Below are 144,179 nucleotides of genomic sequence, written 5' to 3' on the forward strand. Positions count from 1 at the left end.
AGTTTCCAAAGACCTTAATTTTTAGATAGCAGAATGCGTTAAGAAAATAGAGCTTGAACAGTTTTGAGGGATAATCTGAGATAATCCAGTCTTGGGAGTTTCATGTCCAAGTTGGGAATATAAATTTTGTATTAGAGTTTACAGGATATAGAATGTGGTCAAAGTTCTTTTCTTACTCTCCAAGGGAATGTTGGCCCTGGGCATAGGACTGGGCACATCCTGCATAATGAAAACCTTTAATAAATGTTTGTTGAGTGAATATTGAATTTTTTTTCATAATCAACTATGAGTTGGTGTGAATTTACTACATAAAAAAGGAAATGAATTCAGGCAGTTTGGAACTTTTAACAGACAGCTGTAGAAATTAAGATAATCTTGTGCTCTTGTTTCATTTGTTTCCCAGTTTAATATTCATAGTCTACAACCCTACTTAAATTCTCCATTTTCCCCTTGACTTTCATAGCTACCTGATTCTTAAAGGAATTAGGTTTTCATAGATAGATAGATAAATGATTTAATTAATCTACTTTAGGCCTTGTTATCTTTGAAAAGACTTCTCTTTGAAGAATAATGTCAGAAGAGTATTTGCTACAAAATTCAAGGAAAAGGTATTATTCTTTGTGAATTCTATTTCAAAGAGTATAGGTAAAGGATATAAAGATCCATTTGAGATTTTGTATGCTTAAGGTTTTTATTTTCTAGAAATTGTATCAATGACTGAAATGCCTATTTTTCCCTCAATGTTATTTTATTCTGGCTAGCCACATTTTTCTTCTTCCTCTATAAACACTCAAAAACTCAGAAGATATTTTCTCAATCTACCAAAGAGTCTAAGTTTTTTTTTGTCCCTGAAGAAAATCTATTCACTTTCTTCTCCTCCTTTTTGGAAAATACTTCCTATTGGTCAGAATCGACTCGACAGCACTGGGTTTGGTTTTCTTTTGGTTTATTGGTCCTATATTAAACAAAATAAACATTTGTAATTTATACTTTTCATTTTGTTCTTTTATGCTCATGCTTTTTCAGTATTCCAATTTATTGCACTTTTCTCCATCCACTCTGTTGGCAAGTTGCATTACAGTAGATCAAATCACGAATAATCTGCCCTCTTCCTGCTACTTGATTGGTATTCAAAGTTCTAGTATTTTGGAAACAGCCAATTACCTGATAAGGTTTATAAATTGAGACTTAAATTTTAAAGAGGAAGGTTTGTCTAATGAATAAACAGATCTGACACCATGTATAAACCAATGACCATCTACAGAACAAACTGGTTTCTCATCAGTTAGTACACACATTGTTGTATGACATTGATTAACAACCTCATGACATGTCAATGCTCTCGCTTCTCAACTCTGGGTTCCCTATTACCAGCTTTCCTGTTCCCTTCTGTCTTCCAGTCCCTGCCCTGGGGGTGGTGCGCCCCTTTACTCTTGTTTTGTTTCATGGCACTGTTCAGTCTTTGGCTGAAGGGTGAACCTCAGGAGTGACCACATTACTGAGCTGAAAGGGCATCTGGGGTCCATACTCTCAGCATTTCTCCCCTCTCTGTTAGGCCAGCAAGTCTTGTCTTTCTTTTTGAGTTAGAATTTTGTTCTACATTTTCCTCCAGCTCTGTCCAGGACCCTCTATTGTGATCCCTGTCAGAGCAGTCAGTAGTCGTAGCTGGGCTCCATCTAGTTGTACTGGACTTGGTCTGGTGCAGGCAGCGGTAGATGCAGTTCATTAGTCCTTGCTCCCGAAATTGTGAGACCAGTGGAGTATCCTAGATGGCCACTCACAGGCTTTTAAGACCCCAGACACTACTTACTGAAGTACAATATAGAACATCTTCTTTATGAACTATGTTATGTCAATCAAACTAGAAGTTTCCGAGACCATGGTCCCCCCCAGCCCTCAAGGGCTGTGAACTTTTCAAAGAATTCCAGGCCTGTCTTCCAAGGCACCTGTGGGTTCGTTTGAACCACCAACCTTTCAGCTAGTAGTTGAGCGCTTAACTGTTTGCCCTACCCAGAGACTCCAACAGTGTGGTACCAACCCACCTACTGCCGTTGAGTGTTAATTCCTCCTTTTAAACTCTCCTCATGCAATGAATTATGCTTGTTTTTCTCGACAGACCTTTTCTAGCTCATTTTCTCACACGGGGTAGGGGAAATTTCTGGATTGAACTTTGTCAGTGTTCCATTTTTAACACTTCAAGGTTTTTGCTGTTTTCACTATCTTTTCACCTTCTTCCACTTTTCTTTACACAGTTTTTCTCTCTGGAAATGACGCAGTAGATGGACTATCCTCCATTACTGCTTCTACCAACACTTCCTATCTTAGAGGCCACTGTCTCTGGGCTCTCTTTGTATTTATTTTGTTCTTACTTCTCCTGTGGCCACTGCATGTTCTTGCTCTGTGTTGCCTGCCTCTTTACTCCAGCTGTGTGCTCTGTGGCTGGCTGTATTTTAAGGAGGACTTTTGACTTAGATTCCACCATGGCCAACCGCTTAGGTCTTAGGTCATTGACTTTGCTGGTTCCATTTTGCATAGTTTCTGCATGATGAGGCTTTTTTTTTTTTTTTTTTGAAAACTGCAAAAACTACCATTTTGAAAGGAAAGAACTGATTTTCCACGAGTGTGTCACCAGGAAGACTTATCATCCATGGAAATTAAAAGCAATTCTTTGGTAAAATTTTGCCACTTTTCTCTCTTTAATAAGATTCTGTGACACTGAAGTCTCCTGGGTTTAATAAAAGGGAATATTTGACTCTGGAGTTAAGGATGCTGATCAAAGAGCTCTTATTTAACACCTTGTGGATTTAAATCCTTGTGAATTACTGAGCAGTGATGTGATTTGCTATGTCTCTCCAGTTAGTGGTCATTTGGTACAAAGTTGAGATTTTCCAGGCACTAAAAATCCCAGCATCTGGTGGTGCTACATGTAGCTTCTATAAACTTGATTAATAGAGACAGCAGACTGCAGTATGAGTGCCTGCCTTATGCTTTAGTGTTCTTCCCCAGAACGACTGCCATGTCAACTGGCAATTCCCTAAACTTCCAATTAGTTAAAATGAAAAGAATAAGAACTATTATTCCATGGCAAAATTTTGCATTCAAATTTAGGGCATCTCTCTTTTTCTTTGTTTTAACCTAGCTTTTGAAAATTTTCTCATCGGTAAAGCAAATAAAAAATTCAAAACATGTAAAAAAATGACATCTTGGGAAAAGCGATGAAAATTCCATGTAAATCAGTCATCCAAAGATAATTCATTCAATAAATATTGATTGATTGTGATCTACTTGACAAGCACTGTTTTGGGTCCTATGGACATAGGATAAACAGAATTCACAAGGTTTCTTTGCTAATGGAGCTCATGGCCTACAGGAAGTGAAGCAGACAATACACAAGAAAATAACAAGTTACCATGGTGATCTGGAGCCTAGTGGCGCAGTGGTTAAATGCTTGGCTGCTAACTGAAAGGTTGGCAGTTGGAACCCATCAGCTGCTCCAAGGGAGAAATATGTGGCAGCCTGTAAGGATTTATAGGCTTGGAAATCCTATAGGGCACCTCTACTCTGTCCTATAGGGTCGCTATGAGTCAGAATTGACTCAACAGCAGTGGATTTTTTTTTTTTTTTTTTTGTATCATGGTGATGTGAAATGAGAAAATGTTGTAAGGGGAGATAAATCAGTAAAAACCAGTTGCCATCAAGTCAATTCCAGCACAGGGAGAACCCATGTGTGTCAGAGTAGGACTGTGATCCATTGAGTTTTCAATGGCTGATTTTTTTCAAAAGTAGATCACCAGGCCTTTCTTCTGAGGTGCATTTGGGTGGAATAAAACCTTCAACATTTCAGTTAGCAACCAAGCACATTAACGTTTGCACTATCCAGAGGCCAGATGGAGTGATAGGGGGTGATAATTTTGATTTAGTAGTTAGGGAAAACTTGCAGGAGAGATGATGATTGAGCTGAGAACTGAATGACACAAAGAAACCAGGTATAAAAGGTCTGGGGGCACTGTGTCCAGTGCAAAGACCCAAAGCTGAGAATGAGGTTGGAATGTTTGAAAAGCATAAAGGCCAGGGCTTGAGTGGGGTATGATGGAGTCAGAAGCCTGATGATCTGGGCTATGCTAGGAAGTTTGGATTTTATCCAAAGTGGAATGGGATGCTATAGGAGGGTTTTAGGAAAGGGAGGGACTTGATCTGATTCAGATTTGGAAAATATTTTTCTGGCTCCTCTAGGAAGGACACTCTTTAGGAATTAGAATTTTGAATGGAGATAGTGTGAGCTATTAAGAATTTATTATAGCAATGGCAATGGAACTTTGAATTAGGAAATAGCAATGGAAATGAAGAGAAATGAACAGATTCTGGATATATTTTGGGGGCAGAGACAGTAGGTGTTGCTGATGTATTAGATATGGGGGTCAGAAAGCAGGTGGTAAGGGAAAGGAAGAAACCAGGGGTGTGCCAAGATTTTGGCTTAAGCAATTAGGTAGATGATGGTACTATTTCTTGGGATGGAGAAACCTAGATGAGAACTAGTTTTGAAGGACTAATCAAGTATATGGAAACCCTGGTGGTGTAGTGGTTAAGAGCTATGGTTGCTAATCAAAAGGTTGGCAGTTCAAATCCACCAGGTGCCCCTTGGAAACTCTATGGGGAATTCTACCCTGTCTTGTAGAGTCGCTATGAGTTGGAATCGACTCAGTGGCAATGGGTTTGGTTTGGTTTTTTGGTTTAATCAGGTACATAACCGTTGAAAATACAGGTTTGGAGTTCAGTGAGAAGTCTGTGTTAGAGATATAAATTTGGAAGTCAATGGCATATAGATGCTGTTAAAGGCTTTATTGTTAAAAGGAAAAAGAGGTCAGCCTTAACAGAAATTTTGTCAAGTAAGCGGCATACCTCTCTCTTAGCTTCAAGCTTACTAATAGTAGTCTTTTAACAAGGTCAGTTTAAAAATAATTAATTTCTGAACCATACGATAGGTGTATGTTTAACTTTTTAAGAAACTGTCAAGCTGTTTTCCAAAGAGGTTCAATCATTTTACATTCCACCAACAGGGTGAGAGCTCTAGTTCCTCCACGTCCTTGTCAAAGCTTTGTAAATTCACTGTTTTTAACTTTGGCAAAGTTAAAAATACCAATAGGTGTTAATTCTTTGTGCCTTATATTTGCATTTCCTTAATGATTAGTGATTTTGAACATCTGTAACAAACGCAAAAACCAAATCCCTCCCACTGAGTTGATTCTGATTCACAGTGACCCTGTAGGACAGAGTAAAACTGCCCCATAGGGTTTCCAAGGCTGTAATCTTTACAGAAACAGACTGTCATATTTTTTTCCTATGCAGCGGTTAGTGGATTCAAACTGCTGATCTTGTGGTTAGCAACCAAGCACTTAACCACTGTGCTACCGAGGCTCCTTTATTTGCCAAATGTTTATATTCTTTGGTAAATCATCTGTTCAAATCTTTTACCCATTTTTATTTATTTATTTTTTTGTTATTATTGAGTGATGAAAGTTTTTTATATATTCTGGACACATGTCCTTTGTCTGAGATACGCTTAGCAAATATTTTCTCCCAGTCAATGTCTAGTCTTTTCATTCACTTAATGGTGTTAAAAGAAAAAGGAATGTTCATCGCAGTTTTACTTTCTGTTTTTTGGGGGGAGCCAAATAGTGGAAGCAACCATAAGGTCTATCAACAAATTAATGGATAAAAAGAAAAAAAAAAAAGGCATTTTATGTATACAATGGAACACTACTTGGCAATAACAAGGAAGGAAGGAATAAACTTTTTTTTTTTTTTTTTTAAGCCCAGAGAGGCAGAGAAGCTACAAGGTCATACAGCTGGACACAGAAAGATTCAGGGTGAGGAGCCAAGCTTCCTGACTCCAAAGCCATGTTCTTTTTCCTATAACCCAGTTTCCTCTTTCATTATTTAAAATTATTTTAATAAATTACATTCATTGTTTCTTTGTTATACATAATCGCAAAAGTATTTCAAGAAACCTGGAAAGCACCGAGAGGCACCAAATATATTTGGTATCCAAATTTCTAGCTTGAGCTAATCACTGTATATGTTTTCTCACATTGCCACGCCCCCACGCTGACCACTCACCCCTGCACACATGTGTGTGCACACAGACACACACAAATGGTATCAAGCACATTTGGTAACCTTTTTTCTGTTTTCTTTCCCACAACCCCTTTACAGCTGTGGTATGATTTTCTGGGACCAGAAGTTGTAATTTTCATATAGAGAATACAAGACAAGGGGTACCTGGATTTTGGTTCATCCCTCACAAACTATGGGGTACCTGAACCTGACTTTCCTCATCTGTAAAATTGGTGATAATATGTACTTTAAAGTAAATCAAATTAGACAAATGATGTGAAAAGCTTTATAAAATACAAAGCAAGTTATTCAAAAAGGAATAAACTCTTGCTACCCACAACAACATGGATGATTTTCAAAATTAATTAAAGAAGCCAGGCAAAACCAGAGATGTACTATATGATTTCGTTTATATAAAATTATGGAAAATCTAAGAGCTACATCTGCTAACGAAAAAATGTCTGCAGTTCGAATCCACCAGGCACTTCTTGGAAACTCTATGGGGCAGCTCTACTCTGTCCTATAGGGTCATTATGAGTCAGATTTGACTTGAAGGCACCAGGGTTTTTTTTTTGTATAGTCACAGAAAGCAGATCAGTTTTGGTAGGGGAGACACAAAGAGGGATTACATAGGAGTATGAGGAAACTTTCGGGTGTGATGGACATGCTCGTTATCTTGATGGTGGCCATAGTTTCCTGAGCGTATGCAAATGCCAAATCTTATCAAATTGTACACTCTGCGTGTGTGCAATTTATTGTATGTCAATTATAACTTAATGCAAATATAAAAACAATAAAAAATAATTTTGTATATTACATTTTGAAATTTTAGTAACATACCATGTCATTGACACTATTGAGATGGTCTAAAATTTTTAGGATAGCATATATTTAATTATAGTTTACTTATTTCTACAAAAATAATTTAATTGTACTGGTATCAGTGGTCAATTGTTTAAAGGTTATATTGACCGTTTTTTTGATAACTGGTTATGTTTCAAGGGCTTTCACATATACCATCATGGATCAAAATACATTAAAAAAAAATGAAAGTCCTCTATAGAAGACATATTTCTACACCGATATATTTAATTTTTTGCCCAAATTCCACTCTATTACAATAGACAAAAGAATGTCCAAATGAATCACAGGATATGCCTCCAGGCCTTTAGAATGTAAAATATGACTTAGAAGATGAAACACATAAAAGAGCAATGTTTTCCCCTCTATATTCTGTAGGCCTGGAAGCTCAGAACCAAATACTAAGTTCAGTAACAATGCATTTATTATTATTATGTTCACATTTTCATTTTGACTTCAAGTATAATTTTTTTATATAGAGAATCCTTTATTTTTATACAACTCAAATCGTTTTCTTAGAAAGAGATGGCCTACTAAAAATAAAAAGAGAAATAATGCTAACACCATAATTCAGAGGCATCAAATCTCCAGTCTTCCTTATTTATTGCCCAGCTTTCACATGCACATGAGGCAATTGAAAATACCATGGCTCCGGTCAGATGCATCTTAGTCCTCAATGTGACATCTTTGTTTTTTAACACTTTAAAGAGGTCTTTTGCAGCAGATTTGTCCAATACAATGTGTTTGATTTTTTGACTGCTGCTTCTATGGGCGTTGATTGTGGATCCAAGTTAAATGAAATCCTTGACAACAGAGAAATCCTAAATCCTTGAAATGGAGAAATCACAATTTTCTCCACTTATCGTGAGGAATTTTGTTTCCTTTATGTTAAGGCATAATTCATACTGAAGGTTGTAGTCTTTGATCTTCACTATTAAGTGCCTCAAGTCCTGTTTACTTTCAGCAAGCAAAGTTGTGTCATCTGTATAACACAGGTTGTTAATGAGTCTTCTCCCAAACCTGACTCTGTGTTCTCCTTTATATAGTCCAGCTTCTCAGATTATTTGCTTAGCATACAAATTGAATAAATATGGCGAAAGGATACAGCCCTGACACACACCTTTCCTGTTTTTAAACCATCCAGTATCCCCTTGTTCTGTTCAAGTGACTACTTCTTGATCTATGTATAGGTTCTGCATGAGCACAGTTAAATGTTCTGGATTTCCCATAGATTTCTGGCTAGTCTGTACCCTTTTAAAATACATTCTATTGAAAAGAGCATTTCAATAGTTATACAAAAAAAAAAAAACCACCTATAAAAGGATTAAATCAGTTCTTGAGGAAATTTCAAAGAATAAATTTATTCTAGAGTTAGATTTACTTTAGTTACTTAAAGTAGTGTTCTTGAAACTATGTGAATTAGTATTTATTATTTACTTAATGAATCATTGGTCAAGTATAAGAATTGTTTACCAACATATGAAAATAAAAATGTAAGTTTGACTAAAACGTATTAGGTACCTACTTGTAAAGATTTGGAAATAATCATTTTGCCTATTTTATAGCTAAGTAAATTGAAGGTAAGAGTGCCTAGTACTCTATTCATATTAATATAGGTTGAACCACATGAAATTGCGGTGGTCAACCGTTTTTGACCTACAAAAGCAGTGATTTCATATGGTCCAACCTAATCCTAATTAGTGGTAAACCCAGGTCTTCTGCTTTCCACTTCTGTGATATTTCATCAAACCATGCTAGTATCTCACAGATTTCTCCATTATTAAAGCAGAAAATCCACCTAATGAGCTCTGGCCCTGGGCAACCTGAGGTTTCCTATTGTAATAAGACAGTAAAAAACCACAACAATTAAGCACATTAGCAATGGCTGCTTTTTTTTTTTTTTTTTCTTTTGGGTAACTCCCTGAGAAGCCACAGTGAAATGCTAATTTCAATAGAATGTATTTTTAAAGGGGTATATACTAGGCAGAAATCAATGGTAGCACTGAAAATGTTTACTGTCTTACAAAATCCTGCATGTAACTCATTTGAAAATGCTTTGTATTTGAAAGGTTAATGTATAAAGGTTTATAGATAGAATATAAGAATTTACCCAATTCAATATCAGTATACTTTTTTTTTTTTTTTTATACCAGCAGCCTTTAAATAAAGTCTCAGTATACTTAGCAAAGTCAAATATGCACATGTTTTTCTCCTTTGAAGGAGGGGGCAATTCTATTGTATAAATTCAAGTTACATTAACTGTACATTTCTTACAGAGGACTGGGATTGAGTGACCTCTATCCCTAGGAAATGAAACCCATGTAATTTCACTTCAGGCTCTGATAGTAGGAATTACCCTTTCAACATATTAGCAGTACTTGTTTATTTTATTCAGTGAAAGTTGCAAATTTAGCATCTTTTAAACCTATGTTTCAACCACAATAAAAACATTCCCTGTTATTTAAGGATGATTCTTTTGTATGTAGAACCCCAGCTGAGTTGTGAATACCCATTAAAAATGTCCCCCTTAAATGACTATAATGACAGGAGAGGTGAATAGTCAGTGAAATTTTGTATTATTTTATTTAGTGTGTGTTTTCATTAATAATTTACTGATATAAAAGATAAGAATGTTTTACCTCTACCAATTTGTGTCTGTAATTTGTTCTCAGTGCACAGACATATTGAGGATGCCACTCGGCTGTAATGATTGAATATTTATTTAAACAAATATCAGTATAACCCAACTAGCTGGAAAATCCATGAGTTTGGTTTTGATAGCAGAGCATTTCTCAACAATTTATGTGTGCATGCAAATTCTGGTGCTTTGGATATAGGCTAAAGTATTTGCTTTATATGTATTATTTCGTTTGAATACAAGAAACTGGTTTGATTTGTATGTTTCCCCCTTATAGAATTGTTCCAAGGCTCTGTCAGAGATCACGTAGAGTAATTTTTCCCATCAATCTTTGCTGTGCAGCCATGCACGAATGCAGTAGGAAAAAGGGGGCAGAAATCAAATCACTTAATTGCAGCATTTTTCATCTACATCTTTTGTTTTATGGTGGTAAAGGCCCCGGAGTAGCCTACCATGATTCATGGCTGTCACTGCTGCCGTTAGCAGTTCAATCCTTCATTCTAGGCATTTTGGTACTGAAAGTACCTACACAATTACTTTGATGAATATGACTTGTTTGTTTTTTCCCCATTTTTAGCAGAGTGGTTGTGCTTAATACAGACATTTAAATAAGATAGTATTCGTGAGTACTGCATCTGCACTGTATTTCAAAAGTTGTGTGTTGAGTTTAATGGTAATATTGCCATTGTCACCCAGGTATTTAAGTTGGCTGAGCTTACGGGCTTTTACCTCCTATTTTTATGTTTATATAATGAGAAGGCCTTAAAATAACCCCCCACTCTATATAAAAGAAATAACTCACCTTTAAAGATCTACGAGGCTGTGACAGATTCCTACCAAATCTCATTAAAAAAAAAAAAATCATTCCATGAATGTGGCATTACAAAGCCAGCAAACTAGTCTGCCTCTGCATTTATGCCTAGTTGATCATAAAATAATAACATTTTTGGAAATATATGCATGCATCCTAGAAAGTGACTCACAGTATTTGCATATTTGGAGAAAATGTCAGTGATGTCAGCAGGGGTTCTGAGAGTAGCTAAATGAGCAAGCTTCTCAAAAATTGCTATTTTATCAGCTATGCACTGTCAGCACAAAATGCAGCCTCTTTAAGGAAGAGACAAGAAAAAGGCAAGTGATTTAATTTCTTCATTATCTTACTCGCAACTGAATTACGGGTACACCTACCAGCAGAGACTTACGTGCTGTAAGCTTGAGGAAAACCATTTAACATTCCTTTTTGCCCTCATAAGAAAATGAGTTAGAAATTTTGGGGCTCCACCCTTTCTCCAGAAATTAGAAGAAATTAAAGTTCTACTGACAGCCCTACTTTTTCACCACCATCTCTACTCTGGTACTGTAGTTGAAGCTGAAGTCTTTACTTGGGTGTCTTTCTTGTTCGTTCTTTTCATCTCTTTGTTTACTTTTGGCCGCAAGCTCTAAATATATGCTCTGCATAATATAATATATTCATGCTTAATAAATGTGTATACAGCTTGGAGATAGAACATATCTATTAACACCCAGCAGTGGTAACAGTGCTCATTGCAAATGTCACAAGAGTCTAGTAAAATTGTTCATTAGATATTTGAAAAAAAAAATAATCTCACACATAACTACAAATAAACCTTGGAACTAAAAATCAAAACGTATCCTTAAAACAATGGCCATTAAAATTAACCTTATTTCAGACCCTAAGTGCAACCATATTTTAAATCCCCTGAAATGTACACTTAGTGTGAGTTTACAACTTGTTGTTCTTGTCCTGTCATAACACGGCCTACTTAAATTTCAAAACAAGGAAAGCTCAAGAATTTCCTCTCTATTATAGTTCATATAGAAAAGCAACAAAATTCAAGGATTTTAATTTGTTCTAATAAATATTTATCTTTCAGGCTCTTTTCATTTCTATCAATGTTTCAGCTTTGGATCAAATATTTCACAGTTAATAACATATCTGTGTAAGAAAAATGAAAATTTAGAAGTTATATTTTTCTGAATTGAAATTAAAAAATACATTTTAAACTGAAATATTAAGTTAGGAACAAGAATTAATCATTAAAGTAGCGAATTGCTTGCTACAGTACTACAAAAAAAAAAAAAAAACCCAGTGACAGTGCTATAAAAAAAAAATAGTGAACTTAAAAACTCAAAAGTCTGATTCTAATTACTAATCAGTTGGGGTAAAAGGATGCAAAGTAGTTTAGTGGAGGTAAATAGTTTATAGTTTAGTAGTATTTTCAGTCGACCTTCTAATTTTTTTCGAAGAATTATAAAGTACCAAGGATTAATATGTTAAGTATACTCTTTAGAACTATACAGGCAGTCCCCAGGTTGCGAATGAGATCCGCTTATAAGTCTGTCTTTATATCGAATTTGTAGGTAAGTCAGAACAGGTTCATATGGTTCTTATTTAGAGTCAGTTAGTCAAATGTTTGTCTTACAGTATATGGTATATATTTTCCCTTTCTATGCATGTAAAACATTTAAGAAACATTTCAAACTGCGCAATGTTTTCATAAGCATCACAAAGTAGTGTGTGAGTTCATTATTATAAACCATTGTATGTATTTAACTCAAATTTTAATTTAATAGGTTTTATGGAAGTCTTAAGTACACCTAGAAATCCTGATGGCACAATGGTTAAGAGCTACTCAGCTAACCAAGAGGTCAGCAGTTTGAATCCACCAGATGCTCCCTGGAAACCATATAGGGCTGTTCTACTCTGTCCTATAGGGTCGTTATGAGTCGGAATGGACTCCACAGCCATGGGATTGGTTTTTTGGTTTGGTTCTTAAGTACAAGTTTTCTGTATGTCAGCTGCTCATAACCCGGGGAATGCCTGTATAAGAGTTACTGTGTAAGAGCTAATGCCTTCACTGAGAGGCGTATCATCTGATCTTATGTTATGGCTCCTAATATTAACTAAAAATGCAAATTCTTAGAATGAATTTAGGTTATAGTATTGAAGGACTTAAGCATGCCACAAAAATTCAACTCTTATTTAACTCGAGAAAGAAAAAAAATCTAGATGATGTTTGCAGTAAAATTATAAAGACTAAATGAAAGATCTAGAAGGGAATGCTCTTTTCATTTCTCTCCTGGAGGACTCAGAGGTGCGAAGCTAAAGAGTCAAATTAGTTGCAGATTCAACCCAATGTGTTCATTGGTTTTGGTGAAGAGGTTCTACTATTTCGGCTTTTCCAAAGCAGGTGCTGGGAAATGCATAATGCAGTCAAATTCTTAGATGGTAGCTGTCTCAGATTTAGTTCTTTGGAATCAGAATCTGAGACAGAGTTTGGGGGATTAATACTTGAGGAACCAGACTAGGCAAGGGAAGAAGTCAAAGGCCCTCCTGGCTGGGACAAACCTTTGCCAAACCTGCGGGGGCGCTAGGGAGCAAGGATTGCCCGTCAGTGTTGGGCGCTGAGTCAGAATGGCGGATGGGACTGACAGCTGGGGCTGTCTGCTGGCTGTACTTCCCGCAGCTGGTCAGTGCGTCCTTCCTTGAAGAGGGACCCGAGTGGTGCATCTTGTGTCTACCACAGTAGTTAACAAAATTCAATTGTTTATTTCCTGGGAAACTTCTCAGAGTTTTTAAAATGTATTAAAATCCCAATACATTGTGAAACTTTAAGAGAGGATTTCGTGTGCAGTGATACCAAAAATGTTTCACCACGGAAACTATATGATTTTTTTTTTTCATGAGCATCTTACAGAACTAGGGTTCTGTGGATCCTACTTTGGTAGGTGGCATCTGATGGCTGGATTTCCTACATTCTTTTTTTCATTTTTTTTTTTAATTTTTTCCTTTGACTATGTGCCTTTATTCATGAAGCACTGTAATGCTTATTGCTTAATTGCCAAAAATTTTAAATGGCACAATAAACATTAGGAATCCTGTGTGGAAACATTCGTTGATTAAGAATGAATTTAAAATAGGAATAGGTTTTGGAATAGGAACACAGATAATGAATACATGATGCCAAAACAATCATATTCTAGGTAAAAAATTACAATAATAATAATCTGAAGAGGGTTTCATTCTAAGTAATATTAACCCAAGATTTGGCTGAATATTTCTCTATAAGATTAAATGTTTTGGTGTCACATATAAACAACTCAGTGAGACTCTTTCTGGAATTATTCAAAGAGTACCATGAAACCTAAAGAAATGAAATAGACATTTGGAAGGAACAAAAAAAAAAATCATGCTATACTCTTAAAATGTATAAATATAAAATGGTAAAATGTAAGTGGAAGTGAGTGTCAGCTTCCTGCTGAGAACAGGTCACCAACATTGTTCTTATTTAAAAAAAAAAAAAAAGAAATACCTTTTCCACTTTGGTCATGAAATATGTCCAAGAAAGTTTAATAAATAAATTTAGAGTCACATTACTCAGTGTACAATATAAATTAACTATACTAGATATCACCTCTACTGTGTAGGAGCCCTGGTGACACAGTGATTAAGCGTTGGACTGCTAACCAAAAGATCCCCAGTTCAAATCCACCAGCTGCTCCTTGGAAACCCTGTGGGGAAGTTCTGCTCTGTCCTATAGGGTCACTGTGAGTCAGAATTGACTTGGAGGCAACGGGTTTGTTGTTTTCTTTTTTTAATATACTTTGTAATTCTTATGTTACAAAAGTCAACTTTACTTATTTATTTACTTTTATCACTTATTAAGTTTATTAATTCTTTACATGTTGTTTTAGACATATACGATGAGTTGCTCTTTCCTGTGTTACCGTACTTTGAGATGTGACCTGCTAAAAATGGATCAAACTGAGGAACAAGGTCAGGTAAACCCCCAAAATTTCCATTCTGTTAGGACCCAAATATTTCATTTCTTCCTCAAAAACAGAGTCTATGTTCAGTGATTGTTACGAAATCAAAAATGCATTGCAAAACGACTTTCCAATACTGGCGTTATTCATTAATTCGTGTTTTCAGGAATGGCTTCGTTACTGAGCTAAAAGGATGTCTGGGGGCCATATCTTCAGTGTTTCTCCAGTCTCTGTCAGGCCAGTAAATCTGGTCTTTCTTCGTGAGTTAGAATTTTGTTCTATGTTTTTTTTTTTTCTGCTCTGTCTGGGTCCCTCTATTGTGATCCCTGTCGTAGCAGTCAGTTGTGGTAGCCAGGCACCATCTAGCTGTACTGGACTCATTCTTGTGGAGGCCATGGTAGTTGTGGTCCACCAGTCCTTTGGACTAACCTTTCCCTGTGTCTTTAGTTGTCTTCATTCTCCCTTGCTCCCTATGGGGTGAGACAAGTGGAGTATTTTAGATGGCCGCTCAGAGGCTTTTAAGACCCCAGAATCTACTCACCGAAGTAGAATGTAGAACATTTTCTTTATAAACTGTTTTATGCCAACTGAGCTAGGTGTTCCCCCAAGACCATGGTCCCCACAGCCCTCAGCTCAGTAATTCTATCCCTCTGGGAGTTTGGATGTTCTATGGAGCTTCCATGACCTACTTTGAACAACTTGTGCTGGCTTTCCCAGTATTGTGTACTGTCTTACCCTTCACCAAAGTTACCAGTTATCTAATGTCTATTTAGTGTTTTTCCATCCCCACCCCTCCCCTCCCTCATAACCATCAAAGATTGTTTCTTTTTGTGTGTAAACCTTTTCATGAATTTTTATAGTAGTGGTCTCATACAATATTTGTCCTTTTGTGGTTGACTTATTTCACTCAGCATAATGACCTTCAGATTCATCCATGTTGTGAGGTGCTTCACAGATTCATTGCTGTTCTTTATCGTTGTGTAAGTACTCCATTGTGTGTATGTACCGTAGTTTGTTTATCCATTCATCTGTTGATGGGCATCTAGGATGTTTCCATCTTTTTGCTATTGTGAACAGTGAACATGGGTGTGCATATGTCTATTCATGTGACAACTCTTATTTCTGTAGGATATATTCCTAGGAGTGGGAATGCTGGATGATATGGTATTTCTATTTCTAGCTTTCTAAAAAAAAACAAAAAATTTGTTTTTTTTTTTTTGTTTTTTTTTCTAAGGAAGCGTCATATTGTTTTCCAAAATGATTGTACCATTTTGCATTCCCATCAGCAGTACATAAGGGTTCCAGTCTCCCCACAGCCTTTCCAACATTTGTTGTTTTCCAGTTTTTTCTTTTGATTTGTGCCAGTAATACACGAATAATATTTTAAATTTTAATGTATTAGAGCTCTAAAGATGGTATTGCTTTTTGGGAAATTTTTATTTTTAGAAAATTCCCTCTTTTTTTTTGGCTCCTCATTGCTCTTATGTTTTACATTTTACCAAAAAAAAAAAAGAAAAGAAATGGGGGAAAGATATGAAATTAAAGGAAGTAGATGGATTAGGGAAACCCTGGTGGCGTAGTGGTTAAGTGCTACAGCTGGTAACCAAAAGGTCGGCAGTTCAAATCTGCCAGGCACTCCTTGGAAACTCTGTGGAGCAGTTCTACTCTGGCCTATAGGGTCAGTATGAGTCAGAATTGACTCTACGGCACTGGGTTTGGTTTTGGTTTATATGGATTAGAAACTCTAAAGCTTTATTTTCTGTGGATTCAACGAAACCTTAAATTCAATTGACTACTTGAATCATGATTATGTGATATGTGGGGCTAAAGTATCATTTTCCCCCTGTCGGTTCTGTGTAATGTGTTATCTCTGCTGGGGCAGCACTTTTAGACCTTTTAAGGAAATAACATCTCTTTTCAGTAACGAGGTACCAAATAACAAGCGAAGCTCCCAACATCATTTTGTGAAATAATAGGTTTGGTTTACCACAGAGCCAAAAGCACCCATTGTATCAATAGAGAAAAAAAAAAAAAGAAGCAATTTTCTTTAAAGTACTTCACTCTGTTTACCCTCATTTTTTCATCTCTAAAGAGTTTTAGGGATTAAGGTGCTTATGCCCAAAGTTGTCCACACAATTCTATTTGGATTTTGAAATTTCTCCTGTTAAAAAAATCCTCATGGTTTGGGATGTCTATTCCCCACTGATTGTGTTATGTTCTGTGCATACCTGATTCAAGAATAGATGGAGGCTCTGCTTCAATCTTTGAACTAGTCTCTCAGTAAAGCTGAGGAAATACCTGGTAAGAATAACACGGCCACTTTTTTAAGGTAGAAACTTCCTGAAAATTTCATTCAAATTCCTAAAATTCTACTTTGGGACCCAGAGTTTCAAAACATTTTATTTAGTTAGTTAATTTCTTAGTTAGTTAGTTACTCACTCACTCATTCATTCATTTGTTCATTTTGCTGGATTAGCCTCATAGTGATATTTTCATTTCAGTTTATGGTAGATGCTCCCTTGATTGTACACAAAATGGTTATTGGGAACTTATTTGTCCTTCCTTTTGTGTAGAGTCACCCTTCATTTTTAGTTTCAGCTGGCTAATGTCAGAAACACAGCACCTTGCAATAATGCACACAAAGTTTGGTACCTCGTTATGAGAATAAAAAGCACACAAACAAACAAGAAACTACAATATATTCTATAAAGCTTATAAGATCATTCAGGATGCTTATCTTGTGCATAAGATGGTCTCATACTCTACATTCTAATTAAGTACAGCAGTATATCAAAGCATGCTGGATGTTTTGTGAGGAACAGCTGGATTAAAATGTGATTGAGAATAGGGGCTGGTGTCTTGGATGTCTTTTGGCAGGCGGCCTGCATTGGTGAGGTTACAGAGCACTGGAATGCTTGATAATTTCAGGGCAAGTTAGTTTTCCATGGTGAACAACCTGCTTAATGCAGGGAGGAAAGCTTGTAACTGTTTTGCCATCTCATCAGTATGTGATATGGAATAATCACAGTGGTTACCTAACAGTGATGGAAAGCCTGAGCAGCGAGGGAAAAGGGGACTGCAAATCTGACTGAACGTGGGCATTTCAGGTTTGGAAATATGTGCTACCTACTAAAATGACCTATCGACTAATTCAGGAAGAAATGTTATATGGGCTTAATGTTCATCTTCATCCACACTATAATGAGAAGGATTAGACTGGCTTCCATATGTGGAATATTTATTTCAGCAATACAAGAAAATGTATTTCCCTAATATTTTTTTCTGTATGCACAAGGCCCTAAATTTTGCAGATGTGATTAATGTTTTAATTTGCTGTTCTAGTTGGATACAAGTTTACCATACAATATAAATTACTTACAAAGAAATTTGCTTATATGGAGCTTAATTCATAAGCTGTTTAACTACCTTGTGTGGTATTACTGCTATTTCTCTACGGTACTTTGCAACTATGCAGCTTATTTTTAAAATAAAGGCAATCATCCTGTAGAAAATATTTTAAACCATTTAATAGAATTATTAAAGAAAAAATAAGACATATCCAAAAGATCGTCATTTTAGGTGAAATTAAAATAAATCAAAAAGCAAAACAAATCCAAAATGAATCTTAACAATTAAATTATGCATATATTTTTAAAAAATAAGCCTAAGTCAAATATGTTTAATGTTCCCAAGCCTGATGTGTTTAACGTTCACTTTTCAATTCTCTTGTAGCTTAGTCATTTGTGTTCTTTTGGCATGCATATGGTACAGGGTGGGCTAAATAAAATATTGGTAAATATGATACAGACCCTGGCTTCCTTCTAAATAAAATATTGGTAAATATGACACAGACCCTGGTTTCCTTCTAAAGTTAATTTTGACCTTGGTTCTTCCAGAATGTATTTTTTAAAAATAGAAGATCATATCAAAAGAGAACTAACCCACATCTTTATCTGTTCTCAAGGTCAGTGGAAAGTCTCCACGTGAATTAATTAATATCTGTGAATCTCAGTTTCTTCACCTGTGAGTTGCTGTTAGATGCATCGAGTCGGTTCCTACTCATAGTGACCCTATACACAACAGAACAAAACACTGCCCAGTCCTGCGCCATTCTCATAGTCGCTGCTATGCTGAGCCCATTGTTGCAGCCACTGTGTCAATCCATCTCCTTGAGCGTCTTCCTTTTTTTCATCGACCCTCTACTGTAAAAGAGGGGTAATATCATTATCCCTTTCTCTGTATTTTATTGTGAGGGCCCTTCAGATAATATATGAAATGTATTGAAAATGCATTTAAAGTGTTACATAAATGTTTGTTATTTGTTACTGCTACTAGTATAAATAAACTTTGCATTCAAAAGCCATAAAAGACCACAGCAGGAAGGTGAATGAATTATCAGAAGAAAAATCAGCCACTATGGGAGGTAGGGGCGATGCAGGTATCATGGGGTATTTTTGGGAGAAGGACTCTTTAATAAAAAAAAAAGTATCAATTTATGATTACAAAATTATGTACAGAAGTAAGTATTCATTTTAAAAAACATACAAATTACTAGCAGTTTGGAGATATAGGTCCTATTCTAGTAAATTATGAGACTTTACTAGAAATGATCACATAAATATTCTACTTGATTGCAATCTCATTACTCCTCCCCACTTAGAACATTTTACAGGTCCCAGTCACTGCCTTCCCACCTCCGTCTTTGCAGTAGCGCAAGGTTTTAATCTTTATTAATTTTATGTGCACTCAAACATACCAGTGATGATAAAGATGGTGCAGGATTGGGCAATGTTTCATTTGTTGCATATAAGGTCACCATGAATCCAGTGCCAACTAGATAACTAACAACAATTTCACATGAGTCTGCTTCTGATGGGAATTTACACTTGTAAGCACAATACTGATTTTTGCTAGTTTTATTACTTAGTTTTCTTAATTCACTTGGTGCTTTTTAGGTGGTACAATGAGACCTTGTTTAAAAGAAAACAAATATTAAAAAAAAGAGAAAGGCAAATATGAAAAAGAAGTGAGAGAGTACTTTGAAGAGAAACGGTCATGCTTAAGGATTCATGTAAGCATGATGACTTGTAAGCATAAAGGATTGGCAGATGTCTGCTGTTAATGCTGTATTTGTGCCCAGGCTGTGTGTATATGGATCTGGGAACACAGGGTTGAAGTGCCATGAATCGCTTTCGTATGGCCTTTCTTTGTAACTCCAACCAGAGTAATTGGGTGGGACTGCGCAGATATGGTAATTATGGCCCACCAAAAGAATTCATCGGTTTTGCCATTCCACTGGGCTTGAGGTGAGCCATCCTAGAGGTGAGAGAGAAAGTATTCCACTACTACCCAGGAAGAACAGCTAGGAGTTAGCATGTCCTTTGGAGCCAGGATCCCTGCACTGAGAAGCTCCTGGAACCAGGAGACAGCGAAAGAGAGAGCTGTAACACTGAAGGTGGTAGAGAAGCGGTGGCAGAAACCCAGCAGCAAAGAACCAGCAGAAGGAAATGGTGTGTTGGGCTTTCGCACTCACAGAGAGAGAAAGCTGAATGCCTTTGTATGGAGTCTGAGGGCCAGGGAGAGGAGTGCCTGAGAGCATGGCTGGGAAGAGGCTTTCCTGATGGGAGAACTGTATCCTGAATGTTCCTGAGCCTGAATTGTAACTCTTACTTCCCTAATAAGCCCCATAATCGTAAGTATTGTCTATTGGTTCTGTGCGACCATTGCAATGAATTATCGAACCCAGCAGAGGGTTCCCCATGTGAGGGAAGACTGGTGTCAGAATTGGTCAAGATGGTGGAGAGAGGAGGTCTGCCTGACCTCTGCCTGGTAGGAATCGGCCTTGGGCTGTTGATCTTGATTCTCCTTCTGCTTTGTGTAGTTAGAGGAGGTCAAAGTCTCCACACTGTTTTTACAATGATCATCACCAGATCCCATTGACAGTGAGATGACTTGTACACACTTTTAATAGTGTGTAAATTTCTGAGAAAAAATCTTACTCCCTAAAGTATTAGGAACTATAGCATAATGTCTATGGCTTGTTTTGCTCTGTTATAGATTTCCTTAGATACATTATTGCTTCCTGGCTTTCTTTCCTCTAATGTCTCCTGTTTTTAATTGAGGCTATTTTGAAAGTTTTCCTTCTTATTTAATTAAACAGGAACAGAAATAACAGATAACTGAATTACCAAATTATATTACTAATTTATTCAGCTTTTTTTCCTACATAAAAATATGAACACTTCTAAAAGTGTCAAATAAACTGAATATTTTCTGGAAAAACTTCTAACAATTCGGTGCAAAGAAATATAGGAAGCTAAGGATCTTTTTTTCTGGATAAATTTCAGTGTTACAGTTAGATTTTAACATTTTAGAGGGACCAAAAAATTGTAAATTGTCAATGAAATTTCCCGTAGTGAAAATTCCTAATCATTTTATTAAATTTAGGAAAATTAGTGTTCTCTTCATTAATGTATGGAACAGCTGGGATTTTACTGCTTGTCCTTGGAACTAACTCAGGACACAGGAAATGTAGCATGTGAGAAAGAATGGTAAGAGAATTAAGCCACAGACTCTGGTGCAGGCAGGTTTCCATGAAGGCACTTAAGAAATCAGAAGAAGTGGCAAACCAAATCAGATTCCAACTCATAGTGACCCTATAGGACAGAGCAGAACTGCCCTATAGGGTTTCCAAGGCTGTAAATCTGTGTAGAAGCAGACTACCACATCTTCCTCCCACAGAGAGGTTTGTAGGTTTGAACCACCAACCTTTTAGTTAGCAGCCAAATGCTTAACCACTGTACCACCAGGGCTCCTATAGGGACTCTAGGGAAGTATTAAACTAAAGCAAAGGAAAGGTCTTTTTTTCCTATTGGCCTATGTATACTGGTATAACCATTATATGCTTGAGCATTATGTCAGTTCAGTATTAACTTTACAGGTTTCCCAAAAGGCTATACTTGCAGATTGTGATTTAATAGAGAAAAGCATAGCTTAGAAAGAAATTTTTTTCAAGAAAAGCGGTTATTGAGTAGGAACAGTATTTATGTCCTGCAATGCTTGGAGGACTGATGTTTCTATAATTTTCCTTCTTATGTACACTGTAACAATGCTTGTCAGGACAAGAGCAAAGCTAGATTTTTATGAAAACTGAATAATAATAATGGTCTTAACATATATTTAATACTTCTGTGCTATACATGTTTTTATGGCCCAGTGGTTAAGAGCTACTGCGAGCTGTGGCTGTTAACTAAAAGGTCAGCAGTTCGAATCCATCAGCCACTCCTTGGAAACCCTGTAGGACAGTTCTACTCTGTACTATAGGGTCACCGTGAGTTGGAATCAACTCGATGGCAACAGGTTTGGTTTTTTGTTTATACATGTTTCTCTGCACTTTAAAAATATTAGGAAATTTCGTTCTTCACTCTTTTAGGTAGAAACAATTTTTTTTTTTCATCTTACTGATGACAAAACTGAGGACCAGAGAGGGTGATGAAGTTACCCAAGTCAACAAGCTAGTAAGTAATAGCAGATCCAGGATTCAGACCAGACAGTCTGAATCCGGGCTACAGAACCCAGGATCTTAGTATACCACCTCTTTGTGAGATAGTGAGCATTCTATTCTCCAAGTCTTTAGTAGATTATAAAAAAAAAAAAAAAAGAGGAGAAATCCAAATGTAGACCAAATTCAGAAAAAAATATTGAAACTAAGTGTGTTACACCGATTCTGTTCAGATTTGTTTTTAGGTTCTATATTTGACCTATTGGTATCTGTAGTATATCTTGGTACTTGGTATTAATACATCTTCCATATAACATAAATGAACTTTAAAAAATGTAGTTTACACTGCTGAAAGACTTGGCTCACATGTGCTTGTTCAAGTTTATTTTTCTAATTAAATCCTTGATAAATGTTCCCTTTGTGTCTTCATAAAAATTATTTTCTAGGCAGTATATTATAAAGACAATAAAACAACTTAAGTGTACAATCTAAATTTAGCAACATCAACATCCTAAGTGTACAAACTCAATGCTTTCATAGAAACATAAGAATAGGCGTTCTAGCATTTGTGCATGTGATGTCCCATATTTTTAAACAAAATTATAGGAATTCCACAAATATAATAAAAGCAGAAGTGGAAACAATATTATTTTGAATTAGGTAAGTATAGTTTACATTTCCTAAATGCAGGTTGTAGTTCACCAGTAACAGTTTACAATTACTATTTGACATCACTATCTAGATTTTTAATTTATAATCATTTATTTTTAGGATATTTTGGGGGAGACTATATCAGAAGATTATAAGCAAAATAAAAAACATATATTTCATTTATAGGATTAATGAACACTTATTCAGGAGCTTTGACATTTTTATATTGTGACTGGAGAACAAGAATCAGAATAAAAAATAAAGGCTGGTCCTCTATTTTATTTATTATTTATGTGTGAGGTACTTATGATACTCTGACTTCTTTCAAGAAGAGTTTGTCATGTTACCTGATCCTTCATGTCATCTACCTTTTATGACTGGAAAAGAGCAAAATGCAGATGGTCCTAGCTAGAGACATGGAAAAATTATAAATTGGGTTAGAAAATGGGATACTTGAGTAATTTCACTTCACCTTTTATAGTTCTCCCAAATGACTACTCAGTGTGACAATAACAGGGCTAAATTGCTGTGGGATATACAAATAAGTCACGAGATAAAGTGGGGAAGTAGAAGATACAGACCTGAACAAGAAACTTAAGATTTATCTGGAAAGAAACGGCACACACGTGAAGCAACCTGAAAACAATTCAAAGCAACACAGTGAAACCTGTGAGACCTGGAACTCCATGGACGGTCTTGTTTTTCTGGGTCTCACAAGCTTTCAGTTTTTGACAGGTTGCATTGCAATGTTACCACTTTTCTATCATTCTCTGTCAGTGAGTTTTCTTCTCTGACAGGTTTCCACCTTATATAGGTCCTGGCTTTTGTAGGTTTAACTGAGTAAGTGTGAAACAAGTGGAGGGGATGTTTGGAAGCAGCGTATACACTCTGGTACAGGGACAATCACACTGGGCTGTGGGTTTCATGAGAATGTTTAAAACACAGGAAGCCTCAGCTAATCCTTGGAAAAATTGTGCCTGCTGATTGATGAGAGATACTGAGAAAGAATTCCAGGTAGAAAAATAGGAATAGAGGGCACATTGCCAGCACCTGGTTGACTTTAATTGTGCTTAAGTAGTTACTAAAAAAAAAAACTAGTCTTTAAAAAACAAACCAGTTGCCATCAGTCTATCCCATCAGATAGATGGTAACCCATGTGTGTCAGAGTTGAACTTTGCTCCACAGGGTTTTTAATGGCTGATTTTTGGGGAGCTGATTGTAAAGTCTTTCTTCCAGGGTGCGTCTGAATGGACTTGAACTATCAGCCTTTCTTTGTAGCTGAGCAAGTTAGCACTGACTGCACTATCCTGGGACTCCATGCTCAGAAGTGCATATTTGAGCACAGTGATAAGATAGAAAAGTAAATAAATAAATAACATTATTTCTTGGATGAATACAGTTAATTTATGTGCTTTCATTTGAAAACAAATCACTTTGGAGAGCCTCAGCAGTGCATTAAGAGCAATGCAAAGAAGTAAATTACTAAAGGTAAAATCTGCCATAGTATTTACATAAAAGCTAAACGTTATTTTTATATCTAGTGTAGGGTTGGGGCACTAGTAGTTTAAAATTGTTCTGTGATTGAGAGATGTATTTTATTAACAAAAACGCAACCTAAATACAAGAGTTCGGTAGGGCTGGGGTAATCAGCTGCAACATTTTAGTGGATTATAAAAAGATGTAATGGTCAGTGACTGATTACTATTTCCATTTTCATTGGTGATAACATAGCAGTGAAATTGCTGCCAGTACTGCTTTTTATAACTTTACTAAGAATCATGGCTTTTTTTTTTTTTTTTAAGGATGAAAAAGGAAAGATAAAATGGGATTAATTTGTTTGGTTAGGCATGCTTTACATGATCCTGTTTAGACTCACTTTGGGGATCTGCAAGTTTTTATTTTGTAGTTATGCCATTTGAAATCCTTCGGTGGGATAAACATTCCATTATATAGAAAACAGACACGTATATAAACTTAACTTGGCAGAAATATATGTTTGCAGCCAACAGACTGTGCACAGTAAGCCCTGAATGAAATGCATTCAGGGGTCTGATACTGACATCATGAGAAGTCTGTGGTCTCCTTAAAAAAGTGACAAAAATGTTTTCCCTTAGAAATTAATTACAAACGTAAGGAAGGAAAGAAAGCCCTGATGCTTTCTTAGGACATTTGTGGTTAGTAATTGCTTTATTTTGTATTTATAGAAAGCTCCCAAAATAAGTCAACTACATCTTTTACATTTTGAAGACTGCGTACAATGAGACAGGGAGCTGATTGGGTCCTGAAGGCTGACCACTCAGAGGTTGCCAAATTACCTTTGCATTGATAAACACACAGTGTTCTGGAGACTTGTTCTCAGCCTTTCAGGATCAGCAGTTTGTTTGGTCAGCACAAGAGTTCATGGGTCCTCACAGCTGGAGGTCCATTTATCACATTCACAGAGAATGCCACATTACTCAGTGAAGGACAGTTTGTTAATTTGCCATGAAAATTATAAATGTTGATCAGTCAAGAAAGATCAAATTGGCCTAACCAATGCTTTTTCTCATCTTAGCAAAGCTTCTACTTGGGAGGTTAAATTATTAGAGAATCTCTTGATTTCCTCCTACAGGTGACTAATGACATCTGCTGTAGCAGGTTTTGCTACTTTAAAGACGATCTAATCTACTAGGTTTGTGTGGTTATCCTTATCCTTATACATCATCAATAATATCTAAGATGATTTTTTAACTTTACTGCTTCCTGTACACATCCGGCTATATATTTTAAAAATCATTAATACCGTTATATAAACATGTATCAAGGATCCTAATAAAATGATAAACTATACCTGTTTTACCCCAGGTGTATTAATGTGGTTCAGAGAAGATGCATTTGACATAGAATACTAACTCTGTACATTAAAAAGAGAATATGAAAAGAATTTGTTGAAGTTCTCTAAGTAACATCTGAATAATCCTTCTTACTACTAGAAGTGGAAGAGAGATTAGCATTTATGCTCCTAACCAGCTACTCAGGTTGCTCCCCTCTGTCTGGGAGCCACCGCACCCAAATGGTACATCAGATACCACCCCCCACATCTGCTCCCTAACCTATGCTGAGCCAATCATAGTAACTTCTTACTGTGTCCAGTATTAATCCTGAGGTTAACACTTGACCCAAGCCTGGACTATAGTCCATATTCTGGGAAGTTGAGACTTCAAAAGGAATCTCTGAAAAAAAGTTTTTTTTTAAGGTGGTGGAGATCTGTCCCATGGTTGAAGCTATATAATGTATAACTTGAGAGTTGACAGTGACCACATGGAAAGTATAGGTCTATAATGAGAGTATGCTAATAGTATATAGAAAGAAGTAAAAAAGATAAAAAGAAGAGCGTGTACTAGAATCATTACAATTCCTGGTTCTAGTTGCTTCTGAGGTCCACCAAATCTCCGAGCTTCTTACAGCAGTTGGATTTTTCTATTTGAATTTGGAATCTTGGAACCACTTTTTGTAAAGCTAATTAGTTTAGTTTCTATTACTTGCAACCAGAATAACCTGAAATAATAAGAAAATTCTTCAAAAACTTTGAAATTTATTTCTTAGCCAGATAAAATTTAAAGAAACTCAGTGATAAAAAACAAACATCTGTGATGGAAAAAAATATATATTGTAAATAATATAGCATATTCTTGACCCATTAAAGGGACTTAGTGATTAACAGTTGCTTCAAAATCACATAATTCCACATGAAAGCTCATTATTCCTACCTTAATATATGTACTCAAGGGAAGCATATATACTACTTCTATATATATGGGTATATTAATATTGGATGACATATTGATTTTTAATCTAATCGAAAACATTGCATTGATAAAATAATATAAGATCCTAAAGGAACTGTTATTGCCAATATTTTCTTAATCACCGCCCTACTAAAGAGGGCATTTGTTTTTACTCATTGTCAGTAAGCAAGTTTGCTAAGAGTGCACTATTTCCAAAGCATTCTTCTAGATGTTGATAGTGAAGATTGAAATAAGATGAAATGCGTAACCTCTAAAAAAGAACTTATAGGATAGGTGTATACACATCTATAGGTATGAAAGTAATGTAGTTCACCATATAAACTACATGGGTATTGGCATGTTTGAAGCATTTAAAACCTCAATGAAACATTGTTAAAATGTGAAATGGAGTTAATTGTGGGTGTTGAGCAGTAAAAGATAAATGTTTTTGTATTATTTTGAATGAATGGGAAGAATAAATTGATGTCCAATGTGCATTTTATGTACACATATATGTACATATAGTTACTGGAAAATTTTTTTTTTCCAGGTGGAAGTACTAACCTAAAGAGGCTGTTTTAGTTATAAATGCTTAATCATGACACAAAGTTGATGAACAGGCTGTCCCCTCTTACTGGAACACTTTCCTGTCCACCACATTCCTAAATTTCTACTTACCTAACTCTTGCTTATCTTCACAGTCTATGGACCCACCTAAGAAAGCCTGCCATGAGCTTCCTAACCTGACTTAAATGCCTGAGAACAGCCTCTTCTTTCCCATCCGAAGCATTCTCAGTGACCTTGAAATTCCCTTCTTGTTGGTTGTTCTCTCCTCAATAGGCTTTAAATTCCTACAGAATAGAGATTGTATTCATTTTGCACATAGTATCATCAGAGATTAGCACAATACAAGCACATAGTTGCTCAATAATAAATAAAGCAACAATCAATAAATACATTTAGAGATTTTAGTTAAAAACTAAAGTCTTTTTATCAAGGCTTTTTATCATATTAAAGAAGAAGGAAAATAGTTTAAATAAAGCTGAGAAATCCCAAGGTTCTGAAAATTCAAATTGAGGATTTAGTTATGATATGGAATCATAAGAAAAATGAATATAATTATTGGGAGGGATCACATATTATCTAAATTACCTCTCAAATGATAATCAATAATGATACATGATACAATATTTTTTGGAGGAGATTATGGCTGTAAAATAAAAAAAAAAATAGCACCATGCTTCCTGGCCTATGTAGCATATCAATATGGAGAATATGATTAAGAACAAAATATTTCACACCAATAACCTAGGTATAAACATGGAATTCTTGCTTCTTTCTGTCCTCATATTCTGGTTAACTATGTGCTTATCTACATTAGTTGAAAAAAAGAATAACATTTCATATAAATTATTGTTAATAATGCCTTAATAAAAGGGGAAGCCCTTTTGTAATTTTTTTCCCTCCAGAGAAAGTTCTTTTGATTTGGAAAAGGCTTCTAAACCAAAATGATTACTCTGCCAGATTTATGGGGCCCTTTAAATAGCCGACAACCCTTCTAGTCAGGAAGCAATACTGTGATTTTTATGATTCACAGTGTGTAATGAGGACACAACACTGAACTGTCACTGCACGCAGATTAGAAATAAGCTGCAATAACTTCCTTTTTATATTTCTGCCTTGAAGTAGTGTAAGAATGCAGTATTTTGTACAAGGATTTTGTTGATTATACCTAATAAAGTTTATTTCAAAAGAGGGCAAGAGAGACGACTTGGCCTCAAGTAACATGGGAGAAATAATGAACATGGTTCATTATTCCTATTAACCGAATCTCTTCAAATGAGAATTTTCTTATAAAGGTAATGCTCTAAAAAAAGTATATTAATTCCATCTATTGATAAATGTGTATGTTTATTTTAATGTGCTTGCAGAATTATGCCTATATAGTTGGAAAAATAGGCATAGAAGTATTTTAATATATGAATACTCAGGCATTATAAAATATAAATAATATAACAAATGCCCACTTTTATAACACTTAGTTTCAGAAATAAACTTTAAAGCTATTAGAACCTCTGTGTTTGTCTTATTTTCCACTTTCTTTCCAAGAATTAACTTTCATCCTGGATTTGCATCTTTTTTATATTTGTGCTACGTTTGTTTAAACAACATTTAGCCTTGGCTATATCTTTTTTAATTAAGAAGAATTATACTACCAAAAAGTTTGAGCAACTGCTCTTTGGACTAAATGTTATAGTTTTTGAAATCCTGATATGTGTCGTTCCATTTACCTACTTTTGCTGCTTAATGGCGTTCTATTTTATGAATACTCTGAATTTTATTTATCCACCTATTAAGGGATAAAACTAAAACCAAACCCATTGCCATCAAATCAATTCCGACTCACAGTGATCTTATATGTAGTATGGACATACATGCACATACATATATATAGTGGTGCATTTCTTGAATTTATTTTTATGAATTCCTCATACACTTTAGACACTAATTGTCTCTTATTTCTCTTGCATATATTTTCTGCCAGCCTGTCCATTCTTCTACTTGATATAGAGTGAATATAATATTTTCATATTATACTCAAAAGATTAAGAGACAATTAGTATCTAGAGTGTATGAGGAACTCATAAAAATTAATAAGAGAAAAACATATAAAAACTCTCTTTCTCAATATATATTCATATATGTGTATAGTGTATAGGGTCACTGAGTCAAAATCAACTTGACGGCAACAGGTTTGGTTTTGGATTTTGTAGTATATGTATATAGATATATGTATATATTCATATATGTATGTGTGTATATATATATGCAAATAATTTAAGAAGGCAGTTCACCAAAGAAGAAATCTGAGCATATGCAAATGTAAAAATATTCCCTTACATGTCTGTTTGTCCTACTGTGGGGACTTGTGTGTTGTTTTGATTCTGGGTGCTTATACCACCAGTGTTCAAATACCAGCAGGGTCATTTATGGTGGACAGTTTTCAGCTGAGCTTTCAGACTAAGACAAACTAAGAAGAAGGACCTGGTAGTCTACTTCTGAAAAAAATTAGCCAGTGAAAGCCTTATCAATAGCAGGGAATATTGTATGATATAGTGCCGGAAGAGGAGCCCCTCAGGTTGGAAGTCACTCAATATACAACTGGGGAAGAGCTGCCTCCTCAAAGTAATTGTTGCTGTTGTTAGGTGCCATTGAGTCGGTTCCAACTCAGAGCAACTGTATGCACAACAGAATGAAACACTGCCCGGTTCTGAGCCATCCTTACAATCGTTGTTATGCTTAAGCTCATTTTTGCAACCACTGTGTCAGTCCACCTCATTGAGGGTCTTCCTCTTTTCTGCTGACCCTGTACTCTGCCAAGCATGATGTCCTTCTCCAGAGACTGATCCCTCCTGACAACATGTCCAAAGTATGTAAGACGCAGTCTCACCATCCTTGCTTCTAAGGAGCATTCTGGTTGTACTTCTTCTAAGACAGATTTGTTTGTTCTTTTGGCAGTCCATGGTATATTCAATATTCTTTGCCAGCACCACAATTCAAAGGCGTCAATTCTTCTTCGGTCTTCCTTATTCATTGTCCAGCTTTCATATGCATATGATGCGATTGAAAATACCATGGCTTGGGTCAGGCACACCTTAGTCTTCAGGGTGACAGCTTTGCTTTTCAAAACTTTAAAGAGGTCCTTTGCAGCAGATTTACCCAGTGCAATGCGTCTTTTGATTTCTTGACTGCTGCTTCCTTGGCTGTTGATTGTGGATCCAAGTAAAATGAAATCCTTGACAACTTCAATCTTTTCTCTGTTTATCATGATGTTGCTCATTGGTCCAGTTTTGAGGATTTTTGTTTTCCTTATGTTCAGGTGCAATCCAAACTGAAGGCTGTGGTCTTTGATCTTCATTAGTAAGTGCTTCAAATCCTCTTCACTTTCAGCAAGCAAGGTTGTGTCATCTGCATAACGCAGGTTATTAATGAGTCTTCCTCCAATCCTGATGCCCCGTTCTTCTTCATATAGTCCAGCTCGAAGTAGAGTCAACCTTAATGATGTGGATGGAGTCAAGCTTTAGAGACCTTCATTTGCTGATACAGCATGACTCAAAGTAAGAAGAAACAGCCACAAACAAATTAATGATAGGAACTTGGAGGGTATGAACCTAGGAAAATTGGAAATTGTCAAAAATGAAATCAAACACATAAACACTGGTATCCTAGGCGTTAGTGAGCTGAAATGGTCTGGTATTGGCCATTTTGAATCAGACAATCACGTGGTCTACTATGCTTGGAATGCAAACTGAAGAGAAATGGAATCACGTTCATTGTCAAAAAGAACATTTCAAGATCTATCCTGAAGTAAAATGCTGTCTGTGATAGAATAATATCCATACGCCTACAAGGAAGACCAGTTAATATGACTATTATTCAAATCCACACACCATCCACTAATGCCAAAGATGAGGAAATTGAAGATTTTTACCAACTTCTGCAGTCTGAAATTGATCAAAGATGCAATCAAGATGCATTGATAATTACTGGCATTTGGAAACAAAGAAGAAGGATTGGTAGTTGGAAAATGTGGCCTTGATCATAGAAATGATGCAGGAAATCACATGATGGAATGTTGCAATACCAATGACCTCTTCACTGCAAATGCATATTTTCAACAATGTAAACAGTGACTATACACCTGGACATCACCAGATGGAATACACAGGAATGAAATCGACTACACTTGTGGAAAGAGATGATGGAGAAGCTCAATATCATCAGTCAGAACAAGGCCAGGGGCCACCTGTGGAGCAGGCCATCTATTGCTCATATACAAGTTTGATGAAGTTGAAGAAAATTAGAACAAGTCCATGAGAGCCAAAGTACAACCTTGAGTATATCCCACCTGAATTTAGAGACCATCTCAAGAATAGATTTGATGCATTGAACACAAATGACTGAAGACCAGATGAGTTGTGGAATGACATTAAGGACATTATTGAAGAAGAAAGCAAGAGGTCATTAAAAAGACAGGAAGGAAAGAAGACCATAATAGATGTTTGAAGATACTCTTAAAGTTGCTCTTGAATGCAGAGTAGCTAAAGCAAAAATAAAAAATGGAGAATAAAAGAGCTGAACAGAAGATTTCAAAGGGCGACTCAAGAAGACAAAGTATTATAATGAAATGTGCAAAGACCTGGAGATGGAAAACCAAAAGAGAAGAACATGCTTGGCCTTTCTCAAACTGAAAAAACTGAAAGAAAAATTCAAGCCTTGAGTTACAATATTGAAGAATTCTATGGGGAAAAATACTAAAAAATGCAGAAAGCATTGAAAGAAGCTGGAAGGTATACACAGAGTCACCATACCAAAAAGAATTGGTTGACATTCAACCATTTCAGGAGGTAGCGTACGATCAAGAGATAAAAGCTGCACCAAAGACTTTGTTGAAAAACAAGCCTCCAGGAATTGATGGAATACCAATTGAGATGTGTCAACAAATATATGCAGTGCTGGAAGTGTTCACTCAACTATGCCAAGAGATTTGGAAGATAGCTACCTGGCCTGCTGACTGGAAGAAATTGGTATTTGTCCACATTCCAAAGAAAGGTAATCCAACAGAATGCTGAAATTATCAAACAATATCATTAATATCACACACAAGTAAAATTTTGCTGAAGATCTTTCAAAAGCGGTTGCAACAGTACATTGACAGGGTACTGCCAGGAATTCAAGCTGGATTCAGAAAAGGATGTGAAACAAGAAATATCACTGCTGATGTCAGATGGATCCTGGCTGAAAGCAGAGAATACCAAAAAGATGTTTACATGTGTTTTATTGGCTATGCAAAGGCATTTGACTGAGTCATAACAAATTATAGATAACTTTGCAAAGAATAGGAATTCCGGAACACTTAATTGTGCTTATGAGGAGCCTGTACTTAGACCAAGAGGCAGTCATTTGAGCAAAACAAGGAGACACTGAGTGGTTTCAAGTCTGGAAAGGTGTGTGTCAGGGTTGTATCCTTTCACCATACCTGTTCAATCTGTATGCTGAGCAAATAATCCAAGAAGCTGGGCTATTTGAAGAAGAACGGGGCATCAAGATTGGTGGAAGACTCATTAACAACCTGTGTTATGCAGGTGACACAACCTTGCTTGCTGAAAGTGAAGAGAACTTGAAGCACTTACTGATGAAAATCGAAGACCACAGCCTTCAGTATGGATTATGGCTCAACATAAAACAAAAATCCTGACAACTGGACCAATAAGCAACATCATTATAAATGAAGAAAACATTGATTGAAATTGTCATGAATTTTATTTTACTTGGATCCACAATCAACACCCATGCAAGCAGTGGTCAAGAAATCAAAAGGATCATTGCATTGGGCAAATCTGCTGTGAAAGACCTCTTTAAAGTGTTGAAAAGCAAAGATGTCACCTTGAAGACTAAGGTGGCCTGACTCAAGCCATGGTGTTTACAATCATTTCACATGTATTCGAAAGCTGGACAATGAATAAGGAAGACCAAAGAAGAATTGATACCTTAGAAATGGGGTGTTGGTAATGAATATTGAATATACCATGGACTGCTAGAAGAATAAACAAATATGCCCTGGAAGAAGTACAGCCAGAGTACTCATTAGAAGGTACGATGGGAGTCTTTATCTCATGCACTTTGAACACATTGTCAGGAGGGATAAGTCCCTGGGGAAGGACACCATGCTTAATAGAGTAGAGGGTCAGTAACAAGGAGGAAGACCCTCAATGAGGTGGATTGACACAGTGGCTGCAACAATGGGCTCAAGCATAACAATGATTGTGAGGATGGCCCCGAACTGAGCAGTGTTTCATTGTGTTGTATACATGGTCGCTGCGAGTTGGAATCGACTCGATGGCACTGGGTTCGGTTTGGTTTGGTATGAGTCAGGAGAGATTAGCTGGCACATAACTACAATAACATACAGTTATTATCTTAAATCCTCTACTTAAATCATAAAGTTTTACTTTTCATAGTATTTAATATACTTGTAACTAGTTTTTTGTTATATAAATATGGTTTATTTATGTATTTTATACTAATAAAATTTTTAATATTAATAAACTAATTTTTATATTAACAAACTAATTTTTCAGCACTATATAATGAATACTTTATCTTTTTACCACAAATTTTCAATGCTAACCCTGGCAATAAAAGAGGGAAAGAAAAATTTCGAAAGACTGTTCATTTGGTTATAAATTTTACAAGATTTTAAGCTTAAACAAGAGAGGAATGAGAATGGATATCAAGATTATTTTTGCAAAAAAAAAAAAATTTAGACTAGAAAAGGCTACTAGACAGGATACCTTTCTAGCCTCAAAGACCATGAAAATAGCACCAACAGAAATCTAAGTGGTTAGAGTAGTAAAGTAAGATTGTAATGCAATAAGAAGTGATATAAATTAGGAATTCTTTAAGATAGCATTTCATACACTTCAATTTTTTTCTAAAAATTTTCTAAGTATACGATCTTATTTTGGTTTAAAAAAGAATGAAATGAACAGAAAGAGAATGTGTTCTTCAAGAAAATATAGCAATTTTTTAAATGACAACATACAAGTAAGAGTGTGTATCTATCACTTCCCAAGATTTCAGTTGTATTAAGTTAAATATTTAAAGTGTTTAAATCATAGACAATGAAGAAATATGTTTGAATATTTATAAGATCTCCCAAGGAATTGCAATATTAAGCTTTGAAGTAATAGCAGAAATTAGAGAAGATAGGCAGTCTTCTTGACTCCATTAGAGTTCTCCCTTTTTCCCATTATATTGTGATTCTCCCACTTTCAAATATAATTGTATGACATCTACTGTATCTTTTTATTCTATTCATTTCTATATATATTTGTGAATACCAAATAGTTTTAATTCTTTCTACTTTGTTGATATTTCTGAATATTGTGTTAGATGTGTTAAGACTCATATCTTTTTTATTTTTTCTTTCATGAGTTTATGTTATTTAAAAAAAAAAATCAAAAACTAATTCCTAACTCAGTACCCTAATTTGTTCAATGAAAGGAGTAAAATGGCAATTCTGTAGGAATTAATAAATTATACCATTCCTGAAACAATTTTTTTTTTTAACCATTTTAGGAAAATGGTTTTTTGAAGTTTAAAATTTTTGATTTAGAGGATGCGGACCTTCATTTTGTAAATTAAATACTGACAAGAAAACTTCCTTGTAGGAACAAAAGTGTTTTCCTTTAAAGCATTTTTCTGAGAAGCTATAAATGAAAAATATGTCAGACAAGGTTTATATTCTACTAAGCACTTTTATTTTGGACAATAACTGACCTGTTTAAAAAAAACAAAAACCAAACTCATTGCCGTGGAGTTGATCCTGACTCATAGCAACCAACCCTATAGGAAAGAGTAGAACTGCCCCATAGGGTTTCTAAGGAGCAGCTGGTGGATTCGAACTGCTGGACTTTTGGTTAGCAGCCAAAAGCACTGCCCCACTAGGGCTCCAACTGACCTATGGACCGTATTGTTTGAGCCCAAACTGCTCTTTTATATTAACTGCTCAGCAACCCTCTGGCCTGCTTCTAAACCTTAGAAAATTTTATGCGATGCTCAGCCTAAAATTGGGGGCTGGGGGTGGGGGCGGAGGGAAAGTTCAATTTATAGAGAGGTCTTCTGCAACACTTGTGTATGTATGAGATGAAATTACAGTCAGGAAAAGAAAAAGGAAGAAATGTTTTCTAAAATAGGGTCATTCTAATGAAACTACTCAGCCTGTACAACAGTATCACATATCTTACTTGAAGTTGTTAAACAAAATCTGTGTTTACATATACTGTTGTGCAGTTATCAAACCAATCAAAACCTCACCCATTGTTTTTTTAATTCAAAAGTGATTAGCAAGTGCTGAGAAGTCGCCTTATCTCACTGAAACACAGGTACCAACTCAGAGTAAATATTTTGGTAAACAATTATTCTGTCCTTGCATATTCAGCAGTGTGCTAAATTATGCATAATCTTGCATAAGTAATAAGTGAAGGTAGCTTAAATTCAGGTTTTTTTTTTTTTTTTTTTTTTAACCTGACCTATTTCTCGCAGTGCTGTTAGCTGCTTAAATCATGTATGAGCTATCTGTAAGGCTTCAATGAGTAGCTCGAGTGGAGAAACTTCACTAATAAATTTCAGGAGAAGACAAGTTTTTTGACAGGCGTAATGCAACACACAGAGTCTGAAACTCACACTCTGGGAATTTAGAGCAATCCTCGCAAAGCAGCTTTTCCCTGTTACATTAATAGAGAAAATGAAGTATGAAAGTCCTCAGGAATTACTGCTAGGTGTAATTTAAATAATTTACCAGAAGACAGTTCAGCACATGCATAGAACAGGGGCATACTGAGTTTGCCATAAGCAGTTTATAAATAAACTATATTCTGCTGAAGTAAGTCAGGCATAAATTATAACTGTTTTCTTTTGTGGCTGTATTCTGTTCCTCATTGTAATAGTTATTTAAAAAAAAAATTCTGGGTTATGACCTTCTCCTGAAAATCACAGACATTGCCTACCTTATTCCTCGCTTATGAGCTTCCTTATGGTTAATGGTTTTGCAGCTATGAGATCAAAGTAAAATTACCATTGCTGGAAATAAAGAAAAAAAATGCATTACATATCTGTAAACAGAGTTCTGGAAGATTCCTTAACCTGATTGGGAGTGGGGCCTTGGAGGGGGCTAGGGGATTTATATAGCCAAAGACCATCAAGGAGATTCTGGCCATTTTATAAAAATTTTATACCTTATAACAAAAAAAGACGTATTTTCTCTTTCTTGCCTTAAATGATCAAGCCAAGGTGAAAATGCAGAAAGGAAATACACAATGAAGTCTAAAAATTATGCACAAATTTTCTGTAAAGCATGCATGTGGAGGTTAAAAAGCTTCTATTTCACATAGCCTGAGTTATTAAAGATCATATATGTTCTGATGGCAGAAAAGATTTTCCTTAAGTATACTTGGAAACTCTATGGGGCAGTTCTACTCTGTCCTATACGGTTGCTATGAGTCGGAATCGACTAGACGGCACTGGGTTTGGGTTATACTTTTGTCCTTTGGAAAGGGGTTTATAAAAGGTGATATGAAGTGTGTGAGGAGCAAATCTTTTGGACAAGCTGAGTGACCATGGTTTTCTCCATTTCTCTCCCTGTTGGGATCTTCAGGCCTCAGAACAAACCACCCTCCACCCCCACCAGGCCTGATGTTCATAAGCAAGATTAAAAAGATGCAATTATGGGCTAACTACCACCCCCCCAGGAAGTCAGGGGGGCATGATGCAGTAAGATGCTTATTAAAAAAAGCCAGGGTTAAAAAAATACAGTTGGTCACTTAGGCTGGGGGTATAAAGTAGCCAGGAGAGGAGGTTTTCTAGTCTCCTCAGCTATGGTGCAGGTGGGACACAAACAGCATAAGTTTACAATCTCCCTAAGTGGACTTGGAGCCCTGATGGTATAGTAAAGACCTATGGCTGCCAAATAAAAGGTCAGCAGTTTGAATCCACCAGCTGCTCCTTGGAAAACCCTATGCGGAAATTCTACTCTGTCTGGTAGGATCACTGTGATTTGGAATTGACTCGATGGCAATTTTTTTTTTTTTGGTAAGTGGACCTACCTGGCCAGGGAGGGACTGGCAGTAGGTAGGTTCCCTTTGAAGCCCCTCACCCATGGCACAAAGTGGGGTGTGCCAGGAAGAGTCATCATCTTTGTCCAGGCAGCTTTTGAAGGGGAACTGCTTGTGATGAAACCTTTCCTGTTGTATGCTGTCTGACTCTTGTAAGTAGTAAAAGCTACTTTCCATGTGCTAACCTGTATTCATGTTCTGATCTGAAAAAACTTGATGTTTATGGAGCAATCCATATTAGTTATTAGTGCCCTTTTCCTAATGGCCTGCTGGCTATGTAGAAATCAGGCACAATCTGTGAGCACCACACAGATTTGGAGTATTGTCTAATGGAGTGCTTGGTCTCGTTTTGAGACCCCAAGTTATAATCTAGAGTTAGGTAAATTTTACTTTCACTTAGCTTTTTTTTTTAATAGTGAAAATAGAGTCCTTGCAAAAAATACTGTAGAATAGGGAGTGAATAGCTATGCTCCTGATGTTACATAAGAAACACGTTAAAAAAAATAATGTTCATTCTCATAAAAGTTCTTTTAAATATATATGAATCATACTTCTTAGGATGTCCTTTGGAGTAATATGTACTGTAATTTCCTCCGTTTTCCATATACATGAATATATGTTTATACTCATCATGTATATGTGTGTGTATATGTATATATATGTGTGTGTATGTATGTATGTATGTATGTCAGAGTTGAAACTTTGCCTGAGAATGCATACTCCACATATAGGTGTTTTAACTAGAATTGAAATACTGCCTAGGGGGCAAAGTAGGCAGCACAGAAGAAAATATTTCAATGATTATGCTTTTATCCTTCAGATCAGTTTTATTATAATGGCTTAGGCTTGAGAGCATCTTTTAATAGTGGGGAGTATTTTCTGAGCCTTGACCTGCAATATGGAATGAAAACAGACTTATATTTGCCCATGTTTTTAACGAAAAAGATGGGCTTGATATACTTGCCATTCAGATCTGAGCTGTGATTTGTTCATATGATCTTCATAGGTGATTCTATGAATCCTTCGTTGGGGTATATTGTTTATGGTGATTGGTCTGCGTAGAAAAGCTTGGCGCTGAACCTATGGGTTGGAACTTGTAATCTAAACTCCACATTGTAACTAATTAATTAAATATTCACAACGGATATGTAACATCTAGGAAATTTGAGAACGGTTTGCAAAACTCCATAAAGCTTATTGGGGTTTGTGCCTGACTGACTGCAGGAAAAAAGGAAGAAGGTCCAGTATATTTCTATTCTTGATAGGCAACGGAGTTCAACACATGTGTAAAATTACAGCTGGAGACTATTGCTAAAAGAACTTACAATTTTCTATAAGAATCAATCATACGAGGTGAGTATATTCCTATATAGCTGTTGTAGATGCTAGTCTCACAACGTAGTTTGAGGAACGCTGAAACTCTATGCATTTGGGTTAAGGCATATAAAAAGCCTGAGAAAATACTGTTCTCATGTCAAAAGGAAATGATATAAAATATAAATACTGTAACACTAATGTTGGTAGGTGCCATTGAGTTGGTTCCGACTCATAGCAATTGTATACAGAAAAGAACAAAACACTTCTCAGTCCTGTGCCATCCTCACAATCTTTGTTATATTTTAGGCTATTGTTGCAGCCACTGTGTGAATCCATCTCTTCCAGGGTCTTCCTCTTTTCTGATGACCCTGTACTTTACCAAGCATGATGTCTTTCTCCAGGGACTGATCCTTCCTGATAACACGTCCAAAGTATGTGAGATGAAATCTTGCCATCCTCGCTTCCAGTGAGCACTCTGGATGTATTACTTCCAAGACAGACTTGTTCATTCTTATGGCAATCCATAGTATCTTCAATATTCTTCACCAGCACAATAATTGTAAGGCACTGATTCTTCTTTGGTCTTCCTTATTCACTGTGCAGCTTTCACATGCGTATGTGGCAATTGAAAGCATCATGGCTTGGGTCAGGCTCACCTTAGTCCTCCAAGTGACATCTTTGCTTTTTAACACTTTAAAGATATCTTTTGCAGCAGATTTGCCCAATTTGATAAGTCCTTTGATTTCCTAACTGCTGCTTCCATGGGTGTTGTTTTTGGATCCAGGGAAAATGAAATCCTGGACATCGTCAATCTTTTCTCCATTTGTTATGATGTTGCTTATTTGTCCAGTTGTGAGGATTTTTGTTTTCTTTATATTGAGGTGTAATCCGTACTGATGGCTGTGGTCTTTGATCTTCATCAATAAGTACTTCAGATCCTCTTTGTTTTCAGCAAGCAAGGTTGTGTCATCTGCATATCACAGGTTGTTAATAAAACTTCCACCAATTCTGATGCCACATTCTTCTTCATATAGTCCAGCTTCTTGGGTCATTTACTTGCCATAGAGATTGAATAAGTATAGTGGAAGGACACAACCCTGACACATACCTCTTCTGATTTTAAACCATCCAGGATCCCATTGCTTTGTTAGAATGACTCTTGGTCTATGTACAGGTTCCTCATAAGCACAATTAAGTGTTTTGGAATTTCCATTCTTTGCAAAGTTATTCATAATTTGTTATGATCCATACAGTCAAATGCCTTTGTGTAGTCAATAAAACATAAGTAAACATCTTTCTGATTTCTCTGCTTTTGGCCAATATCCATCTGACATCAGCAGTGACATCTGTTGTTCCACATCCTCTTCTGAATTGAGCTTGAATTTCTGGTAGTTCCCTGTCAATGTACTGCTGCAACTGCTTTTGAATGATCTTCAGCAAAATTTTACTTTCATGTGATATTTATGATACTGTTCAAGAATTTTGGCATTTTGTTGGATCATCTTTTTTTGGAATGGGCAGAAATATGGATCTCTTCCAGTCAGTTGGCCAGGTAGCTGTCTTTCAAATTTCTTTGCATAGCTGAGTGAGTACCTCCAGTGCTGCATGCATTTGTTGAAACATCTCAATTGATATTTCATCAATTCCTGGAGCCTTGTTTTTCACCAATGCCTTCAGAGCAGCTTAGAATTCTTCTTTTGATACCATGCATTCTTGATCATATGCTACCTCCTGAAATGGTTGAGAATTGACCAATTCTTTTTGATATATAACTGTATGTACTCCTTCCATCTGGTTATGATTCTCCCTGGATCGTTCAGTATTTTGCCCATAGAATTCTTCAAAATTGCATTTTGAGGCTTGAATTTTTTCTTTAGTTCTTTCAGCTTGAGAAATGCTGAGCATGTTCTTCACTTTCGGTTTTCTATCTCCATGTCTTTGCTCATTTTATGATAATATTTTACTTTGTCTTCTCGAGCTCCCCTTTGAAATCTTCAGCTCTTTTACTTCATCATTTCTTCCTTTCACTTTAGGTACTCTATGTTTAAGAGCAAGTTTCAGAGTCTTTTCTGACATCCGTTTTGGTCTTTTCTCTCTTTTTAATGACCTCTTGCATGTTCTTTAATAATGCCCTTGATGTCATTCCACAACTTGTCTGGTCTTTGGTCTTTAGTGTTCAACGGGTCAAATCTTTTCTTGAGATGGTTTCTAAATTCAGGTAAGATATACTCAAGGTCATATTTTGGCTCTCATGGCCTTGCTCTAATTTTCTTCAGCTTGAACTTGAGCTTGCATATGAGCGATTGATGGCCTGCCTCACAGTTGGCCCCTGGCTTTCTTCTGACAAATGATACTGACCTTTTCCATTGTCTCTTTCCACAGATGTAGTCGATTTAATTCCTGTGTATACCATCTGGTGAGGTCCATGTGCATAGTTACCATTTATGTTGGTGAAAAAGGTATTTGCAGCGAAGAAGTTGTTGGCCTTGCAAAACTCTATCATGGGATCTCCAGCATCATTTCTGTCACCAAGGGTGTATTTTCCAACTGCTCATCCTTTTTCTTTGTTTCCAACTTTCACATTCAAACTACAAGTAATTATCAATGCATATTGATTGCATGTGTGATCAATTTCAGACTGCAGAAGTCGGTAAAAATCTTCAGTTTCCTTATCTTTGGCATTAGCAATTGGTACATAAGTTTGAATAATAATTATAGCAACTGGTCTTCCGTGTAGGTTTATGGGTATTATCCTGTCCTTAACACCGTTGTACTTTAGGATAAATCTCAAAATGTTCTTTCTGACAGTGAACGCAATGCTATTTTTCTTTAATTTGTCATTCTTGACATAGTAGACCATATGATTGTTTGATTCAAAATAGCCAATACCAGCCCATTTTAGCTCATGAGTGCCTAGGATATTGATGTTTATGTGTTCCATTTCATTTGTGATGGCTTCCAATTTTCCTTGATTCATGCTTTGTACATTCCATGTTCCAATTATTAATGGATGTTTGCTGGTGTTTCTTCTCATTTTGAGTCATTCTACCTCAGCAAACTAAGGTCCCAAAAGCTTTACCCCCTCTACATCATTAGTCTGGACTCTACTTTGAGGAGGCAGCCCTTCCCCAGTTGTGTTTTGAGTACCTTCCAACTTGAGGAGCTCAGATAATGTTCTGCTGACATTCATAAAGTTTTCACTGGCCAATTTTTTTGAAAAGTAGACTGCCAGGTCCTTCTTCCTAATATTCATATGCATATAATAATAAAGCTTGATTCTATATGCAAGAGATTTAGGTATAATATTCATTGATTCAATGTGGGTGGCAAGGTTGGTCAAGGAAGAAGGGGTTAGTAGTCCCTTGTGCTGCTAAGGAGAGGATTCCCAACTGAAAACCACCAGAGGGAATACTGTCAAACAGAATATATTAAGAGGTCATGGGGCTATTGGAAGGTGGGGGTATATGCCCAAGTTAAATAAAATAGTGTCACAGACTCCCAAGAAGAAACTCAGGTTCGCTGTTTGCCTTTGGCCAGTTTAGAATTTGGCACAAACAAATTCAACTTTCTATCACTTTAGTATAAATGCCAAATAAGAACCAATATTGATAATAGAATCCTTCTTTAGTTGTTGATAGATATGACACTAGTATAAAAATCTGGGTCGTTTATTACTATAATAGAATTTATCCCTGGAATATAGCTTCTTTATCAGTGATTGTTTCCATGTTAACATGTTGAACTTGTTACTCTAATGGAAAGTCTGGCAGCTCCTCTTACATTACTTTATGAAAGAAATATTCAATCTGAGAAATAAATCATGTTAACCAATGTACACAGATCCATTATAACCTACTATGTATCCACCTAAGGTAGGACAGGTATGTGTATAAAGTATTATATATATATTAGTGGATATATATATATGTATATATGACATTTGGCCATTTTGAAAGTTGTCTGTTTACTTAGTTGGTTATGATGAAGGTCTCATATGACAGTCTATCTTAGCATTCCTAAAGCTAGGTTTTCTGTATGCAGGAAGTTTATACCTTCTCTTACTATGGCTCTACAATGAAGCTCAAGAGATTCATTGTGGTCGAGTAGAAGTAAAGTAGAAACTCCTTGTTTTATTATTCCCATAGTAGGTCCTGCAAATAAATCTATATAATACCAACCCAATCAAAAGAAGTCATGAGTTTGGAAGGAAGTCTGTAATCAGAGTCAGTTTTAGTCTCAGTTCTGTCCCTATTATAGGATCCATGAAGTCTTTTTAATTTTAACTGTCATTTTTTAAATTTAATTTGTTGATATATATTCAAAACAAAATAACAACAATGAAAACAAAACAAAAACTAAATTAATACCAATCTTGAATAATATTAGTTTTTCTTTGGAACATAGAATGATACATTGTAGACACTGAGTGAATGGCAAATGAATGGATAAGGCCTTTTCTTTCCAGTTTTAGTATAGCCTATTCTGAAAACTCATTCAGAATGGACTCGATGGCAGTGGTTTTATCCTGAAAAATAAGCTAAAGAATCAAGCATAGTATCTGATTCATGCTACCTTTTTGCAACCCAATTTTAGTCTTTGAAATGTTGGCATAGCAAACAATATCTTAATTTTTTATTCATTCATTTTTTAGTTCAAGGAATTTTTATTCAGGCAACTCTGTGGTGGAGCCCTGGTGGCATAGTGGTTAGGAGCTACGGCTGCTAACCAAAAGGTTGAGAGTTTGAACCCACCAGCTGCTCCTTGGAAACTCTGTGGGGCCCTTCTATTTTGTTTAGCAGGGTTGCTATGAGCTGAAATTGACTCGGTGGCAACGGGTTTTTTTTGGGGGGGTGTGTGTGGGGTATGTGATAGGTACAGCGTACCATTTACTGAGAGTCTACCATGTACTAGGAGAAACTATGCTGAAGTTGTTTGAAATTACTTACCTCCTGGAGTTAATAATCAATAGATAAATTATAATGTAATTTTTTTAGCATGAAAAGTAATACAGGTTTACCTTTGGAAAAATTTTCCTTATAGGGTTCTTCTTTTTATGTATAATTTAGAGGTGGGCTCTATGTTTCCAATCTCTTTTGCATTTAGATGCAACTTGTGACTTAAGCTATTTATTAGTAAAGAAGTGTTTCTTGGTCTGTAATTGGAACTCATATAGTCATATCGTTACAATGTTCTTTATGTGTTCCCACTTCTGCTTGGATTAGCTGTAAACAGTAAAAATATAGCATCATTTGAACTCTTTCAAACAATGATTTTCTTTAGAAGAGCATATTTTTATTATCGAATTGAACCTTGAGTAGATAAGTAATGTTAACATGAAATTTCTTCTTAATATGCAATAAATAGGTTGTAGACCTGATAAAAACTGTTTAGTTAAAAGAATTCCATTAGCATCATTACAATGATAGAGAAAATAATGTGCAAAATAGAGTCACTGTCATGAGTCTGACCTTGTGATACAAATTAAAATAAAGAAAAGTGTCATATTTCTCTGTGGTTCATCTTGGGTTCACCTAATAGAACTCTGACAAAAGCAAATGTTTTGTCACTTAGTCTGCTGCCAAGAACGTTTTAGTGCATAATTAATGATAATCCATTCCTTAATGTGTGTGTATGAATGAACACAAAGTTGCTGCTGGTGCCACAGAAACAATATCATTTTCAGTGTGAAGAGAGCAGCACAAGTTCTACTAAAATAATGAGCTGTGGGAAGGATAATAGAAGGTGTCAGAAGCACAATAAACACGATTAGAGTGGACGAGGAAAAAAGAACTGTCTTTAACACCATCAGAATTTTTCTCTAAAAAAAGAGAACTCTTTGATGTATTTTCATAGCTTCTCTCACCATGTTGTCTGTAAATATCATGGAATATGCAGTCTATTGCTTAATTTACATTTCTGTCTTGTACGCTGACCACTTCTCTAATTTACTGTCAAGATTTGTTATTCTCTAAGGAGCCCTAGTGGTACAGTGGTTAAGAGTTTGACTGTTAACTGAAAGGTTGGCAGTTTGAACCCACCCAGTTGCTTAGGGGGAGAAAGATCTGGCGATTTGCTCCTATAAAGTTTAGTGTACAAAACCCTATGGAGCACAGTTATACCCTGACACACATGGGGTCAGAGTTAGCTCAATGGCAACTCTTTTTTTTTTTTTTTTCCTTTTCCCTAAAAGTGTCAAGTAAGCACCCAGAGAAGAACGAGATCAACTCATCAAGGGGAGCAGGTATAAAATGTATATACAGGGTATACTGTGACTTAAAAATCACAGAATGACTCATAGAAAATGTAATTTTCAAGGAAGTAGGGAAATGAAAACTTTGACAAATCATTTACGAAATAATTAGAGTGGGTAATACTGGAAGCCAGTTTGAAAGGCTGGCTTTACTATCACTCTAGCAACAACCTGAATGGGTAAAAGTACAGGGCAGTTTTACATATGCTATAATATCGTATATATATAATATATCAACATATAAATTACTAATATTATAGCAATATAAGCATATCAATTAACACATTAGCATATAATATATATTAATTATATATTAATATATAAATATAAAAACATTTAAAAAATCATTCCAGGCCTAAAATTATTCTTAACAATTTTTAAATTATTCTATCATAAGATTCCAAACCACCCTATCCTTTAAAACATTCCTACAGTTATTTTACCTTAGCTTCCATTTATTTCTTTTTGTTTTTTTTGTTTGTTTGTTTTCTCTCACTTTTCTTTTTATTACATTCTAAAGTCTTTTGGAAAATATTTTACAGACTTTTACTTTTTTGTATCCACAGTCTTTCTTTTTATTTACTGGAATTTCATACGGAAATAATACCTTTGCTTGATTATAAGCATGCATGATATGTTTCTTTAACAAATACATATTAAGCAGAAACCCCGTTGGCTTAGTGGTTAAGAGGCACAGCTGTTAACCAAAAGGTCAGCAGTTTGAATCCACCAGGCCCTCCTTGGAAACTGTACGAGACGGTTCTACTCTGTCCTGTAGGGTAGCTATGAGTCAGAATTGACTTGACAGCAATAGGACTACTGAAAAGTATAATAATATACACAAAACAAAAATTACTGCTTTCCTTTAGATTATATTTTAATATATGAATAAGAGTTATAATGTAACAATAAATAATAAGTGTTAATTAAAATATAGTATATTAGATGATAAATTCAATGAAATAAAAGCAAAAATGAGCAGGGCAGAGAGGTGAAGGATAAGGAAAGTGAAATGTGGGAGGCAGCGTATGGTTTTAAATAAGGTACTCAGGGTAGGGTGCTTTGAGCAGGAGCCATTTGAGCAAATATTTGAAGAAGGTGAGGGTGCAGCCATCCAAATACCCAAGGGGCGCATTATTGCAGGCAAAGGGAAGTGCAGGGCCAAGGCTCTAAGGCCAGAACATGACCATAGGACAGGAAGCAACAAGGTGACCAGTGGGGCTGGAACAGAGTGACTGAGGAAAACATAGGGGGAATGAAACCACAGAGGTACAGGGGTCAGTCACATAGGGCCTTGTAGGCTATTGGTTATTACTAGGAAATTAAATTAAAATCATTCAGATGTTTGAATAGAGGAATGACAGATTCAGCACCAGTTTTATAAGAACTTTTCTGGGTGCTGCACTGGAAAGAGGCTGAAAGGAAAGAGTCAGAAAGACCAGTTGTGAGGCTGTCTGGAAGAGAAAAATCAGGATTCCCTGGTAGATTGAATTCGGTATGTGAGAGAAGGAGGGCAATTTAGGATGGGTTCAAGTATTTGGTCTGAGTAATGAGAAGGATGGAGTTGCCATAAACTGAGATGCGAGGACTGTGAATAGATTTGGGAGAAATATCAGAAATAAGTAAGTTAAGGACATTTTTAATTTGAAATGTCTAATGACATTTAAGGTCCCTAGGTAGCATAAAGAGTTTGCACTCCACTTCTAATCCAGCAGTGCTGCAGAAGGAAGGCCTGGAAATATTCCATAAATATTACAGCCAAGAAAATCCCAGAGAGCAGTTTTACTCTGTAACACATGGTCACTATGAGTTGACAGGTTTGATTTTTTGGGTTTTTAATAAACATTCAAGTAGAGATGTTTGATAAACACTTGTATATAAGAGTCGAGTTTAGCAAAGTCTGAACAGGAGATATAATATGACAGCTATCGACCCATAAAACCCAAAACCAAACCCATTACTATCCAGTCAATTCTGACTCATAACGACACTATAGGACAGAATAGAACTGCCCCATAGGGTTTTCAAGGAGCAGATGGTGGATTTGAACTGCCGACCTTTTGGTTAGCAGCCATAGCTCTTAACCACTGTGCAACCAGGGCTCCATCTGCACATAGGTGGTATATAAACTCTGGATGAGGCTATCAAGTGAATGAGACCTTCAAGAAAATGAATGAAGCTAAAGATGAGAAAAAAGACCATGCCCTGGGACACTCCAACATCACAATGAAGAAGGGAAACCAGCAAACAAGACTGAGAAAAAGCTGTCACTGAGGCAGGAAGAAATCCAAGTGTAAAAAAAGGAAAACCAAGTGAAAAAAGTATCGAATAGAAGGGCATGACACACTGGGTTAAATGCTTCTGATGACTAAAGAAAATAAGGATTGAGAACTGACTACTAGATTTAGCATTGGTGGACATCATCTATAACTTGAAAAAGCTGTTTGGTTAAGTGGTGGAGGAGAAGCCTATATGGAATGGACTTAACAAAGCAGGAGAAGAAAAATTAAAGAAAGATTTTAGGGATCTCTTTTGAGGACTTTTGCTATGAATTGGAGACAGAAATTGGAGGAGAATGTAGTGCTAACAAAGGTTTTATTTGTTATTATTTTAATGGAAGCAATAAGTGCTATCTGTATGACTGAAGGGAAAGAGAAAAATTGATGAAGCAGGTCAAAGAGGGGAGAATTCCTGGAGCAGAATCCCTAGTGGTTAAGCGGTTAGCTGCTAACCAAAAGGTCAGTAGTTTCCTCTCCTTGGAAACCCTATGAGTCAGTTCTACTCTGTCCTTGTGGGGTCACAATGAGTCAGAATTGACTTGACGGCAATGGGTTTGTTAATGCAAAATCTTAGACACACTAGGAAGAAAGGCCTGACAATCTACTTCTGAAAATTAGCCAGTGAAAGCCCTATAGATCATAGAACACTGTCTGAGACTTCAACTTACTTGCTTTGGATGTGTCACAGAAGGGACAGATCTCTAGAAAGGGATATCAAGCTTGGAAAAGTGGAAAACCAGCAAGGGAGACCTTTGGTGAGATGGCTTGATACAGTTCCCATAACAATGGACTCAAACATGCCAACAATCATGAAGATGGTACAAGACTGGGCGATGTGTCATTCTATTATACATGTGATAGCCGTGAGTCAGAGACAACTCTACAACAGCAACAATGCAAAAATGGAGGCAATGGCCTTTGAAGCTCAAGGAGGTCATCCACTGTAACAGGAACGGAGGCAAAATGCATGAGTACAGATCATGGCTGTTGGGATAGTGAAATAAAATGTATGGTATTTGGCTGAGAGTGGGGATTGGGGAGGAGGTATCGGAGGTTTAAGAGAAAAGTCACACAATAGTCATTGAGGAAAGTAGATTAATGAACAGACAAGTGAAATGTAGTGTCACTGCTGGGCAGCAGTAAGGACTCATGGTCATGAACCCCTGTGGTTGTAGTGCTATTCTCCAGCTACAGTCAGCATGAGTGCAGCATGTAATAGCCAGGATTAGAGCTTTGCTGAAGCTCTGGTGAAGCAGAGGTTAAGAGTTCAGCTGCTATCAAAAGGTTAGCAGTTCAAATCCACTAGCCACTCCTTGGAAACCCTATGGGGCAGTTCTACTCTGTCCTGTAGGGTCACTTTGAGTTGGAACCGACTCGACAGCACCTAATGACAAAAACAGAGCTTTGCTAAAATTTAAGATGAAGAAAGGAAAGTGTATGAAAAATGAAAAGAAAGGAGGCATTTAGACCAGTGACTTCATACACAGCTTAATACAAAGGAGCAATGGCTTTAGATTTTTGGAGATCCATAGTGACTGTCAACATATGGAGTAATATTGCTAGGAAACACTAGGGAAGAGGCAATAAGACAAATGGGAGAGGGAGCTGATGAAAGGAAAGAGATGAGGAATACTGGAGTTATTTTAAAGTAGTTGCATCTAGACAGTGGCACTAATATTTATGACTTTATGAATGACAACCATCCCTCTGTTGTTCCTGCTTATTTTTTTTACTTTGGAAAAATATTCTTTTCTGTTACTCAGATACCACGTTCTCAGAGCGCCAATTTAGCTGTTGCAAGGGTGAACTCTGACTTGAAATCATCCACATTTATGTCTCCTTCCGTAACACTATTGCAGGCACCCACATAAAAGGTGAAAACAGGATTCTTCAATAAGATATGTGTGTGGCTACAAGTTCAAAAGTTCAATCCCACCATGCTGCTAAAACTTAAAGACAGGAAAACAGTTAAGTGCCATTCATCAGTCATTCAAATTGGGTGTACTTAATGGAATTATGACAAAAGCCAATATTCTTTTCTTTTCAGGAGCATTGCCATGTTACATTGTGGGGCCTTGTTAATGACATTCTACTCTTGTCATTCACTTCAGTAAGTGTTACAATAAGCATTAAAATATGATTATTGTATAATATAATAATTTTTTGCTTCCAGCCCCATGTCACACATCTGACACACATCTGGCTTCAGTACTGTGACAATTTGTCTCAATCTCTTGATGTTTCAGATGCTACTGAACTAGTTCAGGATACTTCATTTGTGATATCACACCTATGGCTGGCTAAAATACTAGGGTTTGTAAATAAAACTGCAGGTACTCATTTGGAAACATGAATGTTGTTTCCACTTATGAGCTGGGAAGAGAGGCCTCGGCAGGCAGCCACATCCTTTCCTGGCATTACTTAAAAAAAAATTACTTAGATGACCTTTAATGCTCTTGACCAGAGTATGAGTCACTGTTTCTGAGAACTGGAGCTCTTGCAGGGTGGTCACCTTGTTGGAAGGGAACTGAAGATGTAATTCCTTAGTCACACCTCTATGATCTCAGTGTCAGCTATAAAGTTGTTAGAGGAAAAGATTAAATATAAATAAAATAACTCAGAACTTACTATTTGAGGTGACAAATATTTCCTGTTTAAACAAAGGGAAATTGCTCTATCCTGAAACATAAGGTTCATTTTGGGCTGTCGTGCCTTCTCCACAAAGAATGAAAAAAAGAACTTCAAGCTATCAGTCTCCATTCTAGCTTTCTGAATACCTTTCTCTGATGGCTAGGAGCTCAGGTATACTTCTTGCGTTTGACTATGTACGTGTTCGGCTATAGGACCTTATCTGTCATCATCGCTAGTAGAATAAAAGAAAAGGAAGGAAGGAAATGGAGGCATTGATGAATATTTAATAATGCTTTTAATCAGTCCCACCAAGTAAACATTTCTCCTGTTGCTTTACAAATGAGATTTCCCTATCATAGGAGCCTGCAGATGGTAATTTTTGTTTTCCCCAGTGAAAATCTTGGGAGCCTGGTTTGACTGGTAAATGATTTTATAATCATTAATGAATTTTAATGACTGACAAATTAAACAAAAATAATTTTGAAAAGTGTTTCTTGGTAAAGTTGCTGCCAAGATGTGCCTTGTATTTTCCTAAACTATTCACTTATTATGGGCATAATATTTTACATTTTGATGTCTCATTTATATGGTTCCTTAAACATCTTCCAGCAGCCATCTTAATGGGCATATTTAGTAGCTATGGAAATTAGTAGGAGCAAAGAGAAATCCCATCCATAGGGCACAAGCCAGAAAGATCTTTTCAGATTACAATTATCTGGAATGTTAAGGAGTTCACCATGACCAGGGTTGACAAGATTTTTCAAAAAAAAAAGCCCACTTCAGTGGTACCTTTTTGAATAAATGGAAACCAAATGAGCAAGCCAAGTCATAGCTGGGAAGACAATCAGTATAGAGAAAAAAGGAGAATATTGTACAAAGTATTGTTGAAAAGCAAAACTTTATGGTAAATTAGACCAACGGTACATGTTCAGAAATAACCAGCAATCTTTCTTGATCTTATAGGCTGTCCTCAGGCTCAACGTAATATGGCTTCAGCTGAGCGTCCTAGTTGGGTCTTGAGATGCAAAGAAAATCTTGGTAAATATCTATTTGTTCTCAAGGTGATCTATTTTATTACTCTCATGTTCCTCCATGAATTGTTTTCCAATTTGAAAGTGAAATTTTCTTCAAAATGCAGTGGATCGAATTCCTTAGCATCTCAAGAAAGCATTGCAATGAAACTCCGATTTTTATGTTCTTTTGCTATGTGGTGCATGTGAGTGTATTAAATGAGATTCTTTTCACTCTAGTTTTCATGGTTAACTTGTGTTACATGGGAGAAATGAACTCTGCATATAGAGAGAGAAACAGTGGGAGAAAAATAACTTCTAAGTTTATATCCCGGTGGACTCTCTTCATAGATGCCTATGACTTATAACTTGAGAGTACTTTAAAAAATGAGTGCTAATGGTGGTGGTCGCTATAGGGTCACTATAAGTTGGAATTCACTCAACGGCAACAGTTTTTTTTGTTTTTTTTTTAGTGGTGGTGGTGATGTCTACACTTATAAATCAAGTATAATTTACCACAAACATGTCTGTCACACAATAGGTATTTTAAATCATAGGAGTAGACACAGTTTTTCCTAAAGTATAGTGTTGGAACCTAAATTCTACCACAAATATTTTAGGCAGCATTTTGGGTTTGGTACTGAAGTTTCATCTGAGTTTTGCTGAGCTGTAACTTCCTGTGTGTTATTATGGATTGGAAATATTTCTTTGTAAGCTAGATTGGTAAGGACAGGCAGGGATAAATCTTTTGGAGAATAATTCTAAATCTTTTCCAATATCCACGTTCCTCTTAAATCTCCTGCAATCTTCTTCTCAGCTTTCTAGATTCATTTTCCAGAAGTTTTCTAATGGCTTTTGATTAGAAAGCTTAAAAATAATGATAAATAAATAAAACCCAGAGGTTTTCTTCAGAGAATCACCATGTTTACAGTTCTTTCCTGCAAGTGTTATCTATAGAAATACCCATAGGTTCATCCCCTAGGTTAGTCCCACCTCTCACCTTAATCAAGGAAAAGCCATCTGTTATGACATAATCCAAAATCCATACTCCCCAGAGAGATACTGCCCTACTACCATTTTGTGCCTTTCAAAGGGATCTGAAATTTTATCTTTTCAGTAGTTAAGAATTTGGAAGATGGTCATGTTTTTTCTGTATTCTGAAACTAAAAAAAAAAAAAAAAGCTAGTTTATCAGAGATTGAAAAGAAGTAAAAGTTTCTTCTTCTCTTTTAAAAATGTACTCTGTTATACAATCATATTTATTTAAAAAAAATTAACAAACTCAAAAGACAGAAGCAGATAAGGAATTCTGGGTCAAAAGGACAAAATATAAAAGAGATTTATTCCTAAACAAGAATTTAACAAAAGTTTGAATTAATACGATTAGAAAAACCCCTTTTTAAAAGTCTAGTCATTTCTTTTGAATTTTTAAAAGTAGATAGTTGTAAAGTTTCTGTTAGCTGCTACACAGACCACTCTTGACTCATGGCCACCCCACACACAAACAGAATGAAAAGCTGCCTGGTCCTGTGCCATCTCCATTGTTGCAGATCAGACCTTTGGAATCCAAGGTTTTCATTGGCTGATTTTCAGAAGTAGACTGCCAGGCCTTTCTTCCTAATCTGTCTTAGTCTGGTAGCTCTGCTGAAACCTGTTCAGCATCATAGCAAAACGCAAGCCTCCGCTGACAGATAGGGGGTGGCTGCTCTTGAATGGAACCTGGCTCTGCAGCATTGGCAAGTGAGAATTCTACCACTGAAACACTACTGCCTTGAGTTATAAAGTAAAAGCCGTGAATTTTGAGGGCACAAATTGGTGCTCAACAACTAATTTTCTAAGCTACCATATTTTTATGCAAATTCCGCATTTGTTTGCCAACAGTGTCCTCCCCCTGTGAGGTATTTTCATAATCACGCTGTGCTAATTTCTTTTTACAGCAACACATAAAAAAAATGGGCATAGCAGCACTTAACGAAAATATCTCATGGGCGGAGGGCGCAGTTGGCAAACAAATGTAGAAGGTGTGTGTTATTTGCATAAAAATATGGTAGTCTTTTGTACCTTAAACTCAAACTAAAAAATGGATTAAAACCTAGGGGTATTTTTGAACTATTAAGTATAAGTGAAAATGTTCCCCTTTAGTTCTATATTTCCCTTAAGAGAATGGCCCTTCATAAAAAACTTTGCCAGTACTTGGTTTTATTTTGGATTTTTTAAAAACTCTTCCATTCAATGGATTATTTGAGATTAATGAGGGAAGCTAAAGTGCTGATGAATAGGAAAAAGCTTGAATGGGTAAACTGATAAAATTCTCACTATGACTTTGGAGCAAATTATTTTTGTACAGGAATGGAGAATTCCTCCTATAGGAAATTTTCTATTCAAAGCATAATGTTTTTTTCCCATACCTTTATTATATCATTTATTGAAATATGTAGTATTTCACAGGCTAATTCCTTAAAGCTTCTTGACTTTATACTCATTTCTGATCATTAAAAATTTTTTCAATTGACTGCTGTTTAGCCTAATATTCTTTATTTCAATTAAATTTATTATATGCCTTGTAAATATATGCTCTACTCATAGTACTCAGAAAGTGAAAGACATTGTGTATTTGGATAGTATCTTACTTGGTGCAGACCTTCTGGATAAGCCATACACCAGGGAGGTGCTACAGCTTGTGTTCAAAAGCACATTTTCAAGAAGCAGACCTTTATTGACCTTTACATGACTCAGTTTTCTTAGCTCTAAAATCGGATAAACCTAGTATTTACAAGTCTCTTGTGATGATATGAAATCATGTATGTAAAGTGCTTGAAGCCTATAAAACCAAAACCAAACCCAGTGCCATTGAGCCGAATCTGACTGACAGTGACCCTATAGTGAGTGCTTAATAGCTTTTAGTTATCATTAGCAGCAACAGTAATATACTTAGATTGTTGTTAAGAAATCTGTGGTGAAATACTGTGATTGTTTTGGTGTGTTGGACTTAGAAAGACGGAGCTCTTAGATATTGATTTATTAAACAAATATTTATTATGTGTCAGACACCATACTCCATGCTGGGGGTATAAATAACTGTGATATAATTTGATTTTTTAAAAAAAGAGGCATGTAAAATCTACTCTGGGAGCATTGAGAGAGGATTAATTAATTCTGTCTAAAAGAGTCACAGATGACTTCACAGAAGGGGAGAGGCATTGGAATAAGGTCCCTAAAGATGTTCAAGGATTAGCTAGGGCAAGAATGAGGGAAAGATGAAAAAAACCTTTCCAGGCAGAAGGCATAGTGTGTGCAACAGCACGCAGCACCCAAGTGCCTGGCTGGTAAGGAAATAATGGATAAATAGTTTTTCCTGAAATAGCCTTGGTGGCTCAATGATTAAGCACTTGGCTGCTAACCAAAAGGTCACAGTTCAAACCCACCAGTGGCTCTGAGAGAGAAAAGACCTGGTGATCTGCTCCTGTAAAAATTAAAAACAAAACAAAACCCACTGCCATGGAGTCAGTTCCGACTCATAGTGACCCTATAGGACAGAGTAGATCTGCCCCATAGAGTTCCCAAGGAACACCTGGTGGATTCGAACCACCGGCTTTTTGGTTAACAGCCATAGCACATAACAACTATACCACTAGGGTTTCCCTGGTGGTATTAAAGCCTAGAAAACCAGATGGGGCAGTTCTGCTCTGTCACAAGAGGCAGCCAACAACAATGTTTTTCCTGACTGGATAGCAGAATATAGAGGGAAAATGGTGAGCAGCAAATATAGAAAAATCAGTTGAGGATACCTTATGAAGGATTCTTAATTCCTTGCAAAAGAATCTTGGATTATATTGAAGACAACAGGAAGCTGACTGAGGGTCCCGTGTAGACCTATCTACTGCTCATTCGCTAATTTAGTCATTTGTCCAACAAATATTTATCGAACAGCTACTACGTGCCAGCCCCATTTTACGCACTGGGAGTAAAATAGTAAGCAAGAAACAAGAAGCCTTGCATTCATGGGACCTTACATTCTGCTCTGGGGTAGCAGATGATAAACAAAATAAATAAGATACACAAAACTTTAGATAATAATAAGTTCTAATGGGAAAAACAAGTCAAGGAAGAGAGAGAGGGACTGTTGAAAGGAAAGTTACAATTTTAGATATGATGGCCAAAGAAGGCCTTGGTTAGAAAGTGACATTTGAGCCATGACCTGAAGGAGGAAGGTAGTTAGTCATGGGGATATCTGAGGAGAACAACAAGTGCAAAAGCCCCGAGGTTAAAGTGTGCCTTATATGGTCAAGGAGCAGCAAGAAGGCCAGTATTGCTGGAGCAGAGTAAGTTTAAGCATGGGAGAAAGAAGTAAAAAAGTAAGGCATAAAGATGACGGAGGAGTGAGGTGGGGAGTAAAAATCACAAAGAGCCTTGTGGGTCATTTTTAGTATTAGATTTATTATGAGCAGATAATGGCATGATCTGACTTTTACTTCAAAAAATCACTCTGACTGCTGTGCAGAGAATAAGCAGGGGTGAGGGGAAAGGAATGGTAGAATTTGGAAGCATAGTTAAGAGGTTGCTAAAATAATCAGGCAAGAGGGGATAATGGCTTGGACCAGAGTAATAGTGTTAGAAAAAGTGAGAGGGGAAAATGTTCTGGGGATATTTTAGAGTAAGAGCCAATGGGATTTTCTTATGGGTTGGACTGAATATGAGTTGCTAGAGAAAGTGTCAATGTTGGCTCTAGGGCTTTCAGCCACTCACATCTAGCTTTGTCTGCCCTTGCTTCTATCTTTCTTATAGACTCTTGGGCCTCAACTTACTTTCTTCCCTAAGGGTTGCCACCAACGATTACTACTATTTGATCATCTGTTCACCCAAGACTAGCTCTGAGAGGGACATGGGCTTCTTGGTCCCCTCTTTTCACAGCATTAAAGACTACAACCTTTTCAGTGTTCTACTGTTAACCAATACATGGATAATACAAGTAAAACAGAAGTTTTACTTCTGTTGTGAAGTTTACAAGTTACAGTAATAATACTTCATTAACTGTATTTAACTTTCTCCAAGAAGGTAAAAGATGATATTGTTAGGGATTCTATACTTTCCTTTTTTTCCCTGAAATGGAATTCTTCAATCACTCTGCTGGTGAAAGTCATATATCCCCATCTGAAGAAGATAGTTTTTCTCTCCTCATGAAGATGCAGTCCTGGCAGAATAAAAGATACACCTTTGTTTACTAAGGAGCATATTCATCTACGTGGATCTTAACTGGGTAACATCTAAGGGCAGATTTGGGCTGTATAATTCTTGAAACTCATATAATTTTGAAAGGCCCTCTTTGTGAAAAGTAATTCACAAGTATGAATACAACTTGTTAGAGATCCTCTCAAGTGTCTTGGAAGATACCTGTACAAATGAAGACCTAAGGTTTAAGTGCCATTATTCACAAAGTAAATCTAAATCTGGTGATATTTTTTCACCACTAACCACTTCACCAGGAATAACCTCTTTGGGTACTTTTCCATAGCATCCACAGGCTTTGGGACAGGAGAATGCTCTGATCTGATCTCCTCCATGATTCAGAAAGAAAATTGTCATGAAGTGTTAGAATGTATTAAGACTAGATGTTGGTAATCGGGGTGATTCTTCAAAATCCGGAGATGATTCCTCCTGCACTTAAATAAGCATCATTTGACATAGAATGTCTCCTAGAACTTCATTTCTCTATGCAATGAAAATTATTTTCTCGTACTCTCTTCAAATGGAAAACTGGCATGCTCTTTTCAATTTTGGTCAGGTTTCTACTCTTAAACTTTCCATATTTATACGTATTAAATGGCCATATATGTAGTAAATATCTATAAACAAAACACTACATTAGAAATTACATTTTATTTTCAGTGGAATGTCAACTTCTTTATTTTCTTGTTTTCTCTCCCTCTCTTTCTCTCCTTCTTTCAATAGCAAACAGCTATAGGCTGTATAACAAGGAAACACATAGGAGCAAATTAGTATCCCTAAAGCATCAGACACATTCTTGCCTCCTATGAAGTAGTGACTCTTGGGGGTGGTTGCAGACTTTTGCGGTCTTCATCAAGAAACACTGCTGAGGTTCTTCATCTGTATGCACCACTGAAAAATATTCTTACCATTGATTTTCCTCCAGCATTGATCTACCACCTGACGCCATCAATAATGAGGTTTGTCGGCTGATTTCTCAGACTGTCTGGAAATTTTTTTTTTTTGCAGGCAGAAAAGGAGTTGGTAGGAAAACAGGAAGAAAAGTTGATAACTTGAACTGTAACTGACCCTTAGGCTTCAGAGTCATTTCTCCAACCTTCCCTCCTCTCCCTCATGCTCACCTAACACTATTTTATTTGATAGGAATTCTTCCATTGCCCGCCTCCTGAGTATTGCTATTTCTCAGTTTGGAATATGCATTGGAATGCAAATTAAATGAGGTAATTATCGGTGGTAAAGTGATTTCTTGATGCTGGAAGAATGTTTTTTCTTTTGCTTCTCTTAAAAATCTGAAGGCATCTAAAAAGCTGATTCAACTTGAGTACTTGGTGAGAAACCAATTCTGTAAACTATGCCACTTTCATTTGTTGAAGTTAGCCTATGTTTGGGCCTAAAGGGAGAATTTTCTCAAACACATGTCTATTTCATTGTGGCAGAATGCTTCCTTTTACAAAGCAATAATATGGGAAAAAAGGCAGAAAGTAGAGAGTCAGCATTCCCACATTTGATGTAAAATAAGATGAAAACGCAGATGCCCTTCTGTTAAGGTCCTGGGCCTGGACAAAATTATATACCAGAAGTTGGCAAAGTACATTCTGGGAGATCCGTATGCATCATTATGCACAAACTTAACTAAGTACTGATCACTCTGAGTGGAACAGATGGAAATAGCCATTTTTCTGGATTCAGGATATTGAATTATGAGAGGTCGAGGGAAAACTTCTCACTGACAGGTCAAGATAAAATTATTTAAGGAACAGGATTTTATGTACAATGGCTCTTGTTTAAAAAAATTCATCATTGCCTCCATACATGTTTTAAAAATTCTAACCATAACATGTTTGAAAACATAGGTTAGACATAAAGTACTCCTAATATTTCACCACACATTTAGAAATGTATATCACCATGTATTTTAATTAATTTTATGTATTACGTTACATCAAAAGGTTTTTTTTTTTTTTTTGCAATTCATTCTATCTTTTTATTATAAATTTAACAATGTATGTCTCAACTTTGTACTTCTATAAAATTCAGGGAATTTTATGTAGTATACATTCACATTGCCCCCTGAAGTTGTAGCATGTGCAAACTAGACAACTGTAAGGTGTGGCCCTGATACACCCAGAAGGAGGATTTGTGAGCCATATTGTTGTTGTTGTTATCTGCCGTCAAGTTGGCCATGACTCACGGCCACCCCATTCACAATGGACTGAAATGCTACCCAGTCCTGCCTCATCCCCAATTGATTATGGATCGGGCCATTGTGATCCGTAGAGTTTTCACTGTATGCTTTTTGGAAGTAGATTTTCATGCCTTTCTTCCTAGTCTGTCTTGGTCTGGAAGCTTCGCTGAAACCCTCTCAGCATCATAGCAAAATGCAGGTCTCCACTGACAGACAGGTGTTGGATGCACATGAGGTTTCAGTGGTCAGGAATCTAACCCAGATCTTTCATGTGGAAGGCGAAAATTCTAGCACTGACCCACCACCGCCCACTAAGACTGAGTCATAGGGTATTCAAATACTTGATCACATTAAAGACTGCTAGATTGCTTTCTGGACCAGTAATTTGCCCTCCTAAAAGTACTTAATATTATTATCCTACTCTCTAGTTTCTGTCATTATTTAATGTTATTTTTCTGGTATTTGCCATTTATATGCATCTAAATTATGTAGTCCTCTGCTTTTTCTGAGGTTACTGGTTTTCTGTAATGCCAGAACCTAACCACCTTTTATTTCTCCTAGGGTGTCCCCAAATTTTTATATTAGGTTCTAGGATCCAACCCGTTCCTTGTTTCTTCTGAAACATCTCCTTGGTTAAGTTTAGAAGAGGAAAACAGAGCTAATGAAACTATCAGATCACCGATGAGTTGTACTATCCAATATATATATAAAACCCAGTGCCGTCGAGTCGTATAAAAATATATATATAAATATATAGATAGATACTGTCCTGAATATATACATATACACATATATGTACATACACACACACACACATATATTTGTAAGTAGGCTCACTGAGTGCTGAGAACCAAGCAGAAATCAGGAGGAGAGAAAATTTTAACGTAGAGGAAAGGTGCAATAGGGTCAAATGCTGAAATAAGAAAACGAAACAAAAATCCTCAAGCATTCTGAGAACTGAAGAAAAAAATCTTTGAGATTTGGCATTTCGAAGGTGAATGATGATTTTTTTTCCCCCTGGTAATGTGGTAAGATTTCAGGAAAAAACAAGGAACAAGGGTGAGCATACAGAAACAGAAAATACTGACTTTCCTTTCTATGGAATTTCTGGTAAAAATGATATGCAGTTGCAAAAAAAAAAAAAAAAGTAGGTGGCTAGAGGTTAACCCGGAGCCAGGGATCAAAGAATGCTTTAATTTTATTAATGGGAGATCTTGAGCATGTTTATGCAGTTGAGCCAGTAGAGGTAGCATTTGGAAAGACAGGAGAGAGAAGGGTGCCAGGAACATGTAGTTCTGGGGGTATTAGGAGGAAATCGTAAGCACTTAGGTGAAAGAATCCAACCTGATCACAATAAAGAATTCTTCTGAGACTGCTGGAATATAGGTCAGGGTAAGTATAACAGCAGGGAAATTTGTAGATATTGGGGAAAGAAATTGAGAAAGTTGTGTACAGCCTCTTTTTTCTCAGTAAACAATATGATACAGGATCATTGAAGGCTGTGTAGAGACAAACACAGTGATGAGTGCTGGATCCTGGTTAGTATAGGTGCACAAGGGCTGATTGCTAAATTTTCAGGAATTTTTCCAGCTGTTAAATAAAGCCATTATTAAACTATGTAAATGTAGTGTTAACTAAATATTACTATATAATTATAATATAATTAATATATATGATATATATTAAAAACAAAGGTAATAAATACTCAACACTCATCAAATGTTTAAGTACTCTGCTACTAACTGAAAGGTTAACGGTTTGAACCTACCCAGAGGTATCTCAGAAGAAAGGCTTGGTTATCTACTTCCTGCAGATAACAGCCATTGAAAACCCTATGTGGAATAGTTCCACTCTGAAACACCTGGGGTCACCATGGTTCAGAATTGGCCTGAAAGAAAATGGTATAATTTGGTTTGGTGTTGAAAACAGATACAGCATTGCTACTGGTGGAAATACCATATAAAGCGATTTTACTGCACATCACTTCCCCATTTGTCTTTAGTGACGTCAGGATGGTAGCTGGAAACCAGCTGTGGTGGGAGCATTTACAATTTGAAATTCAGCAGATACTACTAATCAGGATTTCTTGTTTTGTTTTTCAAAGAGGCACTGATTAAACATTTACTAACACATCACTGGGTAAAGCTTTTGTGGATAACAGTGAATATTTCAGATGGCCACTCTGTGAAACAGGAGGCAACTGACCACTGACTGTTAGAGGAGGGTCAGAGCTGTCAGGGTCAGGCTGAAGTTAGGGTCATACATCTGCAAAGGCAATGTATCCCGCAAGCAGCCCAGCTGTGGAAACAGCAAGTGTTGGGTTGAATTCTTTGGGTGAAGGGAGTAAGGGGAGTTGTTGAATTGTACCTCAAGAGATCTCAGCAAGTTATAGAGCGGTGAATCCAAAAGGAGTCTAATGTATTGGGAGAAAAGGGCAGGATTGGGCATACAGAAACTTTAAAAAGGTTGAAGCCCAGATACAGCTAAAAGGATAGAGAGGAATAGTAAACAGATGGAGAATTGCAATCAGAGAGTTGGATTTTGGAATTTAGTATTTCAAATAGAGCCATATTAAGACCCAGGGTGTGACCATGCTTATGAGTTTACTCTAGTTATAATGTTGTTGTTGTTAGGTACCATCCAGTCGGTTCCTATTCATAGAGACCCTATATACAACGGAATGAAACATTAGCCGGTATTTCACCATCCTCACAATCATTGCTATGTTTGAACCCATCATTGCAGCTACTGTGTCAACCCATCTCGTCAAGGGTCTTCCTTGTTTTTGCTGACTCTCTACCAAGCACGATGTCCTTCTCCAGAGAATGGCCCATCCTGATAACATGTTCATAGTACATAAGACTAAGTCTCGTCAACCTCACTTCTAAGGAGCATTTTGTCTGTATTTCTTCCAAGACAGATTTGTTCATTCTTCTGGCAGTCCATGGTATATTCAGCATCTTTTGCCAACACCGTAATTCAAAGACATCAATTCTTCTTCGGTCTTCCTTATTCATGTCCAGCTTTCACTTTCATATGAAACAATTGAAAATATCATACTTGAGCTCATTGCTGCAGCCACAGTGTCAATCCACCTCATCAAGGGTCTTCCTCTTTTCCACTGACCCTGTACTTTGCCAAGCATGGTGTCCTTCTCCAGGGACTGAACCCTCCTAACGACATGTCCAAAGTATGTAAGACGCAGTCTCACCATCCTTGCTTCTAAGGAGCATTCTGGTTGCACTTCGTCCAAGACAGATTTGATCATTCTTTTGGCAGTCCATGGTATACTCAATATTCTTCACCAACACCACAATTCAAAAGCGTCAACTCTTCTTTGGCCTTCCTTATTCATTGTCCACCTTTCACATGCATATGTTGCAATTGAAAATACCATGGCTTGGGTCAGGTTCACCTTAGTCTTCAAGGTGACGTCTTTGCTTTTTAACAGTTTAAAGTGGTCATTTGCAGCAGATTTACCCAATGCAATGTGTCTTTTGATACCTTGACTGCTATTTCCATGAACATTGATTGTGGATCCAAGTAAAAGGAAATCCTTGACAACTTTAATATTTTCTCTGTTTGTCATGATGTTGCTTACGGGTCCAGTTGTGAAGATTTTTGTTTTCTTTACGTTGAGGTGTTAACCATACTGAAGACTGTAGTCTTTGATTTTTCACTGGTAAGTGCTTCAAGTCCTTTTCACTTTCAGCATGCAGGGTTGCCTTATCTGCATATCACAGGTTGTTAACGAGGCTTCCTCCAATCCTGATGCCCTGTTCTTCTTCATATGGTTCAGCTTTTCAGATTGTTTGCTCAGTATACCGATTGAGTAAGTATGGTGAAGGGATACAACCCTGAGGCACACCTTTTCTGATTTTAAACCACGCATTATCCCCTCGTTCTCTTTGGATGACTGCCTGTTGGTCTATATACAGGTTGTGCATAAGCACGATTAAGTGTTCTGGAATTTCCATTCTTTGCAATGTTGTCCATAATTTGTTATAATCTACACAGTTGAATGCCTTTGCATAGTCTATAAAACACAGGGAAACATCTTTCTGGTATTCTTTGCTTTCAGCCAAGATTTGTCCGAATTCAGCAACGATATCCCTCCTTCCACATCCTCTTCTGAATCTGGCTTCAATTTCTGACAGCTCCTGGTGGATGTACTGTGCAGCCGCTTTTGAATTATCTTCAGCAAAATTTTCCTTATGTGTGATATTAATGATATTGTTTGATAATTTCTGTATTCTGTTGGATTGCCTTTCTTTGGAATGGGCACAAATATCGATCTCTTCCAGTCAGCTGACCAGGTAGCTCTCTTCCAAATTTCTTGGCATAGACAAGTGAGCACCTCCAGCTCTGCATCCGTATTTCAAAACATCTCAATTTATATTCTGTCAATTCCTGGAGCCTTGTTTTTTGCCAATACCTTCAGTGTTTCTTGGACTTCTTCTCTGAATACCATCAGTTCTTGATCATGTGCTACCTCCTGAAATGATAGAATGTAAATCAATTCTTTTTTGCTGTAGTGACTCTGTGAATTCCTTCCATCTTTGTGCTTCCTGGATCATTCAATTTTTTGCATAGAATCCTTCAGTATTGCAACTTGAGGCTTGAATTTTCTCTTCAGTTCTTTCTGCTTAAGAAATGCCAAGCATGTTCTTTCCTTTTGGTTTTCTAACTCCAGGTCTTCGCACATTTCATTATGTTGTTGTTGTTAGGTGCTGTCAAGTCAGTTCCAACTCATAGCGACCCTATGTACAACAGAACAAGACACTGCCTGGTCCTGCACCATGCCCACAGTTGTTGTTACGTTTCCCCATTGTTTCAGCCACTGTGTCAATACATCTCATTGAGGGTCTTCCTCTTCTTCACTGACCCTGTACTGTAGTGTAATTATCAGTGCATCTTGATTGCGTGTTTGATTGGTTTCAGACTGCAGAAGTTGTTAAAGATCTTCAATTTCTTCATCTTTGGCAGTAGTGGGTGGTGGGCAAATTTGAATAATAGTCCTATTAACTGGTCTGCCTTGTAGGCATATGGATATTATCCTATCACTGACAGTGTTGTACTTCAGGGTGTATCTTGAAATGTTCTTTTTGACAATGAATGTGATGCCATTTCTCTTCAGTTTGTCATTCCGGGCATAGTAGATCATGCGATTGTCTGATTCATAAGGGCCAATACCAGTCCATTTCAGCTCACTAATGCCTAAGATATCAATCTTTATGCATTCCATTTCATTTTTGACAACTTCCAAATTTTCTAGATTCATACTTTGTATATGAATTATTAATGGATGTTTCAGCTGTTTCTTCTCATTTTGAGTCATGCCACATCAGCAAATGAAGATCCCCAAAACTTTACTTCATCCACATCATTAAGGTCAACTCTACTTTGAGGGGACAGCTCTTCCCTAATCATATTCTGAGTGTTTTCCAACCTGAAGGGCTCATCTTCCTCATCTTCTGGCACTGTATCAAACCATGCTCCACTGCTATCCATAAGGTTTTCACTGGCCAGTTTTTTCAGAAGTAGACTGTCAGGTCCTTCTTAGTAGTCTGTCTTAATCTGGAAGCTCTGTTGAAACCTGTCCACCATGGGTGACCTGCTGATATTTGAAATACTGGTAGCTTAGCTTCCAGCATCACAGCAACACATAAGCCACCATGGTAGGACAAACTGACAAGGGAGTGGTGGCTTTTTATAATAAGGGTGGAACTAATGGGAATAGAAAAAGTCAAGTCACAAATTTGAATTGTTGGAGAAGTTGATAGTATGGGATGAGGATACTGAGTATGACGGCTAGAGTTAGAGTGGAAACCTGCACTGAGCTGGATGGAATAACTCTGGAGTTCTTTTTGTTTAGGAAAATCTTTAAGTGAAAATGACTTTTGTGGCATTATACAGGTATGGCTGCTTCGCCAGCCACTATCACCCTTAGGCAATAGCTGCTCAGGATATAGACAGCAAATTAGAGAATGAAAAATATCTTAATGTAAAAATATTTTAATGTTTTACAAAATATAATTTGCTTAACATTCTATAGTACTTCTGATAAAACTGACATACAGTTTGCTTATGGGTTTGGAGGGGGCGTGTGGTAATGAAGTCTTGTTAATAAAAGATTTTCTAACCCGCTCATTCCTTACCTGTTCGGGCCACTGTAGACAGACTATTTTCTTTTGCTTTTTTGCATGTTCGTAACAACTAAGGTAGTACCCTACTTATTTTTCTCTCTCAAATTCTTAGTGTTTTCAAATTCTGAATATTTTAGCACATTTTCCAGACTTTATTTTAGTATTTATTATGTTTTACTCTTTTAGTATTCCCTCTAGGTGTCATGTCCCTCCTTCTACCTTTAGCAAAGGCATCATATTGACATCTGTAAAGCATTAGCTCTCAATTTTGCCTTTCATTTTTTATATGAAGAACATATAAAAGATCATTTTATTCTTCAGTGTTGCCTCCTCTTGTAGAAGTCTCAGCCATTATCTTTCTGCCGACGTTTTGAAAGCAGAAGCTTAGCTCATACTTCTTAACGATGTCCTCTTCAAAATGTGAGTGACATCATGGAACACGTGTATTTGTGATGATCAATTTTCCAAAGCCTTCCTCTCTAAATTTCTTGCTCAGTGCTATGCAGAAGCAGGTGGGGCGGGGGGGGGGGGGGGTGAGCGTGGGGATCAAAGCCAGGCAGCAGAACAACAGGTTATTCTCTTTCTGCATTTTCTCCTTTGTTATAGTATAGCCAGGGTTTTTAACAACGGCCAATGGTTTAACCCAAAGGATTGATCTGTGGCCCTTTGATAGGTCAGTGGATAGATCAAGGACATCTATCCTTCCAATCTCATTAGTAGAGTATACCTTACACAGGGCTATGCAGAGATGGAGGAGAAGGGTGTATTTGAGTATATGACTCTGTGTGTGTGTGTGTGTGTGTATGAATCTGCAAGAAATATTCTCTTTCACACACACACACGACTCTCCACTGTAATTCCATTTTCTTCTCTGCCCAAAGGTAAACACCTTAAGCTGCTTTATTTCATCATTCATATTTCTATGTGGTAGAGTTTAATTTTGTCACTGCTATCTGAAACAGTGGGGATTTTGTTAAACATGAAATAAAAAACTAGTTATTTTAAAATCCAAGGCAAGTGTGGGCTAGTACTTAAACTTGAGCATCACTAAAGTGCTAGCTGTTTGGGGGCAGAGAATGGCCTTGCTTCCTGTAGTTATGGAAGGGTTTTTTTTTTTAATTAATTTTTATTGTGCTTTAAGTGAAAGTATACAAATTCGGTCAGTTTCTCATACAAAAATTTACATAAACCTTGCTATACAGTCCAATAAGACAGCATAGTTCTTCCCTCCACTTTCTCTCCTCATGTCCATTTGGGTAACTCCTGTCCCCCTCTGCCATCTCATCTCCCCTCCAGATAGGAGATGCCAACATAGTCTCATGTGCCTACTTGATCCAAGAAACTCGTTCTCCACCAGTATCATTTTCCATCCCATATTCCAGTCCAATCCCTGTCTAAAGAGTTGGCTTTGGGAATCGTTTCGGTCTTGGGCTAACAGAAGGTCTGGAAACCATGGCCTCTAGGGTCCTTCCAGTCTCAGGCTGACCATTAAGTCTGGTCTTTTTACGAGAATTTGGGATCTGCATCCCACTGCTCTCCTCCTCCCTCAGGGGTTCTCTGTTGTGTTCTCTGTCAGGGCAGTCATCAGTTGTGGCCAGGCACCATGTAGTTCTTCTGGTCTCAGGCTGATGTAGTCTCTGGTTTATGTGGTCCTTTCTGTCTCTTAGGCTTGTAATTATCTTGTGTCTTTTGTGTTCTTCATTCTTTCTTGCTCCAGATGGGTTGAGACCAACTGATGCATCTTAGATGGCCACTTGCTAGCCTTTAAGACCTGTGGAAGGTATTGGAAAGAGTGAAAAAATAGCAGGTTTGGGCTTCCATCCTCATGAGTTTCAATTTGGACTTTGCCTTACTCTGTGATTGCTGGCAAGCTATTTAACATTCCTGAATCTCAGATAGAATCTATAATTTAGATATAATAACACCTGTTGCAAATGTTTTATGAAGGATCACTTGAGATATTCTATTCAAAACCTTGCAAGGCAACTAGCACAGAGAGCATAGAGTAGCCTTCAGTCAATATGGATTCCCATGTCTCTGAACTCCTTAACCTTTGCTGTCAAGTTGATTCCTCCTCACAGTAACCCTACAGGACAGAGTAGAACTTCCCTATAGGATTTCCAAGGAGCAGCTGGTAGATTTGAACTGTCAGCCTTTCAGTTAGCAGCCAAGCTCTTATCCACTGCACTCTTAGGGCTCCCCCATGTCTCTAAGACCTAGGAAATAGAAAACCTCTTTGTTTTGCAATAATCTGTCAAGATGCTATAAAAGTTATGGTATCTACAGATGTAATTTCTAAATTTCGAATTAGATTTCCAGTGTGCACCCAAACTAAAAAAAAAAACTTTACATTTGAAGTAAGTGGTTAGTGTTTACCTTGCAGATCTCTTAAAAGCTCATGTAAGATCTAAGAAATAGCTCTATAAAAGACAATAAAAATTAGTGGAAAAGGAAAATCGCAGAAATGGAACTCTTCTAATATAGGTGTAATAGCTATCATGGCTGAATTAGTGGTGTATTTTCTTATGAAGGATTTGCTACTTTATTCTTACCTTTGGGAAAAATACTCTATTATCTTCACCAAGTGATTAAACTGCAGTCATTTATTTTTTAATCTTATTTTTTTTTAATTGTAAAATGTTTCACTGCCTCAGAATTGTCACTTTTAATCTTAATAACCTAATAACCTTTAGTTACTGATCTAACTAAAATGTTTTATTTTTTGGTCTGGTGTTGTTCTCTGCTAGATTAAATTTTTAATGAAGTATAATATATATTTCTTCCTCTTGTGTCAAAGAACTACTAAGATAATTATCATGTGCTATTGGTCAGTTTATTTAAAGTTATTAGAGATGATTTATTATACATATTATATTTTCTCTTATGTCTGCTTTTACCCATTAAAGAAAGCTTTTATATTATAAAAGTTTTATGAGGATCTACACAAAACTGATGACCCAGTAACACTTTTGAGATGTAGAGGAAAATATACATATTAACTTTTAAGTTAAATTGAATCTTAATTGAAACATCTTGCTTTCATATTTTTGTTCAAAAAATGAAAATTAATTACAATATATATAGGAAATATTACTGTGGCCTCTGTATAATTACACTGGTTATTAGAAACCAGATGTATTTGTTCTCTAAGTCTTGGACTGACAGTTACAAAATGATGTAAATTCTTTGTGGCTTTATTTAAAGTATGCAATACAGGTGTGCCTTGCTATCCATGGTGAACTGATTCCAGGACTCCTTTGGACACCAAAATCCATGGATGCTAGGTCCCTTATATAAAATGGTGTAGTAGTTGCATATAACCTACACACATCCTCCTGTATACTTTAAATCATCTCTGTTGTTATCGTTAGGTGCCATTGAGCCGGTTCCAACTCATAGTGACCGTATGTACAATAGAACGAAACACTGTCCAGTCTTGCACCATGCTCACAATCATTGTTACGCTTGAGTCCATTGTTGCAGCCACTGTGTCAATCCATCTCATTAAGGGTCTTGCTCTTCTTCGCCAGACCTGTACTTTACCAAGCACGATGTCCTTCTCCAGGGACCGATCCCTCCTGAAAACATGCCCAAAGTATGGAAGACGTAGTCTCACCATCCTTGCTTCTAAGGAGAATTCTGGTTGTATTTCTTCCAAGACAGATTTGTTCATTCTTTTGGCAGTCCATGGTATAGTCAATATTCTTCATCAACACCACAATTCAAAGGCATCAATTCTTCTTCAGCCTTCCTTATTTTATTGTCCAGCTTTCACATGTATGTGATACAATTAAAAATACCATGGCTTGGGTCAGGTGCACCTTAGTCTTCATCTCTAGATTACTTATAATAACTAATACAATGTAAATGCTATGTAAACAGTTGTTATACAGTACTGTATTGTTTAGGGAGTAATGACAAGACTTGAGGGAAACAATGCTCAAAACAATGAGTGCTGGAGAGAAGACTGAGGGTCTGCAAAATGGCGGAAGGCTACAGCAGGATATGCCTACACATCACTTCATTCTTGTGGATTCAGCGTAGTGCCAGGGGCATGGCAAATTAAAGTTTTGCTTTTTGGAACTTTCTTTTTCTAATTTTTTCCCAAATATTTTGATCTATGGTTGGTTGAATCTGAGGAAGCAGAACCTGCTGATACTGAGGGCGAACTGTATATATTCCTGCATTGTCAAGATTAATTGCATTATAAATGGGGGCGTGTTCAATAATGCAAATTTTTTAAATAGTAAAAAGGCTGATTTCCTTATACAAAAACAACAATAAAAGGCAATTGGTTGAAATTTTTTTTTAAAGAGTGAAGAAATGACCTTACAGCTTTGCTTAAAAGCTATTAGTTTCTGTTTATGGTATTTTATAAAGTCTAAGCTTCTTTAACAGAAAACAGTCTTTTACAAAAGTATCTAATCCTATCCTAGTGTTGGTTGCTAGGAGAATGTTTGATGTAAATTAATCAGTAAACATCTAGCAGCCAGCTACCTGATGAGAAGGGGAGTAGGGGAGACTTAGAAGCTGGCCAGCAGGGAAACTGCTGATGGGAAAATGACTGTCAAGGGTTTTTTATACATACCAGCAGCATCACACTGTGATATGATTTTTTTTCTCTCATCCTTGTAGGTAAGGAGGGCAAAAGAAAGCAGGAAAAAATCGGAAAGATAAATGAGGTCTTTTCAGTGAAGATGGGCTTGATTTTTTCTGTTGAACTTTGGCTAGACAGCAAGGGCTAGATTAATTAAAGATTGATAGGAAGTGAAGATTAGTGAGAACGGGGAAGGGTGCTTAGCAGTACCTAGATATTTGTATTTGAATTTTGATTTGCATCATGTATCCTATTTGGAAATAATGTTGCCATAAACTACAACAGCAGTAAAAACAAAGATAGTTCAGATATAAATGCGTATGTTTAATTGAGAGTCTTCTGTCTCCTAAAATTTTATATGGTACAAAATCCTAGAATAGTTTGGAGAGAATTAAGGATAAATATTTTCTTAGTGTCCTAGTACTGCAATAACTCACAAGCGGATGCCTTTAAAGAACAGAAATTTATTGTCTCACAGTTTTGGAGGTACTTGTTGTTAGGTGCCAGTCGGTTCCAACTCAGAGTGACCCTATGTACAACAGAATGAAACACTGCCTAGTCCTGTGTCATCCTCACAATCATCACTATGTTTGAGTCCATTGTTGCAGCCACTGTGTCAACCCATCTTGTTGAGGGTCTTCCTCTTTTTCACTGACCCTCTGCTTTACCAAGAATTATGTTCTTTTCCAGGGACTCATCCCTCCTGATAACATGTCCAAAGTACGTGAAACAAAGTCTCGCCACCTGTGCTTCCAAGGAACATTCTGGCTGTGCTTCCTCCAAGACAGATTTGTTCATTCTTCTGGCAGTCCATGGTATATTCAATATTCTTTGCAACACCATAATTCAAAGACATCAATTCTTCTTCGATCTTCCTGATTCATTGTCAAGCTTTCATAGGCATAGGAGGTGATTGAAAATACCATGGCTTGGGTCAGGTGCACATTGTCCTCAAAGTAACATCTTTGCTTTTTAACACTTTAAAAAGGTCTTTTGCAGCAGGTTTGCCCAATGCAATGCATCACTTGATTTCTTGACTCCTGCTTCCATGGGTGTTGATTGTGAATCCAAATTGTTATTGTTCTTATGTGCCATCGAGTCAATTTTTACTCATAGTGACCCCATATGACAAAGTAGAACTGCCCCATAGGGTTTCAAAGGCTGTAATATTTATGGGTGGAAGAAAGATGTGGAATCCACTTGACAGCAATTGGTAAACAGGTAACCTTTATGAAAGCAGATTGCCACATCTTTCTCCTATGGAGTGGCTGATAGATGCAAAATGCCAACCTTTTGGTTAGCACCCAAATGATTAATCACTGCACCACCAGGAGCCCTTTATTTCACCACCAAACCTGTTGCCATCAAGTCAATTCCAAGTCATAGTGACGCTATAGGACAGAGTAGAACTGCACCATAGGTTTTCCAAGGCTGTAAATCCTTAATGGAAGCAGATTGCCACATCTTCATCCCGTGGAGTGGCTGGTGGGTTTGAGCTGCCAACCTTTCTGTTAGCCAAGTGCTTTACCACTGTGCCACCATGGCTCCTTTTATTGCACCATCAAAGTTCCTCAAATCTATGTATACAGCACAAATAATAGTTATTATAATATTAAGCAGCATGGTTACTAGGGACTATGGACATCAAAGAGAGAGATTGGGGCCCCGATCTCAAGGAAATTGCCATCTGGTTTGATTTAAGATTAAGACAAACACATGAAGGAATTAGTGAAGATCACGTATTTTTGATATACAGCATGCTCTGCAGTTTGGGCACAAGTGTTCAGTGAGTTCTGTAGGAACCAGGACGGCTCCACAGAGCAGGTGGACTTGAGTGGCAGCTGAAAAATGAGGAAGAATGTGAGGCAGCAGAAAGCTTCAGAGTTATAATATGTCTTACAATTAAGTATTGAATAAGCAATTATATCAATTTATTTGCATTTGAATTTTTCAAATAATACTGAACTTTTTCATTGTTTGGTATATTAACACAGCATATACCATACAGAAATATTATATCAATTTGTTTGCATTTGAATTTTTCAAATAATACTGAACTTTTTCATTGTTTGGTATATTAACACAGCATATACCATACAGAAATATTAGATCTACACAAGATAGTGATGTGGTTCATGGAATTACAATTACCCACAATTATGACATTAAAATATATTAATTTTTATATGTAGCAAATTCCATTGTTATAGAAGTGCTTTCTACACAGACACAAACGGTTTGGAACAAAAGGTAATTTAATTAAGTGATATTTTTGTAACCCTTTAACCAATGGCTATTTACCTGAACTGATTTTTTTTAAAATAAACAATGTTACTGCTATTGTTGTAAAACATTTTCATGAAATGATACAGAAAACTGAAAAAATGATAACATCCAACCAAATATCAAATAGAAATATTGAATTAAAATTCTTCACTACCAACGTAGTAGTCTCTTTAAGATATAATGAGTGGTACATTGATTTTACTTATTCTTTTTTCTAAGGGAATGGAATAAAAGTAAATCACCTTAGTGCTCTAAATTCTCTTATATTTGATTATATGCAAGAGATCTATATTGATTGGCTATAATTTGGCTATAATAATAATTGATTGTGTGAAAGTCAGTCTAAATATTTATAATAACCATGCAAAAGCATATCTTTATTTTAGTGCATATAGGCAGTCCCTGGACCCTGAACAAGTTCTATTCCTAAGTTTGTCTTTAAGTCGAATTTCTTTGTAAGTTGGAGCAGTTACATCAGTACATATCTAATGTCCAATAAAAAACTAAACCAAATCCATTGCCATCGAGTCAATTCCAAGTCAATTCCGACTCATAGCAACTGTTTTTGTCTTAGTATATAGCATACAGTATACCTTTCTATGCATTAAAAAAAAAAAAAAAAATTAAAGAAACTAAAGTCTAGGCACATGAAAACATATTTAACATAATAATACAGTAATAATAATGTTTTGGTCACAAAGTAGCACCCATTTGTTCTTATGAATCATTTTATATACTTTGAATTTTTTTTAATTGTGCTTTAGGTGAAAGTTTACAGCTCAAGTTAATTTCTCATAAAAAAATATATATACATATTGTTATATGACACTAGTTGCAATCCCTATAATATGACAGCAAACTCCCTTTCTACCCCGGATTTCCCATGTCCATCCAACCAGCTCCTGTCCCTTTCGGCCTTTTTATCCTGCCTCTTTTTCTTGACAGGAGCTGCCCATTTAGTCTCATATATCTGCTTGAACTAAGAAGTGTACTCTTCATGAGTGTTATTTTATGTTTTATAAAAAAAAAAAAATAGTTCAGTTTAATCTTTGTCCAAAGAGTTGGCTTCAGGAATGATTTTAGTTCTGGATACCAGAGCATCCGGGGGCCATGTCTTCGAGGGTTCCTCCAGTCTCAGTCAGATCATTAACTCTGGTCTTTTTACGTGAATTTCAGTACTAAACAACACTTTTCTCCTGCTCCATCAGGGACTGGCTGTTGTGTTCCCTGTTAGGGCGGTCGTTGGTGGCAGCCAGACACCATCTAGTTCTTCTGGTCTCAGGCTGGTGGAGTCTCCGGGGTATGTGGCCCTTTCTGTCTTTGGGCTAATATTTTCCTTGTGTCTTTGGTGTCCTTTATTCTTCCTTGCCCCAGGCGGGTTGGGACAAATTGCTGCATTTTAGATAGCCACTCACAAGCTTTTAAGACCCCAGACAACGATCTCCAAAGTGGGATGCAGAAAATTTTCTTAAACTTTTGTTATGCCAGTTGATCTACATGTCCCCCGAAACCATGGTCCTCAGACCATAGGCCCTGCAACTCTGTCTCTTGAAGTGTTTGGATGAATCCAGGAAACTTCTTAGCTTTTGGTTTAGTCCAGTTGTGCTGACTGCCCTGTATTGTGTATTGTCTTTCCCTTCAAAAAAAAAAAAAAAAAACAAACCCAGTGCCGAGTCGATTCCGACTCATAGTGACCCTATAGCAACCCTATAGGACAGAGTAGAACTGCCCAACAGAGTTCCAAGGAGCACTTGGCAGATTCAAACTGCCAACCTTTTTGTTAGCAGCTGTAGCACTTAACTACTGCACCACAGGGTTTCCTCCTTCCCTTCACCTAAGATAATTCTTTTCTACTATGTAGTTAGTGAATTCTCCTCTCTCTCCCTCCCCACCCTCATAACCATCAAACAATGTTTTCTTCTGTGCTTAAACCTTTACTTGAGTTCTTATAATAGTGGCTTCATACAATATTTGTCTTTCAGGTGTCTGTACATTATTAGTTATGGTTTATATTATGTTTATGCCATGTATCAGTTCTCCTAGCATTGCCTCTATTTTTTCTTCCATAATCTCTATTGTTTTAGATTTTATATTTAGGTATTTGATCAATTTTGAGTTAGTTTTTGTACATGGTGTGAGGTATAGGTCTTGTTTCATTTTTTGCAGCTGGATATCCAGTTATGCCAGCACCATTTGTTAAAGAGACTGTCTTTTCCCCATTTAATGCACTTATGGGCCTTTGTCAAATATCAGCTGCTCATAAGTGGATGGATTTACATCTGGATTCTCAATTCTGTTCCATTGGTCTATGCATCTGTTGTTGTACCAGTACCAGGTTGTTTTGACTACCGTGGCAGTATAATGGGTTCTAAAATCAGGTAATGTGAGGCCTCCCATTTTGTTCTTCTTCAGGAATGCTTTACTTATCTGGGGCTTCTTTCCTTTCTATACGAAGTTGGTGATTTGTTTCTCCATCTTGTTAAAAAATGTCATTGGAATTTGGATAGGGATTGCATTGCATCTGTAGATTCCTTTGGGTAGAATTGACTTTTTCACAATATCGAGTCTTCCTATCCATGAGCAAGGTATGTTTTTCCACTTATGTAGGTCTCTTTTGGTTTCTTGCAGTAGGGTCCTGTAGTTTTCTTTATATAGGTCTTTTACGTGTCTGGTTAGATTTATTCCCAAGTATTTTATCTTCTTGGGGTTTATTGTAAATGGTATTGATTTGGTGATTTCCTCTTCGAAGTTCTCTTTGTTGGTGTACAGGAATCCAACTGATTTTTGTATGTTGTTTATCTTTATCCTGATACTTTGCTGAAATCTTCTATTAGTTTCAGTAGTTTTCTTACGGATTCTTTGGGGTTTTCTGTGTATAAGATCATGTCATCTGCAAATGAGGATATTTTTACTTCTTCCTTACTAATTTGATATCCCTTTATTTTTTGTTGCCTGATTGCTCTGGCTAGGACCTCCAGCATAGTGTTGAATAAGAGTGGTGATAAAACACATTCTTGTCTGGTTCCTTCTCAAGGGGAATGCTTTCAGAGTGTCTCCATTTAGGATGATGTCAGCTGTTGGCTTTGTATAAGTGTCCTTTACCATGTTGAGGAATTTCCCTTCTATTCCTATTTTGCTGAGAGTTTTTTTTTTATCATGAATGGGTGTTGGACTTTGTCAAATGCCTTTTCTGCATCAATTCATAAGATTAGGAGATTCTTATCTTTTGTTTTATTTACGTGATAGATTATATTGATTGCTTTTCTGATGTTGAAGCATCCCTGCATACCTGGTATGAATCCCACTTGGTCAGGGTGAATTATTTTTTTGATATTCTGTTGAATTTTATTGGCTAGAATTTTGTTGAGGATTTTTGCGTTTATGTTCATGAAGGATGTTGGTCTATAATTTCTTTTTTGTGATATCTTTACCTGGCTTTTGGTATCAGAGTTATGCTGGCTTCATAGAATGAGTTTGAGAGTATTCCATCCTTTTTTATGCTCTGAAATACTTTTAGTAGCAGTGGTGTTAACTTCCCTGGAAGTTTAGTAGAATTCTCCAGGGAAGCTGTCAGGGCCACGGCTTATTTTTGTTGGAAGTTTTTAAATTACTTCTTCAGTCTTTTCTTATATATTTATTTAGTTTTTTACCTCAGTTTGTGTTAATTTAGGTAGGTAGTGTGCTTCTAGAAATTTGTCCATTTCCTTTAGGTTTTCAAATTCGTTGGAGTGTAATTTTTCATAGTATTCTGTCATGATTCTTTTAATTTCAGTTATGTTGTGAAATCACCCATCTCATCTCTTATTTGGGTTTTTTGCTTCTCCTCTTTTTCTTTTGTCAGTTTGGCCAATGGTTTATCGATTTTGTTGATCTTGTCAAAGAACCAGCTTTTGGTCTTGTTAACTCAATTGTTTTTCTATTCTCTACTTCATTTATTTCTGCTCTAATTTTTATTATTTCCTTTCTTCTGGTGCCCAAGGGCTCCTTTTGCTGCTCTCTTTCTATTCGTTCATGTTATAGGGTTAATATTTTGATTTTGGCATCTTTCTTCTTTTTGGAAGTGTGCATATATTGCTATAAATTTTTCTCTGGGCACTGCTTTTGCTGTGTCCTTAAGGTCCTGGTAGGATATGTTTTCATTCTCATTTGATTCTATGAATTTCTTTATTCTGCCTTTTATTTCTTCTGTAAGCCAGTAGTTTTTGAGCAAGGTGTTGTTCAGTATCCAGGTATTTGATTTTTTTTCCCCTTGCTTTTTCTGTTATTGATTTCTACTTTCATAGCTTTATGGTCAAAAAAGATGCTTTGTAATATTTCAGTGGTTTGAATTCTCTTAAGGCTTGCTTTGCAGCCTAATATGTGGTCTATCCTGGAGAATGTTCCCTATGCATTGAAAAACAAAGTATAGTTGGCTGCTGTTGGGTGGAGTCTTCTGCATATGTCTGTGAGATCAAATTGGTCAATCATGGCATTTAGATCTTCTGTGTCTTTATTGAGCTTCTTTCTAGATGGTCTGTCCTTTACTGAAAGTTGTGCACTGAAGCCTCCTACTATTATTGTGAAGCTGTCTATTTCTCTTTTCAATACTGTTAGGCTGTTAGAGTTGTTTTATGTATTTTGGAGCCCTGTCATTGGGTGCATAAATATTTATTATGGTTATGTCCTCCTAGTATACTGACCCTTTAATCATTATGTAGTGTCCTTCCTTATCATTTGTGGTGAATTTTGCTTTAAGGTCTTTTTTGTCAGAGATTAATTTTGCCACTCCTGCTCTTTTTTTGACTGTTGTTTGCTTGATATATTTTTTTCCATCCTTTGAGTTCAGTTTGCTTGTGTCTTTCAGTCTAAAGTATATCTCTCGTAGACAGCATATAGATGAATTATATTTTTTTAATCCATTCTGCCACTCTCTGTCTCTTTATTGGTGCATTTAGTTCATTTACATTCAGAGTAATTATTGATAGGTATAAGTTTAGTGCTGTCATTTTAATTTTCTGTGCTGAGTTGTTTCTCTTTACGTATTTTCTTTTCATCTTTTTCATTGTTGTTGATTTTGTGTTTACTGAGTTTGTGTTTTTCTTCTTTTTTATTTTTGTGTGTAGCATTGTTAGTTTCCTTTGTGGTTACCTTAAAACTTACCTCTATTTTTCTAAGTTTAAACCAATCTTTTATTTATTGATATCACCTTAACTTCCTCTCCATATGAAAGTTCCATGACTACATTATTTAGTCCTTTTTTGTCTTGATGTTGTCGTATTTTAGATATTGATGTCTCTGTTTCCCTATTTTCAGTATTTTAGCTTTGGCTTATTTTTGTAACTTCCCTGTTTGGGTTGATATCTGGTTGTTCTGTCCTGTGTTCTAGTCTTGGGTTGTTATCTGATGTTATTGATTTTCTAACCAAAGGATTCCTTTTAATATTTCTTGTAGTTTCGGTTTTGTTTTTACAAATTCCGTTAAATTTTTTTTTTTCTGGAAATGCCCTAATTTTGCCAGCATATTTGGGAGACAGTTTTGCTGGATATATAATTCTTGGCTGGCATTTTTTTTCCTTCGATGCTTTATATATGTCATCCCATTGCCATTTTACCTCATGGTTTCTGCTGAATAGTCCTTGCTTAGTCTTCTTGACTTTTCTTTGTAGGTGACTTTTTGTTTATCCCTAGATGCTCTTAAAATTCTGTCTTTATCTTTGGTTTTGGCAAGTTTGACTATAATATGTCTTGGTGACTTTCTTTTGGAATCTACCCTGTATGGGGTTTGATGAGCTTCTTGGGTAGATATCATCTTGTCTTTCATGATATCGGGCAAGTTTTTTGCTAATGAATCTTCAACAATTATCTTTGTTCTTCTGTTATCCCCCCTATTCTGATACACCAATCACTTGTAGGTTATTCCTCTTGATAGAGTCCCACATAATTTTTAGAGTTTCTTCATTTTTTCAAATTCTTTTATATGACTTTTCCTCAAGTAAATTGGTGTCAAGTGATTTGTCTTCAATCTCACTAATTCTGACTTCCATTGCCTCAATTCTGCTCATGTGACTTTCTATTGAGCTGTCTAATTCTGAAATTTTATTGTTAATCTTTGGATTTCTATTTGCTGTCTCTTTATGGACTCTTGCAGCCTGTTAAATTTATCGTTTTTTCTTGTATACCCTTCTTCAGTTTTTCTGTTGCTTTGTCTGTGTGTTCCTTGGCTTGATCTGAGTTTTGCTGGAACTCCTTCCTGATCTCTTGAAGAGCTCTGTTTATTAATCTTTTGAATTCTACCTCTGGTAATTACAAGACCTGCTCTCCCTGCAAGAGATTTCTTGGTTCTTTGTTTTGGTTGCTTTCTGAAGCCATCGTGGTCTGCCTTTTTATGTGATTTGATATTGATGGTTGTATCTGAGCCATCAATAAGATATTATGTTTATTTATTTTATGTTTGCTTACTGTGCCTTAGCTTCTTTTTTCATTTTGTTTTAATATGCCCAAATAGGCTGGTTGTGTGAGCTACTTTGATTATTGGCATATTTGAAGTGCTCATGTCCTGTCACCAGGTAGTTAGAGCTGCTACTAGTTATGTGAGACCAGAAGTCCCTTTATTTTTCTTGTATGGATTCAGCTCAGGTGTCCAAGTCATCAGTCACCAAGGGTGGTGTAGGCTCTCACCTACAGTCTTAGACAGGCAGGACTACATAGGGGTGATTGGAGCAGGCACAGGTATCTGGCTGCAGTAGGGGGTTATATGCTGAGCAAGGTAGGGGGCTGACAGCTGTCCCTGAGTGGATGGAAGGTGTGGACCTGTCCCTAGAGCTTATAGGTGGGTGGGTTTTTCAGCTGGACTTGGGCACCCAGTGCTGTTGGCTGTAAGAACTGGGAGGTACCACTTATTCTCGGACCCCGTCATGGGTTGCAGTTGAAGATAGACTCAGGTATATGCCCTGTTGTACTATGCTAATGAGGGCCTACGCTGTTGAATGGGGCCACACAGGTCTAGGCAGGGGTGAGAGGCATTCAGAGTCTGTGGACCCCTTATGCCTGTATCTACACAAAGGGACTCTGCCTGCTCTGAGATTCTGGCTTAGGGGAGGTGGCAGATTATTTTTTCCCATTTGTTACTTGTTTGTTAATTTGTTCCCCCTCCAAAGCTGGGAGAATAACTCAGGGAGCATGACAGGTGCCACTTCTGGCCCAGGGGGTGCAGCAATTATTGAAGCCAGTCCGGGACCAGAGCAGAGCAGGAAGGGCATGGGTGAAGGGGAGAGAGGTACTTCCCAGAGAAAGAAGGGTTATTTTGATCCCATGTGGTAGTTTAGATGCTTGTGCTTTACTTTCACGTATCCAACACTGCTTCCACCGGCTCCGGAGGCTTGTCCAGACTCTTTGCCACTCAGTTTCTCCTGATATGGAAAATGCATACTGAGTGCTACTGCTTGTATCACCCCTTGCATGCCATCCAAACCAGCCTGCAGGGTGCCAGCCAGGTCAGCTCTCTCAAATCCTTGCTGCTTCTGAACTGTCTCTCCCTACCTCTGCTGCTTGGTCTGACCCCTCAACTTTGTCTTGGATGTTCAGCACCCCTAGATTGCCATATATAATTAATTCACTGTTTTTTTCGGCTCTTTCTTGTAAGAGGAAGCATCTGACTACTCCGCCATCTTGGTAGCCTCCCGAATTTTTAATATTATAGGCTTTATAGGGGTTTGTTCATAACTATGGGTTGTATGTATTTTCAACATGTTATCAGGAGGGATCAGTCCCTGGCGAAAGATATCATACTTGGTAAAGTACAGGGTAGCGAAAAAGAGAAAGACTCTCAACAAGATAGACTGACACAGTGGCTGCAACAATGGGCTCAAGCATAACTATGATTGTGGGCATGGTGCAGGACTGGGCAGTGTTTTGTTCTGTCATACATAGGGTTGCTGTGAGTTGGAGCTACTCAATGGCACCTAATAACAACAACAATGGGTTGTATATAAGCCAGACTTTCGTAACCACCCGGGGACTGCCTATGTTTCTTTCCCTTGTGCTCGTTTGTCTCACAGACACTGCCACAGAAACTTTCCAAACTTGAATCCCCTACATTTCTTTCTGCTTCCATGTTTTTCACAGTGGTCAGTGACATCCTAATTTACCCAGGTATGCAAAACAGGAACTTGGGCATCAGGGTTTCTTGTCATCCCTGACATCCATTTATTTGTTCTTCAATTTCTATTACATCTACCCCTTGTACTATTCCCATTGTTGTTCTTCATTTCAGGCCCTTGGTATTTTTTAGGCCTGTGGATGGCGCAAACAGTTTGTATACAACTACTAACCTAAAGGTTGGTGGCTCAAATCCACCCAGAGGAACCACAGAAGACAGGCCTGGTGCTGCTTCCATAAAGATTACAGCCGAGAAAACCCTATGGAGCAGTTCTACTCTATAACACAAGGAGTTGCTATGAGTCAGAATTGACTGGACAGCGATGAGTTTTTTGTTGACTTGTTTTTTGGCATTTTTCTTATGGATTTTGTTGTACCCTCTTAATTGACTTCCTGCTCCAGTTTCAAGCTCTTCCTCACACCTCCTATAATTATATCACTCAAATGCAAATCTCTTCAGGCCATTCCCTTGGCTCTTAAAATTCTTCCTTGGCTCCACATCTAATTCAGGACAACAGACAAACTCTTTACATACCAAACAAAGCCCCTGTATGATCCAGGTCAGCCTTTGTCTAAGAGGCTCATACTTAGTAAATCCCAAGTTTCTTCCTTCCTTCCACTGAAACTGAACACTTCCCAATTTCCTGAACCAAAGCTTCCATCAGCTTCTATATTCTTACACGTTTTAGTGCATCTATCTGTTTCATAATTTTTCTTAGTCTCCAGTTTTCCACTCGTCTAATTCCTATTCTTTCATAAGACTTAGCTCATGCCGTATTTCTTCCCAGCAGTCACCTCTTAGTTTTTCCCCTCCTTCTCCAAGTCTCCATAGCCCCATTTGATTTTCTCTTTTATAGCATGAGAAGAGTTGATTTTTTACACCTATCTTTCAGACAAAATGATAACATCCTTGAGGAGAAGAATCATACCAAATCATATTACTTAGTGCCTAGCATAGAACAAGATTTACAGTAGGTGTTCATTAAAGATTTGCTGAATAAAGTGAATGAATTAAATTCACATTTTTAACATAGACTTTCATATTTAACATAGAAAAGTTATTTCAGAAATTAATCTATCTTTTAATTTAATTATCTTTGTATTTTTGATATTCTGTATTTCCCTGCCAAATTCACCTGTTCTGGGCTCCAAAGGCAGCCCTGGTGGTGTAGTGGTTAAATTCTATATCTGCTAACCAAAAGGTCAGCAGTTTGAATCCACCAGGCACTCCTTGGAAACTTTACGGGCCAGTTCTACTCTGTCCTATAGAGTTGCTATGAGTCAGAATCAACTCAACAGCAAGGGGTTTTTGGGGGGGTGGGGGCGGTTCTCCGGAGGCTCACATTTATGAACTTCATTAATGGGATTCCTTGCCCTCTGGCCTTTGATTGGGATCAACCAACAGTAGGTACAGGCAAAAGACTGGTGGATAGAAGGTAAGAGAGGTTGGAATTTTATCCCCTTTGCAACATCCTTGTCAAGCTATTTGTGGCTCTGTCTCTCTGGGACTAGTATTTACTCCCTGCACTTGCCCTCAGGCCTGGGTGATAACAATGCTCTACTGTTAGCTCTAGAGGTGGGAGAGGTATTTACCATCTGTTGCTCTTTTCCCTTAAACTTGCCCACACCTTGATAAAAATTCCTTCCTTAAAATTTCTTGAATTACCTATTGGGCTTGCCTTCTTCTTTGTACCGTGACTGATTGATGCAATATAGATTTTTCCCTTATAATTTCCAGAGTCCAACCTGATACGGCAATAATTCTACTACTAAATCATATGTCAGGGTTATCAAACACATTAAATGTACCAATAAGTCTACATTGGAGCCCTAGAGGTGCAGTGGTTAAGATCTATGGCAAACTACAGTTTCTAACCAAAAGGTTGGCAGTTTGAATCCACCAGCTGCTCCTTGGAAACCCCAAAAGGTAGTTCTACTCTGTCCTGGAGGGTTGCTATGAGTCAGAATCAACTTGACGGCAGTGGGCTTCAGTTTAAAAATGGTTTCAAATTCATCATCTTATTTGATTATCTTATTTGCCATATTTTAATGGAAAACAGTAGAAATACTGAAAATATAGTTTTTAAAAGCAAATTTCAATTTTTTTGGAATATAATTCAAATTAAAATTGTTTTCTTATTAAATATAATTAACCGTTTTTATCAGTGCTCCTTGTCGTTGTTGGTAGTTGCCATCCAGTCAGTTCCAACTCATGATGACCCCATGTATATAGATTAGAACTGTTCCATAAGGTTTTCAAGACTGACATTTTGGAAGAAGACCTTCAGGCCTATCTTCAGAGGCACCTCTGGGTGGATTTGAACCACCAACGTTTTGGCTAGTAGTTCGGTGCTTAAATGTTTAGAGTTATTAAATTATCCCCACTCAACAGTTTGCTAACCAAAAGGTCCGCAGTTCATATCCACCAGGCGCTCCTTGAAAACTCTATGGGGAAGTACTACTCTGTCCTATAGGGTCTTTATGAGTCAGAATCAACTCGACAGCAACAGGTTTGGGTTTTCTTTGGTTAATAGTCGGTAAATAATGATAATATGGCCTGGGTCTCTGTGGTGCCTAAGTGATCCCTTCATGGTAAATCAGGACAAGGGGATACTGTGTGGTTTAAAATCAGGAAAGGTGTGTGTCAGGGTTGTATCTTTCTACCATAATTATTCAATCTATATGCTGAGCAAATAATCCAAGAAGTTGGACTGTATGAAGAAGAACACAGCATCAGGATTGGAGGAAGACTCATCAACGACCTTCATCATGCAGGTGACAAAACCTTGCTTGCTGAAAATGAAGAGGACTTGAAGCACTTACTGATGAAGATCAAAGGCTACATCCTTCAGTGTGGATTACATCTCAACATAAAGAAAACAAAAATCCTCACAACTGGACCAATGAGCAACATCATGATAAAAGGAGAAAATATTGAAGTTGTCAAGGATTTCATTTTACTTGGATCCACAATCAACACCCATGGAAGTAGCAGTCAAGAAATTAAAGGACGCATTGCATTGGGCAAATCTGCTGCAGAAGACTTCTTTAAAGTGTTAAAAGCAAAGACCTCACCCTGAGGACTAAGGTGCATCTGACCCAACCCATGGTATTTTTCAGTGGCCTCATATGCATGTGAAAGCCGGAGAGTGAATTAAAAGACCAAAGAAGAATTGATGCCTTTGAATTACGGTGTTGGTGAAGAATATTGAATATACCGTTGCCTGCCAGAAGAACAAACAAATCTGTCTTGGAAGAAGTGCAGCCAGAATGCTCCTTAGAAGTGAGGTTGGTGAGACTTTGTTTCCCGTACTTCGGACATATTTTCAGGAGGGATGAGTCCCTGGAGAAGGACATCATGCTTGGTAAAGTAAGGGTCATTGAAAAAGAGGAAGACCCTCAAAGTGATGGGCTGACACAGTTGCTGCAATGATTAGCTCATGCATAGCAATAATTGTGAGAATGGCTCAGGACTGGGCAATGTTTTGTTCTATTGTACATAGAATCACTAGGAGTTGGAAGTGACTTGATGGCACGTAACAACAGTATCCTTAGGGAGTTAGGCCCAAGATAAACTCTCAAGGCTGCCAAGACATCTTTGAGCACTATTGGGTGTGCTCCACTCACATTCTTTTGCCCATACTAAATGAAGTACTTGGAAAAATAGAGGTTTTTGGGTGCTGCAAACAATGTCTACAAGCTCATATAGTTCAAAAAGCATTACCAGATGTGTCCTGTAGACACTGCAGTGTGGCGCCACACGGGAGCAGCTCTAGAGCTCTTCATTTTTTCTCAAGAAGGAAAACACTGGACAGTTCCCTTGTCCCTTCATAGTTATTCCACTCTGTGTCTATTTCCAGAAAATGACTGAAGCACCCAGAGTGGTTTGGTTCATGATATAGTTGGTGGTGCAAAGGCACAAACTGCTGTGTTCTGTTCTTTTGCCATTTTTTTTCCCCAAAATATTGATATGGTGTATGCAAGATTAAAAAAAAGTGAACGGGATGGGTATGCTTTTAGGATTAAACACTTTTGAAAAGGGAGAACTACTTCGCCTCCCCCAACAACAAAAAAATAAAATAACATAGGCAAACCAAATAGTACAGTCTTAAAGGCTCTCCGATTCTAGAGGCCAGAGTATCTTGTGCATTTAAGATCAAAGGCCTGATTAGATCAGCCCTTGAAAGCGACTTTTCCTGAAAGCTTCATTTGTTGTTTGCTGTTAGTTGCTCTAGAGTCATTTTCGACTCACAGCAACCCAACGTACAAGGGAATGAAACACTGCCCAGTCCTGTGCCATCCTCATGACTGTTGTTATGCTTGAGCCCATTGTTGCCACTCTGTGCTAATCCATCCTACTAAGGGTCTTCCTCTTTTTTGCTGGCCCTCTATATTTAAAAAAAAAAAACTTCCAGATGCTTCTTGTGGAAACAATTGAGGTTTTTTTTGATAGCTTCTTCAGCTTCATATTATGTGTGTAAAGTGCACTTGAAGAGCTTTCATGAATAGATTCTTTCATGGCATGTTTGTTTGTTTTTTAATATTGTAACTTGTATACATCTGGTAGGAAGGACACCCAAAGAAAATTCTCCAAATTTGTGATTTAAATTTGATAAAAGTACTGTGTTGATGTATATAACACTTTTGTTGTATAGTTAGTCCTGGGCCCATATTAAAGGAATAGAATACAGATGGCATAACACAAAAAGAATGTAATGCATAAGCTCTGTCCCTTGTTAACTTCATGTCTAGATTGAGATTCTGCAGTGTCTTGAAATGTCCCAGATACATATTCAAGTTTAGAAACTAAATCTCTCCCCAGATCCTGTTAATTTCACAAAGAAAAATTGCAGTATGATTAGGTAACTGTATGCACGCAGTGACAATTTCTGCAAGTATATGAGCTTTACAGATCTCATTTCAATTTAAACAACCATTAATCAGCCAATAAAAAGTATTATTGACAGTGGATTCTATATCCTATAATCAGACCCAGACTAGTAGTGTCTCAGGGCAAGGGGGAGGCATGGAGGCAGGACCCAAGGGATTTTCAGGTCAGTAACAATCAGGATTGATATTTAAAGTGTTTACTAATAGTTGCCCCACCAACATACACACAGAGATAAGGTATCCATCAGAATAGATGCCTAACCATTCAGATTGGTTGCCAGCAGGTATCAGTATGTTCTGGGTGATTTTTGGTATCAATTGAATATTCTAATGGAGGTACAAGACCCCTGGGTGGCACAAATGGTTAGCACTAGACTACTAACATAAAGGTTGTAGGATTGAATTTACCCAGTAGTGCCTCTGAAGAAAAACTTAGAGATCTGCTTCTGTAGAGATTACAGCCAAGAAAACCCTATGGAACAGTTCTATCCTATAACACATGGGGTTGCCATGACTCAGAACTGACTCAATGGTAATGGGTTACTAGAGGTAACCAAACCCAGATGAAGCTAAAGAGCCACAGGGGACTGAAAGAAGGCTGATGAGTGGGAAAGATGCAAGTTCATGACAGGAAGTCAAATCCAGTTAATGTATTTGACAAGGCATTTGGTATGGGTATGCTGGAAGCACTCAAAAGCATAAACATAAGGATAAAAATAAAACAAAATAAACAAACAGGATCATATATATATATATATATGTATATAAGTTTAAGCACTATGTTGTTAGTTATTAGGTACCATCGAGTCAGTTTCTACTCATAGCCACCCTATGCACAGCAGAAGGAAACACTACCCAGTCCTGCGCCATCCTTACAATCGTTTTTATGTCTGAGCCCACTGTTGCAGCCACTGTGTCAATTCATCTCATTGAAGGTCGTCCTCTTTTTTGGTGGCCCTCTACTTTGCCAAGCATGATGTCCTTCTTCAGGGACTGGTCCCTCCTGATAACATGTCCAAAGTATATGAGACGGAGTGTCGCCATACCAACTTCCAAGGAGTACTCTGGTTGTATTTCTTCCAAGACAGACTTGTTTGTTCTTCTGCCAGTCCATGGTATATTAAATGATCTTCGCCAACACCATAATTCAAAGACACCAATTTTTCTTTGGTCTTCGTTATTCATTGTCCAGCTTTTGCATGCATATGAGGCAATTGAAAATATCATGGCTTGGGTCAGGTGTACCTTAGTCTTCAAAGATGTCCTCAAGTGACATCTTTGCTTTTTAACACTTAAGCACTATAGGAGCTAAGAAAGGAGGGGGAGCAGCCATCATATTTCTAATTTCCAAAATAATTTGAAGACGTGTAGTTTACTTTGAAGCGTTTTCAGGATAAATTGGATATCACCTGGGAAAGAAGGGACTTTCCGTGCACTGTTTTAACTAACTTATCTTCAGTAGTAAAACATGCCAGAAACTTCATAATTGGTGATTGCAGAAGCAGTCAGAAATTAAGAACAGGTACAGGACTAACCAACAACTGGGTCGTCATGGAAGCCAGTACCCTTGGTGGGTACAAATCACAGAATTCAATAGTCCTAATCTTAGGGGTGGAAGCATGGAGATACATGTTCAGGTAATGGAAGCTGTACATTTCCAGGATATTCTGAGAAGGTTTGAGCAGAACTCAAGCAGAAGCCATTTCTGGGTGTATAAGCAGGGCCAGGAAAGTTGGCAAAACACTCAATAAGGGACTGTAGTCAGGACACATGGAAGCAAGGTAGGTATCCTCAGGTTGTTGTGGCTAGAGATTGATAGACCATGCAGATTTGGCTAATGTTTTTGTGTATAGGTGAGATTTTTAAAAAAAGATACCAGATACTCACCTTGGAGAAAGTGTCCTTTTAATAGATGGCTAGGATTAGCTAGAAGTAGCTTCTAGAATAGGGTGAAGGTAAGTTTATGGATCAAAATCTTTACCGGCTGAGTCTATGTGTTTCCTCCAGGAAAGCAAATACTGATATGTAGGATTCTTCCTCCCAAAATGAAACTTTAAATATTAGCATTCAGGCATCACCAGTAGACAGAAAGGGAACAGTCCATTTTCATATCAAAACATATTCAATTTCTGAATGCTGAGGTCTATTCCTTATTGTACTAGATATGCACTGGCAAAGGCCCTTTCCACGGGACCTATTCACCATCACCCATTGGGGTTATATCTATAATCTGTAGTCTGCTCTTAACAGACGCATTCACTGCCCTCCACTGATTGACTCATGCATCGTCTTGGCCAATACCATGCCATGGTCTGCAACTCTCTTCAGAAGTAGACTGTAGACCCCAAATTTAGAAGATGATACAAATGCCTGGCCCTGGACATGGAATTCCCTATCCTTTGCCTACCATATTCTGGCCAGGAATAATGCTCCCTCCTCAGGATTCACTGTTCAAGTTAGCGCACAAATGAAATTCAATAATAGTGATACTACTTTCTTACATTTCAGGAAAAAAAGATGGAAATTTTACTAATTTATTTCTTATTCTTTTGATATTTTTGGCTTCTTTATAATTTTATGTAAGGAAAATACACTCACAGTTATAAGGTGATATGACTCGAGAAGATAAGTATGTAGTAGTTATACTAAGATATTCAGGACTAGCTAGATATTTTTTTATTTAGTAGTTAAACCGATTAAGTTGGTCAGCTGTGTAGGACAGATGTGGCATTTGATAAATTCCACTCCTGTAGAAGAAAAGATATTTTTAAAACTGTACATTACACAGTGTCACATTATATAAAGTTATTGCTACATCGGGTGACACAGAAGAAACTGATATTACATGATCTGATGCAAATTCAAATGGAAAATTTGGAGCATACAAATGGATTAAACACCCTTGAAAATCTGGTGGAGTACAATTCCAAAGGGTTTCAGGTCATTCAGACATGCTATTACCTCCCAGCTAAGAAATATAGACTGTTTTGTTAGTGATCACACTGAGGCATGAAATTGGGGAGGAAGACTTTTAATGGGTCAGTTAAAGTAAGGAATCAGGTATATTATTTTAAGGTGGAATGTTGTGACAAATATGTGGCAAAATGTAAATTACCTCTCAGAAAAATCTGTTTCTTTCTAGTCACTATTTATGCTATGGAAAACATGTTATGACTAGAAAACCCAACTTGAAAAGTTCTTACCCTAAAAAACTTCACAAACCGTTTCAGAGAAGGTCCATCATTGTCCAGATATGCTATCAAGTTCTTCTTGGAAAGCAATTTATATGTCATATAAAAATGTATACTTATAAAATAGCATTGTGTAGTGTTTTAAAAAACAGGTTTTCATTTTTCTAGATATTATAAACCTATAATGGAGGGTTAACAAATGTGTTAAGGCCAGAGGATATTGCAAATAATAGTCCCTCAATAAACGTTTACTATATGGCATAAATGGGAGTCCTGATGGTGCACTGGTTAAGAGCTACGGCTACTAACCTAAAGGTCAGCTCTTGGAATCCACCAGCTGCTCTTTGGAAACCCCATTGGGGCAGTTCTACACTGTCTAGAGGGTTGCTATTAGTTCAAATTGACTCGACGACAACAGGTTTTTTTTTTTTTTTAATATGGCATAACGACTGATTAATGAAATAGTCTTAACTGTAGTAGATAATTGTCCATCAGCAGTACTAAGCACTTTTTTTTTTATCATTTTGAATATGTAATATGGGATTACTTAATTGAAGCCACTCTCTTTAATTTCCCTTAGGTAAACTGTCGATTCTTCTCATCTCTTTAGGTTTTTTGTTTTGTATTATTTTAAGTAAAAGAATCATTACTTGATTTTTAAAATGGAATATCAGGGAAATTGAGGCAACAACAATTGCAGCTTTATTAGTTGGTATATAGTAAATGTCCCAGTTTTGCAGTGGTTGAGTGCTGGGCTACTAACTGAAAGGCTGGCAGTTTGAACCCACCCAGTAGCTCTGTGGGAGAAAAGACCTAGTGATCTGCTCCTACAAAGCTTACCAAAACCAAAAACTAAACCCAGTGCCATCAAGTCAATACCGACTCATAGCGACCCACAAAGCTTACAGCCTAGGAAATCCAACGGGACAGTTCTACTCCATCACATGGGGTCACTATGAATTGGAATCGCCTTGAAGGCAGCTAACAACAATAAAAAAGAAAAACAATAGCATACCTTAAATGACCATATATAATTGCTTTCAATGAAAGATATTAATTGTGGGAAATTAGAGAGTTCTCTGTTTTTAAAGAAGTGCAAAGCAAAGTGATAGAGAAAAGTTTAGTATCAAAGAATAAAATGCCATTAAAAGTAAATAATCTGATTACATTGCAAAAGCACATTTTGTATCAATGATGGAAAAGGCCTGCTAAAACACAAGATTTAACCCAGTGTCTCATAATACATAAAAGGCCCAGGTTTTAATTGCAAATCACTTGTCATACCAAGAACAAGGAAGGTCTCAAATCGAATGAAAAAAAGATAACCAAAAGAAGCCAACCCTGAGATTACATAGACATTAACATTATATGACAAGAATTTTAAAGCAGTCATCACAAAAGTGCTTCAACAAACAATTACACACACTCATGAAACAAATGAAAAAATTGAAAAATTTCAGCAAAGAAATAAAAAATGTAAAGAAAACCAAATGGAAACTTTAGAACTGACAAAAAAGCTAAATGGATGGTCTCAATGGCAAAACGGAGAGTACGGAGGAAGATCCCGTGAACTCAAAGCTAGAACAATAGAAAATTGAAAACAATAGAAAATCACTTTCAACAGAGAGAAATTAGACTGAAAAAAATGCATAGAGCCTCATAAAATTTTGAAAACAACAAAATATCTAACATTTATGCCAGAGTTTCAAAAGGAAAGGAGAAAAAGTATGAGACTGAAAAAACATTCAAAGAAATAATGGCTAAAATTTCTGAGAATTTGGCAAAAGTGTTGTTGGCCATGAAGCTGATTCCAACTTATAGCAAGCCTATATGACATAGTAGAACTGCCCCATAGGGTTTCCTAGGCTGTAAACTTTATAGGAGCAGATTGCCAGGTCTTTTCTGCTGCATATTAACTGGTTAGCAGCCAAGTGCTTAACGATTGTGCCACCAGGGCTCCTTGGCAAAAGTTATAAACCTATGGATTCAAGAAGCTGAGTGATCTCCAAAAATGATAAACCCAGATAAATCAACGCCAGGACACATCAAACTTCTAAAAACTACAGAAAAAGGGGGTGGGGAACTCTTAAAAGCAGTTAGAAAGAAATGACACAATACCTAAAAACAATATAAATGGCTATGGCCCATGGCTTTATCATCAGACACCATACACATCAGAGGGAAGTGGCATAGCAGTTTGCAAGTGCTGAAAGAAAAGAAATTTCTAGCCAGAACCTGTACGCAGTGAAATATCCTTTAGAAATAGAGGCAACAAAGACACTCCTAGATGATGAAAAACTAATTTGTCACCAAGAGACCAACTAAAGGAATAGTTAAAGGAAGTACTGCAAACATAAAGGAAATTATAAAAGAAGGAATCTTGGAACATCAAAAAAGAAGAGGGAACACTAGAAAGAGCAAAAATAATGGGTAAATACATTATTTTTTAGTTTTCTTAATTGTATTTGACGATTGAAGCAAAATTATATAACACGATCTGATGCTGTTCTGAATGTATGTTAAGAAAGTATTTAAGACAATTATAAAAGGGAAGGGTAAAGGAATATAAAGGAACACAGACTTCTAAACTTCATTTGACCTAGTAAAATGGCAACAGTGCTGACAGGGAAATCTATGGCACTAACGGCACACATTCAAAAAGACAAAATGTCTCAATTCAATAACCTAAGCTTTCAATTCAAGAACCAAGAGAAAGAGGAACAAAATAAACCTAAAGCAAGCAAAATATAGGAAATAATATAGAGAAGAGCAGAAATCAATGAAACTGGAAACAAAAATAATACAGAAGAAATCAAAACAAAAAAAAAGTTATTTAAAAGATCAGAAAAATTGACAAATCTCAGCCAGACTGACAATAGTAAAAAGAAAGAAGACACAAATTATTAGTATATGAAATAAACAAGGAATGTTGTCACAGACCTTGCACATTGAAACTTTTTGACAAAGTTTTCAAAAGCAGTTCAATTGCAGAAGGATGGTCTTTTCAATAAATGGTGCCAGAGCCACTGGATATCCATAAACAAAAAAACAAACCTCTACCTAAACCTCATGATTTATACAAAACTAACTCAATATGGATGATAGACTTAAAAGCAAAATGTAAAACTATAAAACTTTTAGAAAATTTTTGTTATCTAAGGTTTAGTGAGGAGTCAGATGCGACACTACAAGCATAATCTATAAAAGAATATATATATATTTAAGTTGGAATTCATTAAAATAAAAACTTTTGTTCTTCAAAAGACCTATTAAGAGGAGGAAAAGATGAGCTACAGACTGGATGAGGATATTTGCAAACCACATATCTGACAAAGGACTTGAACCTAAAGTACATGAAGAACTCTCAACATTCAACAGTAAAAGCAAACAAAGCAAAACAAATCTAATTAAACAATGGCAAGACACGAACAAATATTTCACCAGAAAGGATATGCAGATGGCAAACGAGCACGTTAAAAAATATTCATCATCACTAGGCATTCTTATCATTGTTGTTTGCATAGAGTTGATTCCCACTCATAGCGACCCCATATAACAGTAGAACTGCCCCATAGGGTTTCTAGGCTGTAATCTTCATGGGAGCAGATTGGCAGTTCTTTTCTCCACTGGAGTTGCTGGTGGGTTCAAACCACTGACCTTTGAGTTAGCAGTAGACGCCTTAACAATTGAGCTACCAGGGCTTCTTTCACTAGCAATTAGGGAAATGAGAATTAAAACCACAGTGAGATAACATATAGCAGCACAGCTAAAACAAAAAATAGTGACAATACCAAATGCAGGTGAGGATGCAGAGAAACTAGATCTTTTATACATTGCTGGAGGGAATGTAAAATGGCACAGCCACATTCTAAAATAATCTGTCAGTTTCCTTAAAAAACTCAACATGCATTTACTTTATAACTCAGCAATTACACTTTAGGGCATTTATCCCAAATAAATGAAAATGTATGTCTACACACACATGAAACTATACACAATTATTCATAGCAGCTTTACTTGTAATATCCAAAAACTGTAAGCAACCGAAGTGTCCCTCAATAGGTAAATGATTAAATTGTGGTACCTCATATCATGAAATAAAAAAGAACATTCAGTAAAATACAATAAATATACTACAATTAAAAAAGAATGAATGAGTACATGCAACAACCTGGATGGATCTCAAGGACGTTATACTGAGTTAAAAAAAAAAAAAAAGACAATCTCAAATGGCCATATATAGTACAAATCCATTTATATAACATTCCCTAAATGTACTCTTTCTTTAATACTAGACAGAGCCTGCTAACTGCCTCTGCATCTGTATGCCCCACCTTCAAAGATCCCCATTCATACTGCCTTAACAATAAGCTTTCTAACATGCAACACTGTCCCTGTCATTTCTCAGAGCCCTTCAGAAGCTTCCCAAAGCTTAAGGAATAACATCAAAACTCTATCATCCTTCCCTTTCTAGCCCCATCTTCAAAGACCTACTTGCCAGTGCCTGTACAGAGCATTCTGCTTTATGTCTCTGGACTTTCTAATGCAACGACCTGGCCTGGAACACACCCCTACTGCTCATCAGGACTTAAGTTCTGGTAGGTTAAACATTCTCCAGGAAGTCTTTTGTAATGTAAAAACATTGCAATGTAGCTATCAATTAATACGCTGATCTTCTCTAACAGACCAAGGGTTCCTGGAGAACAGGGAGGACACCTTGCTTACCTTTATGTCTTATAGCTAGAACAGTCCTCGCATAGAGTAGGTGCACAGGACTGTTGAAAAATGATCGTGTAATTGAATATCACACTAAGGGACATAGACTGTATGTTTATAGGGCAGGGGTGCTATTTGTATGACAAACTTCTTCAGGAAAATGACTAACCTTTAGGGTGAGAAAAATTGTTTTAGATATTGTTGTGGTCAAATGACTTACTTTAAAAAAATCTGGGCATGATTTAAAACAGCTTTTTGAATAGTGTTTAGAAAGTTTTAGGTCTAGCATTTTCAGCTTCATCAATGTTTATTCTCATGGTCTTCATAACTAACTCTACCCAATTTCCAATACCTTTTTTTTTCACCTTTGGATTAAAGAAGCACAAGTATGTGCCTGTAGTAAATACTTTCAAAATTCTTTTAACAATGCTTATGTTAACTGGGTATAGGAAGGGTAAGCAGAATCCTTTCTTTATCTTGAATAATTTCAAGCCACAGATATATGTGTGTTGTTTTTCTTATCATATGCCATCTAATTGATTGATTTATACCGACCCCATGTGTCAGAGTAGAACTTGCCCCATAGGGTTTTCTAGGCTGTATTTGGGTTGGGTTGGTGGGTTTAATCGTTATGGGAGCAGATCACCAAGCCTTTCTGCCTTGAAGCTACTGCATGGATTCTAACCTTCAACCTTTACGATAGCAGCTGATACCTTAACTGATGTGCCACCAGGGCTCCTTAAACATATGCATAGGGTATTATATTTTAAGTCTGTAAACTACTTTCACCTTTATTAAATGGTCTTGGTGTTGAAATAGTCATTATTTATTCAAGTTTATATTTTTTTTCTTTAAACACTTAGAATAATTAATTTTGCTCATCCCCTAATTTTATTCCCATAATTGTCAGCTTACTCTATTCTCTCGAAGTTATAAAGCATTATTTACATCATATTCAAAAAATTATGTTTTTATAGATTTGTAGTTTTGTTTTCTCTTTATTTCTCCTTTACCTTTCCTATGAATGATCTTTGAAACAGAGTAAAGCCTACTAATTTGGTCATCATCTTGGCAAAATACTAATATTTCCAAAATTTGGTTATCAAATATCCTTCATAATGCTAGTTTTAAGCTAAGGCAAAAAACAAAACCTTAAGCAGTTACTCAGAGTTTACAAGTCTATAGCAACTATGAATAAACTGCTAGAGGCAAATTTTTATTCAACAGAAATTCTGCTCTGCTGTGTTACTTATTAAAAAAAAAATTTTTTTAAATAGATGTCATAACAATAATCTTTTAGTTAATTCGGTACTCCACACAGAGGAGTTCTGAATGAAAGCTAGTAGCTGTTTTTGCCTTGGTGCCCAGAAGGATGCCTCTGTTTTGCCAGAAAATATTCTGTCACTAATGTGAATCTGTTGACAAACTGTTGTTTATATGTTGTCAGTAGGATGCCAAGTCAATTGTGAAACAATTGTTCCACTACAGGAATCCTGGCTTGGCCCCAGTGGCTGTCTATGTCTTTGTAGAGACATAGACACTTTTAAGGGAGGAAATTAAAGGTAAGAAAAAAAATTATATGTATATATATTTGAAAATATATATATATATATATTTTACTTTTATTTGACTCTTTCCGTAACTGAAGTTTCAGGAAGATGTCAAAATAAGCGGAGATCAAGCAACTTTGCAAGAACTGTAATTCACTGTAATTTTAAAGACTGAGACATATGGTTGGCTTTTAATTTCTCTAGCTGTTACTTAAGAGACTGTACAAGACGGTTAGGTATATATCAGCTTGCAGATTTTACCTTTTTATCCCTGCCATTCAAAATTGGCAAAGTAGGAGCTTTATCAGAATTATTTATCCTTTTTTTTAAGATCAGTAATTCTTAACTGGGGGTGATTTTGCCCTCCAAGGAATATTTGGCAATGTTTAGATTCACCTTGGTTATCTCAGCTGGGAGAGGGGTTAGTGACATTTAAGGGCTCAAGTCTAGGGATGCTGCTAAATATCCCATAATGTACAGGGCAGTCTCCCACAACGAAGAATTATCTAGCTCTAAAGGTCAAGAAGTGCAACCAAAATGGAGAAACTTTGTATGAAATGATGGAGATTTCTCAAGAATGACATTGAAAACTTATAAAAGTGTATAAAAAATTATAAGTACTGGTTAGAGAAAATATATAGTTATTGTGGCCAGAAATTTAAGGGGGACCCCTAAAGAAATGGGAACTAAAAAACAAAACCTGGTGCTGTGAGTCAATTCCAACTCACAGAGACCCTACAGGACAGAGTAGAACTGCCCCATAAGGTTCCCATGGAGCAGCCAGTGGGTTTGAAATGCCAACCTTTTGGTTAGCAGTCAAGCTGTTAACCACAGTGCCATTAATTTCCATACCAGCAGAAGAAAAACAAAAGAGGGAAAAATAAAGAAAATATTACCAGTTCACAATAAAGAAAAGAAGGGTTATGGGTAGGAGGGAAGAAGCGAAGAAAAAGCAGCATGAACAAAAACCAAAAACATTAGTATGGAAATAATCTTTATATATCACTAATTACAATACAGGACCTTAGCGGCCGAACCGTTAGGCGCTTGGCTGCTATCCAAAGGTTTGGCAGTTAGAACCCACCCAGAGGCTCTGCAGTAGAAAGACCTGGCAATCTTCCCCCATAAAGATTCCACCAAAACCCACTGCCTTGAAGTTGTTTCGATTCTGACTCATAGCTACCCTGTAGGACAGGATAAAACTGCCCCAAAGGGTTTCCAAGACCGTAAATCTCTATGGAAGCAGACTGCCACATCTTTCTCCCTCGGAGCAGGTGGTGAGTTTGAACTGCTGACCTTTGGTTAGCGGTAGAACGCTTAACCACTATGCAACCAGGACTCCCTCCCATAAAGATTACAGCCTCGAAAGCCCAATGGGGCAGTTCTACTCTGTCACATGGGGTGGCTATAATAGGAATTGACTTGACACTTAACAATAATAATGATTACAATACATGTAACGCACATGACTTTGTACTAGCTGCTGTCGAGTGGCCCTCCAACTCTGACCGTGACTGAAAAGAATAAAAGATTATATATATATATATATATATATAAAACTTTATGAGAAACATACTTAAGGAAACTAGTGCACAAAGTTTAAAAGTATAGACACTAAGTATTGATCCAAATAATGCTATTGTAGCAAAATTATTATTGGATAATGCAGGTTTTAAAGGACAAATATTAGATTAAGGAGTAACATTATGAATCACTAAAAGTAACAATCTACCAAATGATGTAAAAAATAGGAATCTGTGGACACCTAATAAAGTAACCTTGAAATACATAACACAAATACCAATAAAATTACAAGGGGAACTGGACAAATCCACAGAGTAGATTGAATATGCTTCCATCAAAAAGAATAAATCAATCACCTCCTAAGTCAAAAATGACAACATGATGAAAGCAATTAATGTCATTGAATAGTATAAGTAAAAAATGTTGAAATGGCAATTTTTTTGCTAGAATATATACTGAACAAAATAAAAATTATATAGATATTTGAATAATACAATTGTTTTGTTATTTAGGATTTACCTTAAATTACCTTAACATATGCAGTTCAGTATAAACGGGGGTACTTATTTCGATACATACCCCAGGTGCCAAGGTAAGTTGCTCTAGCAGAAATTCATACCCATGTGGTGGCTATAAGCATCATTTATCTAAAACCCATAGTCCAGAAGTGGCTGCTAAAAGTGCTTCAGCGGTATTTTACCCCGTCAACACCAGAGGTTTTTCTGATTATTATAATGAGTGTTAGAAATGATTTTTCGTTGGTGCTAGTGATGGCTTGCTAACTAGCATTATGGATGTTAGAAACGAATTCTCATTGCTAAAATTAGTGGCATTTGACACAGGCTAGGATACTGTAGACACACTATGCTTCTCGTGAACCACACCATATGAATGTCTAGCCGGCAGTACAGCCCACTCCTTAGGGAAGGCATCCTAGGGTAGATACCTCAATGGTAGATATGATTACCTGAATCTTACCAAGGCATTTTGGTGTATTTCCTTTAGATATAAGTTTCATGTGCAGTGTCTTGGGAACACCAGAAAAATAGCAGAGCTGAGACTTCATGATGCTTACAGAACAGGTGATAATGTGGACCTGATTGCTAATGATTGCATGAGTGAGATGATTAGGTTGGAAGCACCAAGATATACTAAAATGAACCTAAGAGTTGTGTATGACCAATTATCTCAGGGTAATTCATAAAGTACTTAACAAGCTGGATTTATCCTGGACCCAACAAGTAGTAGACATCATTTTTAAGTCCATGTGGAACATTTATAAAAGGCAGTGACCACGTATTAGGTCAAAAGCAATTCTCAGAAGATTTTAAGGAACTGATAAGTTATAGGCCATGTTCTCTTACTAAAATATAACTGCAATAATAAATCCTCTCCTAAAGCTAAAAATAGCTCATTGATTAAAAAAGAAAAAAACCAATGGAAATGTCATATTTAAAATGGAATGATAAAATGTCTATCGAAATTTGCAGCTTAGGTGGTACTTATGTTGTTATTAGTAGCCATTAATCGAGTCGATTCCAACTCAGGACAACCTTATGTATAACAGAAGGAATCATTGCCTGGTCCTACACCTTCTTCATAATCATTGGTAAGTTTGAGCCCATTGTTGCGGCTATTGTGTCATTCTACCTCATTGAATGTTAGCCTCATTTTCATTGTCCCTGTACTTCACCAAATATGGTGTACTATTCTAGCAATTGATCTTTCCTGATGACATGTTCAGAGTAATCAAGATGAAGTCTTACCATCCTTGCTTCTAAGGAAGATTCTGGTTGTATTTCTTCTAAGACTGATTTGTTTATTCTCTTGGCAATTGACAGTATATTCAATATTTTTTGCCAACACCACAGTTTGTACTAGGTGGTACTTCTAGGTGGACTTATATACATGTATGTAGTAAAATTATAAAAATGTGGACTAGATACAGACAAAATTCATTGTAAAAGTTCTTTTTGAAGAGGGAAAGAGAGAAATAGAATTGGGGAGAATATTTGGGGACTTCAACTTTTTCTCTAGGTTATTATACTTTAAACAAAGAGATAGCAAGAAAGTAAAGGAAAGATTATATCTATTTTTAAAAATTATTCTTGGTTTATTTTGTATTCATCTTCATTTTAAAATGTCCAATGGTAAAATGTATTAAATATTATTTTAAGTTTTGTCAATTTTACCTGGAAATTTTTCTTTAGGAGAGAACATCTCAGTCAAGTGCTGGTCTCTGACTGAGAAAATATTGGCTATTAAGGTGATATTGGATTTTGTAACACAAATACAGTTCCTTCAAAACTTCAGCCTTCTCCCCAATATAAAGTTTACTTACATTAGGAATTTGTACTACTTATTTCTTAGAACAGCTGAGGCTTCTAGCCACTTAGATCAAGCAGCTGTACTAGAAATTCATTTATCGGGTTGACTTTTTTCTAAATTTCTCAACTAGAAATTTACTAAACCTCAACATTTTACTAAGTTTCTGAACTATAATATCAATGACCCAGATAAGAAAAGACTAAAACAGAAATGAATATATTATGTTTATATTTACTATAATACTTGGATGGTAGAAATGGCTTAGGCTGCATGTTTGTTATTTTCTTCTTGAGTTTATAGTATCATACATTGATAATGTAAAATTAAATTTTTATTATATTCTTAAATGAAAGTTTCTTATAAAATTTCTTCAAACTTTCAGATATCATCCATATGTTCAATATTTAACATTTCCTTCCCAATATTCTTAAGATGTAATAAATAGTAATGAAAATGAATACTAGCTTTATAAATGTTTATAAATGCCAGATAGTGTTCTAAGTCCTATGTACATATTAATTCATTAAAGTAAGCAATTTACCCCTGGAATTACCATAAGATACTTCAGTGATTTTTTTGTATGTAAATGTTAAATGCAGAATGTCAGCCAGAGTGTGTAACCTCATTTGCATATGCATTCTTGGACTCTTCACAACTATACCTTAAGCCCTCAGAGGTATAGTGCGTTGGTTGGGAACTGTTATTGTCAGTAGCCATCCACTTGGTTCCAACTCACAGCAACCTATGCCCTACTCCATCTTCATGATCGTTTGTATATTTGAGTCCATTGCTATGGCCGTTGTGTAAACTCATTTCATTGAGGTTTTCGCTCATTTTCCTTGACTCTCTACCAAACATGATGTCTTTTTCTAGTGATTGATCTTTCCTGGTGACTTGTCTAAAATAAGCAAGCCAAAGTCTCACCATCCTCACTTCTAAGGAGAACACTGGTTGGAACATTTTTTAAAAGTAGGCCTTGTCTTGAAAGTACAGATGAAGTTAATAGAAATTTCTGGGGAGATAGAGCACGTTTTACTTATTTTCAGATAAAGAAAGATACATTGTTAAACAAGATATATCTTATACATCTTGTTATCATTTTAAAAATTAGTGGTTGGGATAACACAAAAGAGACAAAAATATTTAATGAAGTAATGAAAATTAAAGGAAATGGATTATTATCCACAACTGGAAAATGATTCAGTAAGAATATTTGCCTTGAAAAAATGTCATGAATACAAATAACTAAACCATATCTTTTGTTTCATTTTCTTTCTGCTGAGTTCCCCCATACTTTCCCTTCATCAATATTAACATGTGTTTGATAATTTTCCCTTCCTTCTCCTCCTATCCCTGGTAACCACCAAAGAATTAAAATATATCTTATTGAAGTGAATTTTTTTAGTATTTCATTTTGCATTTACTTCTTCATTTAGCAAAATTTTATTTAAAAAGCCTACTATGTATATAGCATCATGAGTTGTGAATTAGAACTACATTTTACATATTCCATTTGGACTTTGTTTAACATGAGGTTCAGACTTTTGTTAAACTGTATGTTCCTTTTTAAATATGTTAAATATTAAGGCTAACCCAAAGTAATATTTTGTTGTATACCAGTAAAAAGTTGTATTTTGTTTTCTCTACCATATTGCAGATTGGATATGAGATTATATAAACTAGTGAAGTGGTTAGCTCTTCCTTTGGTTAAACCTGATTATGATTGGTTATTTCTACTTGAAAGTAAAATATAGAAGGAAGAGAATAAACATAGAAACTATCAGGCCTTCAAAGAAATTCACAGTAATTCATAATTCATGGTGTCAGAGATATATTCTATGAAAAGAAAGTTTACCCTGGAGGCGGTAATGCATTCACCTATAAGAAACCATTATAATGTTATAAGACAAAAATCCTCAACAAAATTCTAGCCAATAGAATTCAGTAACACATCAAAAAAATAATTCACCATGACCAAATGGGATTCATACCAGGTATAATGTCATAAGAGCTTCCTAATGATGTTTTTTAAATAAATTTAATTCTTTTTAGTTACTTTATATTCATTTTCTATTTTATTTCAGGGCTATCAATTTTCAATATCAACTGTAATTTTAATCCACTCTATTTTTTCTCAAAATATTCTTTAGAATTTGATTTTAAAGTAATTTCTACAGTTATATTTTTCATTCATGTACTTATTTATCCTATATATACATTTATTTTCATGCACATAATTGTAATTGCTATATGAATTCACATAACTAACATATAGATTTTTCATATTAATTAAGACTAAGAACTCAATATTAGTTCTTATTTAAAAGGGAAAATTAAAGAAAGTAAATGCTTATAAAAGCATATGATTTCAAGATTTTGCTAGGCATATTTATTATATGCTTTTTTAAAATAATGTGGCTGATTATCTAAATTGGCAAAAATATAGCTATGGTAAGTAAAAATCAAGAGTGAAATGGTATTGTGTCCTCTTAGTGGGCTAAATTGCTATCCTTAACTACATGTCCTTTAAGTTGCTGTTATTCCCCCAGGATAAAAAAGGTGTGGGGTTAGGGGGGTCAGTAAGGAGAGAAGCAAAGGAAAACAAAGTATAAAGGGTTACCCATCTTTCTTTAATTCATTCTCCCCTCATCTATCCCTTGAAAGAGTTTTTACTAGCCTAGTTCCCAGATCTTATGTGATGCGAAATTGGAACTATGGGTGAAAAAGAGCCAGGTCCTTAGAAACCTCAGGAAGGGGGTGAAAAATTAGCTAGTGGGGCTAATACAGTCTATGTAATAGGAGTGAGAGGGCTGGTGGAGAAAGTGATAAGAGATAGAGCAGGATGGATAGTCACTAAAGTACCTGAAAATTATGAGAGAATAAACTTTGGGCTTGTTTATGATCTGTTGATAGGTATGAATTATATATTAGATTCCTTTTAAAGTTGTTTGAAAGAGACAAAGATTAAACTCCCTTTTCAATTGTTATATGGTAGTTTGTGTTTTTGAGGATATGGCTTCATGAATTAACTAAGCCACATAAGCTCAAGATTTGCAGGGTCACTGTTGAAATCCTACTTCAGTCACTAATGTAAGGTATAATACTACTTGCACAAGCAATTTTGGAATCATTTGCATAAGAGGAAATGTACACAAGTTTTTAGATGCAAATATCAGAACTGTTATTTACTTACAACTTTTTTACACTAAAAGATATGATTAAGAAAGAATTGACACTTATAATTCCCTTTTGTCATGTAAGTAGAGAGAGCTGAGCATGAATCTGTACAGTAATATGATGAACAAAGGCCTATCTGAAGAAAGAAAAATATATGAAGTTTCTCATACTTTGGTGCCACGTGTTATGTGATTATTTGTGCTTGACTTATAGAGATCTAGCAGTATCAATTATATTGTTGTGAATAATAGCTATAAATGTTGTTGAAGTTATTGTATCTTTGAATATAGGAACTTCGTTCTAATTTTTCAAGTTTAATTTGTAGAAGCTATAGTCTTCAACTTTCTATTTTTCTCAAGTATTAACACATAACTCTGGCATAAAAAAATGGAAATTGCTTAATGGAAGATATAATAAATACGTCTGAGTGGTATTTTAGAGCTAAGTTTTGTTTACTCTGTGCTCAAAATAGGTACTATATGGAGAGATGATATTAGGAAATTGTTATATAACGTCATATATTCGCTAAGTTGTTCAAGTACTGGTAGTTTCCAAAGGATTAATTCTTGGTCACTTTTCTTTTCAAATAAATATGTCAGATGTCACATTATTAGACAGGAAAATGAGGTAACAGCTCAGAGAGAGCTGTTATAAATACTGTTATTATTTATAGAGATAAGTAATAGGGAGGTTTCAAAGAAACCTTTAGAAACTCTATTAGTTTCAAGCTCTATTAAAAGCAAAGTGGTTTTGATTTGGGGGAGGCCCACAAATGACCAGCTAAAGGCAAAATTGTGTTTTCACAATAATCAATTCAATAAAGCATCAGTCAAGGCAGTCAGGCACTCAGCTGAATGCTTGGTAGTAGAACCTCTACAGTTCACGGACGAAGCCCTGCACTTTGTTTCATTTAATCCCCGATTTACAAGATCATGATTGTAATGGTTCAAGTCTAGCTTTATTTTTCAGAAATTACTATTAAGGATTAAAATTACATAGATGTTTTGAGCTCCTTAGTTTAGGGGAACTACCTAACTGTTAAACTGCACCATCATCACCAAATGATCATTAAAAAGTACGGTTGGATGCGTTATAAATGCTTATGACTCATGGCAAGGTCTCTACTTAATCATAAATCTTGAAGACCAATGGAATACATGTATTAAATATGTTTGAAAGTGAAAACCTCTACTTTGAATTTTGTTATATTTACTTCTGTATTATCCTTCGACTTCAGACACAAATATAACACCCATGAGAGGGGAAGAGTGTATAAAAGATATTGCTGAATGCAGCACTTTCCACATTAGCCAGTTTTTTTTTTTTTTTTTTCCCCCCAACCACTGCTAATTTATAGCAATCAATCAGTAGACCAGTGAGGTAAATCTGACGTGGTGTTAAAAATCTTTATCATGTTCACATGCATGAAAATGTCCTCTTCTTTGCTAGTAAGGCCAGCATAGTTCTTCAGTATTTTATTAAACTCTTCTTGACCTTCATGTGTATATGTCTAATTTCATTGACGTTTTTCTAAAGAAAGCAGAATTCTGAGTATTGTATGAGGTACATACCAAATCTGCTTTGTGCATATTATTGAATTTCACTTTTTTCCTTTGCCTAGCCTAGTGCCCCACAAGCACTATCAAGAGTTTTTTGAATTTTATTAAATGAGTTTATCATTAAATACTTGGATTTTCAAGTTGTACAAAAAACACAGTCATAACATAGCTTTAAAAAATAATATGTCAAGGCATTAGCTACAATTCTCTTCATAAAGAACGTGCAAATTTTCTAATTATTTTAGGAACAGATATATTTCAAAGATTTTCAACATTAAAATAGTTCAGGCCTACTTTTATCCTATCAATAACAAAAGTATTTTGATACATATTGCTTCAATGACTTGGTTTTCTTTAAATATGTATCTTGTGATCTGATTTGCATCCAGAAGTCCCTTAGCAAACAGCTAAGTACTGGATTGTTAACTGAAATATTGGTGGTTCAAACCCACTCAGAGGTACCTTGGAAGAAAGACCTGGCAGTCTTCTGAAAAGTCACAGCCTTGAAAACTCTATGGAGCAAAGTTCTACTCTGCAACACATGGGGTTGCCATGAGTCAGGATCAACTCAAAAGCAACTGGTTTAGTTTGGCTTTATTTAGGAATTCCTGAAGCTAAATACCTCATAAAATCTTCCATGAAGCCAAGCTGAGCTATATACAAAAAAAATAAAAAACTCAAACCTGTTGCCATCGTGTCAATTCACTCATAGGGATCCTGTAGGACAGAGTAGAACTGGCTGATAGAGTTTCCAGGGAGCAGCTTGTGGGTTCAAATTGCTGACCTTTTAACCACTGAGCCACCAGGGCTCCTAAAAACCTACTCTTCCTAAAATAGAACTAATTTGATTTGGCTGTCTGGTCACCAGAAATGCCCTCCTTCACCTTCTTTTTCTTAAGAAAAACCTGCACAACTTTTTGTTGTTTGTTTTTGTGTTTTTTTTTTCTTTGTTTGTTGTTGTTGTTGTTTTAAAGAAAGGAAATTTATCTGGAGCAAATGTGTTTTCTCTTTATAAGGTCAAGTATACTAGCCAAAATATCTTCTCATTTTCTTATTTTTAATGGTACTTTAGATGAAGTTTTACAGAACTAGATAGCTTCTCATTAAACAGTTATTACACATACTGTTTTATGAGATTGGTTAACAACCCCACAACATGTAAACACTCTCCCTTCTCTACCTCGGGTTCCCTATTACCAGCTTTCCTGTCCCCTCTTGCTTTCTAGTCTTTGCCATTGGGCATGTGTGCCTCTTTAGTCTCATTTTGTTTTATGGGCCTAATTTTTGGCTAAAGGGTGAACCTTAGGAGTGACTTCATTACTGAGCTAAAAGGGTGTCCGAGGGCCATACTCTTGGGGTTTCTCCAGTCTCTGTCAGGCCAGTAAGTCTGGTCTTTTTTCATGAGTTAGAATTTTGTTCTACATTTTTCTTCAGCTGTATCCAGGACCCTCTTTTGTGATCCCTGTACAGTAGTCAATGGTAGCCAGGTACCATCTAGCTGTACTGGATTCAGTCTGGTGGGGTCCATGGTGGTTGTGGTCCATTAGTCCTTTGGACTAATCTTTCCCTTGTGTCTTTAGTTTTCTTCATTCTCCCTTGCTCCTGAAGGGGCGAGACCAGGCTTTTAAGACCCCAAACGCTACTCACGAAAGTAGAATATAGAACATTTTCTTTATAAACCATGTTATGCCAATTCAGCTAGATGTTTCCCGAGACCATGGTCCCCACAGCCCTCAGCCCTGTAATTCAGTCCCTCAGGGGATTTGGATGTGTCTATGGAGCTTCAATGACCTTGTTTTGTAAAACTTGTGCTGGCTTCCCCAGGATTGTGTACTATCTTACCCTTCACCAAAGTTACCACTTATCTGTTGTCTATTTAGTGTTTTTCTATTCCCAACCCTCCTCTCTCTCGTACCCATCAAAGACAGTTTTCTTTTTGTGTGTAAACTTTTTCATGAGTTTTTATAGTAGTGGTCTCATACAATATTTGTCCTTTTGTGATAAGGCCCTCCAGATTCATCCGTGTTATGAGATACTTCAAAGATTCATCATTGTTCTTTAACATTCCATAGTACTCTATTGTGTGTATGTACCATAGCTTGTTTATCCATTCATCTGTAGATGGGCATCTAGGTTGTTTCCCTCTTTTTGTTATTGTGAACAATGCTGCAGTGAACCTGGGTGTGCATATGTATATTAGTGTGATGGCTTTTATTTCTCTAGGGTATATTCCTAAGAGTGGGATTTCTGGATCACATGGTATTTCTATTTCTAGCTTCCTAAGGAAGTACTATTTTGCATTCCCACCAGCGTAAACCTGTACAACTTTTGATGTACACCTCATATTGCATCTTTTCAGAGAAGCCCAAAATCCTCAGTGGACTCCATCTCCTCTGATACCTATACAGCCTAGTGTCTGTGTCACATTTACCAAATGAGCATGCATGTTTAGTTGTTATACCTATCCAACTGAATTATAAGTTCTCTGTGAATCATACTTCCTTATATAACTTCCATATCCCCAAATTCAGAATTTTGTTCACAGCAATCATGAAATTTTAAATCTTAGAAAATGATCTTAACCACATTATGACCTAGACCTAAAAAAGGGCTGAAGAAAAGCTCAAAAATATTTGGTGAGCGTTGAGTGTTGAATTTACTCCTGAGTGTTGGCAAGGGTTTTTATTTATTTTTTTAAGTCAATATACAACATTCTCTAAGATCATTCTTTTCAAATTTGAGCATGTATCAGAATCACCTGAAGGGCTTATTAAAACACAAATTGCTGGGCCCCAAGCCTGGGGTTTTTGATTCAGGAAGTCTAGGTCGAGGCCCAAGAATTTGCTTTTCTAACAAGTTCCCAGATGATGCTAATGCTGCTGGTCTGGGAACTGCCTCTTAAATAGCACTGCTATAAAAGAAAGATTGTTATATGTAAATTTTACCTCAATTATAGCTTTTCTATTTTTGAAATAAAAAATATTTATAATTTTTATATTAAGTTGCCATATTCTTAAAAGAAAAATACTGAACAAAATTCTAGTAAACTGTATTCAAGAACATATTAAGAGGATTATTCATCATGATCAAGTGGGTTTTATCCAAGGAATGCAAAGGTGGTTCAACATAAGATCAGTGGATGTAATATACCACATTAATAAAACAAAGGAAAAGAACCACATGATCACGTCAATTGATGCATAAAAGGAAACCGACAAAATTCAACAGCCTTTCATGATAAAGATATTCAACAGAATTGTAATAGAAGGGAAATTCCTCAATATAAAGGGCATCTATGAAAAATCCACATGTAACAGTATATCAAATGAAAAAAGACTGAGAGTATTCCCACTAAGAACAGGAACAAGACAGGGATGCCTACTCTCACCACTACTATCCAGCATTGTACTGGAAGTCCTAGTCAGAGCAATTAAGCTAGAAAAATAAATAAATAAATAAATAAAAGGTATCCATATTGGGAAGGAGGAAGCAAAAGTATCCCTTATTGCAAATGATATGATTCTACACATAGAAAACCTCAAAGAATCCACAAGAAAACTATTAGAACTAATAAATGAATTTAGCAAAGTGGCAGGGTACAAGATCAGCACAAAAAAATCAGTAGGGTTCCTATACATCAGTAATCTGCAAGACAAAAAGGAAATCAAGGAAATATTACCATTTACAATACCATCTAAAGAAATAAAATACCTAGGAAAAATGAAGGACTCCTGGCGGGACAATGGTTACGTCCTCAGCTGCTAACTGCAAGATTGATGGTTCAAACTCAATAGCCTTTCCACAGAACAAAAGACCTGGCCATCTGCTTTCACCAAGATTACAGCCCAGGAAATCATATGAGGAAGTTCTACTTTGTCGTATAGAGTAACTATGTGTCGGAATTGACTCAACGGCACACAACAACAAGAATAAATTTATACAGGAAAGTAAAAGACCTGTTTACCTAAAACTACAAAATGTTGTTAAAAGAAGTAAAAGGGATCCTAAATAAATGGAAAGACATTCTGTGTTCATGGTTTGGAATGCTTAATATAGTTAAGATGTCAGTACTATCTAAAGTAATCTAGAAAGTTAATGAAATCAAAATTCCAACAGCCTTTCTTGACAGAAAATGGAAAAGTCAATCCTCAAATTTATAAGAAAGAGCAAGGCTCCCTGTATAGCTAAAAAAAAAAAAAAAAAAAGAAACCCAAACCCTTTGCCGTCAAGTCAGTTGTGACTCATATCGACCCTATAGGACAGAGTAGAGCTTCACCGTAGGGTTTCCAAGGAGCTGCTAGTGGATTTGAACTGTCAATCTTCTTGTTAGCAGTTGAATGGTTAGCCACTAAGCCACCAGGGCTCCTTACTAGCTAAAACAACCTTAAAGAAGAAGAATAAAGTAGAAGGACTCATACATTCTGACTTCAAAACATACTACAAAGCTACGGTCATTAAAACAGCTTGGTACTTGTATTATAATAGACATATAGACCAATGGAGTAGAATTGAGAGCCCAGAAATAAATCCATGCATGTATGGTGAACTGATCTACAACAATGACAACAACAACAAAAAAAAACATTGCCATGAAGTTGATTCTGACTCATAGTGACCCCATAGGACAGAGTAGAGCTGCCCCATAGAGCTTCCAAGGAGCACCTGGTACATTCAAACTGCTGACCTTTTGGCTAGCAGCCATAGCTCTTAGCCACTATGCCACCAGGGTTTCTGATTTATAACAACAGTGCTAAATTCACCCAGTGGAGAAGGACAGTCTCTTTAATAAATGGTCCTGGGAAAATTGGATATCCACATGCAGAAGAATGAAACAGGACCCAACCATTACACCATACACAAAACCAATTCAGAATGGATCAAGGACCTTAACTGGAAACTAAAACCATAAAGTACATAGAAGAAAATGTAGGTTGTTAATGTGAGACCTAGAATTTTGTGATGGGTTATCAGATACAACAAAAGCATGAGTAGCAAAAGACATATAGACTAGTAGGACCTCTTAAAAATTAAATATTTCTGCGCATCAAAAGACTATCAAAAAAGTGAAAAGATAGCCTACAGAGTAAGAGAAAATCTTTGGGGACCATATATCCAATAGATTTATAAAATACCATAACTTAACAACAGCAGAAAGACAAACTATACAGTCAAAAAATTGGGTGAAGGATTTGAACAGACATTTCATCAAAGAGTATATTCAAATAGTCAACGAGCATAAGAAAAGATGCCCAAAGTCATTAGCCATTTAGAGGGGATGTAAATCAAAACCACAATGAGATACCATCTCACACCCTTAGAATGGCAATGTCAAAAAAAAAACAAAAACAAAAAAACACTAACTTTTGGCAAGGTGTGGAGAAACAGGGACCCTCATCCATTGCTGGTGGAATTGTGAGTTGGTACAGCTAATGTGGAAAACAGTTTGGCAGTTCCTCAAAAAGTTGAACCTAGAACTACCATATGACCCAGCAATTCCACTTAAAGATATATACCCCAAAGACCTGAAAGTGGTATTGTGAACAGACATACGTACACCAATGGTCATGGAAGCACTATTCATAATATCCAAAAAGTGGAAACAAGATACCTATCCAACAACTGATGAATAGATAAGCAAAATGTAATATATACATATTGTTGTTGTTGTTAGGTGCTGTTGAGTCCGTTCCAACTCATAGCGACCCTATAGGAGAGAGAAGAACTGTCCCACAAGTTTCCAAGGAGTGGCTAATGAATTCAAAGTGCCGACTTTTTGGTCAGCAACTGAGCTATTTACTAATGCACTACCAGGGCTCCAGATGTGTGTGTGTGTGTTAGCTGCCGTCGAGTTGGTTCCGACTCATAGTGACCCTATGCACAACAGAACGAAACACTGCCCAGTCCTGTGCCATCCTCACAATTGTTGTTATGCTTGAGCTCATTGTTGCAGCCACTGTGTCAATCCACCTCGTTGAGGGTCTTCCTCTTTTCTGCTGACCCTGTACTCTGCCAAGCATGATGCCCTTCTCCAGGTAGTGATCCCTCCTGATAACATGTCCAAAGTATGTAAGACGCAATCTCGCCATCCTTGCCTCTAAGGAGCATTCTGGCCGCACTTCTTCCAAGGCAGATTTGTTTCTTCTTTTGGCAGTCCATGGTATAGTCAATATTCTTCGCCAACACCACAATTCGAAGGCGCCGACTCTTCTTCGGTCTTCTTTATTCATTGTCCAGCTTTCACATGCATATGATGTGACTGAAAATACCATGGCTTGGGCCAGGCTCACCTTAGTCTTCAGGGTGACAGCTTTGCTCTTCAACACTTTGAAGAGGTCCTTTGCAGCAGATTTGCCCAATGCAATGTGTCTTTTGATTTCTTGACTGCTGCTTCCATGGCTGTTGATTGTGGATCCAAGTAAAATGAAATCCTTGACAACTTCAATCTTTTCTCCATTTATCATGATGTTGCTCATTGGTCCAGTTTTGAGGATTTTTGTTTTCTTTATGTTGAGGTGTGATCCATATTGAAGGCTGTGGTCTTTGATCTTCATCAGTAAGTGCTTCAAGTCCTCTTCACTTTCAGCAAGCAAGGTTGTGTCCTCTGCATAACGCAGGTTGTTAATGAGTCTTCCTCCAATCCTGATGCCCCGTTCTTCTTCATATAGTCCAGCTTCTCGTATTATTTGTTCAGCATACAGGTTAAATAGGTATGGTGAAAGAATACAACCCTGACGCACACTTTCCTGACTTTAAACCAATCAGTATCTCCTTGTTCTGTCCAAACAACTGCCTCTTGATCTATGTAAAGGTTCCTCATGAGCACAATTAAGTGTTCTGGAATTCCCATTCTTCGCAGTGTTATCCACAGGCTCCATATATATAACCCAGTGCCGTCGAGTCGATACCGACATATATATATATATATATATATATATATATATATATATATATATATATATATATATATATATATATAACTCAGCTATAAAGAGGAATAAGGTTCTAATACATGCCACAACATGGATGTACCTAGAGGACATTATGCTGTGTGAAATACATCAGTCACAAAAGGACAAATACTGCATGATATCATTTATATGAAATAAGCAAATATATCTGATTTTTCTTCAAATATATTGGTGCCAAGTGTTTTATCTTCGATCTTACTGATTCTAACTTCATTTCCTCAGTTCTGCTCCTCTGATTTTCTATTGAGTTGTCTAATTCTGAAATTTATTGTTAATCTTCTGAATTTCTGATTGCTGTCTCTCTATGGATTCTTGCAGCCTATTACATTTGTCATTATGCTCTGGGATAACCTTCTAAATTTCATTGACTGCTTTATCTGTGTGTTCCTTGGCTTGTTCTGCATTTTGCCTGATCTCCTTCCTGATCTCTTGAAGAGTTCTGTATATTAATATTTTGTATTCTATAGGGTCACTATGAGTCAGAATCGACTCGATGGCAGTGGGTTGGGATTTTTGGTTTGTATTCTATTTCTGGTAATTCCAGGAAGATATCTTCATCCAGAAGATTCCTCGATTCTTTGTTTTGGGAGCTTGTTGAAGCAATCATGGTCTACTTCTTTATGTGATTTGATATTGACTGTTGTCTCTGAGCCATCTATAAGTTATTGTATTAATACTATTTATGTTTGCTTACTGTGTCCTAGCTTCTTGCTTTGTTTTGTTTTGATATGTCCAAATAGGCTGCTTGAGTGAACTGGCTTGGTTATTGGTACCTTTGAAGCTCTAATGTCCTGTCACCAGATGTCTGGAGCTGTTACCAGGCATATAAGCCAAGGAGTCCATTCATTTTTCTTGTATGGATTCAGACCAGGTGTCCAGAGAGTCAGTCACCAAGTGTGTGGTGCAGACTCTCACCTACAGTCTTAGAGGAACAGGAGTGATTGGTCTAAGTACAAGTATCTGGTTGCAGCAGGGGGTCATGCTCCAAGCAAGGCAGGGGGCTGATAACTGTCCCCCGAGTGTCTCTGAGGAAAGCATGTCCATGTTCCCAAGATCACACAGGTGGGTGGGCTCTACAGCCAGACCATGGGCACCAAATGCTTGTCGTGGGTGGCCATATGGCATGGTCAGAGCCTCCAGTCTTCAGGCCCCTTATGTGGGTAGGTGAGGACCCTGCTTAATAGGCAGAGTATTGTCAAGTGTCAAAACCGCACCTCTCTACTGCACAGCTGAAACAGTTGAAGTCAGATCTCAGGCACATACACAGTTGCACTGTGCCAACAAGGGGCTAAGCTGCTGAAATGGACCCACACAGGTCCGTGCAAGGGTGAAACGTACTTGAAGTCATTGGACCATTTGCATCTGGCAGAAGCCACTTCTTCCCTGAGTTCCCAGTTTAGGGGAGGCAGCAGATTATTTTTTCCCCATTAGTTAATTTGTTCCTTCTCCAAGACTGGGAGAATGGCTCAGGATATGCATCAGCATCTATCTCAGGCCCAGGGAAATCAACTGCCACTGAAGCTAGCTCAGAGGGCTAGTGCAGAGAGAGCAAGGATCCAATAAATGGAAGAGAGTTCTTTTGCAAGGGGTGTTTTTAGATCCACATGGTAAATTAGTAGCAAGTACTTAACTTTCACCGAGAGTGCAGTTCTTCACTGAGAGTGCAGTTCTTCACTGATTCCAGAGGCGTGAATAGACCCTGCGCTGCTCACTTTCTTCTGCTGAGGATACTGTGTCCCAAATGCTACTGCCAGCCCTGCCGTGGTAGTACCAGGGGATCGTGCCTGAGGGGCACCGGTTTCCACCAAGTCAGGTCCAGCAACTCCTCGCCACTTTTGAACTGTCTCTCCCTCCCCCTGCCACTCAGTCCAATTTCTTAACTTTGCCTTTGATATTCAGGGCTCCTACCTTGTCATATATATAATCAATTCACTTGTTTTTTCGGGCCTTTGTTGTAAGAGGGACCACTTGAAGCATCTGACTACTCCGCCATCTTGGCCTGCCTCTGAAATAAGCAAATATATAGAAACCGAAAGTAATTAGTTATTGCCAGGTGAGGAAGGGAGGGAAGAGAGGGGACTTTTGCTTAGAGTGCATTGAAAGTATGCTAATTGTGGTGGGAAAAACCGGAAAAAGAAAGGGAAAATGGTTGCACAACTTGAATACAATCAATGTCACTAAAGTGGATGTGTAGAAATTGATAAAATGTTTTGTGTGTTCTCGTGTGTGGTTTACTATAATAAAAAAATAAAGACAAAAATACCAGCAGTTTCTATTCCCAATATGCTTTCAATTTTCTCCCAAGGATTCTACTTCTATAAGGATGCACAGATATTAGTTATCAAAGTAAAGACATAATTTATAAAAGATCTTTTCATTCATTTTTATCAAAATTTAAATTTCACTGGGTGAAAAGACAACATGACTGCCAATAGGGTAATGATCTCTTATCTAAATTAAGTATATTATATACAAATGAGAGGAGGGATAATTGTACCAATTTCCAGGAAGGCAGTTTAGCAATGTTTATTTAAATCTTTAACAATGTATGTGTCAAAAAAAAAAAAAAGTATATATCTCTCACTCCAAACTCTATCTACTAGTGATTTATCCTAAGAAAGAATAAAGCAAGTGATCAAAGATGGAACATTTCTATATCTTGATGTGATAGCCAGGTTTTTAAATTTGTCAAAGCTCTTCAAACCATACACTTCATATAGGTATATTTTATTTTTTATAAATTACACCTCAATAAATTTATTCAAACTTTCTGTTAAAATTTGTGGTAAGAAATTGGTTTCTTTTTTTAGCTGTAGTGATGACATTAGCCACTCAGTCACCTACCTCATAATACAACAAAGGACATTATTAAGTAGGAAAATGAGTAAAAGGTGTTTGCTGTGGCCTCCGCATAAGGTGTTATAAGCTTGTGGAAAACATGAGGGCTTACTGTGTGTACATCCCTAGAAGCTTAGAAGTAGCCCTTCAGAGGTATTTAAGTGCTAGAGAGTGCATGGCCGTTTAAAGACTCACCACTGAAAGATCCCTAGAGAGACAGAGAAGGTAGAGCCATTGTTAAGGCTTTTAGAAAGAAACAGCTACTCCAAATGCCCAAGTTTTCAATCTGGACTGAATCCGTTGGCCAGAGTTCACTCCAAGGATTCTTAAACGAAGGACCTTGGTCTTAGGTGATTTCATTTTCACACCTTCCTCAGAGAGAGTGAAACAGGTAAAGAAATGGGCAAAGCAGTAGTTTTCCTAAACTGGACTTCCTAGGATAAAAAACAGAACTCCTATTTCTGCTTTCCAACCTAGATTGTCAACTCCTAGGGAGTACTTACTTACTCATCTTTTTGTCCCCTGGAGCCCTGCTTACTCATAATTACTATTCAGTAATTAATGGGATTCAAATAATTGCTTTCTCTAGAGTTTATATTTTACTAACTTTCATTTAAATCTAGTGGAAATATATCAATGTAGTAACTTGGGACGATATTGACAAAGATATTTGGAAGGTATTTCCAACAGATTGGAAATTAATTTTTGACAAAACTTTTAAAAGTTGCATCAATTTTCTTCCTAGGCAACTTGCAAATCAGAGTTCACTAATTAAAAAAAAAAAAAAAAAAAAAAAAACTCTTTTCCCCCTAAGCCTAGAACTGCAGATGAATGTGATTTCTAAAACTCTTTATCTAAGCCATATATTTTCATTAGCCACAGTGACTTTACAAATAAAGCCTAGCTATAGGCTATATTAAAGATACACAAGCCAGAATATAAAATAGTTAGAATTTATTTGTTACACTAGTATTGCAAAATTAAGGCTAACTGCTTTTTCTTAATCTAAATTCATATGATCTGGCTGAAAAGATGCTTAGAGGTCAAATGTTTCAAATAGTGATTTTTTTTTTAATCTTTTTTTTGGGGGGGTTAAAACTAAAATAAAAACCTGTTAGCAACATAGGGGTGAAATTGACTGGGAGATGCCTCAATTTGCTAGAATCTCCAAGTGTACTTAATGCTTAGCTTAAGCGCCATTGGACCTAAGAGTATGGTATTATGGTGTATGTTCAAACCTCCAGCCTAAAGGAAGTCTACAGGGAAAGGGAATTGTAGTTATTTGAGCTTCCTGTTGATTGCCATATCAAATTTAAATCCTTCTCATAGCTTGCCTTTTGTAGAAAGCTTAATTAACCTTATCATTTTTCTAACTTCTTCCTCTCTGATTTTTTTCAGTGATGCAGACATTTGTAAGCTTTGTATGATAAAGTGTTTTCATTTTGCAAGAAGGCTAAGAATTCTTTTTACTGAATCAAAGTCTATGAGGTAGGTACTATAAGAGGCATGAATTACTTACCCAAGCCTACTTACTCTGTGATAGTGTTGAGATTTATAATTCAGGTTGTGTGACTCCAGAGCCCAAGCATGTTTGTCCATACTTCAGAATTTTGGATATTTGTGTGTACTTTTTAAATGTTCTTATTTATTTAATCATCTTTTCCTATACCCTATCCAAATGTTGGACTCATTTCTTGGACAAATTTCATTTGAGCGAAATTGATTTTAACCAAATATTAATTTTTTCCTCTAAAGAACTATTTCTATGGTAAAAATTAGCTAAATGTACTATATATCTGCCAAAGTTATTTGTCATATCTCAAATACCACCATCTCAGAAGAGACTTTCCCTGACTCTCCTATCTACTGATGCCCATTTACTCTGTCATGATGGCTGATTTTATTTTCTTCAAAGCACTTTTCATTATCTAAACATTACCTATACATATTATTTATATGTTTACTGCCTGTCTCTCCCCCACTGGAATGTAAGCTAACTCAAAGCATGAAACTCATATACTTAATTCCACTTTTCCCTTAGCATTTATGTGGTGGACACTGAATAAGGCTTACTAGATTTTGGTTGAGTGAGTTACCTCTAGGTACTTCACACTGACTGGGCTGACAGTTGGCAGGGAAATGACAGCACTTGACTACAGTGTTCCTGGTAAAAAAAAAAAAAAAAGTATTTTTTGTGTGTGTAGTTGCTATTTTCCTACACAACTTTTTAAATGGTCCTAACGTAACTATGCTGAAAATCATTGTCTGTTGTTATAAGCTTCCTTTTCTCTGGGAAGTTATATAAATGAAAGAAAAGATTAAAAGTATTATTCTCATTTGTTATCTCATGAGCAGTTTATGATCTTGAAAGTGTTTTCCTGTGTGTGTTCAGAACATACTACATTTTGTTTAATTATTAATTTCAGCCATTTACTCTTGGAGAAAAGTGAATATTAATAAGGAAACAAATATCCAAAACTCATCTCTGAAGTTTTTCCTTTTATAACTGAAAATCATTCACAGGGTGTTTGGTTACCCATGACTTTCTCATTTCTTTTAAATCAAGCATGCATTTTTTCATTTTTTTTTTTTCTATCGGTAACTGAACACTTGTAGATTATATAATAAATGTGATTAGAACTACACATTAAAGCGCTCAGTTGCTTCTAAATGTCTTGTTGTAGTAAACTGAGAGAGAGATTGACATTAAATATCATAGAATTTGAACTGTTTTCTGGTGAATGAATTATGTCTTATACCACGTTTAGTAATAATACACTTTCTATAGTCTGAAACCAGAAAACATACAGTAGACCACATAGTAGCTGAGATCATAAACTGTGATGGGAAGTTCCCCTAATTGTAAACAAATTTGAAATAGAAATAAGCCTACAGGTTTTATTTTTTTCAGTGAATTTGAAATGATTTCTGCTACTGTGAATTTTACTTATTTTTAAATAGCTAAAATTTCTATGTGTATGTATGTGTATATATATATGTGTGTGTGTGTGTTTATATATTTGAACATATGTGTATATATAGGTATATACCAGGTGGCACAATTGTTGAGTGCTCAGCTGCTAATGGAAAGGCTGGCCATTCAAACCTAGCAGTGGCTTTGCTGGAGAAAAGACCTGGTGATTTGCTCCTGTAAAGATTAAAAAAAAATCTTTACAGGAGCAAATCACCAGGTCTCAGCCTGGAAAACCCTATGGGGCAGTTCTACTCTGTCCCACAGGGTCACTTTGAGTTAGAATCTACTTGATGGCACACAACAACATATGTGTTTGTGTGTGTGTGTGTTAAACATATATTTATCCTGACCTTGTTTAAAAAGTCTTTGAAATGTGACTTTGAAAAAGAAAATTTTATTATTCATAACAAAGATCCTTAGAGGTAGTGTGAAGATAACATTACATAAAGAATTTGGCCTTTGTCCTTAGTTTCTGAGAGATAACCTCTAAAAACTTGATATTTCCCCAGGATTTAAAGTGTTTTCAAGGTCTCCATGCTTATACCTGAGGGTTTATGCTAATGAGTTGCCTCTTCAGTGGGATTAGCCAAGCCAAAACATCCACCTCAGGTTCACGATATCAGTTCAACTTAAGGGGAAGGGATAGCTGCAGGATGATTCAATTAATCACCTAATGGGGGCCCAGTAAAGGCTCGGGACAAGGAAGTTCCATGGGTTTCCTGGATGGTGATAGACATCAGTGCAATGCCTCTTATGGCCTAGTGTCAGAATTAGCAAACTGTCACTTCTACTTACATTTATTTGGCCAACACAAGTCATATGTCCAAGTCAAGGTGGGAAAGTGCACTTCATCTCTAACAGAAGGGACTGCAAAGCCACATGGCAAAGGGATGGGTAAGGAATTGAGACAAATACTTCAGTCCACCATGCCAGAAATATTCTTTTGGGATTATGCCCATGGGAAAAGAAAGGCAGAGTTGGAGAATTATCAGAATGGAGATGGAGTTTTCAAATGATTTTGGAATGCAACAACAACAAAAAAGAGTTGTACTCCATACGGTTAATATAATGGAAACTCAAGAACTAGTATATTCAGCATAGTTTGTATACACATAAATGATTTAAAAAAGAAAAAAAACCTTAATAATACAAAATATCCATATGATTGCACATATGTCAGTGAAATATTCAGGGTCACAATTGTGATTTTTCTCTTCAAATATTTTTTTTTTTTTATATAAATAATAGGTACATGCACATTGATGCCATCACATGTGCAAGAGTATGTCTCAGGTTGGGTTCTGTAGAGAAGTGAAACAAGTAAAGTATATAAATATATAGAGAGTTTTATATCAAGGAAAGAGCTCACGTGATTGTAGAGGCTGGAACATCCCAAGTCTGTGGATCAGGATAGAGGTTTCGCTCGATTCACGTAGCCGCAGGGGCTGATGATCCCAAGATCGGCAGGTTGGAGAGCAGGGCTCTTGCTCACAGGCTGTGAAGATTGATAAATCCCAAGATTGGCAGGCAACACCACAAGGCTTCTCCTGATTCACATAGCTGCAGGGGCTGGCAAACCCAAGATCAGTAGGTTGGAGAGCGGGGGTCCCACTCACAAGCCATGAAGATCAACAAATCCCAAGATTGGCAGATGAGCTGATAGCTCAAGTCCCAGAACTGGAAGTCAGATGGACAGGAGGCAGCCACGAGATCCAGAGAGAGCAAAAAAGCCAGGATGTCTGCTTATACTCAGATGCAGGCCACACCCCCAAGGAAACTCCCTTTCAACTGATTGGCTAGTCGCAGCAGATTCCATCACAGGAGTGATCACATGTAAACAGTGAGAATCATGGCCCAGCCAAGTTGACATACAATCTTAACCACTGCAGAGTATATATACAGTAATTTTACCAGTTGTTGCATCTTAATAAGACAGAAACTAGGCATGTACAAAATTGACAAAGGTATTTAAAACTGAAAAAGGTACATGTTTCTGGGTATTTTTTATTACATTATCTGTGATGCAGCAGACATGCGGTTATGTGCTGAGGATAAGGGGGAAACACTGAATCATTTCTGTTAGTGTAGTGTATTGCATGCATGAAAGGGTAGAAACACAGGCTCCAAGATAAGAGCTGAAGGAAAAGTAAAATATTGGCATTACTTATTACCTAGAAATTTAGATAATGTGGTTATGAACCTGAGTAATTAATGGATTAATCACTTTGTAAACTCAACTCCTTGCCTCCAGGGTTTTCTAGGTTATACTGGTGCTCTGCCTGCATGTTGAAATCTCTGGCACCCCCACCATGGCTCATGACACTTCCCATAACCACTTAACGTCCACTCTTCAGCCTTGGGTAGCAATCATTACACTCCTAGATAGGTAGACTATAATATATGTAACAAAATCATAATGTAGGACAAGAAGGGGGTGATTTTCTCATTTCCTGATCATTCCCAACACCAAGAAGAGTCTTCTTTGCAAGGATTGGACATTTTAGACCTTTGCTTTAGGTGCTGTCCTCCTTCCATGCCAAGGGAAAAATCAAGCTACAACTGTATTAGCGATGCATAGCATTATAATCAAACCAATTAGAAAAAGGCCAATAAATGCAAGATATGATAAACTATAAAAAAGGTAAATATAAATAACTACCATAAATATAACTTCTTCAAGCACTGAATTGTTAAAAGCTGGTGAAAAAGTCAAAATTTTAATTCGATCTCACTAGGTGTAAGACAGCTCCATTTTCGGTAACTCTAATATATTTTACTTGCAGCTATTTTTGTTTTATGATTATTTTAAATCATTTTAAATATACTGAGTACTATAAAAATATTTTACGTTGTTGTTAGGAACTTGGTTTATAAGCTAAGTCATTTTAAAATGCTCACTACCTTAACATTTAAGTGGTTAAAACTCCCCCAACAACAGCAACTAACCCTAATTTTACAACGGTTAGTAATAGAAGAAAAGGAAAGCTTTATAAGAAACCGGAGCCGTTAAAGGCACGTTCAGCAATGTGCAAGATACCATTATGTAGAGATAAACAGCCCCATCATCAGAATCAGCAAATGTTTATTCAATTTTTATTTTTAACTGGGAATATGAAGAGGCTTAAGGCACGCTCTTGGTCTTTCAGGAGCTTAGAGTTTATTTGTTGGCAGAACATACACATTTGCTCATAAATACTAATGCAAGAATTACAGATTCAGTGATCAATACGTATGTGGTAGGAACCAAAGTTCTGTAGAAGTTCACAAATCAAAAAGTGAATAGGCCAGGTTGTGGTGAAAGTATTTCTCATAGGGTATTTTTTTTTAAGATTAAATTGAGTCTTCAAGAAAATATATAACTGAAATAGGTATGGAACTCCAAGGAATGCAGAGTGAGGAGAAGTTGAGAGGAAAGAATGCCCGTGTAAAAGGCACAAAGTTAATCAGAGTGACTGTTCTGAGGATACATGTGGGCTTCAGGCCTGGAGGGGTATGTTAGCATCTGTTGGTGGAAGACTGGGATTGCTTTAGCTTTTATCCTGTAGGCACTGGTGAGCCTCAGAAGATTTTTGTAACATTTGGGGTATTTGAAAATACAGATTATACTGTTTAGCATACGTGAGAAAGAGAAAGAAACTGTAGGCAGAGAGTAGTTAGGAGACTTGAAGTGAGAGGAGCTGTGTTTGAGACCATATTTTATCACCTATGAGCATATTAATTGGGAGCAAATTTTTTATCTTCTGATTCCTTATTCCCCCATTTCTAAAATGGCAACAAAATATAATCAACATTTTATATAACACAGTATATAGTTTTAAATGAAGAATGGCAAAAATCTGATTGACTTACCTCATAAGACACTGTCAAAAAGAGATAATAGTTGTGAAAATGCTTTGTGAACGATAAAACACTCTGAATATATTTTTATAGGCCAGTTATGAGGTAATAAGAACACTGAAAATTGTTCTTAAGCCAAAAAATTGGAAAAAGTGTTTTAAAAAAAAAAAACTTTGCAAACTCCAGAAGATCAGCTCTTCTCAAAGAATTTCATGAGGCTATAAAAGTAACAAGTAGACTTAAAAACTCCAGACTGATCACTCAGGCTTCACAACATCATTGTTAGGTGCTGTCTAGTCAACTTTGACTCATGGTGAGCTCAGTTGACAGAATATAGCTGCCCCATAGAGTTTTCTAGGCTATAATCTTTGAGGGGGGAAAGCAGCCATTGAGTGGGTTCGAACTGCCAACCTTTTGGCTAACAGCTGAGTGCTTAACAACCGAGCCATCAGGACTCCTTAGGCTTCACGGTACCAAAAACCAAACCAAACCCTTTGCTGCTGAGTCGATTCTGATCCTAAAGGACTAGAAAAATGATTCCGGTTTTTGAGCAACTGTGGACAAAAATCATTCATTTACCTGAAGATGTAAGTTTTTGCTATATTTTGACAAAACACATGCCCTTTATTGTCTACAAATAATTGCCTGAAGCACACTGGGTGAAGAAACGATAATAGCAGGCATTATTGTGATGAAATGTAATGAGGAAGCCTATGGTTTGAGCAATTTTACTATGACTTTAGTCATTGAGAAGGAGCCCTGGTGGTGCAGTGGTTAAGTTACGGGCTGTTAACTGAAAGGTCAGCAGTTTGAACACACCTGGGGAAACTGTCTTTCCTTTCTTCTTCTTTTATTTCTCTCTTTTTTGCTCTCTCCACAACAAATGTTGTGAATTAAAAGAAAATTTATCTTCAAGGCTCATGAAAACACCTCTTATGACAGGCAGTTGCAAAAAGCATACATCAATATGATATTGAAAGTTATGGACATTCCCATAGACAATGCTTTTCAGGTTCATAGACTAACAGGTGTATTTCCTATCAGGGAAAAAAGTTCTAGGAGAATTTGCACACAATTATTACAGAAAATTCATCCGAGATATATCATTAAAAGTCACTCATTCTACTCTTCTAGCCTCCAAGTCAAACTAGATGATTGCAAGTAAAATTTGTTTTCAGAGATCTCTAAAAGAATATCCTCCAACCTTCTTTAGTAGCACATTTCAGTTCTTAACAATCCTTACTATTAAGAACGTTTACCAAATGCTTGAACAGAATCATTCTTGTGATTGTTAAAGCAATTCCACTGAGTGCTTCTATAGATAGAGGGCTGCTTTCTTCAGGGCACTATAAGCAACTTCTGACAACTACAAATATTTTTAATGTTCTTATTATTTTCTAAATTCATTTATTCCTTCAGGAAAGGGGTTTTGAGATAGAGACAGATTGTCTTTGGCTCAAATTCTGACTCTCCCACTTTCTTGCTAATGTAATCAAGGACAAATGACCTATTGTTTCCGAGCCTCAGTTTCTTCATCTGTAAAATAGGTATAAAGGTTCCAGACCTAGCAGATTGTTGTGAAGATGCAAGAGAAAACGTGCTTACTTCTGAGATGGTGCTTGGCACATAGGAAGCACTCCTACACAGTAACTTCTGTGGTTGCAGTTATTAATATGTTTTTTATTTATTCCTTCATTCTGTCATTCAACAGAGATTTATTAAACACCTTCAGTGTTAGTAGTCACTCTATTAGCTGCTTATTATTACCTCATGCTGCTGAAGTAGGTTAAATTAATATAATTCTATTATTTGTTTTACTAAAAATTGCTCCTAGTCCTATAACAATGCCCCCCTCATACACACACATTAAAAATAAACAAGCAAACAAACAAAAAAAAATTGTCACTGAGTTAATTCCAATTCATGCTGATCCCACGTGTGTCAGAGTAGAACTGTGCTTGACAGGGTTTTTCAATGCCTGATTTTTCAGAAAGGATCCGGGCCTTTCTTCTGAGGTGTTTCTGGATAGACTTGAAGCTCCAAACTTTCGGTTAGCAGCCGAGAGCATTAACCATTTACAGCACTCAGGAACTTCGTACACACACGTACATCTACTACTGAATTCTGGAATATGTCAGGTTCATATTCATTAATTTCTTTTATGGTCCTAATGCTGGTACTTCTTTCTCAATGTTCACGCTGCTTTCTTTCCCTTCTTTTACATTAGATACATTATATCAGTTTATCTTGGTAGAGAAAATACAGGCTTGGAACTCAGGTAGACGTGGTTTCTGATCTTAGCACTGTCACTTGTTAACCCAGAAGCTTGGATTATTACGTGGTCTCTATGAGACTTGGTTTCCTTAGCTTTTCCAGACCCAATACCAATGTCTGGGAATGCTGAGGCTTAAATAAGATAATGTTAACCTAGTTTAGCTTTCTGACACTGAGTTGGCTCTCGATAAATGGAAGTTCTTATTATTCAATGAAATGACTTAAAATCAGGTATAAAATTTAATCTAAAGGTGTCATTTCTCCTGTATTTTAAAACGTCCATTAGAGTTTTATTTTGACAGTTTTCATAATTTTTTTTATCGTTTTTGTTAAATTGTCTACTAGGAGAGCAGCATAGGACATAATCTTAGAATTCTGTGTCAGGTAGAGACCCTATGATACACTGTCAAGGAAAATTTTAAATGGAAATCAGGAATTAAAACAAAAGTTCTATTAGAAAAAACAATCATCCCTCATACATGGACTAGTGGTATAGACTAAGGAAAACTGCTGAATTGTTGATTCTAGGACTATTTTTACATTGTCAACATTCTGTTTAGTAATCTTGGGGGAAATAGCATCAAAAGCAGACAAAGAAAAATGTTTCACTTTCCCGCAGCTGATTCCCGTGATTGCCTGACGTTTAGTTACATTTGGGCATCTGTCTCAGGAACTCCCATTGTCTGCAACCATATGCAAACTGAAGTGTGCATTGGGGTATAGACATGAGGATGGAATTTACACTTGGATATGCCATTCAACAGCAGCAAGAGAGGCTGAACAAGGCCGGGATACTTCATACAGTTCATTTAATGAACTGTTACTTTATTATTTGGTAAAGCTTCTGTAAGGCACATTTATGATATAAAAAGTGCCTTGCATACTGCTTCATCGGAAGGGGACCTCATTTAGATTAACCTGTGACTTCAACAGCAGGTGGTAGAATGAACCAACTGCTTCAATTACTGCTTTTGCGCATGACTTTCATGTGTTGCTAAGATTATCAGAGGAACCTGATTACATCCCCTTAGACACTATTGTTGGCATGATGATTAAGCTGTTATTTTTTTTTTTAAAGACTGGGAACCTAAAAAGCTTTTTGGCATGAGGCAAAAGCACTGTGTATAGAGATCAGTAAGATAGTGCGTATCATTGCCCTGTAGCTTATCTCCACGTATACAGCTCCCTAGTGGATCCCTATGATAAACATTATTGGAACAATTAGCTGCTGCTGACACAGAATCCAGACACAATAACCATGGCCAGCAGCACAGAGCCAAAAATTATGGAGCCAAAAACCATAAAAAGCAACACCAAGCTACTCTCCCCATTCAACTGCTGTCATAAAACCCTCCCAGTGCTATGTTTGCATAGCTGGCTTCACCGATATGGCACCGTTAACACAAAAGAAGAAGCTGCAGCACTTGTCTTTGTTTAGCTGAAATTACAAGTCATTGAATTAGTATGTCATCTTTATTGTGCTGTCATGCAGCGGAGGTGAGGAAGGCTCCGTAATGGATGGGAGAGTTTGATGGCCTGAAAGACAAGCTCACAGATGGTTGTCGATATAAAACAGTTTTTTCCCCTTTAAAAAAAAAAAAAGAAAAAGAAAGGAAGAATAGGGGAGAAAAGCAGAAAACCTGCTTTGAATAGATTTTTCCTAATTTGTGGTGTAACACCAAGCAATATTTCTACAAGTCTCATATTTAAGAACTTTGGTGGCCTAGGGTACATGACAAAGGCATAGAATGCAAACGCCGCTAAGGGGTGCATTTATGATTTAAATAAAAGTGATGCAGCATTTTAGCTTCTTAGAAAGCTCGTAATTGTTGCTCTCGGGAAGTTTCTCTTATCTTTCTAAACAATTGTGAATTCTTCAATAATGTGGCTGAGAAGGGTTACCAGTGTAATAGGAAATTAAAAAAAATAGCTAGTAAGAATTTTGACCCTTCTTTCTTATTATAAGAATTTTAAGTTCTATACTTGTGTGATTAGGTATATTTTGATAGGGATTTTAGATTATCTACTAGTGAGACTTTGAGCAAAATTTGGCTTAAAATTTTTTTTTTAATTTGGTAGATATAAATTTGCTTTACTATTCTTGATTTTTAGCTATAGTTGTAGTTTTATTTACAGTGCATCATTTGAGAATTATAATAGAGATATCTATTTAACATCAATGAATTGACAAACTAAGTTTCATTTTTAAAAGACAGTAATTTCTGTTTCCTTTGACACAATTATTAAAAAGTTTGACTCACTGTAAAAAGTACTGTCCTGAATATAACTCTTTAATAGGAAAAGCACTCACTCTGTGGTTATTTCATTTCAGGTGAAATTCCAATCCACCAAACATTCAGAGAAAAGTTTTAATTAAGGAGCAAACTAGTTACACCTAGAATCGTGTAGAATTTTTTAACGGACTCATGATTATTTCCGAGTAAGTTTATTTTTTTTTCTTTTGTTGACAAGAAAAACACAAAAGAAAAAAATTAAAGATCTGATACTCTGTAGTAAAACTGAGGCAGATGTATGGTCATATATAAAAGCCTTTAATGGGGATAATATACATGTGGATATATATTTTAAAAATAAACTTTGTCACATGTGAAGAAGTCATAAGGGGTGAAATTCAAGGACAGCGTACTGGCATAAATCAGCCCTGTTCAAGAATGTGCATATCTCCCTTCAACTGTGGGAAAAAAAAAAAAAAATTCCCGATTATTTCTAAAGCAATGCTTCAATATCTTCCAAAAGAGCTATATAAAGGGGAAACAAAAAATTAAATTCCTGGTTGGGGTACCAAATTCATCTGTGTCTGCTCAGCATCATTATTACATTTATTGACTTCTATTTAATGCATATTTTGTCTTTATTTGAGGATTGTGATGTTGACTCTCGCAGATTGTTATGAAAAGCAGGCTTTTCGGAAAATATTGTTACTGTGTGTGTATATATACACCTTGAACAGGTTATGTAACATCTTGACATCACACTTTTCTTATTTGTAAGAATGAGTGAGAGTGAGAGGGAATAAGGGTACAAGCATCTGGCACATGGGGAGCAGGTAACTGAGTCAGGACTTGGGAGGGAGTTTTTATGGCTGACAAGCTGTAAGTTGCAACTAACAAACTGTCAAAAGGTTACCAGTATAAGGGCTAGAGCCAAAAGACTCAGAAGCTGGAAGAGGACTGTAGAGGATTGAGCACAGAGACATACAACGTCAGAGAAGAACTGACAGAAAGGGAACTTGATGCTGCCTATCAAATCAAAGCAGAGAGGCTCTCTAAAATCTCTCCTACAAGTGATAAGCTTAATCCCAGTTTCCTGAGGCTAGGCCAAGGTTCATAAGGTCCCAGCTCTTTGCAGAGGAGACCTTTGTGTCCACAGAGTTGTGCAAGTCATTAAAATTGCCATGATTTGCAATTTAAAATGATTTAATCAGCTGACGAAAGGTATTGATGGAGATGAGGTTAGGAAGAAAGAGCATGAAGATACCCATGGAAGTATAAAAAAATGGAGGAATTTAGATTTTTCTTTTAAGGAGGAAAAAGTAAAGAAAGGGGGAAGGTTAGGAGAGCCAAGGATGAAGTTTTTAATCTTGTATTGCTGGAGTCACCTCTGCTGCTCGAACAGAGAAGGACCTGTCCTGGCAACCACTATAGGACTATATCTATAGGATATCCCCAGCCCAGGGTCTTTTAAACCAATGACTGTTTGGTCATAGACGTGGTGGCCAGAATAGGTGGTTTCCTGTGTGGTGTGAGAGATTTCAGGGGTTCCTGGTATTCCCCCTGTTTCTCATGCATCTTCATCTGTTCCAAAATCCTTCAAATTCCTCTGATTTGGATGTGAAGTGAGTAAATATTTTCAATCCACAAGTGGAAAAAAAAAAAAAAGACAACAAATTAGTTGCTATGGAATCTGTTTTAACCCATGGTGATTCCTTATGGTCCCTCTCTATGGACTCAGACCTCCAACCTTTCAGTTAGAAGATAAGCGCATTAACCGTTTGCTCTAGTCAGGGACCATCAACAATTAAAAACCAAACCCACCAACTGAAAGGATGGTGGTTCAAATCCACTTAGAGACACCTCAGAAGACAGGCCTTGCAATGTGCTTCAAAAAAATCACAGATTTCAAAACCCTATGGAGTGCCATTCTACCCTGAAACACATGGGGTCGTCATGAGTTGGAGTCATGGACGCCAATTTTTTTTTTTTTTTGATCTTACAGAAGTAGATTGCCAGGCGTTTCTTCCATGGTACTGGTTGGATTCGAACCACTAACCTTTTGGTTAGTCAAGCACAAACCATTTGGACCATCCACCTAATATAATAATAAAAATGACCACTAGGAGAATCATTTATTTAAATTCAAAGTTGACAAATCCAGTAAGGTAATATGTATATGAAAGTCATGGTAAACTGGAAGATAGCAATGCGTATGATAATTATTATTGCTGTCTCATTTAAACTGTACAAAATAAGGAGTGAAAATTAGAATTGGTTACATGGTGTCCTGAATTCACACAAAGATGTAGATGACAGAGATAACATCCTTACCTATGAATTGGTATTAAGGGAAGGATGGTTACGGTGTATGTTAAGGACACCTGAGGAGGATGGAAGGTGGAAGGAGGTAGGATGCAGGAGGAAGCCCAGGAAAGCTGAGATCTATCATTGTTTTCTAACAATAGTAAAAATGAACAAATTACCTGGTGTTTATAGGTGTCCAAAACATTTTACTTTGTACCTTTTTTCCCACTTCTTCGATTTCATTCTTCCTATAAATTTTTAATTCATTTCCTGGGTGAGGAATAGAATAAAGCCCAATGAAAAAGAAAGCATACCTGTTCATCAGATTCAGAGGGAATTATTTTTTAAATGTTGTACATACACATATTTATATTCTGCTGTTCTAGATTTATCCTAGAATATTGTTCCAATGTTTAGGTCACGGGGCCAAGTATTTTGTAATATAAGCTGACTTCAGCTGAACAGCTGAAACATCTTTTTTTTTTTTTTCTTTCTTGCAGCCTGCAACTTGTTCTTTGTGAATAAATGTCACTTACTGTGTTTAAGCTGCCTTTTGGCTCTCTTTACTTCCCCTTTATTTCTGGGCTCTGTATTTTACTTAAGCTGTGTGATTAAAAGAATTGGACAGTAATTTGAAATAATCACAGTGGTATAACCTTGTCAAAGTCAAATGCAATATATTTAGCAATTATTTTAATAAGCAATGCTACACACATAATTTCATCATTTTTATTGTTATTTTTATTCACAAAATGTATAAACAGTAACTGAATACATCCTAGTCCGTTGTAAAATTGACTTCAGGTTTCCTGGCTAGGCTTGCATGGGTCCCATGATCCTACCTTTTTCCATTTTCCTCTCTATACGTTTCCTTCTTGATACCTTTACCTCCTGTGGTTTTTTCCTATGCAGATAAATGCTTGCAAATCTAGCCCAGGTAATTTTCTATCTTCAGTCTCACTTTTGTCATTGAATATTGGATTAATAATAGTCACGTAAAACTCAGATTTTCTCCAAGTCAGAAGCCATTACCTGCCTTTTCAATTCTTCCATATAAATTGTAAAATTATATAATTATCCTACAATTTAATATACTGGAGTAGAGGGCTACTTAAAGCTCACCTGTTAATTTGGAAGTTTACCAGGGTTATCACTTTATACTATCAGATGATCTGCTAATACCTCGTACTCAATATCTCCAAAACGTCTCCTTCATCTCCCCCAAAACCAGCTTCTCCTACTGTTTCCAGCCACCCGGTTGAGTCTTCTTAGTCATTTTTTATTCCTTGTTCTCCAATGATTTACCACATTTGAAAGAATCGAGCCTGCAACATCAGGAACTTATCTCTACAGTTTTTCTCTCACATTATTAATCCCTTGAACTGGGCTTTCAGATTTCTTGCCTAGACATAAACAATTACCTTCCCAGGATTCCCCTACCTTCAACTTTTCATCCCCTACTCCCTTAAAATAACTTTCCTACAACTCTTATCTCTGTCTGTCCCTTCAAAAATTCTTTTCCCTAACCAGTTCAGGGCATGCTCCTCAGCCTGGTGCTCAGGGTCTCCTGTATTTTGGCCAGTTTATCTCCGGCAAATTTCTTGCGCAGAACCTGTATTTCAACAAGTCTACGCATGGAGTCACCATTAGTGAATAGACTCCATAGCAACTATCAAAAACAACTACCCACTCTTTGTGAAATCATCCTCACCCAGTAAGATCCATTTCACATATTATTTCCTCTTCTGATTCTCACAGCCAAGTGTCATCTTTTTCTCTTTGAACCTCACTCTTTTGCATTTTTAATTTGTTCAGTGGTCCTAATCATATTATAGTTATTTGGAGATTCTCTTATTTCTTTTCCTACTAATTTTGCCGTATTTATCTTAAGCTCTTTCTGGGCCAGATCTGTTCTGGTTATGTTCACATGATCAAAACACATCACCAGAGTTCCTATACCCAGTGCTCAATAATAATAATTGTTTTCGAAAGAAAACAACTGCTTAAAGTTTATTATCTTTCTTTGCTGTTCGTCTTGGTAAATCCTGTCCCAAATACAGTACAGAATTTAATGGATTGAATTTCAAGAATCTCAGTTGGCTAAATTGTGGAATTTGTACCTTTTCAAGGAGAAATGAATGAATTCTTATAATTCTAGATTATTGAGACTTTAATTTTGTATCCAATTCTTTGAGTTCACATATTGGGACCTGAAATTGTCTATGTGAGGCTACTGTAAAGTGCTGTTGTGGATAAACTTCCCAATTAGCAGGTAAATTTTCAATAGCCATCCACTCTGGTATAATTCTTAAATTATAATAGTCTCATATTTTATATTGAGAAGAATTGGAATAGGAGCTAATGGCTTTTGACATCAAGAAAATCTGAGTTTTATACTGCTGTTCGTTAATTGAGGGCAAAGGACGCAATGACTAAATCTCTATGTGGAAGCGAAGCTCACAAATATCTTTGTTTATCAGACCGTGATCCAACCTCTCTGACTCCTTGAGGTGGAGGGAGGGGCAAGGGTATTTAAAGCACTGCAAAGGCCTTATTCACCCCCCGACTCCACGCTCAGCTAAACTTGGAAATGCAATTGGTTTATTTTGTATAAATAAGCAAAAATGCTGGAAGAAACTAAATATCTTCATAAAACAAAACATTATGATACCAGAAACCCTTAGGAATAGCGCTAATGCTTTTAAATGAAGGTTTTATTTGTCTCTGAGCTGCAAAAAGGAGTCACTAATGAGGTGTCATTTAAATTCTAACACCTGTTTAATGGCAGTTTTTCTCTATCCCCATAGAGTAACTGTTTATGAATGTTTGCAGTTTTGCAAGTGTATCTACAAGAATTGTTTTTTCATAAACAATGTGATGCCTTTTTCCTCATACGCTAGTCACGTTACAACATATGATGAAAATTGTTGGTTGTGGCATTTTTGCATTAGATAGGTTTCAAAGTGACAAACACTGAAACTTAGAGCTTTATAATTCACATAGTAAATATTTTGTCAGAAACTTCATGTTTTACAGATGTAAGAGTATGTATTGGTATAAGAAAAATAAAATTTCAAGTTGTACTCTTTACCTAATTTTGAATAAGATGTGAAAAGACATTGCTGAAAAATGTTTGCGCCTATATTCCCTGTTACAAAAAGAAAAAATATTCATGAATAAACATATATGCACATAGATTTCTAAGAGCTGAAGAAAAGAAATGCTTGCTGAGTTTTTTTTTTTTTTTCTCAGACAAGTAAATAACTCAAAAAGCCAGAAATGGGAATGTACCATTCCTTTTTGGATTTCATGTTTTTTATGTGTAAACAATTTTTTTCAGGTAAAGAACGCAATAACCTTGTTGTCATTTTTCTCTACAATTTCTATGGAAACTAATAGTGATGAGTAATGTGAATGAACATATGAAAAATTACTATCAAAAATATTTTTCTTTTGGGTATATTCATTCATTGCAAATAAAATAGATTACATTCAAATTTAGTATCTTTTCTAAAACTACTTTTACTTCAGTGAACTAAATAACATGTAAGTCTATTTTTAAAAGGTTATGTTTTTCATGAGAAATTCAAATATGATTAATTCTATTGGTATAGCAGAGACCATGTATTTTTTACCAAAATGGTTATATGAAATCTCAAAAATGCTGGCTTCTGGAAAGCTTCAGAGGAAATTTCTTTTAAGGAAAGTACATCTTTGACCTAATAAGAGCCATAGTTTGCTCTGTTAGAATTCTGGATGTGTGACAAAAATCCTCGTTTGTGTGTCAGAAGGAAAGGAACTCGTCCTGATGAAAGGTGAGACTTGGGCCTGTGGACTAAATCTTCCTAAGAACTCTTTTGGATTTAAACTGACTGCACTAGGCTTACTGCAAAAGAGAATGGCTAAGCCATAAAATGCTCAAAATATGGACTTAAACAGCTCTATAAAACCTAAATGTTCTGCACGTTAACGGAGGAAAAAAAGATTAGATTGGATTTCCCAGAATGCAGAAAACTATTCTGCATTTCTTCTTCAGGATCATTATTCCTTACATTTCTTAGCTTCAAATCATGGCCTCTCCAGATCCCCTACCCCCCATGCGATTCTTGCCAATTTAAGGTGCTCTTTTTTTTTTTGAGTGAACAGAAAGATTGAGCGTTTTTCAGTTTTTAGAATGCTTTTCTTCTCTCTCTCTCTGTGAATACATACTTGAAGAGTATCCTTTTGCTTCTGATTTATACAATTTTTATTTATAGGTGGGAGTCTCAGTGCTCAATTGGTGTTTTCTCTAATTACCCATTGAATTTATTCAAAATTGGTTGACATATACCTTACACTGAGCCAAGGGAAATAAGCTTGTTCTTTTTTCTGTGCAGTTCTTTCCTTGACTTATGAAAGCCAAATATCCATTCTGTATGGAGAGATGATTCAGCAATCCATATAATATCTATTCATCATACATATTTCACAAGGAGGATATTGTGGTGACTGCAAAGTTCTTACAAAAATAATATGGAAATCCGGAACTCGATGTGGAGTGTCAGAGAGCCTCTTACTATTATTTACCTTATCAGCTTTTGCTTTTTGAAATCAATGGAAGGGCATCAAGTTCAGCTAATCCATATTTCCTAGTATGAAATTGAATTTATAGTCTGTAGTATGTTGACTACCGCTCGCATTTAAGGCATAATTGATTTTTATTGAAGAGCCAGCAGGCACATCAAAAATTTCCACAAACCACAAGGATGTTAAATTTTACCCTGTTTAGATAATAGTGTGGCTTTATTTATCCTTTAAAATGAAGCTTTTATATTTATATCAGCAAATGCTATAGAAGTGTGACTGATACCTTGCAAAACCATCAGTCCATGGTTCTGTAAAACTGTACTGCACAGAAATAAGCAACTTTATATTTCTAAGGTAAATGCCTATGGTTGGCTTGTTTTAAGGATATATGGGTAGATGGAATAATAAATCTAACACCATATCATGTCATAAGGCAGTTTTTTTTTTTCACTGAAACAACTGCTTGCACCATTGTTTCTATACCCTCCACCCCCATTTCCTTCTGCATCTCATTTTTCTTTCTCTGATTTAGAAATTACATTTTTGTTTCTGGTTTGTTTATGCTTGTGAAAGGTAATTTCTAGGAAAAATTCTATTCTCTGTTCTTAAGTAGTCAACTCTAATATGTATCAAACTCCATTAAATAAGTGTCACTCTAATGTCCCCAATTCGTATGCTAAGTCCACATATTTTTAACTAAAAGTTGTGGTCAGAAGACTTGTGTTTCTGCCACAGGATATAAAAACTCAATGTCAATTGCATAGTGGATTTTTAAAAATCAAGCTTTGCCTGACCTTAGCAAAAAACAAAGCAAAATGAAAACAAAATGATACAGTTATAGTTATTTCTTGTTAGCCCTCTTTCTTCTATAATCCTATAGCAGTGGTTCTCATGGTGGAGTGGGGGGAGCAGTATCACACCTAAATTTGTATGGGTGCCTATCAGGTATTTGATAGGAAATTTTTTTTTTTTTTCCTATCAAATACCTGGATCCGCCAGGCACTCCTTGGAAAATCTATGGGGCAGTTCTACTCTGTCCTATAGGGTCGCTATGGGTCGGAATCGGCTCGACAGCACTGGGTTCACTGGGTATCAGGTATTTACAAAGATTGGTTGGGGTTGGAGCCAGGGCCGCCATTGGGTGGAGCCAAGGGATACTAGACACTGCAGCCTGCAGAAGAATTCATCACAATGGGACATTGTCCCATGACTTTGCAGGACTTTTGAATATCCATCCTACCAGATATTCATGTGGATGAAAGACATTTATTTATAATTATGTGTGCTTCAGATCTATTTCCATTTTACGTGTAATTCTAAGAGATTTTTCACTATGTCTAAGATACATGAATTTTCCAGGAACCAAACTATCCTATAAATTAAAAGTGTTATTTTTAACTTTACCAGTTGTTGGTCACCCATGGCAACTCTCCTTGTGGTGTTTTCTGCATTAATACAACAAACTTGTATCAGTGCATTGGTAGTTAATGTGTCTACAGTTCCATGACAATTCTCTGCACAGGTATCAGCACTCAATGACGATGTCTGGTCTTCATTATGCAGCTGTGCTCAAGTATTTACATTTCAAAATATACTCTATTTATTATGAATTACTTTCTTTTAATTTCTCCTTTATTTTATATTTGAAACGTTGTATTGATTTTTGAATGATGTGCTCAGAATGCTTGACGAATTTCATTGCAGGATAGTAAATGGGTTACCCAATATTTGTTCTAAGAAAAGGAGGCACCAGGTCTGATAACCTGGAGACTAATTGCCTTATAGCGTCAAGGCACGAATGCATTAGCTGCAAAATTTTCAGTGGTAAATCTAGTGATTATTTTAATAGAACAATTATCTCCAATAAGAAAAATATTATCTCAGGGATTTTGAAATGCGCAGTGATAAGTCCTTGGTGCCTACCTTCTTATGCGTATGGATGAAGAGTGTTCAAAACAATTTGTCATATGCACAGAAATACAAAAGATGAAACCTAAAGAGATTATACATTAGTCTCTTAAGAGTAAAACTGACGGAGAGAAGCAGTATACCTTTCACGGAGGCAGATATTTTCAAAGCAATGTGTGACAGGTACAGGGACAAATCCCATTAATAAGTAAGAGGATTTGTGCTTGGTTCTGTCACATGCCACTTTGAAAACCTACCCTCAAACTGTCTATAAATTTTCATGCCCATCTTTTTCCTTTGCTTTTTTTAGAGCATCTGATTTTTTCGTTCACCTTTTATTCCTCACTTAATCTCATGGCATCCTTTAATAATTTTTAGGAGGTTGATGAGTGAGCTCTGATTTCATGGCTACACTATTGTTAACACAATAATATTTTCTTTATCTAGTGTCATCCTCACTACACTTTTTTTGCTTATAGAAAATTTTTTGTATTTCTTATGATTTCTATATTAAAAAAATCTGCCTCATGGAAAGTAAGGAGATAAATTAAGGGGGAGGGGGAAATAATATAAGCATATATTGGTTAGTTTTTCTTTCAATAGAAAAATAGTTCTATTTTTAAGTAAAAAGAATATTAAATAAATTAATGATATGCGTTTTTCTTTTTTATGTGAATGGTACAGTCATCATGAAAGAATTTTTTTTTTTAGTTGTGTGTTTTTGAAAAATCAATTATTAAGCCTAGAGGTGTATGTGTTTTTACAAAGTGAATTCGAAATAAACTTCGGCTCTAAACACTGACAGGCTGCCTCTGCTTGTGGTTGTCGTTCTTTGTATCCGGTCCTATGTGAGATGCTGGCTGAGGGACACAGGAATTTGGTATAACGTTGTTAGGTATAGAGCTCAATGCTGGTTTGATGCTGCATTCTTGTTTTTTACCCCATCTTGCCAAAGAGTATTTGTCTTCTGTCAGCATATATCTGATAACACAACTGAAAGTTAAAATAAAATTATGGCAACTGTTTTTTATAAGATATTGTACTCTAAATATGAATCTAGTCTGAGCCAATCACTTACTTCAAATTTCAGGATCATTTTAAGCTTACATGTTATTGAAAAAAGAGTTGCCCATGAAAGGTGTTTTTAAGTAGGCAGTTCCAAAGAAAAAACAGGGCTTTCTGAAGTTTCTGATTTTCTCTCTCAAGACCATTAATGGTGCCCAGAATGTACTGAATTGTAAGTGTTGTCTAGATGACTAAAAATACAGATGTGACACTATTTTCTTTACTCATCTTTAAGCACAGACATCGACTGTCCTTCCACAGCATTGACCAGCTGGATGAAAGGTTAAAAAAAAAAAAACTAAGCTGAGCTGCCAGATATTTGGTCTACATGAAACCCAACATCTGGATATTTTTAAAACATTTTGACGATTGGCTGGGTTTTTCACAATTACATCTACATATTTTTGGCACTTCTTTGATCACATGTGCTGTACGTGTGTGTGTGTGTTAGAGAATGGAGAAAAGATGCTACCAAATCAGTTAAAACTATCCAGAAAATAGAGCAATGAGCTTTGAATCTCTTTGAAATCCGGTTTCAAAGTTCAGGTAGCTCAAGTTCAAAATACAGAAAATTTCTGAAAGCCAAGAACAAAGGGTGAAAGACCTAATGGCTTCTTGTGGTAGCCAACTCAGTAATATAGGAGATACGGAAAAAAAAAAAAAAATTTTTTTTTTTTTTTTAGACACGACTCACTGAAAGGCATTCAGAAGCCACCTACCTAGAATCAGTTTAGTCTTTAGTACTTTACCTGGGTGCCTAAAGAAAAAAAAAAAATTCCACATTAATATGTTTTCTATTCTAATTCTATTTTTTTTACCGAGTAAAAAAGGCAAGATAATCGTTTTTCTAGTTCTAATTTTAAGTGTTTTTTTGTTTTTTTCCTTAAAGATGAGTTTAAAAGGATATGTGCAGAACTGAGCCCCCAACATAAAATGGCACTTATCTCTGAGGAACAATAATCTGAGAACACCCAGCAAGCAAGTACATACCTAGTGAGTGCCATCTAATGAACAAGAATAATTTACGCTATGGAGGGCTTTCAAGCTTTTAAACCTTTTTCATAGCCATGGCTTCATTATTCCCACTTGGCAGTAAAGACCTTGCTTGAACCCAGGTCTTCTGATTCTTGATTTGGTGTAATAACCATTAATCCACGAACAGGAAAGGAAGACGAGAAAGGAAAATATATTTGTGGACCAAATTCTATGTGAGATACACTGATATAGGGCATCTCAATGTGTTATTTTATTTCTTACCATCACTTCTAGGGTAGTGGATATAGAAACAGACTTTTCTTTAATTTGAAATTTGGGTTTGAATCCTGACTCTACCATAAAGCAGCTAGCTTTATATCTACAGCCAAGTTATTTGCATAATTGTTGGCCATATATATATATATGATTCCTTGTATATCTATTTTGTATCCTTCTTATGGAAACTATATGAGTTAATATATGCTAAGTATGGGTTAAGTATACAACACATAACACTGGCTAAAACCAAAAAAAACCCATTGCCGTTGAGTTGGTTCTGACTCATAGGACCCCATAGGGTTTCCAAGGTTGTAAATCCTTACAGAAGCAGACTGCCACATCTTTCTCCCATGGAGTGCTTGGTGGATTCAAACTGTTGAACTTTCGATTAGCAGCTGAGTACCTTAACCTTTGCACCACTAGGGCTCCTCAGCACATGGTTACTGTTCAGTAAATGCTGTTTGACTTGCTTTTTGATTTTACAGAAGAAGAAACAGAAGCTTAAAGAGGTAACAGTGGTCACAAAATTAGGATGTACCTGAGGGTAGGATTAAATCCATGTCTTATCTTGTACTATTTTCATCGTTCCGGTGTTACTTATAAAAACAATGATTTTCCATGGTTCTGCTGATTTTATAAGTTTGATCTGAGGATAATACTTTGTAATTTATATACCAATTTCAATTATTTCTTATCCTTGAAATTTTAATTGAAATGGAATAGATAAGTGCATCAAAACCAAGAAACCAAACCTATCGCAGTTGAGTCGATTACGACTCATAGCGAGAAGAGCATGCCAATGGTAATATTGATGGTATCTTATGGTTTTTATGAAAAATTGAAAGTATAGTACCAGCATATATATGAATTTACATTGATTTTACTGTTTTATTAGTAACTACACCTATCTGGGAATGTGGTTAGATTTAGTCCTCACTCTGTCACTGTATGTGACACTACATGTGACCGTAGACCAGATAATTCAACTCTGTACATGTTTACTATGAACCTACCTTATGCAACAGGCTGTGGGATAAATCAAACACAGACCTTATTCTCAAGAAATTTCCTTTCTCACAGAGAATATCAGACAAGTTATTAACTGGCCACAATGCAGACTAATAAGTTAAATTCGGATATGTTGTTTTTTTGGAACATGAGTAAAATTCCAACTGAGGAAATCCTAGAAGCCTTCATGGTGGGAGTACTATTGAGAGAGAGAGAGCCTCAAAGAATGGTGGGATTTGGTAAGTCGAGATAAGCAGAATCCCCAGAGGTAGGAAAACACTGGATGACTTTGGGAAGCACACTGGGTACACTTAGAAGGAAAAGTGATAAATGACAACTGAAATTACATGTTTGGTAAACTTCAATCATAGGAGGCCATCCTAAAGAGCGTGAATTTCAGGCTGTGTTGTTGAGGTAATTTTGAGATATTTTACCATATCATAAAACGATTGGTGCTGATCAATAAGCATTTACTCAAGCAGGAATTAGGAGTAGGTGGATTGGCATGGGGGAGTTTAGACTCAAGGAGCTTGAGAAAAAAACTAAAATGTGTGATGTCTCATGAATTTGCAAGACATCTCTACGTCTATGTTTACTTATCTGTAAGATCAATGAACTGAACTTGATTATTTTGTAGGCCTATTCCAGCTTTTATTTTCTGGTCAATATTTGCTAAATTGTGTACTGTTGAATGCTAGTTCTGCTAGATAACAGTGTGTGTTATGCAAATTAAAGAAGAGGTCTGTGATCAAATAAATTTGGGAGCCAGTGAATTAAAATGGTAGTAGAGTTTCTTTTTTGCAGGACTTTTCAGAGCCTTCCTTATTCTGTTAAAATTCATGTGCGTTTCCAGGTGAGGAATATGTGTGTATTGTTTGCCAGGATTCTGTGACTATAGGGCCCTTTTTGCTTACATCTCCTAGGGTCGGGGTTCTGTGAAACATATTTATCTTAAATGCACGTCCTACTGTGTGATGTTCTGTTGAGATTGCAATAGGTCTTGGATGTCAGTTATAAATTGTCCATGCAGTGTTTTATTCAGAAACTCAGAGGGTACATGCAAGAATTTAATATTTACCCCGATACATAAAGATCCACGTAAGAGAGGCAAATCTGTAAGCATGCATTCAGATCACCCCACATTCTGCTGACATTTGGAGGTAGAATGTTTGTTTCTTCAACTTATCCAAGAAGAATTTTGGAGCCTGTGGTGTTGAACTGCAGTGGTGAACTGTAGTGGTAGACTATATCTGGTCTACGGAGCTTAGTGGTACTAAGCTCTTGAGTAAAAGGAGTCCTCTTCTATCTGGAAAGATAATTCTTTTTTATTTATCGGACACACTTTGGAGGGGGAACGTAGGTGGTAGTGAGAGAGGAAGGGTCAATTGACTAGACAGTAGACTAGCATCATCAACCCCTGGCTCTCAGTGGGATGGTAGGTGTCATGATCAGAATGCCCACACATCTAAAGTAAGCTCGAAATTATCTCCTCAGAAGAGAAGAGTTTTAAGGAGAGTCTTAAGTAAGATATGACACTTGTCAGAGGAAAATAAGAAAATTGTTCCAGTTGGTTGGGATTGTGAGAAGGAGGTGAAGAGGTCAGAGGGAGGCAATGACTGAAGAGAAAGAGAGAGGAGAGGAGTGGTGAAAATCCTTGGGGGCTGGACAGGTAGCTTAAACTTCATCTGAATAACAATGAGATTCCAGTGAAGACATGCAATAAAAAAGAAATTCTCTGTACTTTAGCTTGAAAAGCCGATCTTTTTGAGATATCATTCTGAATTGATTAGAAGACTTGTCAGGGTAGGTAGGAGAAGTTTAATAAAATGGCATAACATTTAAAATTAGAAGAGAGGAAGGTTGGATGTTTGCTGTGGTTGGTTTCTTTTCCCCCTTTCCCACAGCCTGTTTACACCTTGCTGCTGACTGTACTAACAGTTCCCTCTACCGTCTACAAGCAATATGGTGATAGAGCAGCCAGCACAGCCTGATTTACTGTTAGCTATTTTAAACATCTTAGAGAAATACTGAAATGAGGCATATGCTTTTTCATTAACTACTCTCAAGATTTGGAAGCATGACAAGTTTTCCGTTTATTGGTTTAAAAAAAAATCAAAATATACATTCTCAGAAACTGAAAGTGTTTGATTTTATCTAAGCCTGATCTTCCTCAAGTCTACTAGAACAAAAAGGATTTGTCTGGTTCTTCCCCCATAAAAAATTGGAAGTAAAAAACCTAAAGGGTGTGTGGTTCAGCAGTAGCAGCAGCAGGCTTGGAGCTCTGGCACTGAGGTTAGTGTGTGTCTCCTGGGCCCAATGCATTCTGGCCTGTGACCTCAACCAAATTTTTTATCCTTTTTTTCCCTCAGTTTATGCACTTTCAAAATTAATATTTGCACTACAGAATTTTTAGAATTGAAGCTATAAAGAGATGTCCATACAGTGCTGGGCTTATGACACAGCTCAAATTCTGTTCTAGTTCTTGGATTTCTCACATTCATTTATTTAGTCAAAAATACTTATTGATTGCTTCTTAGGCTTTGGGGATAAAGCAACATACAGAAGAGGGAAAGTGCCTACCCTAATGGAAGTTACATTCTATTTGAGGGAGACATAATAAAAAAGCAGGTTAACATATAGTATATCAGATATTGATAAATGTTATAGCACCAGAAGTCAAATTACTGATTTTTTAATCATTGATAGTTTCACTGCAAAGCCTGAAGTGATGATTGATTTCTCTACATGGCTGTGGATATGTTCCCTACTGAATAAATATGAAGGCAGATGCCTCATAGTTGGTATAGCAGTCCAAATCCAAAAACCCACTGCCGTCGAGTCGATTTCGACTCATAGTGATCCTATAGGACAGAGTAGAACTGCCCCATAGAGTTTCCAAGGAGCGTCTGGTGGATTTGAACTGCCGACCTCTTGGTTAGCAGCTATAGCACTTAACCACTGTGCCACTAGGGTTCCTGGTATAGCAGTAGGTTCATATAACTTAGGGTCAAAACCAGGACACTTTTGAGAGTGAAAGGAGAGCCGTGGGCATCCTATAGGGACAATAGGCACAGAATGGGATTGTTTCAGGCAAACTAGAGAGTTATAGTTCCGCTGGTGGGTACCGGAGCAGAAGCATTTCAGGCAGGTGGTGGTTAATATCAATGTAGCATGGCATAGGCAGCATTATACAGAAATGATGTAGTTATAATAACAAACATCTGGATAGGATGATATTGATGGTAGCAAGAGGCTGAATAGGATCTATCCATAAGACAGCTCAGAACCCAACTCAATGACATGTAAGACTCTGTGCCCACCTTCTGCGTGCAAACCAGGAAGCTCATTGTTCCAATGGAAGTGAACTCTCAGTTTGGCCATTTCTGCCCTGGGCTGCCCAGTTGCAGGGCAGACAGGTCCCACCCATGTGTGGATCTTCTTGGGCTCAAAGGCTGGGCTCCTGTGGGGCAGGTAATTATCCTTCATGGGGAAAAAGGCCCATAGTGAGCTCCCCTGTTGGATGACAGGAGAATAACCTCTGTCCTGTTTGGGGTTTGGTGAATAGTAGGGAGTGGTTCAGGCATGCAGAAGGCTGAATGAGTTTTGGATCCTTATGTCACTCTAAGCTCATCCTTGTTGGAGCCCTGGTCCTCCAAGAGTCCTATCTTCTTCTCTTGAGCTTCCTGCTCACTTCCCTTCTTATTCAACTCCAGCTCTGCCAAGGATTAGGGAAAGAAACCTGACTGAATTCTCTAAATGGGGAAAGAAAGAAAACCCCTAAGTGAGTCTCACAAATTTTTTTTTGAATCTTAGAAACTTCAAATAAGTGTGCATGAAGTAGTAACTGACACTTTTGTCCTTCTTTCTTTACATTAAGTCAGGTGCTTATTTTTGATTATTGCTAAAAGCAATCATAGCTTCCCATGTGTATTGTATTTTAAAGCATCAAACTACTTTACATTTAAAATCTAATATCAATGAGGACAATAGCCTTGTCAGATACATTGTTTATCATCACTGTATCGTCTTTTTCTATTTTTTTTTTTCCTGATAGGATCATCAGGATAGTATATGACTTACCCAATAAAGTTAAGGAAAGATTCTATTCTCTGCACTTTTGTATTTAAATATCGTTTAAACATGTTTACTTAATTTTCAATGTATTGTTTAAGTTTGGACTTATTTTTGAAAGCTATGCGTTCTTCAGCAAAGGAATTGATTCATTTTTCCTTTCTTCATACCTTAATTTATTCATCTCCCCAACACATGTAGATTGAATGCCTTTTGAGGAATGGCACAGAATTATCTGCTTCTCTAGATAGGAAAGAAATATAAGAAATTATCCCTAGAATTTTCATCAAAATGATTATAATTCAAGTAACTTCCACACAGAAGGTATTTCCACTGACACTTATGTACTCTTTGTTCCTAGGTAATGACAATTACTACAACAACAATAATAATATTCACACCATCCTAAGCACTTTGCACCTATCATCTTATTTAATGTTTACACTACATCTATGAGTTAGATATTACTATTATTCCCACTAGAGATGAGGGAGGTTAAGTGACTTTTCTGAATTCAAACCTGGCTTTCCCCAGAGCCCCCACACTCTTTAACTACTTTCTGTTCTTTACAGGTACATGCTGAAATAATTCAGACTGTCATGGATAAGAGTGCGGACTCTGAGTCAGATTGATTTAAGGTTAATCTCTGGTCCGGCAACTAATCAGCAGCATGCTTTGGGTACGTCCTTAGTGCCCCTCGGCTTTGGCATCTTTAGGTGCAAGCTAGGGATAATGGTGATGATGAGGACTGCATTTATCTGTCTTGCTTGTCATTAAGAAAATTTACCTGCTTTTTTTTTTTTTTTTACATCACTCACTGTGTTCCAGAAACCGTTCTGGGTGTTAGGGAAAGCACGAGCAAGCAAGAGAAACTTGTAGCAAAGAGGGAAACAAAGAAATAATGTAAGCAAATTTAAAAAATGCAAATTAACAAAACTAATCATAAGCTTACCATACCATCTAACAATCGTGCTCCAAGGTATTTACCCAAATGAGTTGAAAACACAAGTCCACATAAAAATCTGCACATGAATGTTTATTCATAATTGCCACCTTTATTCATAATTGCCAAAAATTGGAAGCAACCAAGATGTTCTTCAATTGGTGAATGGATAAACTGTGGTATATCCCTATAATGGAGTACTATTCAGTGATAAAAAGAAAAGAGCTATCAACCTAGGAAAAGACAAAAAGGAACTTCAGATTGCTAAGTGAAAGAAGCCAGTTTGAAAAAACTACACATCATATGATTCTGGACAAGGCAAATACTATAGACATAGTCTTCCCCTTGTTGTCAAGTTGATTCTAACCCATAGTGACCTATAGGACAGGGTAGAATTGCCCCATAGGGTTTCTAAGGAGTGGCTGGTGGATTTGAACGAACTGTCAACCTTTTGGTTAGCAGTAGCTCACCGTAGCTCTTAACCATTGCACCACCAGGGCATCAAACACTTTCCTTGACCGGGAATTGAACCTGGGCTGCAGCAGTGAGAGTGCCGAATCCTAACCACTAGACCACCAGGGAAGGCCTTACAACAAGATAGATTGGCACAGTGTCTGCAACAATGGGCTCAAGCATAGCGGTGATCATGAGGATGGCACAGGACCGGGCAGTGTTTCATTCTGTTATACATAGGGTTGCTATGAGTCGAAACTGACTCGATGGCACCCAACAACAATAGACACAGTAAGAAGATCAGTGATTGCCAAGGATTCACAGGGAGAGGGGAATGGATAGATGGAGAACTAGATATTTCTAAGGCAGTGAGATTATTCTGTGTGATGTTGTATTGATGGAGACGTATCATCATGGATTTATCAAAATTTATAGGATTGTGCAACACAAAGTGTGAATCCTAATGAAAACCATGGAGTTTAGTTAACAATAATGTATCAATATTGGTTCACTAATTGTAATAAATCTACCACAGGAATGCAAGATCTTAACAATAGGAGAAACTTTGCAGTAGGAGAGGGGGCATATGGAAACTCCTTATGCATAATTTTTCTATAAATCTAAAACTGCTCTAAATATAAAGCCAGTTTAAAAAAATTGAAAAATATAGTAAGTGCTGAGAAGGGAACAGTGGACTGAAATGAAGAGTGGAAGTGTCACATTGCTGTATTGTCCACTCCATGGGCATAATAGTTGTATCTTTGCTCTTCATCCCTGTATTCCAAGTGCCTAAAATACTGCAGGAATTCAATAAATGTTAATTGAATGAATAAATAACTTGAAGAAAGAAAAAAGAAGTGCCTTTTGGGGCAGCCTCTTTAAATATATGAGATATAAGTTAAAACCTGAAAGATGAGAGCTGACCATGTCAAGTATAGGAGAAAAGATTCTGGCAAAAGTCCAGAGGTGTGAAAGAAAGTTTGTCTCTCTTTTCTGGTCAGTAGATGAAGAGAAAAATATCCCCTGAGAACGTGAAATCCTCGACTTGCAGTGAGGTGAATTTAAAGTGCAGAATTAAGATAAGTGGGTCCTCAGTCTGGTGGCTCAGTTGTTAAGTGCTCCTTGGAAACCCTATGGGCAGTTCTACTCTGTCCTATAGGGTCACTGGAAGTCCGACTCAATGGTAATGGGTTTTGTTTTGTTCTCTTTTTAGTCCAGAGCATCAGGAAGGAAATTTTGCTCTAGAAGGACACTCCCTCAACTCAGGGCAGATAGAATTGCTACAGATAAAACATCCAGTTGAAGAGGAGTTTGCTATATTGTACCGTGAGTGAGAGTTAACAGACATAACAAGTAGAAGGACATCTCACAAAACACAATCTGGTGGATAGGCAATAAAGCAATCTGACGGAACAATAATAAGCATGTTTAAAATAGTTACTGACTGAACAAGACTCAATAAAGCTACATGCAAATAAAAATTAATAAATAATTGTTTTAATATAGGTTTTGTATGCCTTTTGTATCATCTTTGTTAATTACTATTAAATATATATTAATCATCAAGCATACAACCATCTATCAACAAGCACGGTTCAGTACCTATACCACTGAGCTTATATATCACTCTCGATAGCAGCTACCCATTGACACATATTAGTTGCATAATTTTTGCCTGAAATTTTCCATTTTATATTGTTTTTTAAATGTGCATTTAAGTTCTTCACCACGTTACAGCATACACACAATGGTTTATATTTGGTATTCTCTAAAAATACAAAGGAAAAAAAATAAAAGCAGAGGCCTGTGATTGATTGTACATTTAAATAAATGCACTACAGATTGAGACAAATGTGCCGAGCTCATGTGTTTCAATCACTGTATGGTCACACAACTGAATAAACACACATGTACAATGCAATGGTTAACTGAGTGCAGCAAGTACATTTATTTTAGTGATTGCACTGTTGCACATTCAACCAAATGCACTGGGTTCACTTTATGGAGCTGAAGTTCAGTTCTGTACACACATACCAGGTTTTAAACCTTTCGTTGACTTTACCCAAACTAAAAAACTAAACCCAGTGCCGTCAAGGCGATTCCGACTCATAGCGACCCTATAGGACAGAGCAGAACTGCCCCATAGAGTTCCCAAGGAGCGCCTGGAGGATTTGAACTGCCGACCCTTTGGTTAGCAGCCGTAGCACTTAACTTTGATAGATCTCAAATACCCACATATTTTTAAATGCTTTACATGGAATGTTTTGTCATTTCACAAAATTTACTTTGAAGGATTTAAGTAAATTTGAAAGTAAATCTGGTTATTAGCTCTGTAAAGAAAAAACAAACTTAAAAACTCTTAAATATTACTTTCTCTTAAAAAGTCATTCTGGTCTCAGTGAGGATGAAACAGAACATTGCCTCTTTGCTGGAATAGCTTTTCTGACTATCCCGTCTGGAAATTGAAATTCCAACTCTTTAGGCATCAAGCATTGGACTAATTTTGCTTTCAGATTGTTTGCACAGCTTCGGTATCACCTCATGCATGCACTCACCTCTGAGGGCCAGATCTGGGCTATTTGGTCTAAAAACCCAAATGGAGCTTGCTAGATTCTTTCATGCCTCTTTTGTGCTCTATTTACATAGATGCTCTTTTTCAGAAGTGCTCCCATATACATAGATTTTTATGCCATTTCCATTAGTCACATCTTAAATGGAAGAAAAAGAAAACAAAAGCCAAGTTGTAGTGTTTTGCTTTACTGTGTCAGCTGCTAACACCTGTTTCATTTCCCAGGTATGATGGGAAGGGGTAATGAATGTTGAGTATCAGGAACCCAAAAAATAGTTACTCCAGTAACAAGTTTGATAGTTTGATCCTTTTCTTGAATAAACTGGCTTTAATTTTAATTAATTGTCTTTCTTTACTAGGTACTTTTTTTTGATTCTTGCGATTTAGCTCTTTTCACGTTAAGGGTTTATTAATTGGAGAAATCTTCCAATACTTATTTTTAACTTAGTAATCTTCCAATGTTAGCCTAGGTTAGTATTTTCTAAAGTGAGCTCTGCAAATTTAATTCCAATTTTTTTTTTTTTGTAGTTATTAGGAAAAAAATATTTTGACAAGCATGTCTGGGAAAAATATACAGGCTAATAATATTGCTGCTCCTTGAAAATCCTGCCGGGACCGTTCTACTCTGTCCTGTATGGTCGCTATGACTCAGAACCGACTCAATGGCAATGGGTTTGGTTTTGTTTCTTTTTTTGAGTAAGTGCTTACTCTGTGTTTGGCACTCTTAACTGCTTTGCCCATATTATTTATTTGGGGCTCTATTTTTGCTTATACTTTACAGATGAGGAAAACAAAGTATAAATTATGAAATTACTTTGTCACATAATTCCCTATAGTAGATACACAAAATATATTAACTAAGAAGTTCTGACATGAATTAACCTGCTTAATTTTATTTACTCTAGTTTTTACCAAACATAT

Source organism: Elephas maximus, chromosome 1 (genome assembly GCF_024166365.1).
Source record: "Elephas maximus indicus isolate mEleMax1 chromosome 1, mEleMax1 primary haplotype, whole genome shotgun sequence".
NCBI classification, from domain to species: Eukaryota; Metazoa; Chordata; class Mammalia; order Proboscidea; family Elephantidae; genus Elephas; species Elephas maximus.